The sequence below is a fragment of the Saccopteryx leptura genome, chromosome 2 (assembly GCF_036850995.1).
Source record: "Saccopteryx leptura isolate mSacLep1 chromosome 2, mSacLep1_pri_phased_curated, whole genome shotgun sequence".
NCBI classification, from domain to species: domain Eukaryota; kingdom Metazoa; phylum Chordata; class Mammalia; order Chiroptera; family Emballonuridae; genus Saccopteryx; species Saccopteryx leptura.
In genome coordinates, this window is record NC_089504.1 from 294,826,095 (window position 1) to 294,970,273 (window position 144,179).

Genomic DNA, 144,179 nt, shown 5'->3' on the forward strand with positions numbered 1-144,179 from the left:
ACTGAAGAAATGTGGCTTGTTTATATATTCTTCAGTTATGGGAAAAGTTCAAGAAGAAAGACTAAATAGGAATTATGAAGATTTCTGTCAACTCATAGGAGGCCCTCATTAAAATCATTAGAAGTTGGAAAGGTTGCTTAGTGTAAATCCACAAAAAGCTAGGCAATATTTTATAATAGATAAAGAAACTAGGCTGGTTGGGATATTATGTTGAAATGATAACTAAAAATAATAGAAACAAAATTAATTTTATTTATCATAAAGATTTTTTTTATAATCTTTGTGATAAAACTGTTTGATAGACAGTATAACTCTTTCAATATTAAGATAAGTTTAATTTCTGCAAGAATATTTTTTAGACAATCAATTTTCCCAAGGTTTATTCATGACTCTTATTTACTCAACTAATTGTGTTTTGGGGTTTACATTATTTTCACTTTGATATTTATTTGTATCATTAAAATTATTATTGTCAGATATTTACAATATCTAGTAGTCATGGAGAAACTGACCCATACATATTTAACATAAATATATAGCTGGAGTCAAACATATATAAAAACAGGTGTTTGAAAAGGAACTATTTTATAAGTGAACAACTCCTTAGTAGGTTATCTAGTGTTTTGTACACTTTCACTTTCCTACTCCACATCATCACTGTTAGTGTTGGGATAATGATACACCTAGGGCTGCCTCCTCCATCATTATATATAACATTAACTCTTGATGAATACTTAGCTACAATGCTATGTATTAAAGTAATAGACCTGATGCAGGAATTCTTCACCTGCGATCTAAAGAGACATTTGAGAGGTCCTTAAAAATCTCTCGGAGCATGCAAATTTTGTATTGTATATACAGCACTGCATTTTTGGTGGGAGAGTGTTCATAACTTTTGTGACACTGCACCACTCTTTATTCTGAGTTTAAAAATCCATTACCCATTTTACAATTCTAAGAGTAACAACAAATATTAGTTCTTTTTCCAGCTCTGTTGTGTCCAGACTCTACAATCCCATGTCAAGTTCTTATAATTAGCTAAGACTATAAGATATGGGTGTCAGGGCTGTGTAATAGTATTTTGAATGGAAAATGAGAATGGAGTAATGGCATCATCAGTGCAAGTCTTCTCAGATTGAGAAGAAACAAGAATAATGAGTACTATAAGAAAAGAAATTACTCTCTATCAAGCATATGTTTCCCAAAGACCCAAAAACATATTGTTTCTTTATGACTTGCAGTGTTAATTTTTCAACTCAGTAAAGTGGAATTTTGTCATAATGTTAAAAGTATATAATCTTGACTGAACAGGAGGTAGCACAGTGGATAGAATGTTGGCCTGGGATGCAGAGGACCCAGATTCAAAACTTCAAGGTTGTCGGCTTGAGTATGGGTTAACCAGCTTGAGTGTGGGGTTGCTGGCTAGAGCATGGGACCATATACATGATTCCATGGTCACTGGCTTGAGCCCAAAGGTCATTGGCTTGTGCTCAAGGTCACTGGCTTGAACAACGGGTCAGTGGCTCAGCTGGAGCCCCCCAGTCAAGGCACATATAAGAAAGCAATCAATGACCAACAAAAGTGCTACAACAAAGAATTGATGCTTTTCATCTCTCTCCTTTCTGTCTGTATGTTCCTATCTGTTTCTCTGCCTGTCTCTCTCTGTTTCTTTTGAGAGAAAAAAAAAAGTATATAAACCTCTTCTAAAAATTCTTGAGGAAGTATATTGTATATTGCTCTCTTTTACATAGCATATTACAGATGACTTTATCTATCTGGATTTAATGACTATTCCTGTAAATTAAGAGTTATGTTTTCCATGTCAAACAACGAAAATTAATTATCCAATGTCTGAGTCAATGCTGTAAGCTTAACCTGAGATATACCATAAGAATTTAATATTTTCCTTCTTCTATCAGCATTAGTCTCAAATTTTGTGATGCTATACTTTCCGTGTAATACCTAAAACATTCTTTGAAAAATTTACACCAAGTTAATATGCATGAAAGATTACATCTCAATCACATTAATATAGAAAAGCATTTTAAGTTTTAGACTTCTCCCTCTTAATTAAAAATTCTATTTCTAGGGAGGCAAGATGGTGACAGAGTAGGTGTATGTTCCAAATCCCACTTCCCAGAACCAAAGTGGATTACAACTTAATTTTAAGAACAATCATCTTGGAAAACCAACTTTGCATTGAACTAAGAGGATTCTATAACCAAGGACCATGGAAGAAACCACACTAAGACTGGTAGAAAGGGCAGAGACGCAGAAAGGGCTGTCCCGCTCCCAGGAGTGAGTGGCAGCCCAGAGGGACTCTCATGGTGGGGTGGGTTGCCTGGAGAGTGGTGGTCCTCAGCTCCAGCACCAGAGCCCCATCCTAGAGCCCCAGAACCTAGAAGAGGCATATGGACTGTATTTAGCTGAGAGAAAAATCCGGGATACTGTTTGTGAGAAAGAGACAGAACTTCAGACTCAGGATCTGTCTTAAAGGGACCATGCAGAAAACCTGTTCACAACCAGTTTTCCAGGGCTCTGGGAGCAGGGAGCGCTGAAAGGACTGGAGTTGCAAGAAGAGAGTGTAGTCTCAGAGACACAGGGAGAAACACTTTGATGGACAGCCATCTTAACTCCTGGGCTGAGTCACTCCCCAAATCTAAAGTGACCATTTTTCCTGGGAGCAGCAACACCAGCAAAGGGAAGAAATCACCTTGCCCCCCGGAGGCTCACCTGCTCCAGTCAGAGCAAGGAGGTGCTTAGAAACAGGGAGCCCATCAGGGACACAGGTAGTGAGTGCTGAGGTCTGAGCCACACTGCTGCCACCCCATGGTGCTAAGTACTCCCCAGAGAGCAGGCAGGCAGGGGTGGCGGGTTCACGCACACAAGCCTGCCCATGGTGGCAGCCCAAGCATGGGAGCAAAAGCCCACCCACAGGAGTGGATGCCGTGGCAACCACAGCAGCAGCCTGAGCACATGAATGCAAACCCCCCTCCCACAGCAGCAGCCATAGCAGCAGGCTGGTGTGGGCAGCACCTGAGACCAAATGCTCAAGGTGGTGGCAATGGTGGCAACAGGCAGGAAGACAGAGCACACATAGGGAACATAGTGGTCACATCAATCTGAGGGCTAACAAAGAAGAAAAAAATTAAATAAAATAGAGAAAACAAAGTCTGGATAGAATGATACCTGAGGCTAAGGAGCAAGCCACATCCAATACCGTACCAAATCTCTAAATTACCATACTGAGCCCAACAAGTAGCCAGCAATAAGAGGTGGCAGAAAGCGGATCTCAGGGGAACATGAATTTTAAACAGTTTTCCCCATGCCAAGAGTAGATAAAAGCTAACCAAGTGCAACTGATATTTTCAAAGGCTCTGGGGCCCAGCAGAGACAGCCACAAGATCTGGATTGCCTGTAGCTCCAAAACGGTCGATAAGTGCCAGTCACAGGCAGTAACTCCCATTTATCTGCACCAGGATCCAGCCAGGGGGGGTCAAGAGCAGGCACATCCAGTGGCCAGATACAGAGAGCACCAGTTCAGGACCAAACAACCCTTGTTAGAGTGCTACCTTAAGAAAGGGCTCTTCACACCTGACCCAGCTAATACATAGAAAATGCTAACACAAATAGCAAAAAGAACAGTGACAGGAGACAAGTAACCCATAGCAGATTACAAACAACAGCTGATGCCAAACCAAGAAAATCTAGAAACAACACAATTGTAAATTGGAGGCAAACAATACCAACCCTCGACTCAGCTAGCTATACAAACAATACACCCAAAGGAGGAGTCCATACACAGACAAAATGGGAAGACAGAGAAATGCAATACAAATGAATCAACAAGAGAAATCCTCAGAAAAAAAACTGAACGAGATGGAAATAACCAAATCACCAGATGCAGAGTATAAAATCATGATTGTTAGGCCTGACCAGGCGGTGGCGCAGTGGATAGAGCATCATATTGGGATGCGAGGACCCAGGTTCGAGACTCCAAGATTGCCAGCTTGAGCACGGGCTCATCTGGTTTGAGCAGAAGCTCACTAGTTTGGACTCATGGTTGCTGGTTGGCTCGAGCAAGGGGTTAGGTTACTCCGTCTGCTGAAGGCCCACAGTCAAGGCACATATGAGAAAGCAATCAATGAACAACTAAGGTGTCACAATGTGCAACAAAAAACTAATGATTGATGGTTCTCATCTCTTCATTCCTGTTTTTCTATCCCTGTTTATCCCTCTCTCTGACTCTCTCTCTGTCTCGGTAAAAAAACAAAAACAAAAACAAAAAAAAAAAAAACCCCATGATTGTTAGGATGCTCAAAGAATAACAATGGATGGGCAAAATGAGCACCTAAATAAAGTGATAACAAGCATCAATAAGGATGTTGAAATCATAAAAAGAAACAGTCAGAAATTACAAATACAATATCAGAAATGAAGACTACATTAGAAGGAATTAAAAGTAGATGGAATAAAGCAGAGAATCAAATCAGCAATTTAGAGGACAAGATAAACAAAAGCACAGAAGTGGAGCAGCAATAAGAAAAGAGGCTCAAAAAATCTGCAGAAACTCTAAGAGAGTTATGTAACAACATGAAGAGAAACAACATCCACATCATAGGGGTTCCTGAAGGAGAAGAGAAAGAACAAAGAATAGAGAAACTGTTTGAAAAAATAATAGCTGAAAACTTCCCTAAACTGATGAAGAAAAAGTCACACTAGTTCAAGAAGCACAGAAAGTCCTATTAAAGAGGAATCCAAAGAGGCCTACACAAAGACACATCATAACTAAAATGCCAAAATTAAGGGATAAAGAAAGAATACTAAAAGCTGCAAAAGAAAAGCAGTCAATTACCTACAGAGGAACCCCCATGAGGATGACATCCAACTTCTCAACAGAAACACTTGAGGCCAGAAATGAATGGCAAGAAATATTTAAAGTAATGCAAAACAAGAGCCTACAACCAAGATTTCTTTATCCAGCAAGGCTATCATTTAAAATTGAAGATGAAATAAAAAGCTTCCCAGACAAAAATAAAAAACTCAGGGAATTCATTGCAACCAAACCAATGTTGCAAGAAATGTTAAGGGGCCTGCTGTAAACAGAACAAAGGGAAAATAAAATCTAGAAAAAGAAGAAGGTAGATTTAAAGAATAAAATGGCAATAAACAACTACATATCAATAATAACCTTAAATATAAATGGATTAAATGTTCCAATCAAAAGACATAGTGTAGCTGCTTGGATAAGAAAACAGGACCCATATATATACTTTCTACAAGATACCCACCTCAAAACAAAAGAGACACACAGACTGAAAGTGAATGAATGAAAAAAAATATTTCATGCAAATGGAAATGAAAAAAAAGCTGAGGTAGCAATATTTATATTGACAAAGTTGACTTTGAAACAAAGGCTATTGTAAGGGATAAAGAAGGTCACTACAAAATGATAAAGGGAGCAATCCAACAGGAAGATATAACCATTATAAATATCTATGTGCCTAATACAGGAGCACCTAATTTTATAAAGCTGATTTTGATGGAATAAAGGATGAGATCAACAGCAATATTATAATAGTAGGGGATTTTAATACCCCACTAACATCAATGGATAGATTCTCAAGAAAGAAAATTAACAAAGAAAGAAAATTAACAAAGAAACAGCAGCCTTAAAGGACACACTGGATCAATTGGATTTAATAGATATCTTTGTAATGTTTCACCCTAAAGCAACAGAATATACAGTCTTTTCAAGTGCTCGTGGTACTTTCTCTAGGATAGACCACATACTAGGACACAAAACGAGTCTCAATAAATTTAAAAAGATTGAAATTATATCAAGCATCTTCTCTGATCACAATGGCATGAAACTAGAAATTAACTACAATAGAAAAACTGAAAAACATTCAAACACTCAGAGACTAAAGAGAATGTTATTAAATAATGAATGGGTTAACAATGAGATCAAAGAAGAAATAAAAAAATCCTTGAAGCAAATGAAAATGAACATACAACAAGTCAAAATTTTTGGGACACAGCAAAAACTGTTCTAAGGGGGAAGTTCATAGCATTACAGGCATACCTTACGAAGCAAAAAAAAAAAAGCCCAAATAAACAACCTAACCCTACATCTAAAATAACTAGAAAGAGAACAACAAACAAAGCCCAGAGGAAGTAGGAGGAAGAAAATAATAAAGATCAGAGTGAAAATAACTGACATAGAGGCTAAAAGGACAATACAGAGGATCAATGAAACCAAGAGCTGGTTCTTTGAAAAGATAAACAAGATTGATGAACCTTTAACCAGACTCACCAAGAAAACGAAAGAGAGAAGACTCAAATAAATAAAATTAAAAACAAGAGTGGAGAAGTAACAATTGACACAGCAGAAATACAAAAAAAGAAAATTGTAAGAATATACTATGAAGAACTGTATGCCAAAAAATTAAGACAACCTAGGCAAAATGGACAAATTCCTTGAAACATACAATCTTTCAAAAATCAATCTGGAAGAATCAGAAAACCTAAATAGACCAATTACTTCAAATGAAATTTAAACAGTTATCAAAAATCTCCCAACAAACAAAAGTCCAGGGACATATGGCTTCACAGGCAAATTATACCAAATATTCAAAGAAGAACTAACTCCTATCCTTCTCAAGTTATTTCAAAAAATTGAAGAGGAGGAAAGACTTTCAAGTTCCTTTTATGAGGCGAGCATAATTCTCATTCCAAAACCAGAGAAAGACACTACAAAGAAAGAAAACAACAGGCCAATATCCCTGATGAACTTAGATGCTAAAATTCTCAACAAAACAGTAGCAAACCAAATCCAGAAATACATTAAAAAAAATCATACAACACAACATGATCAAGTGGGATTTATTCTGGGAATGCAAAGTTGGTACATTCACATTCACAAATATTTACAAAACAGTCAATGTGATTCATCACATACACAAAAGGAAGGCTAAAAATCACATGAGAATATCAATAGATGCACAAAAAGCATTTGATAAAATCCAGCACCCATTTTTGATCAAAACCCTCAGCAAAGTGAGAATATAAGGAACATACCTCAACAAGATGAAGGCCATTTATGATAACCCCAAGCCCAACATCATACTCAATGGGGAAAAAAATTAAAAGAAATCTCTTTAAGATAAGGAACAAGGCAGGGGTGCCCTCTTTCACCACTCTTATTCAACATAGTTCTGGAAGTCCTAGCCACAGCAATCAGACAAGAAGTAGAAATTAAAGGCATCCAAATTAGAAAAGAAGAAGTAAAACTATCATTATTTGCTGATGACATGACACCCTACATAGAAAACCCTAAAGTCTCAGTAAAAAACTACTGGACCTGATAAATAAATTCAGCAAGGTGTCAGGATATAAAATTAATGTCCAGAAATCAGTGGCATTTTTATACACCAACAATGTCTGAAAGAGAAATTAAAAAAACAATCCCCTTCACTATTTTGCAACAAAAAAATAAAATACCTAGGAGTAAATTTAACCAAGGAGGTAAAGACTTGTATTCAGAAAATTATAAAACATTGATAAAATAAATCAAGGAAGATAAAAAAAGTTTAAGCATATACTGTGTTCATGGATAGAAAGAATAAACATTAGTAAAATGTCTATATTATGCTAACAAATCTATAAATTCAATGCAATTCCTATTAAAACACCAATGGCATACTTCAAAGATATAGGACAAATACTACAAAAATGAATATGGAACCAAAAAAGAACATGAATAACCTCAGCAATCTTGAAAAAAAAGAATAAAGTAGGTGGTATCACACTTCCTGATATCAAGTTATACTACAAGGCCATTGTACTCAAAACAGCTTAGTACTGGCATAAGAACAGGTATCCAGATCAATGGAAGAGAACAGAGAACCCAGAAATAAACCTACTCATATATAGACAATTGATATTTGACAAAGGAGGTAAAAGTATACAATGGAATAAAGACAGTCTCTTTAACAAATGGTGTTGGGAAAATTGGACAGGTACTTGCAAGAAAATGAAACTAGACCACCAACTTACACCATACACAAAAATAAACTCAAAATTGATAAAAGACTTAAATGTAAGCTGTGAAACCATAAACATCTTGGAAGAAAACATAGACAGTAAGCTCTCCAACATCTCTCGCAGCAATATATTTGCTGACTTATCTCCACAGGCAAGTGCAATAAAGGACAGGATGAACAAATGAAACTATATCAAGCTAAAAAGCTTTTGCACAGCTAAAAACAATATGAACAAAATAAAAAGACATACCACACAATGAGAGAACATATTCAACAATAAGTCTGATAAGAGGTTAATAACCAAAATTTATAAAGGACTTCTAAAACAACACCAGGAAGGTAAACAACCCAATCAAAAAATGGGCAAAAGAACTGAATAGACCCTTCTCCAAAGGACATACAGATGGCCAATGGGCATATGAAAAAATGTTCAACATCATTAATCATTAGAAAAATGCAAATTAAAATCACAATGAGATACCACCTCACACCTGTCAGAATGGCATTCATTAACAAAACAACAACACAGAATAAGTGCTGTCAAGGGTGTGGAAAAAAGGGAACCCTCTGCACTGCTGGTGGGAATGCAGACTGGTGCAGCCACTGTGGAAAACCATATGGAGATTCCTCAAAAAATTAAAAATGGAAATGACTTTTGACCCAGCTATCCTACTTTTAGGAATATATCCTAAGAATACCAAATTACTGATACAAAAGAAGAAATGCACCCCCATGTCTATTGCAGCATTGTTTACAATAGCCAAGATCTGGAAACAGCTGAAGTGTCTGCCAGTGCACGAGTGGATTAAAAAAAGTGGTACAGCCTGACCATGCAGTGGCTCAGTGGATAGAGCGTCAGACTGGGATGCAGAAGTCCCAGGTTCGAGACCCCGAGGTCACCAGGTTGAGCGCAGGCTCATCTGGTTTTAGCAAAGCTCACCAGCTTGTACCCAAGGTGCTGACTTGAGCAAGGGGTTACTCCAGGCTTCCCCAAACTACTGCCCACGGGCCACATGTCGCCCCCTGAGGCCGTTTATCCGGTCCCCACTGCACTTCTGAAAGGGGCACCTCTTTCATTGGTGGTCAGTGAGAGGAGCACTGTATGTGGTGGCCCTCCAACGGTCTGAGGGACAGTGAACTGTCCCCCTGTGTAAAAAGGTTGAGGACCCCTGGTACTCGGTCTGCTGAAGGCCTGTGGTCAAGGTACATATGAGAAAGCAATCAATGAACAACTAAGGTGTTGCAATGAAAAACTGATGATTGTTGCTTCTCATCTATCTCCATTCCTGTCTGTCTGTCCCTATCTATCTCTCTCTCTAACTCTCTCTCTGTCTCTGAAAAAAAAAAAAAAGATAGCTCTTGGTTCCACTTAATCTCTAGTGTTTAAACTAAATAATAATAATAATAATAATAAAGTGGTACATATACACAATGGAATACTATGTGGCCATGAAATAGAAGGAAATCGTACCCTTTGCGACAACATGAATGAACCTGGAGACTATTATGCTAAGTGAAATAAGCCAGGCAGAGATAGAAAAATATCATATGACCTCACTCATTTGAGGAATCCAATGAACAATGTGAACTGAGGAACAGAATAGAAGCAGAGGCGGGATCAAAGGGACCAGAGGGAAAGTGGTCAGAGGGAAAGGGGATGAGAGGAGGGGATCAGAGAAGGGAAAAGATTAGTGAAATTATATATACATAACACAGCATTATAAAAAGCAGGACAGCAAATCCTGAAGGGAAAGGGGAAGGGTGTTGGGGGGAGGGGACAAAGGAGGTATCAAGGGGAGCAGGGGGATGGAGATATATTCAGTGGGACACTTGAATCTATGTAAGCACAATAAATTAAAATCAATAAAAAAATATATTTCTACTATGTCATTTTTTTTTAAGTGAGACAGACTCCTGCATGCGCCTAACCAGTTTCCACATGGCAACCCCTGTCTGGGGCTGATGCTTGAATCAACATAGCTGTTTTTAGCACCTGAGGCTGATGCTCAGACCTACTGACTTATCCTCAGCATCTAGGCCAACACTGGAACCAATAGAGCCATGGGCTGCGAGAGGGGAAGAGGGAGAAGGGGGTAAGGGAGAGGAAGAGAAGCAGATGATCACTTCTCCTGTGTGCCCTGACTGGGAATCAAGCCCAACATCTATATACTGGGCCTATGCTCTATCCACCCAGTCAACCGGCCAGGGCCTCCACTATGTCATTTCATCCTAGTTTTCAAGGGCTTTCACAACATGTTGCAAATATTAATTTTCAGATCTCTTCAACAGACATCTTCTAGGGTGACCAAATGAGTGTCTTATTTCTAATAATACCCCATTAAGATACATACTCCATGTATTTTTATTATTTGGTTGATACTATTGCTCTATCTTTCCACCGCTTTACTCAATTTATGCTTTTGTAAGAAACGACATTCTTCTTTTCCCATAGGTTTTGTGATTCTCCAAACTTCATTCATTTCCATTTTCTCTGACCTTCTAAACTTTACCCTATGCTCCTCCATGTAGACTTTAATTCTATGCTTTTTAAAATCTTTTTTGTTGTTTCTCATTTGGTATTGTTTATTTTCTGAGAAATAAAACCACAACATCTTGTGTATTTATTGTACGTTTTCACAGGACTTACTGCAGTTCTGAGTATCCCTCAAGGAATACTCATTGATCAGATCACCACTCGTGGAGGTCCAGCGCAGAGCAACATAATTGTAACTCAATTCCCACTCCTAGAATAAGCTCACAAGACAAAAATTTGAGCACAGTATTATAAATATAAATATTTTTAATGAGTACTAACAAATCTAGCAAAAATCAGATGATGCTTAAAGTACTTATGAGAACTTCAGCTCAGAGCTGAATGCAATGAGATTTCGTTTTACAAATTATTTTGTCACTTGGCAGTCCAATATTCAATATTTTGTCAACTTGAAGCAAACAACTAATTGATTTGTATTTCAATATTAGACATAGTGTTAAATTTTGATACTTGACAACTTGTCATAGTAACAAAACTGTTTTATAGTTCTTTTGTGAAAATTGATTACTGAACATCTCTTGTTGATAAATTAACAAAAGAATTTGGAATGTGATTCCTGATGCAAAATAGAAAATCACAAGAGTGAAGGGGAAATAAAACATATTACATGCATTATATGCAAGTGTGTGGGGTAGGTCTGCATGAAGGGTTAGAATTCTATTCCATATTCTTGAGAAAGGTATTTAATGTGTTTCTTTTTCTGAACAGGGCATAACTCCATAAATATGCAAAGATAGTTTTAGAATGTGTGTAATTAAATAGACTATAGAAATTAGGATGTAATTTTAGAAACCAGATTTTATAAATTTTCTGTATTGTATTGTGGAAAATTCTGTTTATTGTAGATTCACTTTCAATTACAAGTGACAGATCATCTATTTTTTAGTTTTCTTTCTCCCCTATGTGGATTAACTTTAAACAACACGGTCACCAGTCAGTGGAGAAGGGCAATGAACTACCAAATCTATTGATCATGGTTCTAGAAAACTATTTCTAGAGTTGAAGAAGAAGAAAATGGAAACGAGTAACTAAGAAAACGTTTGCATATTTCAGAGGTTTACTCTTTGCAGTCTGTTAGTTCCAATAATACAAGTAGAGAGCTATATTTATTTGTACCTCTTTCCAGGAAACAAAATTTAGGGACATTTGGACTCTGAAGTCAAAGAAGTAAAATCTCTTAGCCTTCGATAATTCTTCAACACCATATTTCTTCTTTATGTGAATTCATTCTTGCTGTTTGTTGTTTCTAATCCATCAGTTTTTCATGAACAACATATTCCTTTCAGTAGAATGAAGCCAAAGCAACACATGAAACACAGATCCTAAGTTCATAGCACCAGCATAGAATGGTTTTCTGGTTGATGAACTGAGTGTGCTTACTCTTTATAAGTCATCACCGTCATCTGAGCTAAAACTGCTTCTCCTACTGCCCTCTTTGGAAACTGCAGGGGAAGTGGCAGAGAGCAGAGGATCTGTTCCAAAAGGAGAGACTGTGTCATCCAGTAGCATGCCATCCAATCTTTGTTCCTCTTTTAAAGCAGCACTAAACGATAAATCTGTGAAGTGTGACAAAGGATCAGAGAAGGCCATGGCTTGATCACAGAGCTCAGGGCTTGTTTCCTGAGACTGCGTCAGTTGTTGGCAATAGTTTAATGAACTCTGCTCAAGATGGGTCTGTTGTTTGCTGACATGAGCACCTAAGTCAACTGTTCCACCTGAAGCCAGGGCAGGCAGCCCATGAGCACGGGCCTGTACTTCTAGTTCCTGCAATTATAAACAAGAATAATTAAATTATGACTTTGAAAGTGGTCTTAACCCTGGAAAATAAATCTCAAACAGAACCAAAATATTAACACATATTCAAAATGAAGACTAATAAAAATTAAAACATTCTTGCAAACATTAGAATATGATATATTTTTATTGCCTAAAAACTAACCCTTAGAAAAATGTTCATATTTTAAGAAACAAATTCTTCTCCCATTGTTCTTTAAAAGAATACACTCTGGTCCCATGGTGACTCAGACTACAATACAGCCATTTGGAGATCCTTGAAAATCTTTCATTTGTTCTTCCAGATATATTTCTCACTATATTCCCATTGTATGGAAATAAAGTAAATGCTTTGCCTAGCTAAACACAGAATAAGACATGAAAGCTTTGGAAACCCATATTTTGATATGTTGTGTCACATAAACAGATGAAGAGTAACAATATAAACCTGCATATGCCTTGAGGCAGTGCAATTCATAGCAATGTTACTAAAGAAATAAAAAAGGGGAGGGGAGAATGTAGTGTCCAGTATTATCCAGAGAAACAAATGTTCTACCTTATTTTTATTTTTTGGCTGAAATAATTTTGTGTGTGTTTGTATAGTTGATGTTATTTTTTTGCATTTTGTAATTAGTTGTCATTTATGACATATTTTTAAAGTCATCTCAATCAGAGACTTTTTTATCAACACTTAATTGAAACAACCTAATTCATGAACTTGTAAAAGACAGTAAAATTATCCTTCACAAGGAAAGATAATTAATTGTTAATAAGAAAAATAAATGAGACCAATGAATAAAACTGATGACAGGTAAGTCATATTTAAGCTATGTGGTTCATGGCAACATTCTTATAAAAACCTGAATCCGGAGTAGAAGCCGCCTGTTTGCCTGCTCTAATTTCTTCTGTCTGTGTTCTAACTCGCAAGCTCTCTGTTGTTCTTTCTGTAGCCACTTGATGTACTCCACTGATGCTTTGAGAATGGTTCCTTTGTTCCAGCGCATATCACTGTAGAAGGGAGAGATAACCTTTTCACAATTGTGCATGTCAGCAGAATTCATAAGAACTTACAAAATCTTTTACATTAATATGAAATAATGATTTACATGACTATTATTCACTCTTAGATATTATTGCTTCTGAATAGAAATTTTAATAGAATAGTTAAGGAGCCCTTATATAGTAAAATTAATCCCAGAATGAAAATAAGTGTCAAAAGAAAGTAATAAAGTGACTTTTTGTGGGAGAGCTAAATGCAATATCATGATTCTACCATTACAGTTTTTATATTTTTAGTGAAAATTGCTTTTATTATTAACTCCCAGATTAAAATCTATGTGCAGTATTTCTGCATTAATGAACTAGGAAATGTACATTACTGAGGACTTAAGCCTAAATTTTTAAAGATCATTTCAAATGTACCAATCTTTTAACCTACTTTCTAATAAGGTTGCTTTTATGTTTCTAAGAAAAAAAATAATGTCCTTCCTGAATGGTGATCTTGAGTGATTGGGAAACAAATCAAAATTTGGCAGCATCATTTTATGCAATAAAGCAAAAATTTCTAGAGTTATTAAGCAAATTTTTCTGCACGAAAAATAGTAATATTTTTTTTAAATCTGGTTACCTATTTTCAAATAACTTTGATATATGTAAATATAATTACACATTACCAGATGACCTTTAAGGCTAACATAGAAAAAAAATTATTAAAGCTTATTTTTAGATAGGAGAGTGATAAATCTAAATACAAAACAGGCTACTGATTTAATATCTGAAAAGATAAATCAGTAAATTTAATACTATATGAGAGCTGAGGATGTTTCAGAAGAATGAGGCCAAACTAATTGCTAAAAATTAACCTGCGCTGTTGGCAAACCTTGATGAATTTTCAATTTAGTTATGAGAAGTTTTAAATACATCATAAAATAAGTATGTAGGGAATTAAAAAAAAAACACATTACACTGTATATAGTTTAGTTTACATGATCTTAGTGAAATATCTTGAACCTAATATACATTTATTCAGTGATCAGGAGAGGAAAAATATACTTTAAGAAACGATCTGGCTTGCATATACCTCACTGAAAGTTCATATTAGGTGACAATTTCATTAACTTTAAGATATTATAGAGAGCTGCATTTTTTCTACCACCAGGTGAAAATATGTATTAGCGAAAGCTAAGCCTTCTTCTACTAAAATGCACCAAACTGTTCAGTTCTGTCTCAAGTTTGAAAATGCTTTGTCAGTTCTCCAGGGCTATAATAGCTGTTGGTGTCGCTTCTCTCACAGTGACTTATATGGTCAAGGACGAGCTAGGGGAAAAGAAGTCTACTTTTGTCATTAAACCAAGAAGGTATTTGTATCTGAAAAGTGTAGCGAACTCCTGAATTAAAACTCTATGCTGTAGGGAGCCTTATGGCCCTAAATTTCATTTCTTCTCATGGGAAGAAACATTTGAACAAGGATTAAGCTGAAAAGATAACCCTAGCTAACTTTGAAGTTTAAAGCATTGTTTAGTTGGATCCAAAAACAAATCTATCAAATGGTAGTAGCGAACATGCAAAAAGTGCTTCAATTTCTACTTGATGTAAATTGCGTTGAATTTTAAAAAGCTCGCTCTATTTTAAAGCCATTTTAATATATGAGGTTTTTTTCCTTAATATATTTTAAGTTTCCCAGACTTTTTAAGGAGATATGTGCTTTTTTCCTGAGAAAATTTCATATTCTATGCATTAAAATCATCATATGTGACAGTAATACCAACATATGTAAAGTCATGCCTACAGAATGAATGTTGATACTGATTTTTTATTGTCCACAAAAATATTTTTTCTTTGAATAATTTAAACAGTTTAGTGATTTCCAGAGTGGGATGGGGGTGGGGGTGGAAGAGGGTCCAGAGGGGATAAATGGTGGTGGACGAAGACTTGACTTGGGGGGAGGTGAATCTATAGTATGATGTACAGAGATGTGTTATAGAATTGGTAGCCTGAAACTTGTATAATTTTTTTAACTATTGTCACCTCAATAAAATCAATTAAAAATTTTGAGGCACTTGAATGCTTTTAGATTTAAAGCAGGTAATAGACACGCGTGCATGAAGCAGAAGTGTGGGCAGACCGAACTACTGAACGTGCAGTCTGCTGTAATTTCAGGAGTTCACTCCCACTTAAAAGCATGAAAAAGGAAAGAAATACAAATTGCTGAATGTTTTGACACATAAAAATAGCAACTTCATGAAACTGAAATGTCTTCAGGTATTAGCCTTGATTTCCTAAGCCAACCCATTGGTTTATTTTAATTATGAGCTGGAAAGGTCTTCAGAGGTGAACTACTTCACAGTTCCTTCTATTTGCTCAAGAGCACATGGTGTTTAGAAGATGAGCCCCAGTTCTCTTCGTTCAATTCAGTAATTTTTCTGCGAATCTGTGACTTCCCCACTTTTTCAAAGGCATCTGCCATAAGAAATATGTTTTCTATTGTGCCCCAGTGCATGAAATTGCAACAAATGTCTTATAAGTCATCACTATTCTTTTTAGGTGCAATATGTAATTCTATAATATTTTCAATGCTATTCTTCCTTCTTTATTTAAAAATGCTGCATCTGTCCCATTTGATTGATTTCATGATCCATTAATAGGTATATGGCACACAATTTGAAAAATCCCATTCTATAAAATTTTATGATCTGATACATTTTCATATTTTTAAAAGAGAAACTGATCTTATGCATTTTAATGGTCGCAGTCACCTACTTCACAAACTAGTCTGATTCCTTCTTCTTTTTTTTTTTTTGATTCACAAGCTTTGTAGCTCAAGCCTGGTGGCTTGGATAGAACACGAGTAGTGGCTGACTTTGGCTTGCACCTCCCAGGTACCCAGAGCCAGCATGTCCAGTGGACAGCTTCAGACCACATCAAAGGACCACACAACCACCTTCACAGTGACACACTCAAAGGGCAGACTCAATAATTATCAGAACCTTCTTGAAGTAAGTCCTGCTCTGTGGAGTGAGCCCTGCGTAGCTGATCCTCCACTGTGGTCAGTGGTTGGTGTTCACTCAACCAACTGATTAGCCTAGGGATAAACACCTGCAATTTAGGATTGCCCCTGCAATCGATTGGCCTAGGAATAAACACCTCCTATTGACATGCCAACAGAAACCATGGCTCAACTACAATAATAGGGTATACACAGTCCACATGAGAGGAGGAGGGCACACCTGGAGAGTCCAGTTTGGGTGACTGGGGAAGCTATGCCACTTAAATCTACAGGACACCAACTATATTAGGCCACTCTAGAAATACCAAGAGAAGTAATAGCTGTACCTAATACATAGAAACATATACAAGGAGGCTGCCACAATGAGGAAACAAAGAAACATAACCCAAATTAAAAAATAGAACAAAACTCCAGAAAAAGAACTAAATAGAAAGGAGACAAGCAATCTACTAGAAGCAGAGTTCAAACCACTAGTTATAAAGATGTTCAATGAACTTAGCAGAAGAGAAGTTGAACTTACAGGAAACTTTAACAGCATAAAAAATACATGGAAACCATAAAAAACAGTCAGAAATAGAGGATTCACTAACTGAAATTAAGAATAATTTATAAATTACAGGGTATCAACAGAAGAGTAAATAAAGCTGAGACTCAAAAAGCAATTTGAAATATAAGGAAGTCAAAACATCCAATCAGAAAAGCAAAAAGAAAAAGAATTTTAAACAATAAAGATAGTGCAAGGGTCCTCTGGGACAATTTAAAGTGTATCAGCATTCGTATCACAGGGATACTGAAAGGAGAAGAGAGAGAACAAGGAATTGAAAACCTATGTGAAAAAATAATAATAATAATAAACTTCTCTAACCTGGTAAAGCAAGTAGACATACAAGTCCAGGAAGCATAGAGAATTCCAAACAAGATGAACCCAAAGCAGCCCATACCAAGACACATCATAATTAAAATGGCAAAGGTGAAAGACAAAGAGAACATCTTAAAAGCAGTAAAAGAAAAGCAGTTAGTTACCTACAAGTAAGCTCCTATAAGATTGTCAGCTGATTTCTCAACAGAAACCTTGCAAGACAGAAGAGATTCACAAGAAATACTCAAAGTGATGAAAAGCAAGGACATACAACCAAGATTACTCTACCTAGCAAAGCTATCATTTACAATTAAAGGACAAATAAAGGGCTTCCCATACAAGAAAAAGATGAATATTTTCATCACTACCAAACAATTATTACATAAAATTAAGAGTCTTCTTTAAAAAGAAGAAGAAAGATAGAAAAACATGAACACTAAAATGGCAATAAATATATATCTATTAACAAATAAATCTTAAAAAAAATAAATAGAAGAGAACATCTTGATGGTTACCAGGTTTGGGGGCAGGGGTTGAAGAGACAGGTGAAAAAGGTGAAGGGATTAAGAAGTTCAAATTGGTTGTTACAGAATAGTCATGGAATGTCAAGTACAGCATAGGGAATACAAAAATAATATTCTAATAACTATGCGTAGTGTCAGACGTGTATTAGATTTACCAGGATGATCACTTAGTAACTTCTATGATGTCTAATCCTTAGGACATACACTTGAAACTGATATAATATTGTATGTCAAATGTGATAAAAAATAAATAAAAAATGATTTAAACTAAAAATGAATAAATGAAATTCTGAAAAAAGAAAACAACAAAGTAAAATTTGCCTATTCTATTTTATCCCCACACTCTTTCCCTATTAACTTATTTTCTGGAACTTTTATATTATGCATAGTAGCACCTGAAAACTCAATGGATGAATTTAAAATAATTTTATAGAGTAAATGGCTACTTCTCAAGCCCTAGATTCTGACTTGATTTCTCAGGTAGAGTAAATTTTAACAGGCTATATTCTGGTTCCACATGAGACTGACACTGGTGTACCACAAAGGCAGAGAGTGACAGATGTGGCCACAGCAAGCCAAGGGATAAGATGTTGGGAAACAGAATTGGTACTGGATATTTGGGATATCACAATGGCAGTGAAGTATCTTTTCTGCCTATGCTATGTGGAGAGATTCACATACACAGATTCAATAGCTGTCTAATTGGATGGTTTCAATTAGATCAAAAATAAATATATTATGCCTACATATAACATTGTACAATTAAAGAAACATACTTAAGAATGCTTAAAATTAAATGTTCTCAATTGTGGTTTCATTTAAATAAATTTGTTTTTCATATTCTAGATCAGAAGTAGTTTTATTGGGCAAAGTTATACGCATTCATATACATATTATCTAAGTCTGTTTTCATGCAAACAATGACCTGAATAATTGTAACAGAGATTATATGGCCCACAAAGCTTGAAATATTTACTATCTGGCCTGTTACTGGAAATATTTGCATCCTTTTTTTAGAAAATAAATTAAAACTAGAAACGGGCCTTTATAACCAAAATTTCTATTAAAATTTAGAGTAATAATAATCTCACATAAGCTTTATACTTTGTACAGTATTCCCATCCATATTATTTTTTTACAATTTTTTTTAGATTTTGTTTATTCATTTTTAGAGAGAGAGGAAAGAAAGAGAGAGAAAGAAGAAGAAGAAAAAGAAGAAGAAGAAGAAGAAGAAGAAGAAGAAGAAGAAGAAGAAGAAGAAGAAGAAGAAGAAGAAGAAGAAGAAGAGGAAGAAGAAGAAGAAGAAGAAGAAGAGGAGGAGGAGGAGGAGGAGGAGGAGGAGGAGGAGAAGAAGAAGAAGAAGAAGAAGAAGAAGAAGAAGAAGAAGAAGAAGAAGAAGAAGAAGAAGAAGAAGAGAAGAAGAAGAAGAAGAAGAAGAAGAAGAAGAAGAAGAAGAAGAAGAAGAAGAAGAAGAAGAAGAAGAAGAAGAAGAAGAAGAAGAAGAAGAAGAAGAAGAAGGAAGCAGAAAGCATTAACTCCATATGTGTCTTGACCAGGCAAGCCCAGGGTTTTGAACCAGTGACCTCAGCATTCCAGGTCAATGCTTTATCCACTGCAACACCATAGGTCAGGTTTTACTTTATTTTATATTTTATAAAGACTTAGTCATAGGCCCTAGCCGATTTGCTCATTGGTAGAGCATCGGCCTGGCGGATGGAAATCTCAGGTTTGATTCCTGGTCAGGGCACATAGGAGAAGCGTCCATCTGCTTCTTTACCCTTTCTCCTCTTCTTTCTCTCTATCTCTCTCTTCCCCTCCCACAGCCAGAGCTCCATTGGACCAAGGTGGCCCAGATGCTGAGGATGGCTCCATGGCCTCCGACTCAGGCACTAGAATGGCTCCAGTTGCAATGGAGCAACAGCCCAGGTGGGCAGAGCATCACCCCATAGTGGGCATGCTGGGTGGATCTCGGTCAGGTGCATGTGAGAGTCTGTATCCCTGACTTTCTGTTTCTCACTTCAGAAAAATACACACACAAAAAACCACAACAACCAAAAAAACTCAGTCATATAAATGGTGCCTCACAGGCATGACAACATCTGAAGATACTCTGTTAAGCTTCAAAATCCAATCTTAAGTCTCATGAGCTTTCTGCATGTAAGTGTGCCCTGGCATTGGGGGGTTAGCTCTACCTCTTATACAAAATCTCTTTTAACTGACTTTTACCTAACCAAATTTAGGATTAACTAAGGTTTTCTATCCTCTCTGTTGGTACCCAATGATTGTTGTCAGAAAAAAGTAGATAAAAGAGGTCACTAGACTACCTTCTGATACACTCAGGTACTTTTGTGATCCTGTGGTAGCACATACATAATGAGAGGCGGTTAAACTCTAGCCCATTGTATTTATTATTATGAAAATATCATGAAATATAAGTACACTAAAAAATACAATATTAATGCAAAATAAGAAAACATTTGTAAATAGTTATTGTTTTTAGGGAAATTATTTTTAAAAGCTTTGAAATAGTTAAAATTTTAGTAAATGTAGGTCATTCAAAATTTGCTGCAACAAATCAATGTATAAACATTTCAAAAATCCATCTATACTTGGGTGGTCTAAGTTTTTGTTTTATTTTAAATAAATTAAAATATATATTTTTAGTGCAGTTTTTGTAAGAAATAAAAGTTGAAACATATTCAAATAAAAAAGCCTTGAACTTACATCAAATAATTGGTAAATAAATGTATATTTATATTTCAGTGTTAAAAATTTTTATCAGGAAAATGGTTATTCTCTGTACTAATAGAAAGAGTTGTGTGCTTAGAGACTTGAGGCATAATTGGTAGGGCCTAGACTAAGACTAACATCTTCAGACTTCCCACCTGGAGCTCTTTGTGCCATTCCATTCCAGATGCCCAAGAGAATAAATGTTACACTCTATTACAAATTACTGAATTGTCTGAATGAATTCAACATTTGGTTGTAGAGAAAGAGTATTTTTTTTTTAATTTAGTGAGAGGAGGGGAGGCAAAGACAGACTCTCACATGTGCCTCGGCCAGGATCCACCTAGCAAGCCCACTAGGGGGCAATGCTCTGCCATCTGGGGCCCTTGCTCCACTGCTCAACATCCGGAACTATTTTTTAGCACCTGAGGCAGAGGCCATGGAGCCATCGTCAGCACCCTGGGCCAACTCACTCCAATTGAGCCATGGCTGCAGGATAGGAGGAGAAGAGAGAGAGAGATAAGTGAGAGATGGAGGGGTGGAAAAGCAGATGGGTGCTTCTCCTTTGTGCCCTAACTGGGAATTGAACTCAGGACATCCATAGGCTGGGCCAAGACTCTACCAACAAGCCAGCTGGCCAGGGACTAAGACTATTCCTGAATTCTACAAATATAACTTTTTCAAACACCATTGTTTCTGAATAATAAGAAATTACCAGTATTTAGAGAGTCCAGTTCTTGGTTTAAATAAAACATTTTTCAAGTCATTTTCAATACTGTAGATCATGTTTTTTGTGTTTTTTTTTTGAGAAACATTCAACATTCTAAACTGATACTTCAACTAATCAACTATTTGTTAAAATTTACTATCTTAAACAACTTGTTTAACTGACTTCTTATGTGTATGATACCAAAGCTTTGGCTAAAATTCATTATAGTAGTTAGTGATCGACATCAGTCATCATGTTTACAATCTTATTTTTTAAATTAATGTCTCCAGAATATTAGAAGCTCTGAAAATTCAACAATTAAATTTTCATGTATACATAAATCTTACATTGGAATAATTGTTATAATCCATAAATTGGGTGTAAAAGTGTCATTGATAGTGACACTACCATTAAAGTTGTCAATATTAGTGCCATACAGAAAGACCCACTATAAACTGAGAAGAATAACTTACCTATTTTCTACAGCTCAAATGAATAACTGTTAATAACAACCTTGATGCTTAATGACTACCAGTCTTGAATAGATATTTTAAAAATGAGACCAGAAATAGCCCTACCTTTACCTCATCTCCTGGTCATTAGCCCTCCTCTCTCCTTCTTTCCTCCCATCCATCGTGGGGAGTATTAAAACCATAATATTATTATAGAAATGATTGTTGAACTCACGGATCATTGGACTTTGGAATAAGAGTGCCCAGTTCCTTGATTCGGTAATTAATGTTATATCTTCTTCTTCTTTCAACTATTTAAAAAAAAGTATTTATTGTTCTTGTTAAAGCACATTTCACTTTTGAATAGCTGTAAACTTTCTTAATAATTTTTAAAAAATAACAAAAATTTCCATTTAGTCAAAAGAGTAGTTCTCAAAAATAAAATTAAAATTAAAATATATTTAATAATTTAACAAAACAATATTAAAATTATGATTCTACTATTTATAAGCTTTAAAAAATATTTCCTCCCAATAACAGGTTTGTCATTTTTTTTGAAATGCTATACTTACCCATAGTGAAATATATATACCCTTTTAATCATTATTTCTCACATATATATTTGCCAGTGCATAAGGATTATACTCTTTGAGGTCTGCACCATACTTACTTCTTCTTTTATATTTCCCTTAAGGCCTAAATCAAAGTTTGCCACATAGGTGTGTGTGCCCAACTAGACTATGACCTCCTCAATGGCAGAAACCATTCCTTCCTCATTTATGTATCCCTAGAGGGCTTGGGATATACGAGGAGCTAAATAAATGTATGTTGCCCTGGCCAGACAGCTTGATTGGTTAGAACATCTTTCTGAAGCACAGAAGTTGACAGTTCAGTTCCCAGTCAGGGCATACAGACCATCTGCTTCTCCTCCCCTCCCTTTTCTCTCCATCTTCCCTTCCCACAACCAGTGGCTAGATTGGGTCCAGCATGGCCCTGGGCACTAAGGATAGCTCCATTAGGTGCATGCAGGAGTCTGCCTCACTATTTCCTTCCTCTCACCTAATCAATCAATCAACCTATCAAGTTATGTCAATTAGACTAAAGTATATTTTTTAATTTAAAATTTTTTGATAATCTATAGAGCAGTGATTTTTGAACTTAGGTGTGCATCATGTATACCTGGAATGACTGTTAAAGTAGATTTGTACCCCACATGTAAAGATTCTGATTTTAGTATATCTAGGTTCAACTCAAGAATTTGCATTTATGACAAGCTTCCAAGTGATGTTGTGTGGGTGGAGTGCAGAGCACATTCCTAGCAGCTGTGGCTGATACAATGCTGTGAGAATACTCCAGCTCCCAGAAGCCTCCTGGGCATACCCAGGAAGGAAGCTCGCCCACTATAAGGAAGTGACTTAGCGCCAACCACGCAGCTCCCTGATCTTTTCAGCCATTGGCTATGAAGGACACGCTGTAACACCCTATAGGCTGGACCTGTGTATATAAGCTAGCTTACTTCCTGAATAAAGTGGATCTACGTCACTGAACCTGGTCCCCGGAGTCGGGTCTTTCCGTCTCCGTCGTCCTCACCCCCAGCAGGACTTGTCCACAATGCTGATGCTGTTTGTCTAGGGCCCACACTTTCAGAACTACTGATAAAGGTTCTTATTCTACATTTTCATAAATTTACTGCTTATGAACATTTAGTGCACAAAAAACATGTTCCATAAACATTCAATATACAAATAAGTAGAATTTCCTCTATTGTCTCTGAAAGCAGTCATAGAATACAGAGTAGTTTTATAGTCTAGTGTATCAAGAATCATAACATATGAGTATATATATATATATATATATTTTAAAAGATATGATTTTTAAAGCTTCCTAGGCAATTGAAGAAAGAAAAAGATCATGAAGAAAAAGAAAATCATATATCAAAAATATTGAAAAATCCTTAAATAATGCATTTGTGAGAATTAAGATCCACTACCAGAAACAAGAAAAGTCATCAAAGACTACCCATTGTCTTGGTGAAACTACTGTACAAAGCAATTTACTATGAATGAATTTGACCTTCAGGAATAATACATTGAAATTCATCTGAAATTAGAATATAACTCATTCTTGAGAAAGTTTATTTTCCCTCTTTATCAATCCTATTTTTCCTGTTAAGGGATTCAGAAAATGACACTGCATTAAAAAAAATTGAAAAGAAAATAAACAAAGGTAAAACTAACAGAAGTATATATGTATATATCACAATAAGAATTTATTAATAATTCTATGTTCACACATACTTCTATATTATAGACAGACTTTTAAATATCATATAAAATTAAGAACAGCTATGAAGGATGTTCACAATTTTATTTCAAAATAGGGGATTATTTTAGTCATATTATATTTCTTCAATATCTATTATTAAAATACACCTTAAGTAAAATATCAGAAGTTTCTATTCCACTCTTCTTAGATTGTGTTTGATACATGTTTAATGGCTAATTATAATGAGAATTTTCACACTCTGTGTTAATTATTTTTAAAGGAGTCAATTAAAAAAATTACTGATATTTCATGCCATGTGTGGTTTTACCCTTCCCAAAGTTTTTGACATAATCATTCTTGCCGTTAGACCCAGGGAACAGTGGACTCATTGCAGACTCCATACTTAAGATGAACTACTATTGCCTCTTATCACACCCATGCCCACTGAGCAAGGCAGACACAAAGCAAAGTGAACCCCTTCTAAACTATATGTTGGGTACTTTGCATGAAAAATATTCTCCCAAATACTCTGAGCCCACCTCCACAGACTGATCAGGACCTTTCCCAGGTCTACCTTCCTGATGGAGAACAAAACACCAGTGTGCTCATCCCTAGGCCCGAGATGTAGACAAGAGGCAGTTGTTTGCAGAGACATGTATGGAGCTTGCATTTACTGGATGAGGTGCACTGGCAACATAGAATGGAATATGGGCCGCAGAGATGAGTAAGTTAGGCTATCATTGTCCCATGACATTCCCACTCAGAACTCTGAGGATCTGAGAATTCTAAATTAAGGACTGGACCTGGCCTTCCAGTCCTTAAAAAAGATAAAACATACTTTTACTTAGTTTAGCATTTTCTAGCACATATTTAGACATCTGGTAAATGGGATTTCATCTATCTTCTTGCCACAAGCTTCACAAATTTTAAGTGTTGCCTTAGATTCATCACATTTAAATGTGATATTATTATTTTTTAACTTTGATATCTCCAAAAAGCAAAAAGTAAGGGAATCCAGATTAGAACACACTTCAATAATGGACACACCTGCGCCTATTTTATTTTATATAAATGACCTGTTGTTTAATCTGCAGACATAGAAGGGAAAGAAAGAAGCAAGAAGAGTAATAATATGCAGGCTACAACTAAGAGAGAATCTCATAGTTCCTCAAAGTATTACTTCCTTCTATGAATAATTAGCTTTTCCTACTCATGTTCTACTTGTCTCATAATCTGGGCTAAAGCTTATCTGCTCTACCACTAAAGGCAAATAGAATCATATCATGTCCCTTTCCACAATTCCCCTAAGGACTGTTATAACCTGTGCCAGCTCTGTCCTCAGGGTCACATAGTCAGCCAACTGTGATTACTCTGTGACGTAGGCTGGTGCATATGAGCAAAAAGATGCAGGTTTCACAGGTGCATGTAAAATCAATTTTAGCTAATCACGTTTAAGGAAATTCCTGGTTTGGTTTAGTGTTAACATTTTTACCTATTTTTATTTAATTTTATTCCTTTTAAATTTTTTGATTTGGCTCCCAGAACAAAAAGGCTTCACACTCAATTAGCCAAGCTCACTTGAGATAGTTAAGCACTTGAGGCACGACCAAACACTATCAAACTCAACATTGCTGGTAACAGCTTCCTTTGTATTTCTTCATCCCACGTGACCTGTTATCAGATTAAATTTGACCACTAAGAAGGCATCACAGACTTTTTTTTTTTTTTTTTGCAGAGATAGACTTCAGCAATCTAACATAAGCAATACCTTTCAGATAACTTATCATTGGGAGGAAAAAAGTCAGTTGACAGAAATACAAACCTGGAGTTACGTTTCTTGCTATTTAAATGGTGTACACTTTCTAAAGTCACTATTTAAACCTTTGAGCAGTGGTAGGATTCAAATAAACTAATAACCGTTTCTCTGCTATATTGACAATTTTAAGTATAAAAAACTGGTATACTGAAAGGTTGTTTATTATTTCATGCATTTAATACTTAACTAAGAACAATAAGAGGTACATGAAACTAGATTACATTATAAGAAGAGTTTTAAAATATTAATGAAATATTATTAAACAATACCTGACGAAAAAACAATAAAACTGTTCTTTAAGCTATTTCCATATTGTTTCTTGATTGGTGTCCTCACTTGCAATTTTTTTTCAACTATGGACGGAATAAAGGTGACTATTGGTGCTTAGAATATGCTGTTGCACAGATGAACATCAAAAAAAGAGTAAGGAATGTAAATGTGTAATTTCCAGATTGGGCAGTTGCACAGGCACCCACCTTACAGAGAGCCCTGATTATAAGTGCCATTTTAACAACTGGTTTGCCAAACTCAACAAGAAATTGTTGAGTTTGGCAAACTGTCGAGCCAGTGCAAATCAGCTAAATCCTACCACTGCCTTTGAGTCAATGAGCCACAGCAGAGTTCAAATGCAACTAAGTATACTCATCTCCATCACACACAGCCTTCCTGAGAGAGACTGATCAAGGAGAGAATTTGAGATGTTTCACTTCATAAAAGTGTGTGGCGTTTCTTAGAGTTCACATGGTTTAAATTCCCCTAATAGCTCAACTATTAAATGTGGTCTTCTGACCTGAAAACACTTATGCCGTGAAAATGAATGACCACACAGTTTAACCTTCATGCATTTCTTTTTGCATTACTTTTGTTTGGGAAAAAAAATGAAAATATACTCACTGAGGTTGTGGTTGTCCTTTTTTTGTCTTTCTTTTGCCAAAACTCGAGTATCAGTTTCTGATAAAAAAGAATACAATTAAAACAATTCTTAGTTCTACTTTATACCCTTTCTATCAACATAACTCAAGAATGCTCAGTGAAAATACAATGTTACTCTCTCCAAATGGTATAATATTTTCATGCAAGTATTTAGAAATTTGAAGCACAGTACTCTTTAGTAAAAGGTAATGGCAAACCCTTTAGGCTTTGAGTAATAAAACCTGGATTTGTGTTCTGGCTTTCATTTAATAGCATGTAATCTATCAGCTAAATTCTCCATGTTTCAGGCTCTTCATCTGTAAAATTGGTACAATATTATAATGATTAAGAGAGGTAGCGTGCACAGCAAATATTAAACTGCTCAATCATTATTATTATTTTCAGAACTTTAAGATTATTCACTATTATTTGAACTTAAATTTCTACAACCTACATTTTCATAAATAATTATGATTTCTACATTCTAGGAGTTGGAAATAAGAACATTTCTCAGATATTACTATCAAACAATTCCACACTTCCAGTGAATGACACTTTATACACTATGTGGTTGTAAGCATCTATGATAACCTTCAACATGGCCCACAATGATTCTCATCTGTAACATTCATACACTTGGTAATTTCCTCTCATATTGAATAGGGTTCACCTGTGAAACCAATAGAATACTGTGGAAATGACAGCTGTGGCTTCCAAGACTGGGTCATAAAAGATATTTTCAGCTATCAGTTTTGTGTGTTTTGGATCACAAGTTGTCATGTCATGCTGATACATAGGCAGTCCTTTTGGAAGTTCACACGGTAAAATACCAAGGTCACTTGCTAACAGCAGCACTAACTTGTAAGACTGGTGAGTGAACCGACTTGGAACACATCCTCCAGCCCATCAAGTGTCAAACGTTTCTATTTCCAGCAAACATCTTGACTATAGCCTTATGAGATACTCTGGTTAGAACCAATTATCTAATTATCACCCTTGGATTTTTGACCCATAGAGATTATATGAGATAGTAAGTATTTATTATTTCAAACTGTTAAACTTCAGGGTAATTTGTTATACAGCAATAGATAAATAATACAATGTTCTTTGAATTATTCTAGTTTTAAAAATAGGTAATATAGGAATATATTTATTTACATTTGTTCATTTCAAACTATATTCATTAATTTTAATCTAAATTATTTGAATGCATAAATATTTGTGAGTTATTGATTAGGCTTCTAGAATGGACATAATACATTTTCTAAAAAGGTTAACATTAACTGTGTAAAAATTATTAAAAGGACAATGTTTGGCCTCTAACATAAAATGATGTTACAGAAATTGTAACTGAATTTTGTTTTATTCTTATGGAGGAGCTAACACTGGGTTTATAAGTCAAGACATCCTTTCTTGTTTCATCTCTTTCTCTACTTAGCTCTATGACTTCACGAAAATAATTCCTCTGACCCTGGATTTTCTCACCTCTAAACTGAGGGATATTAATAGTACCCATATAATACCTTTGAGTTGTAACAATTTTGAAATATACTACTGAAAACTGAGGGGGTTTTAATCACTTGAAAAAGTGAAATGTAAGTCTATCATGAAATTTGTAAAACAAGCAAAAAGGGAATATCTAATTGCTTTATATCACATTCTACTTACAAAAAGGACTATTTTTTCCTAATCTGTTACTCTATTATTTTGCAACCATGTTAATAAATGGTATCTATTTAATATCAAAATGAACCTATGTTTCATAAAGAACTTAGTCAAGCTGTCACATATGTACAGAGAGAGAGAGAGAATTTGTACCATATATATTTTCTCAATTCCTAAAATAATGAATCAATTCAGTTGAACTATAAGCTATACTCTCTAAATGTCTCCCATATTAACTATTTTGATAATATTAACAATTTTTATTTAGCTTGGTAATATATATCATTCATTTCTTATGCAGTTGGTTGAAAAAGGGAAAAAGCAGCATTACCTGTAATTTCTCTTTTCATTGATAGACTCCTTGGGCAGGAAGCATTTGTAAGGCCCATATTAACCGATGAAATTCCCTGCTCAGCACTATACGCATCCAAAATATTGCCAGATAACTTAAAAAGAGAAAGGAAAAATAAAGATAAATTAAACCTTCTGTGGACATTGATATATTTAGTTGTATATTTTAAATTTGCCACATAATTTATAATATATATTTTAATTTTAAATATGGGTGAGTCTGCACTGATTTTTTTTTAAGTCACTATAGGATACTTGTGGAAATGTTGAAAAAATTATTTGTACTTAAGGAAAAAAACACTCATGAAGGAAAATTCTGACTAATATTTAAGAAGTTATAAAAACTGTGATCTAGCACATTATCTGCTTATAAGTGAATAAGATTAAAAATATCATTTGGAAAAAAGTCAATGTACATATTAGCAAAGCTGGAAAGTTCATTGCATATCATATATTTTGGAAGGCTTTTTAATGTATCGGTGTTACTAGCAAATCACAGTCAAAAAATGTTCATTAAGTGAGAAACTTTCTTTCCTCCCTGGAAGGCATACTTTTCCTCATTGTACACTTAACGTTCTATGTTATTACAAATATTTCAGCTGATAACAAAAAATAGTCAAACTGCTTTTGCCTCTAGTAGATATAGGGTACATCTAAATATAGCAACACTGCAATTCTTAAAGTTGGGAACAATTTTTCAGAAAGCTAAGATATTTTATAGAAAATTCAAAACTGTACCAATTATTTAAAATGTGATTATTGATTTAATCTCTCAAGAAAATTAACTTTAAATAATATTCATAATTTAAGTTAATATTAATTATTCCAGAGCAAGCTACATTTAAAATTTATGACCTTGAACTTCTGAAATATTTTCATTCTAAGTATCCTTATTTCATTTCTGGGCAATAATCCAGGAACTGATTAAGTAGTAAGTTTTTCTTTAGAGACCAGAAATACAAATAATGAAACAAACTTATAGCAGATTATTATGGAGACTAACTCCTTATTTCAATTTTTGTAAAACTAAAACTCAAACGGGAAATTTTTGATACTTATAAAATTAGATGAAGTAAATGTGAAACAAGGACACCTAAAGATCAAAATTAATTTCTGAATAATAATCCATTAAATTATAAAATTATATATATGATAAATATTGTATATTTCTCAGGGAAAAATTTTAAAAATACAGTGGAAATCAGGCTAATCTATAAATGCATGTATATGTTGATAGAGACATTATAGACTACATATGGTATTCTGATGTATATTTTCAAGCATTAGTTCTGTTTATTATTTATTCTATTAAGACTATCTTTATTTTACATAAACTCATTATTATAAAATGTATTTCCAATTCATGGCACTTGGAAAGGAACTACTTAAGTAAGGAATTTCTTCCTTCTCAATTTTCTCATCTGAAAAATACAAAGTTGATCATATAGATGATGAGTGTTATGATCAGAACAATACAATCAAGAAGAAATTTTAACCACAGATATTTCCATAGCACATGAGCCTTTTAGTCATATTTGTAAAACTAAACATTTTCCAAGACCTTCTTTGAAAACCCTAAGTTGGCTGTAAACTGAGGTGTCACCATCCTAAATTGAGTATTTCTACTATGCCTTGGAAAAATATAATAGTGGGGCCAGAAAAAAAGATAGAGTATGAGGGGAAGGAAGGAAAAAAGAACTAGGTAAAGGGCACTTGCTCTGAAAAGCTTGAATTCAGGTAGATTTCAATGTAGCTATGGCAAATTGCAGAAATATTTAAGAAGAAAAGAGCCATACTACATATACACTGCAGCAATTAAATGATAGATTTCTAATATAGTGTTTTGCTGGGTCCATATTACCTGGTCAAAAAATACTCAATATTTTGCCTGAGAAATGAGTCTGGCATTCTGATAATGAATCTAATCCTGCTTAATCATAGTTACATTACATCTTCTACTGATCTTGGTTATCGTCTAATTTAGGTAGTAAAAGCACAATTATACTGTATATACTACTCTATTTCATATAAAAAGCTAATTATTTTTTGAATATCATTAGACAATTTGTTTCAATTTCAAAGTATAATAATACACTGTAAAATCTAAAGTGCCTTTCTCCATTAAAAGATGTAAGAGTACATACACTGTTAGTGAAAATTTAGAGATTACATATACATTTGAAAGGGCTTAGAAAACAAAATTATAGCTAGTTTTCTCAAAGGGGTAATTCACTAATGTAATAAGGTGTGTTTTATTTTATAAATTAGTTAGCAAATGGATAGATATTTTATGAAGAAATATTTATTATTCTGGTTAAAAAACCAAATTGCTTTTTTTTAGAAAAGCAAAACCTTTGACATGACAGTAGAAAAACATACTATAATTAAGAACAAACTCACAACCTTTAAAGACATATAATAAAGAATTTATTATAAAATATTTTCAACAACAATGGAGAGCATGTTCTTCAAGACAATACTTCTTACTATTAAAAAAAACCAAAGTCATCATCTAAGATTTTGTTTTGAAGTAAAAAGTAATTGATAGTGGTTCCTGTTGTCTAAGATTCTCCACCATAGATATTATTCATATTTTCACTACTGTGATCATGTACATTAAAAACAATGAGGATCTGATCTTCTCACATATACCTAGGTTCAAAGTAGCCAATTTTCGTCAAAGAAAATGAGATCACAAGTCAAAACATCAAAACATTTGAGTAAAATGACTACATCAAAAGTAAAACAAAATGGAGTGAATAAACATGTTAGAAATAACATCAAAAATAAAAATAGCCTAACCAGGTGGTGGTGCAGTGGTTAGCATCTGACTGGGATGCGGAGGACCCAGGTTCAAGACCCTCAGGTCGCCAGCTTGAGCGTGGGCTCATCTGGTTTAAGCAAGGCTCACCAGCTTGAGCCCAAGGTCGCTGGTTTGAACAAGGAGTCACTCGCTCTGCTGTAGCCCCCCCCCCCATCAAGGCATATATGAGAAAGCAATCAATGAACAACTAAGGTGTTACAACAAAAAACTAATGATTAATGCTTTTCATCTGTCTTGATTCCTGTCTGTTTCTATCTATCCCTCTCTCTGACTCTCTCTCTGTCTCTGAAATAAATAAATAAATAAATAAATAAAAATAAATAAAAGATCACATGAGATCCACTACTTAAAATGGACACTGATATTCTTAAAGAAATAAAGATATTTGTTAAAATTTATAATATGAAATAAAACAATTAAACATAATTTGTTTTTAAATGATCAAGAGAAATAAAACGTATGAAAATATAATACTTAAAAAATAAATCTATAAAAATAAAAAGATAGCATAATGGATATATACTGAGAAAAGAATAAAATGTTAGTAAACTGCAAAACCAGATGCAAATCCTCTCAGAAAGATGAAGAGATGGAATAAGAACTAGAATATATACAAATAAATAAAATCAGTACACAAGATATAATTATTATAACTAAAATACAGATATTAGCAGTCTCTGAGGGAGAAAAATAAAATTGGAAGGAAAAATATTTTAAGAAATAATAGAGATATATTTCTGAGAATTAACATTAAATAAAGACCTAACATATTTTTTTCAATTTTATTTTTTATTTTATTTTGATTCAAAAATCAAAGGGCTTAAGAATGATAATAATACTAATAATAATAATAAGAAGAAGAAGAAGAAGGAGAAGGAGAAGAAGAAGAAGAAGAAGAAGAAGAAGAAGAAGAAGAAGAAGGAGAAGAGGATGAAGAAGAAGAAGAAGATAGGGAAAATCTACTCCCACCATATTATGTTAAACTTTAAGAATACACAATGATAAAAAAAAAAAATCTAAAATCCTAAATAGAAAAAGAGAAGACTATGTCCAAAGCAACAAGAATCTGATTAACATAAGATTTTTCAAAAGCAAAATAAGATTAAAGAAAATTTTAATCTGTCCTTTTTAAAAGTTGATAAACAACTTAAAGGTTTATATCTAGCTCAAATGTCATTCACATATTAAGCCATGATAAAAATATTCTTAGAATCATAAAAATACTTAAGAATGTTTATCCAAAGTATTAATGTTAAAAAATGTTGGAAGAAGTACTAAAATAGAAGATATTGAAAGGATATGTTTCAAAAATATGAAATAAAATGATCAACTATCTTGATACAATGGTCTAAAAAAAGATGAGAAGAATCAAGGTCAAAGATAACATGAAATATATAACTATATACATCAGTCTATATAATATCATTATGATTGAAGTGAAGCAGCAAGAAAAATAGCAGAAAAAATGTACTAAGAAGAAATATTAAAATATAGGAAACAAATAATAAAGATGAAACAGGTAATATTTCATCAATAATAATAATCAATGTTAACAGGTCCAATTCCTCAGCTAAAAAGTTGACAGTCTGTTTAAGAACACAGTATGAATATACATCTAGCTTGCAGCACATGCACCTACGTACAGGACAAACAGAGGCTAAAAGTTAAAGGATGGAACTAAGAATATCCAGCAAAAGATAATCACAGAAAAACTTATGTAGTTATTAATATCAGAGAAAATAGGTTTTCAAATTTTTAAAAAAATGATTCAGGGTAGAGAAATTCATTTTATAATGATAAAGAATTAAATTGTCCAAAACAGCATAGCAATTGTAGACTACATGCCTCTAATAAAGTAATCACAAAATATATGAAACAAAATGGTTTAAATTACGAGAAGAAATTAATAAACCAATAAACATAGTGGGAGATTTTAACATTTCTCCTAATTTTTGAGAAGTCAAGCAGTCTGAAACAATGTTACCTAATATTTGAACAATAACACTAAAATCTTGGCCTAATAGACAAGTTTATGGATATAAATACAAAAATTAGAGAATATGCAATTTTCTTACATATATATGGGACATATACAAATATTGGTTATGAACTTAGCAGAAAGAAACCTTCAAGACATTTTTATAATCCCTAATTTCTAAATTATTTGAAAATTTTTAAATATCTCAAGGGTAAAGAAAAATGCTGTATTAAAAAAATAAATAAATGCTTGAATTTAGAAATAATAAAAGATAGTATTTAAAACATCCATAAAGAAAATTCTGGATTTTCCAAAACATGCTTTAAAGGAGATAGATACCCTTAAATAATATGAGAAAAAAAATAAAAGTTTGAATTTGATAAATTAAATATCTTCAACAAGCTAGGTAAACAAACATAAAAGCTCAGCGAAAGTAGAACAGATAATAAAATAAGAGCATAAATCAGTGGGGAAAAGACAATCTGAGTAGATCCATAAGCCAAAGATTTTTTTTTTTAATTAACAAGCTTGGCATGCTTCTGGTAAGACTGATTTTAAAAAAGAAATAATAAATAAATAGCATTTTAAGTGAAAGAAGGACATAACTAGAATACAAGTTAAGATTTAAAAGATTTTTTTTCTCTCCTTTGATCAAGGACAAGGATGCCTGCCTTCACTTCTATTCAGCATAGAAATGGAAGTTCTAGCCAGAGAAATTAGGCAAGAAAAAGAAACAAAAGTTATCCAAATTGGAAAAGAATAAGTAAAATGATATTTGTTCACACATTATCTTATATTTAGAAAACCCTGAGATAACAGACACATGTGTGCACACTCACACACAGCCAGTGAAGCTAATAAATGCATTCAGCAAAATTGCTGGATATAAAAACAACATTCAATCGTAGGTTATATCTTTATACACTAACAATGAACAATTTAAAAAGAAAATTAAAAAACCAATTTCATTTACAATACTATAAAAAAGATGAAATATTTAGTAATACATTTCCCCAAGAAGGCAAAAGACTTGTACACTGAAAACTAAAACTTATTGCTAAAAGAAATTAAAGAAAACAAATAAATGGAAAGATACCCCATATTAATTGATAAGAAAACTTAATATCATTAAGATGACAATAGTACCTAAAGTGATATACAGATTAAATTCAGTCTCTATTAAAAATACTAACAGCGGTTATTGCAAAAATAGAGAAACCCATATTAATACTAAAATACGTATGGAATCTCAAGGGCCATTAAATAGAAAAGCAATCTAGAAAAAAACAAAGTTAAAAACTTTGGGCTTCTAAATTGTAATAGTTAAAACATAGCAACTGTAATTAAATCACTGTGGCATATAGACAGCCATATAGACCAGGGGTAGTCAACCTTTTTATACCTACCACCCACTTTCATATCTCTGTTAGTAGTAAAATTTTCTAACCGCCCACCGGTTCCACAGTAATTGTGATTTATAAAGTAGGGAAGTAACTTTTCTTTATAATTTTTTTTTTTGTATTTTTCTGAAGCTGGAAACGGGGAGGCAGTCAGCAGACTCCCGTATGCACCCTCCCCGGGTTCCACCTGGCACGCCCACCAGGGGACGATGCTCCGCCCATCATAGGCATTGCTCTGCTGCTTCCAGAGCCATTCTAGCACCTGAGGCAGAGGCCATGGAGCCATCCCCAGCGCCCGGGCCATCTTTGCTCCAATGGAGCCTTGGCTGTGGGAGGGGAAGAGAGAGACAGAGAAGAAGGAGAGAGAGAGGGGTGGAGAAACAGATGGGCACTTCTCCTGTGTGCCCTGGCTGGGAATCGAACCCAGGACTTCTGCACGCCAGGCCGACGCTCTACCACTGAGCCAACCAGCCAGGGCCTTTTTATAAAATTTATAAAGCAGAGTTACAGCAAGTTAAAGCATATAATAATAATTACTTACCAAGTACCTTATGTTCGATTTTTGCTAAGTTTGTCAGAATAAATCTTTATAAAACAACTTACTATAGTTAAATCTATCTTTTTATTTATACTTTGGTTGCTCTGCTACCGCCCACCATGAAAGCTGGAATGCCCACTAGTGGGCGGTAGGGACCAGGTTGACTACCACTCAATAGACCAATGAAGTTGAATAAAGAGCCTGGAAATCAACTCTCAATATACAAAGGTGCAAAGACCACTCAATACGTATGGAATCTCAAGGGCCATTAAATATTAGAAAAGCAATCTAGAAAAAGGGAAAAGAACAGTCTTTTAAACAATTGTTGTTGGAAAAACTAGATATTCATGTGCAAAAGAACAAAGTTAGATCCTTATCTTACACAATATACAAAAATTAACTTCAAAAATAGTTCAAAGACCTAAGATAAGAGCTAAAACAATGAAATTCCTTTAAAAAAAAAGAGGAGATAATCATAAGATTGGATTTAGTGTTTATTTTTTGGATTTGATACCAAATCACAGGCAACCAAAACATAATTAAAATGGACATCAAAATTTACAACATTCTATATCAGAAAAGCCTTTCTAGAGAGTGAAAAAGACAACCTATAGAATGAGAGCAACTGTTCACTAATCATATTTCTAGTTGATCAATATTCAAACTATTAATATATAATTTCCTACAATTCAATGAGAATAACATTTTTTTTTTTAAAAAAGGGGGCAAAGGACTCAAATAGAGATTTCTTAAAGAAAGATATGCAAAGGGCAAATATACACATGATAGGATGCTCAATGGCATTAGTCATTAGGAAATATAAATGAAACCACGATGAGACACCATTTCACATTTCTCATTAAGATGACTTATCAAAAGAAAAGAAAATAACAATTGTTGGTAATGATGTGGAGAAACTGGAACCCTGGAGCATTGCCACTGGGAGAGTAAAATGATGTAGTCATTGTGGAAAACAGTATGATTCCACATTCAACATAGTGTTTCAAAACATTCAACATAGTGTTACCATATGACTTCCAATTTCATCTCTAGGTATATACCAAACAGAATTAGAAGCAGAGACCTGAACAGATATGTACACACCGATGTTTGTACCCACATTGTTCACAGTTGCCAAAAGGAGGTGGAAACAATGTAAATATTCATTATTAGATGAACAAATAAATGTATTGTGAATACACATTTAATGAAATAGTATAAAGCCTTAAAAAGAAATAAAATCCTGATACAAGCTACAAGATAAATGAACCTTTAAAACATTATGCTAAGTGAAATAGGCCATACAGAAAAACAAACAAACAAATGTTATATGATTCCACTCAGAAAACATACCTAATTAGGAAAATTTATACAGACAGTAAGTAGAAAGAAGCTACAGGGGCTGGGAGAAATAGATAACTATTGTTCAGATAGATGCACTTTCTGTCCAGGATGATGAAAAGACTGGAAAGAGATAGTGGTGATGGTTGTACTAAATTGTGAATCTACTTAATGCCAATGATCAGCACACTTCAAAGTATGATATATATATATATATATATATATATATATATATATATATATATATATATATATACACAAATGGCAAATCTTATATACATCTTTGCAGTGCATATAAATATATAAAATGGCAAATGTTATATACATCTTTGCAGTGCTGGGATTCAAATAATTTAACAACTGGATCTTTGCCTTAATGACCATTTTAAGTATAAAAACAATATACCAAAAGGTAGTTTATTATTTTATGTGCTTAATACTTAAATAAGAACAATAAAAGAGGTATTCCAGCTTTCATGGTGGGCAGTAGTGGAGCAACCAAAGTATAAATAAAAAGATAGATTTAACTATAGTAAGTTGTTTTATAAAGATTTATTCTGACAAACTTAGCAAAAATCCAACATAAGGTATTTGATAAGTAATTATTATTATATGCTTTAACTTGCTGTAACTCTGTTTTATAAATTTTATAAAGAAAAGTTACTTCCCTACTTTATAAATCACCATTACTGTGGAACCGGTGGGCTGTTAGAAAATTTTACTAGATTATGTTATAAGAGTTTTTAAATATTAATAAAAAAATATTAAATAATTCCTGACAAATAAACAATAGAACTGTTCTTTAAGATATTTCCTTAGTGCTTCTTGATTGGCTTCCTTACATGCAATTTTTTTCACCTATGGACAGAATGAACATTACTGCGGGCACTTAGAATATGTTGTTGTGCAGGTAAAATGCTAAAGAGGAGTAAGGAATGTAAATGTGTGATTTCCTCGTTGGGCGGCTGCCCAGGCACCCACCTTAGAGAGAACCCTGATTACAGTGTCATTTTATCAGCAGGTTAGCCAATCTCAACAAAAAATTAGGTATGAGTTCCGCCAAACAGGTGCGAACCGGCTGAATCCTACCACTGCATCTTTGTCACAGTTGAAAAGGTAATAACAGATATTAACTACAATAATTTGCCAATGTTTGTGAATGCTTAAACAACATGCATAAATTTTTTGAAAAATATTTAGTGGAGTGTAGTTCGTACACTCTTTTGACTACTGAAGATATTAAATTAATTTTAAACATATTGCGTAAAAAAATTTGGGGCATATGGTTTTATGGACAAAAGTGTTACATTTTCAAGAAAAATATTATCGCAATTTTGCACATACAATAGAAACAAGAGAAAATATGCCCAATTCATTGAGACTTAAACCATTATGAAAAAGAAAAATTATAGGCCCTTTTCTATCATGCCTATAAATTTAAATAAAATTTTATTAGCAATATGAATCCAAGAAAATTTAACAAGATGACTCGCTAATATATAGTCAAGTGGGGTTTCCCATAAATACCGTTTGTGATGTTAAAAAAGAAAAAGAAATTGCTGGTGATCTCGATAGATTCAGAAAATGTATCTGATAAAATCAAACCCATTTATGTTAAAACTCTGAGTTTTTGAGAACATAATTTTCCATAATCCTAGAGAAATATAGCTTTGCCTATGTTTAAAATTAGTGTTTCCATATGAGAAAATATAATCTATGTTCAAAATTACTGTAGAAACATGTAAGTAAACTATACAAATGTTGACATATTCATTTACTCTTCTCAAGCCAAACCTAGTAACGAACAACATAAGTACGTAATCTGATCTAAATTCCAGATGTTTTCTGACTGTTTTGGCCTCTTTCTTCTCTATATACTATCTCTTATCTATCATCCAGTTATGACTTTTTTTCTTTTACATAATTTATCAGTTTAAATTTTCTTCTCTATTTTTATATCTCAAGACCTTCAGGGTTTGAAGCCTAAATTATATCCCTTTATCTAGTGTCCCTCATTTTCCTCAATTAATGCCCCACTGCCCTTCTCAGACCAAGTTTTTTTTAAAAAAATACAACTTCCTCTGATTCCTTATTATACGAGATCTAAAATATAAATTAGCTCTCCTTTATCTCTTATATTAAGCTCAATCTCATTTATCTAATTGCAAAATCATATTAAATGTACCTACATCACCTAGTCAACATTATTGACCACTATTCTCAAGTTTTGAAAGGTTTCTTTTCATCACATGTACATGCCATAAACCATGGCTTCTAACAACAGATTTCAGACTTCAGTGGGAGGAAGGGGTGGGGGGAAGAATGTTGCCATGAGAAATCTATTAGTTCATACATAGGAAAAAATTTTAAAGAATAAAATGTTCCTGACCAGGCCGTGTTGCAGTGGATAGAGTGTCTGACTGGGATGCAGAGGACCCAGGTTTGAAACCCCTAGGTCACGGGCTTAAGCTCAGGCTCATCTGGTTTGAGCAAGGCTCACCCAAGGTCGCTGGCTTGAGCAAGGGGTTACTCAGTCTGCTGTAGCCCCCCAGTCAAGGCACATATGAGAAAGCAATCAATGAACAACTAAGGTGCTACAACAAAAAATTGATGCTTCTCATCTCTTTCTCTTCCTGTCTGGCTCTATCTGTCTCTCTCTCTGTCTCTGTCACACACACAAAAAAAGAATAAAATGTAAGCATTATAATAACATAAATACTGTTATAGATACTTGAGTGCTTATTTTATGTCAGCTATTAAGCTAAGAATGTTTTCAATAACTAATAACATCTCTAGTAATCTATATACCAACTCTGTGAGGTATAATAATTCCTATCTTAAATATAAAATAATTAAAACTCTAAAATAAAAATATCTCAAGATGATACAATTGTTTTAATATGGCACCAGGGACTTAAACCTTCATGCCCAACACAAGGGCTGGATTCTTTACTACTGACCCCATGTTGTGTGCTCACCCCCCCAAGTCAAGTCTCTGTCTGTCACATTTATCCCCCCATATCCTCCTCCATCTCCCTGCCCTCAGTAAGCACCACACTGTTGTATGAGTCCGTGAGTTTCTCTCTCAGTCTCTCTTTTTCTCCTATTTTGCTCAATCTCTTTATTCTTTCATTCCAGATAAATTTTTAAATACAAATAGTAAAAAGAAAATAAAAACCTTGTACCCTCACATATGTATGTGTATGTGTGATATCTATACATCTATACTTATATATAAATATTAATGTATATAATATACATATATTTTATGTATGAGTTTTATGGGAAACTGAAATATAAATATTTAGGTTGATTGGATTCTCTAATTTGCTTTTCCGTGAAGACATTCATAGTGAACCTGAAATGGTCAAAATGAACATAAGACTATAAAATAAAATAACTGTAGACACAAAAAAATAAATAAAAGGAAAGAAAGAAAAATAAAAATAAACTTCTGGCATGAAGAGGGAACAGTGTTAAGGACCTTATACCACACAGTGTATGCGTACTTGAAAAACTGGCATTTAAAGATTATTTTCGGTCCTTTTAGGTATTTATTTATTTAAATGTATTAAACTGGATTTTTTTGTTTTAAGACACACACAATTGATCTCCCTCTACCTTTATTTGTTTATTTGCTAAAGTAGAGGTATAAAGTTTGAATGACAAATATTGAACAGAGAAGTCCCAGTGAGTTATTATTATTATTTTTGTTTTATTCTGAGTGAATAAAAATAATGTGTTGGGCAGAAGTAGGTGATCTCTTGTCCTTGGCTGGCTTATAACTCAAGTAGAAAAGATAAAATACAAAACAAAGATTGGTAACTTATAAATACTTTTATATCATATTTTATGCATATAATCTATTTAGTACTAAATTAATAAGAAACAGTTATTAATTTAATGTAAATACTACAAGAAATAATGAGTGAAACTTTCACTTTTTGATAAAATAGTCACAATAAAATATGATTTTATTTGTAACAATATTTTTTTTACTAAATAAACTATAAAAAAAGCTTATTGCATTCTAAGCACTAAAAACTATTTTGTCAGTAAAGGAGCTTATTAATACAGTGTTTTATATATTACACACTTCAAAGATCAATTTCTATATTTCTATTTCATTGAATATTAGTTTACAAAATTTAATTTCAGTATTTAAGGTGGTTTTATCTCCAAACATTGAAAGGATGTTAAAATTCACTTGCTCACCAGTTTTAACTTTGAAGTGTCTATAACCTTCACAATAGCAATGGTTTTCTCTTTCTCCTTCATCATTTTCTTTTCCTGAATCTTGCGAATTGTAACCAGGAGAGCTGAGCAGAAATGTCTACACTAAGGTGAACTTTGGTTCTTCCTTGGACTTTAAGACTAATCTGGTCTAGATTGTGATTGAGAAAAGCTTGCTTGTTGATGTTATGCAGTCCTTTCAAGTTCCAACCAAGCACCAGGGGTTGTTAATATTTACTCAGTCCTCATCTCTGGAATGATCTGAAACTATAACAGTCTATTGAGATAGCCAAATGCCACCAGCATTTACAGACACCTGATTGAAAAGTACCTATATACAATAGAAGAAAGTGAGTTACTATGAACAATCATATCACTGGAAAGAAGGGGTGAAACCAGACCAATGGGTGGAAATTATAGGAAAACATATTTAAACTCAGAGGATAAACAATCACTCAGCTAGAGTGTGGCAGGGGATTAGATCAGTCTAATATCCTTACAATACTAAGATTCTAAAGTTCTACAGAGTAGCTTCATTCTGAAGCTGCAAGCACAGAATAGTAGGTGGGATTGTTGCATTTGGAATCACATACAGAATTGGATTCAAACCTCTTCTCTGCCCTTCACTAACTGTATGAACTTGAGTGAGCTGCTCAAGTTCTCTAAGCCTCTTTCCTCATTTGTAAACTGATAATAACTAATGATAGTCTCTACCTTATAAGTTTTGGTGATCAAATGCAATTTTTAACAAAAATTTTTTTAGCACAAGTCTTGTCACATAACAAGTTTTCAAGGCATAGTAGCTATTATCATTGTTGTTATCTTTGTTGCTGCTGCTTTTATATATTATAAAATTCCCAAACAATAATGTATAATGGGAGCAATTTTTTTAATATCTTGCATGAATTTTATAGTATGTATTTAATATGCATTTGCTTAACACCTATTATGTGCTAGGCACTGTTCTGCATGTTGAAAATAAAAATAAGACAAAATAATGAATGGGTCATTGTTTTAGGTGCCAGAAACAGCAGTAAACAAGACAGACAAATCACTATTTTCAAGGAGTTTACATTCTAGGATGGGAGTACACAATACATAGATAAATAAAATAATAAGAAAGATAATTTCTGTTACTCATATTATAAATGTCTGAAAAAATTCAAATGAGGTATTGATTTAGGAAGTGATGAGATGGTCCTTTTTGCTAGGGTGATTGTGGAAGGACTCTCTGATAAGGTGGTAGGGACTAAAGATCTGAAGTATGGAAAAGCTTCCATGCAAAGATCTAGAACAAAAGTATTCCAAGCCAAAAAAGGAAGTTCGATGATCCTAAGATGATAATATGTTGTCATGTTCAAGGAGCAGGAAGAAGGCTATGAAGGCTCAAGCCTAAAGTTAAAGGGAAGTGTTGAGTGTGAGACAGTGTCTAGATTATATTTTGAGGATTTCAAGAAGTTAACAAAATATTAAGCAAAAAGCAACAGGATCTGATTTTTGCTTTGTAAACATAATTTTGATGGCTGTGTGAAGAACAGCTATAAGAGGCAAGAAGTAGCAAGGAAGTTAAGTTTAAATTTGTTTCTGAAATTCAAGTTAGGCATCATGTTTTAATAGAGGAGCTTATAAGACTGAAATTCAGAAAATTGTGGATGCTGTTTAGAAGGGCATACTGATAAATGTGGAGGAGTGTGAGGAAGAGAGAGCAGAGAAAAATGACTTTGGGAGAAGCATTCAAAATGAGCAATGCAGGAATTTTATCCATTCGCTGCATAGGTGAAGATGTTGAATATGATGAGGAATCAGTGTCACTAGGGTTGGGGTTTTTCTAAGAGAGTAAAATGAAGGAAACTGAAAGCATGATAAGAGATTTTGCATGCGAATTGGTTATAGTGCTTGACCAAAGTCTCTAGGCAGGTTAAAGAAGAAAGTTTCAATATGTTGGCAGTGGGAAGTAATAGCTATTGAAAGCCATGACAGAGTTGATTGATATGGAGTCTCCACAGCTTGAACAATTGGTGAAGTACGAATACTAGAAAAGATGAAATGTAATGGCCAAAAAGTGTAAAATAAAAATGGTATGGGATAGAGAAATAGCTTTTAATGAGATCTGGGATATCATCATGTGATCAGATGACAAAATAGGGAAGAGAAAAATACCATTCACACTAAGGTGACGGAGAAACTGAAAGGTTAGAGTATTGACCAAAGCACAACTCATTTTCTTAAATGTTTCTTGCTCTTTGACTCTTTTCAATCTGGTTTACACAGTTGTGGCAGCGAGAACTGATTGACAGGTGGCTAACTCTGCTGATCACATGGAAATTGAGAGGTAACTCCGCTTACTTACTGATCTAGTCACTAATCTACTAAATTCATTTCTGGGATATATCAGTCTGTGAAAACCTTTGGCTATTTCATTCAGCTGAGATTAATATGAAGAACCATCACATGTAATCCAAGCTACAAGTCAGCAGCTTCCAAATTTCCCACCAACAGAAGTTATAATATGATTCTTAGTTAAGCCCATGTGCAGTGTTCTGGGATACATCTTAGCTAAGTGACATTCCAGGTTTTTGGGATAGGCCACACAGCAAGGACCCATAAAGTGTTCTAGGAACACATTCAATAGATTGTCCCCACAGAGACTTTGCATATTTCTATGAGAACCAGAGAAAATATACCTTGAAAACTGCCTGTCAAAAATTAGGTGAAAAATGAATAATAATAACTATTAGTAAATATTCTTACTTTTGTAGCTTGCCATAATAGACAGCTATTGTCCAGCCTCACTAGAATTTGTTCACATTTATTTTGCTAACAACTCCTGTTTTCCTGGTTCTCACTCAGTCTAGGCCATGTGCTGTGTGAAGCTGCTCAGTACACAACTCTAGGGATGCCCAAGAGCCAGAGAAGTTGGACTAGGTGCAGATAGGGGACGAAAGTTGCTCCACTAAGAATTATCCAAGGAATTTAACTGAACTGGTAAAAGAAGTTGTCCTTCTCTTTGGTTGCATACCTAATTGAATGTATCCAGTAGGATGCATTAGGTTATCATAATCATAAAATTTTGGCACAATTAGCTAACAAAATAAATAAATATATATATATAGTGTAAAATCCATAGGTAAAAAATTTTCCAGGGTTACACAAGCAGCATTAATTCACACTTTTCTTTGCTTTTCTTCTCCATTTGTTAATGTTTGTCCTCAATTTACCTTCTGGGCAATAAATGGCTAAGTCACATTATCCTACAACATCATCAAAAGTCAAAAACCTTTTTTTTTTCCCTTGGGTCTCATTTAAGAACTGAAGAAAACTTGCCAGAAAACCTCAGAAAACTGCTCAAAATGCCGGAATTGTTGCACAAGCCTATTCTTACAGCAATCTCTGGCAAGGAAAATTGAGTCACCAGAATTGACATACATTATTAATCACAAACTCCCTTTTCTTGTGAAAGAGTGGACGTCTGAGGGTGGGAGGAACTGCTTTGCAAGGAAGAACTGTGTGCGTAGCTAGCAATAAGCTATGATAGTGTCATAGCCTCAGTGGCTTAGAATAAAGCCAGCACAGAAGAAAACAAAGGCAGAGTTATGGAGGGATGCCCACATACATCTTTTAGAAATATTTAAATGATACAACTCAACAAATTGTTTTCATGCTTAAGCCCCATAGAGCCAGGTTCCGCCATCTGCGGCTAACAGTGCGCAGGTTAATATGCTTCAACATTCCTCTGAACCTAGCTGGTTTTCATGTTTTTCCACATGAACTATAAAAATTCTTCAGTCTCATCTCTATTTTTATTTATAATCCAGTCTACCCTTATAATCTTAACCATCTTTCATAAAGCATCATCTTTTCATAAAGCACTTCCCCCAAAATATCTCAATTTAGGATAGTTTCATATTCACTTGAACTCAGGAGCTACTATCTGACTAGCATTTAAAATACACACATGTAGTCAACTAAGAGCTTATATAAAACAGTCTTGGTGCTAAATAGTTTAATTATTCTCGTAATAAGAAGAAAGAAGCAAAGGGAAGTCAGGTCACTTGCACAATGACTAGATTAGAACCGGTTTTAACACCAAGATCCACACCTTTTCCTCCCTGCCTCTCAGCTGTGCCTCACAGCACTGCCCACTGTCATGTGGCCTCTTGACAGGTCAATTGTGTTTCATGCACCTTTTCATTTTCTGTGGTGCAAATATTAAGTTTTTATATAATAAGTATTAAATAAATATTTGGTTAATTGAACTGCTTGGTTTGATATGTAGATCTAAAAATTATCAGTGGCCACTGATTGGATAACAGTAGATGCTTAATTATACAAATACAGATAGACCACTATTTTCTAACTTTAAAAAAATACATTCTGTTATCAAAAGCAAATCCCCAACAATCACTGCCACCAATTGGTACTAAGCCATTCTAAGCAGTCTCTGGAAAGCAAGGCAATTGACAAAGAGAATGCTTCAATATATAGCTTCAATGGAGTAATACCACATACGAGGAAGAGAAGATTGCAGGAAATTAATATCATGTCCTCAAACCCAGAATTGAATACTTGTTAAAAAAAATAGCATCCTCATTCTGTGAAATAAAACCAAAAACAAACTAGGTTTTAAAATTCATTTGATCTTTGTTAGATGAAACAAATATTAGTGACTTGTTCTAAATTGGAGGCTTTGCATATCAGGGAAATAAAGAAAAAAAGGTACTTCCTTCTTTAGATAGTTAATTTGGAGATTAATAAAAAAGGGGGAGCTTTTTCCAATTTTTCAAGGACTTAAATTTAGGACACATATTGTCATGTAACACAATCTATTGATTTATTGATGAATAGGATGCACACTATGTAACACAGTCAGAATTCACTTTCTTCAAATGAAATGTTCAAAATAATTCAATCATAACGTTTTGTATTTATCTCATTTTATTTAAAGTCTAAAACCATAAACAAACAAATTATAACTTTTCAAAATATGTGAAAAGAGCTTATACACTCTTTATAGATAACAATTTTTGTAATAAATGAAAAGAGCAATGAGAAGGGAACAGCAATAAAACAGTAGATAAGGAACCATCCCTTCACTGTCTGCATTCCAGGAATATGTGCTGATGTCAACATAGTTGCCTGTGGACATGCCTTGAAGACACATTGTATTTGTCTTCAGTTTATCTTTAACTTCCTCTCAGAAGTAATTTTTTTGTTGTTGTTACAATCTTTTTCTTTATTCTGAAGGGTGTAGAGCCTCTGAAATTAATAGCTGTTAATCATAGAAACTTAAGCAAAATTCAGTTACGAGATTATAAAGGTGTCTGACTATGTGCTGTGCTTCAAAAAAAATCTGAAGATTAAGTTACTCAGAAAAAACTATACAAGATTAGATATATTTATAGAGATAGATAGAATAGTACAAGCCCTATTATTTATCTTAACTAATATTATACAATACTTTTTTCTATACCAATAAATATTTTCTAATATTTATCTGTTATCTATGTCTGTTTCAAAAGTGCAAAAGAAAACACCATTAACTAAGCAATTAAAAATTTTTTATATACTCAGAACTTTTATTGATTTCAATATCATTGACCTTAGGTATAGAAACACTTACTGTTCTTTGCATTAGCCGAGGAGAGTCTGTTTCTTCCTCATTAAAACTTGATTCCGTATTGATTATATCCTCAATAACGTCCTCCATCTAACAAAATATAATACATTCAGGGTAACGTGTATAATGATAAAAGTTGTGCTTTGTTTCTGAATTTAGAGAGAAAAATTTTAGTAAAAATTAATTTTTTTTTTACTATCTAAAGTTAAATTTACATCAAAACTCAGAATATTTCAGGACCTGAAATGAAGTAATCTTTGATCTGTGTTGCTTTTTCTTGCATTTGCTTCCACCAACTGGCAGGATATGGCTGGGCAAGTCACCCTTGGCTAGTCCCTCAGAAATCAGTATCCACATAAATACAATGTTTATCACGGAGTAGCTCAAGCCACAGCCTCCTATACCCTTAATACGTGGAGAGGTGACATCCTACAAAGTTCTTTTTTTTAAAAAAAAAAAGTGTTTTGATTGCATCTTATAAGTGGATATCCAAAATCAGTGGTCAAATTTGAATACAAATTACATAGAAACATATTAAACTTTCTATAATGACCAATAAGAATAATACAATAACAACAATTACAAAACAGTTATAGACACCTTAAACAGTCACAATAACAAACATTTATATAGTTCAGGAGGTGTGCTGGGTACTGGCCTATGTGCTTTGCATACATCGACCTGTTTAATCTTCACAACAATCCTGTGACGTAGGTACTATCATTATCTCCACTGTAAAGATGAGAAACTGAGAGGAAAGAAAGTTTAGTAATTTGTTCCAGAATATGTAGCTTGTGACTGACATAGGCGGAACTGAAAGCCTGGAAATCTGGCTCTATAATCTTAATTTAAATAAGCTTTCTACTCTTTTTCTCAACTCCTTTCTAAAACAGCCTTCCTCTCCTTCTGTACATTAGCTGGAGTTTTACAAAAGGTTTATTTTTAAAACAACATGCCGGCCCTGGCCGGTTGGCTCAGCGGTAGAGCGTCGGCCTGGTGTGCGGGGGACCCAGGTTTGATTCCCGGCCAGGGCACATAGGAGAGGTGCCCATTTGCTTCTCCACCCCCCCCTCCTTCCTCTCTGTCTCTCTCTTCCCCTCCCGCAGCCGAGGCTCCATTGGAGCAAAGATGGCCCGGGCGCTGGGGATGGCTCCTTGGCCTCTCTGCCCCAGGCGCTGGAGTGGCTCTGGTTGCAGCGGAGCGACGCCCCGGAGGGGCAGAACACCGCCCCCTGGTGGGCAGAGCTTTGCCCCTGGTGGGTGTGCCGGGTGGATCTCGGTCGGGCGGATCTCGGTCGGGTGCGTGCGGGAGTCTGTCTGACGGTCTCTCCCTGTTTCCAGCTTCAGAAAAATACAACAACACCAACAACAACATGCTATCCAGCTCCCCTCCATTTCTCTTTAGCTTTACTAGTTCTCTCTCATTATGTTCTCTTTAGTGAAATTTTAAAATGTGAGGTAAACACAAAGAGAGTGAGGAAACGTTGCATTTCTATAACTGCCATACTCTGAGACTGCCATGACGTGTAAACAACCAGGAGTAGCTCTGAGAGATATATAAAAAATTTTTATGATTCTGTTAATGTTACCTTCTAAGCAAAATTTCTGAGAACTTTAGAGGATCAAAAGTTCAGAGACCTGTACTAAGACACCACCAAAGATCAAATGCCAAAAAAAAAAAAATCCAAACACTATTTACATATTCATTTAACAATTGCATATGGAGCAGAATTTATTTAAAGACCTTGTTGTAGATAGTTGAGCTATAGAAACAAACAGCACAAAATCCCTGCTTTCATGGAGCTCAAACTCTATTGAGAAAACAGGCATTAACAGCTCACTATCAAAAAGTGGTCTGAAGAAATTAAAGCAGAATTGAGAGAGCTTGATTAGAAATGTTGTTTTAGAAAATAGTCAGAGAAGGAATTACTAATATTTAAATAGAGGCTTGAATAACATGGGGAAGGGTAGTCTTTGGAAAGAAATAAAAAATTACTAGAACCCTAAGGTAGGAATAAGCTCAGAGTATTTGAGAAAGCGTGAGAGGGCTAATGGGAGTGAAATAGAGTGAGCTAGGGCAATAGAGATTTCAGACAAAGTTGAAAAGTAGGCAAGAAACTTGAATTGCAGGCCCTGGCTAGTTTGCTCAGTGGTAGAGCCTCAGTCAACAGTGTGGATATTTCAGGTTTGATTCCTGGTCAGGGCACTCAGGAGAAGTGACTATCTACTTTTCCACCCCTCCCCTCTTGCTTCTTTTTCTCTCTATCTCTCTCTTCTTCTCCCATAGCCATGGCTCTGTTGGAGCAAGTTAGCCTGGCCTCTGAGAATAGCTCCATGGCTTCACTTTAGGTGCCAAAATAGCTTGGTTGTCAAACAACGGAGCAACAGTCCCAAATGGGCAGAGCATCACCCCATAGGGGGCTTGCCGGGTGGATCTTGGTCAGGGCATATGTGGGAGTCTGTATGTCTGTTCCCTGTTTCTCACTTAAGAAAAAAAAGGACCTTGCATTGTAGAATTCTCAAGGCCAATGCTGTCTTACAAAACTTTCTGCAATAATGGAATTTTCTTTTATTTGTGATGTTAATACAGAAGCAACTAACCACATATGGCTACTGAGCCTTGAAATGTGCACTGTGTAATGGAGGGACTTAATTTTTAATTTTATTCAATTTTTAAAGATTGCATTGAATTTGAATTAATTTAAAGAGCTGCACATGGTTAGTGGGTACTGTATACAAGAGTGTAGCTCTACCATCCTCTGGAATTTAGATGTTATTCCATATGCATTAAGAGATGCTTAAAGGACCTAGGATAATCAGTATGCATGCTTGTTTCTTTTGGTTAGTCTAGTCTCCAAAAGTTTTACAGTGTATTATTGATTGTTACTAAACTCACATTTTAATTTCATGATATTTCTTTTCCTTATATTTCCTTCAGGGGAGACTATGTTTATACTTTAATTGAATTTATTGTGGTGGTAGTGGTTCACAAAATCATACAGGTTTCAAGTGTGCATCCCAATAAAACATCATCTATACACTGCACTGTGCACCTATCGTCCCAAGCAAAGTCTCTTTCCATCCTTACTTACTCCCCTGTGCCCACCTCCACTTAGTCCCCAGCCCCCTTCCCTATGCTGGATCAAAAAAGAAAAATGGCAAATAAGGAAACAGAAAGTACAGTAACTTTAAAAAAACCCATGAAAAATATAAATGTTAAATCCTAATAGTAAACTAATTACAAGAATGCAAATAAGTAACATACTGATTAAGAATATATCTCTTATTTGATTTTTAAAAAGTATTGCATAGTACATATATAATATATATCATACATATATATGACATATTTCAAATGAAACAATAAAGCAGAAAACAAAGTGAAAAGTTGCCCCACAAATATGACCACAAGGAAAGCTACAGTAGCAGTTTTAGTATTAAACCATATGAAATTCAAGGTAAAAGTTTAAAGTAAAAATAACAGCAAGTGATCATAAATGCATAGGTAACTAAAAATACCTACAGTTACAACTGTCAGAATTCTATGCAAACATAAAGCGATGGTTTTAGATGAACATTTTAGCTCACTACTCTCAAGACTGTAAATCTGAATTTGGCTTGCTCTGCACCTATCCTCTAGGCCATGCCCTGGGTCTTGTCATCCTCTAAATTACTCCATTTCCAAAATCTTAAATTCCATTTTCTCACTCATCAAATGCAATCTGCCTTTTAGACCCTCTGGCAGATAACTGAAAAGAAATATTTTTTTATGATTTGCTGTGCCTTTGTCCTATTATCTTTTTGCTCAACCACTCCAAATATCCCTGGAGTTCAATCTGTCCCCATTCTGTTAACTCTGAATTCAGAATGGAAAGTTTTCTTCCCACCACCATTCAACTGAAATTCCTTTTGTTGTTTTTTTTGTTTGTTTGTTTGTTTTTTACTTCTTTACTTCTAAATTCTTTTTATTTTTTTCTGCTTTTCCAAGTGAGAGAATGGATGACAGAAAGACAGACCCCTACTTGAGCCCTGGAATCTACCTGGCTACTTCTGTCTGGGACCGTTGCTCTGCCCGTCTGGGACCATGCTCATAACAGCTATTTTTTAGCACCTGAGGGAGAAGCTTCATGGAGCCATCCTCAGTGTCCCGGGCCAATGCACTTGAACCAATCGAGCCATAGCTGCAAGAAGGGAAGAGAGAGAGAGGTAGGAGAGGGAAGGGTGGAAAATCAGATGGTAACTTCTGTGTGCCCTGACCAAGATTTTACTAGTCTCAGCTGCTACATCTGACTAACTTTTTGGCTTCAGTGACACCTGGTTATCTGCTACTTTGTCGTTATGGCCTCTCTCCTCTGAGCAGTTTTAAAGGTCGGTAACATTCTCAGTCCTTCCCATCTTTGGATCACTACTCTCCTCACTGTTTTCATGCTCTCCAGAAACCTTCTCATTTAGGTTTTCAAGTACCACCTACATGCTGACAACTCTCAAATCTCTCTCCCAGTCTAGATTATTTCTCTTCCAGGCAAAACTGTCTACCTAGCTGTCACCAGCATCTCCACATGGTGGTCTCACAGACACTCAGCCCTAACATTTTCAAATGGAGGACCTTATCATCTCTCACTGCACTAGTCAAATAACCTCTCAACTTCAGGCTTCTTCCCCTGCATAGCTGAGAAAGTGATATTAAAGTCAAATCTCATTATGTCACTACAGCCCCCACATTTAATCCCTTAAAGGATTTGATATTGTTTAACATAGAGTACCAGCCTTTCTGTGATTTGTCTCTTTCCTACTTCTGGTCTCTTACCACAATCTGCTTCTGACCTCCTGCTCATCTCATGCTCTATCCCATCTCTAGACCTGGTTTATGCTATCTCACCTCGCTCAATACCAAGTGGCCATTTTCTTCTAAGTCTTACTGTTAATATACTTCTGATAAGAACAGCAGTTCTGTTATCTACACATACTGTTGCCCTTTCTACATAATGTTAAAATTATTTGTTTACTTTTTTCTCTTTCTCTCAACTTGGAGGTCCTAGAAGGTACCGAAGATGAGAAAAACAAGACAAGGAGTAATTGAAATGGAGCATGTGCTGTGGAAATGCTATGAATTTTATCCATATGATGATATAGGTGTTGCTATGATAACTCAAAGAATAAAAAAATCTGAAATAAATTTTCAAGAGTGGGTTGGAATTATAGAGACAAAAGGTAAAGAATGAATGACTAATGGGTAAAGAAAAGATGCAAAAAGATAAAATTTGGCCACTGTGAGAATCCTCTGGCTGAAACTGATGGGGCTAAAACACAGAGCAGCATCATATGTCTAGGTCAGGAGGTAAGGGTTAAGTATGGAAGGTTTCTGTTTCTGTGTATCATGAGTACAAATTTGAATTTTATCCTGCAAATACCCATGTGATAAAATGCTTCTTTAGATTTTTGTATTTAGTTGTCCCAGAGACATTTAATCACCAAGCTACTCCCAGTTCTAAACCCTAAATCTTAAATCTAAGGATCCTCTCACCGACTTATTTTGTGGTAGCTATGATTTCTGGTGTTTTCTTTGAATTAATGATGTGCTTCCTAATGTCACAGGAGGACAAGCTTAAGACAAAGAAACACCAAAAGACAACAACATTTACCATCTCCTGAGCAGCCGCACAGCCCTTGTGTAAAAAACTTGAAAAATGTAAGCATCAAACAAGTTTTCAAAGTATAGAAATGTTGATGCGAACGGTTAAAAATTGAGACCATGCAGCTAGTAAGTGGTAGTTATAACCTCATGCTGTATGATGCTAAAGAGCAGGGGTCCCCAAACTTTTTACACAGGGGGTCAGTTCACTGTCCCTCAGACCATTGGAGGGCCACCACATATAGTGCTCCTCTCACTGACCACCAATGAAAGAGGTGCCTTTTCTGGAAGTGTGGCAGGGGACTGGATAAATGGCCTCGGGGGGCCGCATGTGGCCCACAGGCCATAGTTTGGGAATGCCTGCAAGAGTGTATAATTTCTGCTTTGTTACACAGACTCCTAGCACGAAAGAATTCTGAAAAATTGCAAAACATAGAATACCTCTTAGCTAATAAAGATAACAAGAATGTGAATGATGGCAGTATGTGAAAATGTGTATATGACAAATGAAATTCAAAGAGACCACACACTGATTAAAACTATAACAGATCAATTTATATTATGATTAAATGGGCATCAAGGAGGAAAGAGACTTCTATATGCATATTTTGTAGTGTAATGATTTAAAAAAAGAAAAAAAAATTGTCTGTAGCTAATGCACTCATTGCCCTAGATGACTCTAGGGGCTTTCAACCTTCCATGCCATGCAATTCCTTTGACTGATGCTACCTAAAAGGCCGCAAAAATCACATTAATTTCCTTTATAATGTTTAAAGATAAGCAGTGTATCTAAAAAATAAAAACATTTACTAAGAAAAACTAAGAAGACAGATATATGTTAGTTATCCTTTCTTATTTTTTAGAACACATGTTTCATAAGCTATATAGTAAGATCATTTTCTGGGTTTTGCCTCGAATAGGATGGCATATTATATCCTATGGGATTTGTCATTTTCCTTTAGAAATTACTCTTCCACACAAGAAAATGAACTTTGGAAGAAGGTGGTTGTAAAATAAATTGTATTGGGTTAGTTTTAATATTTACTGTACAGATGATTTTCATCTTAGATATATTTTTATGATCTTCACAGAGTGAATAGAGAAATTAGTTCAACATTCAGGGAGGGGATTCTTTTATATACACACTTTTGAAAAGTTTAAGTAAATATACATGTAGAGATTTATATTCAGTTTTAGATTTCAGTGAGCCCTGTTTTATGGTCTTTTTATATTTCATTAAATAATCTATCAGGACGTTATTCTTTTCTTTTTCTTAGACTAACAGAAAATTTACACACACACAAAAAAATCTTTCTCTATCATTTGGAATTCAAATAATGGGACACTGAATATTACTCTTTTGTACCCAGAGGCTACAGACTTAATAGCTAAAAAGCAGCAACCTGAAATCAGTAATATCCATTAGGAATGTTAGATTGGGAGATGAAATCTAGGAGATCATGGATCCATTCAACAAATCAAGTGAAACAAAAAAAGGAAAAGGCATGAATAGAAAGCTCAGTTATTAATGTAGTTTTTCTACATTGAGATGTTTAAAAAAAAAGTATATTCCCACGTTCTAGTTCTTTCTCATTTCCATTGACTCTTTGACATTTTTTTTAGGGCTCACTTACAAGTAAGTCACAATAAATATAAACTCTCTGAACTTAGATACTCTCATTCATTTTATATCCTCAGTGCCTCTTAATTCCTCTTACTTAGTAAACTGTAGGAACATGTTTTGAAAATAGAAATCAATAAATATATAATTAATAGTAAAAAATCCATATAATTCCACAAAATGTTAAGTGCAAGAGATTATTAGTCTTATTTTAATGAACATTTCTGGAGCACATATTTACTACTATTTAAACAACGTCTGCTTGTTTTATCTTAATATGTATCTAGGATAATATAACTGTTGATAAATATATTTAACTAAACGTACCAACATGCATCAGTTAAAAATCCGGAGGAATAGCTCAGTTGCTAAGTTCCCCCTGAGCCTTGAGAATCTCAATTTCACACAGGCTCCTTGGCCAGAAGAAGCAGAGCTGGGAAGAGAAGCCCACACAACACCGGGCTATGAAAACCAGTAAGAATTAATAGTTCAATTATTTTTATTTTCTTTACTGATCAATTAATTGATTTTAGAAATAGAAGAAGGAATAGAAAGAGAAAGAAAGAGACTGATTTATTGTTTCACTTTTTTATGCATTCATTGGTTGATTCTTGTATGTATGTGTCCTGAATGGGAATTGAACGCATACCCTTGGCATATCAGGATTAACGCTCTAACCAACTGAGCCATCTCGCTGAGGCTGAAAATGAGTAAGTAGTCTGTCCACTACAGACAACAGTCTGCTAGAAACTCAGGTGCCCTTCTAAAGGGCCATCACACAAAATCTCATTCATGATCACCCACTCCAGGCACTGTGGAGGATTAGCAGATCAAAGTAAACTAGAGTCATACAGGGAGGGATTGGGTATTGTGGCTTTTGTGGAGAGGGATGATACAACAGCCACTAAGGTCTCTGTGTTGAGTACCTCTCCTACAGCAGCACCCAGGGATGTCACCATTACTGGGTGGAGCACACCTCTTCATATGGCATCAGCCTGGGGAAATGCACTAGCCCCACCCTTCTGATTCCTTGTGGCTGTAGTCCGCCAAGCATGCACATTCCAGAGGAGTGTGCAGGCTGCAAGCAGAGTGGGCCCAAAATAAAGATGTCCACGGAGGGCTCTTGAGCAGGTGTGGGTAAGTGCGAGGGCTGTCAGACTGAGTTGTGTGGGTCCAGATTGAGAGCCTTTTTTCCTTTGCCTGCCTAACAGGTGCCACCCTTCTTATGCAGAACCGTCCTCCACATGGCCAAATATTGTTCTATTTTAGATGGAATCTGTTAGCCTCATCCTGAGTGGAGGATTTAACAGCGAGTGCTCTGGGTGCCCGCCCTGGGCCCCGACTTCTGAAGGGTCCCACAAAACCCCAACTTTACACTTTTTTCTAATGACACCAAGTATGGGTTCATATGTGCAATTTTAACATTAATGGTACATAATATTTTTTATTTATTTAAAAATGTGGTTGACATGTATTTTTATTTTCCCTGTCTTTTTTTTTTAAGGGGCCCAATATTTTCTTCTGTGCCCGGGACCTCCACCAATCTACTTCTGCTCATCCTGATAACTCCCTGAGACCTAGCTCTACCACAAAGGCCCACAGGATTCCTGTGGGTAGAGGCTTACCATTGCTAAATGGCCTCAGACCCAGCACTAGCACTAAGTTTGCATCCGTCTCAACCTGATGAACACCACTAACCCCTACCAAGTGACACACTAAGAACCTACATCAGACAGCTCGCATACTGCCACAGCCTCTTTCAGTACTGAGCCTAACAGGTAGCTGGCTACCAGAGGTGGGTGGTGGGGTTCCTTGGGCTTTTTTTAACCTGGCCTAAGACTCAATGCTGGTGGAAGTTGGCCATGGTATGAATCCTGGACCCTCCCATGGGTGCCCAGTCCTAGCAGAAGTAGCTCAAAACTATGGATCACTCTGGAGCTCCTAACAGGTAACCTGGGACCATTTACAGGTAGCATTTGATATTGACCTCCACCAGAGTCCTTCCCAAGAGGCCCCAGAACCAACACACCCACCTGAGGCAGACGTCAAACCACATCAGAGCATGACCCAGTCAGTTCCACAAGCTAAAATCTCGGCAAGCACTCTGACCCTGCTGAGGCTAATTTCACTTTGTGGTGTCAGCCACCGCATAACAACTCATATACTATGGTTCAGGTCAATTTCCACAGTCAACCAGCCAGAGGTCAACAGGCCAACAATAATCAAGACAACTACCCAAAAAGGGCTCACTTAACCCACACAAAAGGCATTCCTGAAGCATCCAGCGAAGGTGATCAGGGAGATTGTGCTAATGAGCCCTACAGGATAACTACCACACCAGGCTACCGTACCAGGACTGGGAAACATAGTAGATCTACCAAATGTACAGAAATAAATACAGAGACACAGCCAACATGAGGGAACATAAACATGCCCCCAAATGAAACAAAAGGAGAAATCCCCAGTAAATGAAATAGAGGCAAGCAATCTACCAGATAGAAAGTTCAAAACAATGAATATAAAGTTATAAGGATGCTCAAGGTACTTAGGAAAAGAATAAATAAACTAAGTGAAAACTTAAAGAGATAGTAAACATAAGAAAGGACACAGAAACCATAAAAAAGTCAGAAATAAATAATACAATATCTGAAATAAAGAATAGACTTTAAGAAAGCTACAACAGATGAGATGAAGCACAGGAGTGAAGGATACTTGGAAGTCAAGGCAGCAGAAAACACCCAATCAGAGCAGCAAAAAAGAATTTTAAAAATGATGATAGTCTATGGGATCTCTAGGACAACAAAGTATAAGTTTCATAGGGGTATCAATACATAAAAAGAGAGCAAAGGATTGTGAACTTATTTAAATAAGTACTAACTGAAAACTTCTTTGCTGACCAGGCGGTCGCCCGGCTTGAATATGGTCGCTGGCTTGAGCCCAAAGGTTGTAGGCTTGAAGCCCAAGGTTGCTGACTTGAACCCAAGTTTGCTGGCTTGAGCAAGAGGTCAGTCGCTCAGCTGGAGATGCCCGGTCAAGGCACATATGAGAAAGCAATCAGTGAACAACTAAAGTATTGCAATTACAAGTTGATGCTTCTCCTGTCTCTCCTTTCCTGTCTATCTGTCACTGTCTGTCTCTCTCTTTCACTAATATATATATATATATATACACACACACACACACACACACACACACACACACACACATACACACACACACAAACAAAAAACTTCCTTAACATGGTGAAGAAAAAAGATACACAAGTCCAGGAAACAGAGAAAGTCCCAAACAAGATGAACCCTAAAAGGCCCACACAAAATCACATCATAATTAAAATGGCAAATTAAAATGTCAGAGAAAATCTTAAAAGCTGCAAAAGAACAATTAGGTGCCTACAAAAGAGCTCCCATAAAACTGTCAGCTGATTTCTCTCAGAAGCATTTCAGGCCAGAAGACTTTGGCACAAAATATGCAAAGTGATGAAACAAAGGACCTATAATCAAGATTAGTCTACCCAGCAAGGCTATCATTTAAAATCAAAGGAGAGTCTGAACTGTGGTGGCACAGTGGATAAAGCACAAACAGCGAATGTGGAAGTCACTGGTTCAAACCCTCGGACTTGCCAGGCCAAGGCACATACAAGAAGAAATTAGCATGAGTTAAGGCTTTCCCCTTCTCTCTCTATCTGCTCTCAAAAAATAATAAACAAAATTCTTTAAAATTAAAAGAGAAATAATGAGCTTTACAGAATAGGAAACACTAAAGAAATTCATCACTACCAAAACAGTAACACAAAAAATTTTAAAAGGTTGCCTTTAAGAAGAAAAAAGGGAAGAAAAAGGTAATTTAAAAGAATAAAATATCAACCAATGTGTATTTATCAGTGATCACTATAAATGTAATTGGAGTAAAAGCTCCAATCAAAAACATATGGTAGCTGAATGGATAAGAAAGCAAAATCTGTATATATGCTGTCTACAACAGACCCACTTCAGAACAAAAGACACACAGAGATAGAAAGTAGGATAGAAAAAGGTATTTCAGCCTGACCAGGTAGTGGCGCAGTGGATGCAGGCATCCCCAAACTACGGCCCACGGGCGCATGCAGCCCCCTGAGGCCATTTATCCACACCCCCCACCGCACTTTCGGAAGGGGCACCTCTTTCATTGGTGGTCAGTGAGAGGAGCACTGTATGTGGCGGCCCTCCAACGGTCTGAGGGACAGTGAACTGGCCCCCTGTGTAAAAAGTTTGGGGAACCCTCATAGAGAGTCAGACTGGGATGCAGAGGATCCAAGGTCAAACCCCAAGATTGCTGGCTTGAGCACAGGCTCACCAGCTTGAACATGGGGTCACTGGCTTGAGTGTGGGATCATAGACATGACCCCATGGTCGCTGGTGTGAACCCCAAGATTGCTGGCTTGAAGCCCATGGTTGCTGATTTGAACAAGGGGTTCACTCGCTCTGCTGTAGCCCTCCAGTCAAGGCACAAATGAGAAGCAATTAATCAACAACTAAGGTGCCACAAGGAAGACTTGATGCTTTTCATCTCTCTCCCTTCCTGTCTGTCCATCTCTCTGTCTCTCCTCTGTCTCTGTCTCACACACACACACACACACACACACACATACACACATAAAAGAAATTTCATGCTAATGAAAATTTTAAAAAAAGTTGAGCTAGCAATACTTATATCTGACAAAATAGACTTTAAAACAAAGGTTATAAAAAGAGACAATGAAAGACAATAAAATCTTATCATTTGTGATAAAATGAATGGATCTAAAACATGCTAACTGAAATAAGTCAGTCAGAAACATGCAAATATCATATTATTTCACTTACATGCAAAATCTAAAAAACAAAATTAATGAACAAAACAGAAACAGACTCATAGATACAGAATATAGACTGATAGTTGCCAGAGTGGAGGTGGTATGAGAGAATGGGTAAAAAAGGTAAAGGAACTGGGAAGCACAAATTGATAGTTATAAAATAGTCACAAGGATGTAAGGTAGAGCACAGGGAATATAGTAATAATAACTATGTATGGTACCAGGTAGGTACTGGAAATATCAGGGAGACCACTTCTTTTTTTTTTTTTTTTTTTTTTTTTTTACTTTACAGAGACAGAGAGAGAGAGAGAGAGAGACAGGAACAGAGAGAGATAAGATGCATCAATTGTGAGTTTTTTATTGTGACACCTTAGTTGTTCATTGCTTGCTTTCTCATATGTGCCTTGACCGTGGGCCTTCAGCCAACCAAGTAACCCCTTGCTCGAGCCAGCTACCTTGGGTCCAATCTGGTGAGCTTTGCTCAAACCAGATGAGCCCACGCTCAAGCTGGCAATCTCGGGGTCTCAAACCTGGGTCCTCCACATCCCAGTCCAATGCTCTATCCACTGCACCACCACCTGGTCAGGCAGGGAGACCACTTTTTAAAGTATAGAATAGGCCCTTGCTGGTTGGCTTAGTGGTAGAACCATGGATATCCAGGGCTCTATTCCCAGCCAGGGCACTCAGGAGAAGCTACCACCTGCTTCTCCACCCCTGTCTCCCTTCTCTCTTCCTCCCCCACAGCCATGACTTGAAAGGTTCAAGTAAGTTGGCCCCAGGCACTGAGGATGGCTCCATAGCCTCGCTTGAGGTGCTAAGGTGGCTCCATTGTCAAGCAATGGAGCAGTGGCACCAGATGGGCAGAGCGTCCCCCTGTAGGAAGCTTGCCGGGTGGATCCCAGTTGGGGCACATGTGATAGTCTGTCTGTCTGCCTCCCTGCCTCTCACTAAAGAAAAAAAATAAAAATAAGTAAATAAAGTATAGAATTATCTAACCACTATGTGGTACAACTGAAACTAAAAGGGAAAATAATGCTTATTGATGAAAATGGTCATCGTATAGGGTCTATAGGTAGGTCCCATAAGTTAGTATTTTATTTCTATTAATAAAACCCAAATAACTCCAGAGCAAACTGTGATTTTTGTCATTAAAGTGATGAGTCTAGGTTTCAGTATGGACAATGGACCCATAAGTCACTCAGTGATTGTTAAATACTGTACTTTTGAAGAACTGTGCCTGTCTCTCAGCTGAGGGAAATCGGTTTTATAAAAGAAATTATTCTAATTGTTTACTCTTTCTAGCAAAGATCTTTCCATGATGCTTCCCAAAAAAGCTAAATCTTTTTAATATATATTACTATCGGAGATTATTTAGACTTACATTGATACATAACTAATATGAAAATTAAAATGAACTGTTGTATTTATTATACAAAATTAATGTGTATAACCAATTATTACAAATTAATAAATTAAGGCACTTCTTTTGTTAAGTAAATTTGTATTTGGAATTTCAACTTCAATTTCTTGAATGCTTTTTTTCAAAAACTCATTATACATTTTCATAAGCAGCTGTTAAACCTACATGCCACTCCACATCGTCATCGTCTTCCCCCAGAGTCAGCGGCTTGGTGAGTGGGTTCCTGGTGAGGCCAGCGTCACTCTCGGGAGAAGGGTGTTCATGCTGCGGCACAGGTCCACAGCTTTGCGTTGGAGCGTGGGACCGTTTAAAAGTCTGGGTGATGATCTGGTGGTCAAGAGTCATGAAGGGTTTTACTTGCTGTCTTTGGATTTTCTGTAGCTGAGTCCTCGCAGGATTTTCCAGGTGAGTGGGGACCTACAAAACAGAAACCGAACAATTGCAATGTGTAGCATCGTCTGGTATTTCAAAGTTCCGTTTTTAGCAATTGAATTACTGAAAAAACACACTGTACAATGAAGCTTTTTTCAAATTTATGATCTAAGTTTACTAAAATATTTCAAATGTTAACCTTGTTCTCAAGAATAGCCCTGAAAATTACACGCAACTGGAATAAAATTTGTAATAAATAGGTATGTAGCAATATTTTTTGAGGGTCTACAAAAGAAAGGCTGAAATAATACAAGGAAAGCAGAGCTGATACATTATTATTAGTTTTTTAAGAGTATTTAATATTAAAATTTTATTCTATGTGCTATAATCATAACAACCGTTTAATTAAAATTTAAAAAATTATCTAAAAGTAGCATAAACTAGAAATATACACACTAAATATTAAATGTGATACTTTATGGGTGGGAAAAATCTAGGTGGTTTTAATTTTTTAATTATTTTGTTTCTAAACTCTTCCATATTCTCACCTTATAATATCACTTTGATAGAGAAAAAAAGTATTCAGAAAAATATCTGACCAGCTAAGCAACTGTCCAATATTTTGAAGCTACTTTTCAAAACATAGACTTAAAATTCTGGGCATCTTCAGTCTAGCTCTCATAGTTAAGAACATACCATTATTTGTATGAAGACAATTTTAAGAATTCCAAGTTTTCTCTTTAAAAGCCTCTGAACGTATTACCACCTGCCAGTCCCTTTTATATTAACTATGCTGTGATGTGGATACATTTTCCTCAAGTGGCCTATATATAACCTACTTAATATTTCCCTCATGTTAAACAATAGTAAAGATTGCTGCACAGTGCTTTTTTTTTTATTTCAGTTACACAAACTACTCCTTAAAGCCCTTAGCATGCCCAGATAAATAACATTTATGAAGTGTTTTGCATTTAAATTAGCTGGTTTGGGATACAATATTGTAATGGTTGCTTTAGTTTAATTCTGTTATGCTGACATTTTTAGCATTATTTTAATTGTGCTACCATAAAATAATTTTTCAGTCATATAAAAAAGATTAAGATCGGTAATAAAGATTACATATATTACTAATTATATTGCTGTGAACTTTAAAGTTGTAAAATAACATTGCATTAAAAAACCAAGGGGTAATTTCTTTAGCTTAGATATTTAGATTATCTTACAATTTTACATTAATTCTTCTGAATATGTGTACATTTACAGAATATACAGTATAAATATCATTTTCATATTCACAAATCAGAATCTTTTACAGAATGTAGTAATTGTATATATTTCTAAGGAAAGTCTGTTGAATTAGAATTTATAATACTTTTCACCCACCAACTCTAAAAGGCTTCATTGGAGTACTTATATGCCATGTTACATCAGGAATACAAGAGAAGTCATAAATGTGATCCTAGGGCCTAGAAGTATTCCATCTAAGGTAGTGTTATTATCAACCACAGCAAAAGCAACAATAATCGTAATTATATGCCTCAGGTACCAGGCACTGTGCTAAGCAACTTCCCTACATTATTTCATTTAATCCTTGTTAGAACCTTCAGAGATCGATATCACTAGTGTCTCCCTGACAGCATAGAGATGAAGCCATTGAGACTCAGAGATTAGGTGACATGCCTATTGTTACTCCTCATGTAAGGGATGAAGTCAGAATACACAGCCTCCCTTCCTAAACATTACGTATATTGGCTCAGTAATGTATACACAAATTAAAAATGTCACAAAAAAGCAGTGGGAGGAGGAAATAAATACAAATCAGGCGTTGGAAAGAGATGATCCTTCACTGGAAGCAAAAGGAAGGAAAGCTCAAAAGCAAAAGATCAAAATGAAAGAAGACAAGAAGTTGGGAGGCAGTCACAGAGTTAGTCATGGAAAGGAACTCACACGAATACCTCCCTTTCTCAAAACAAGATTACCATCTCTTCTTTAGACCACTGTGAATAGAGACAACATAAAATATAAAATAGAACCAAATTTAATTCTGCCTAAATTATTGGTTATTTATAGGGAATTCCAAGTATTTAGCAGGCAGAAGTGAGACTGGCTTGACCTCATCTATACAACACATGTCAACTAAGAGGAACCTAAGAACTGAGTGGAGCAGAGAAAGAATCAATGGCGGCCCTGGCTGGTTGGCTCAGCGGCCTGGCATGCAGGAGTCCCAGGTTCGATTCCCGGCCAGGGTACACAGGAGAGGCGCCCATCTGCTTCTCCACCCCTGCCCCTCTCCTTCTTCTCTGTCTCTCTCTTCCCCTCCCGCAGCCAAGGCTCCATTGGAGAAAAGATGGCCCGGGCACTGGGGATGGCTCTGTGGCCTCTGCTTCAGGTGCTAGAATGGCTCTGGATGCAACATAGCGATGCCCCAGATGGGCAGAGCATCGCCCCTTGGTGGGCATGCCGGGTGGATCCTGGTCAGGCGCATGCGGGAGTCTGTCTGACTACCTCCCCGTTTCCAGCTTCGGAAAAATGAGAAAAAATAAAAATAAAAAATAAAAAAGAATCAATGGCATGTGATTAGTCCACTTCCCCCAAAATTTCTCTGTCTTTCCAATCATAGACATGTCAGAACAATGAGACATCTGAGTGTAAAATGTCAGTAAAACCACAAGAGCCAATTTTAAAATAATTTTCAATTGCCTGGGATCTAAAGATAGAACCATAAAACTGTCCATTGCATTTGTTTTACTGAAGGTCCAGGATCTGTTTGGATGAAGTAAATAAAATTATAGGTTGCTATTGTTCAATTATTCACTATGTAAGACATATGTTTTGATGCCCAGCATATGTTTACGGAGTGGTACACTGAAGGTGAAGGAGATAACTGTGGTGTCCGCCTTTGAAGAGTTTGAGGTCTTTGAGTCACAGTCTAGACAAGGATAAAAAATATGTGATCTCCAAGAGAAAGTATATAAGTATTGTGCTTATCTTGCTGGCTGCTGTACTGCCTGCCATGTTTCCTAAATATAACCCAGATAATGCCACACGGTGGGCTTTTAAAAATAGGTATCTGCATGTATTCAATGAATGACTGAATGAATGAGTCATCAGAATACAGTGTATGGTTAACTATAGTGACCACGGAGAGCTTTGGGAATCCAAAGAGGACCAGATAAACTGCCATCAGAATACCAGTCTTAACCTAGAAGGCTGAAGCAGCTATAGCTTGTGACTTGGTTATTAAAGTCTCAAAGAGATTGAGACCATGCAGATGTAGGGAAATTTTGCTATTAAAAACAATAAGTAAATCATGCCTCCAATCTCTGAATTATATCTCTACATTATCACTCTGCCACTGAAACTAAATATAATGATAATCAATTTAAATCCAATATTTTGTTCATGTGTAATAATCAGTTTTATTTCATTTGAAACTATTTATTTATATTTTTCTATTATTTTCCAAAACATTGTAAGTAAATAGGAATTGTGAATGTGGCAAGAAGTATTGCACCAGAAAATGTAGGCTGAAGATTGATATTGTAATTGAGTACAAAATTTACCCATGAACATCTGGCAGCCAAGGAAAAAGAAATATGAAAAAAAAAGTTATTAGACAGAACTTGTGAAATTGCAGATATTTGATCATTTTTGATCTATAAAATGTCAGTTTCCTCTGATTCAATCTAATGTATATCTTATTAAGTAATTAAATTATACCAGTTATAAGGAGAGACAAATATTTTTAAGAAGAGTATCAGAATTTATAAACTCAAATTTTTTATGGGCGACTTGAATATTATTAGATATTGAATAAAATTCCAACAGCAGCTTTTGCGAAATATGCAATGACGTTCTTTATATGCCTATATGTTTAAATCTATGTATTTTTATCGTCTTAAATTGAATTGTCCAGGAAACATGCTCTGGCTCTATTTGCAGCTGTCGTCAGAAGCTGAGCCACAGCAGGGGAGGAAAGCAGGATTATGCAGGCAGAAGCAAGCGTGGTCCAGGTTTGCAGGGGATAATCTGGGCCATGCACTATAACACCCACTATACTTATTCTTGATCAAAGGCCCAACGAATAATATGAATCAGCTCAAGTCAAAAGCCCACGTATCTAGGTTGGTACTGACCTGACTGATCCTTCGGTAGCACTTACAGGGGGCAGAATAGTGTTTTCTAAGACAATTTATCCTGCATACATGCACCCAAAGGATCACCTGGTTAGATCATTACCTCACTGTCAATTGTCTTGAGCTAGGTTTTATATAAAATTAGGCTTTTCTTTAAAGTTCCATTATTCAAAATTACAAAAATAAAAGACTTGTCTTAGAAAGTCTTTTTTTTTTTTTAAAGAAATATGTTTCAAATGTAGTTAAATTCCCATATTCTAACAAAGAGATGCAAGTCTTTTAAAATTTAGAAATTTATGTAGTGTTGTTACCAAAGGTGAAAAGGGGAGGGGAGGTTGAAGACAGTAAAGGGGGCAAATATGTGGTAATGAAAGGGGACTAAATTCTGGGCAATAAGCACACAGTGCCACATATAGATGATGAATTATAATATTTTACATGTGAAACATATATTCTTATTAACCAGTATGATCCCAATAAATTTAATAAAAAAGATATACATGTATTGGTGAGCTATCACAATGCTTAAACCCATTAATAAAAGAACCCAAACGATGTGTTTAATGGGTAATCTGAAATCAGTATTTTTAAAAAGTGAGAATCACACAAACTCCTGCTAGTGCAATGAGCTAAAAGAAAGAAATTGGTCAAGAAGAAATAGGCCCTGGCCGGTTGGCTCAGTGGTAGAGCGTCGGCCTAGCGTGCGGAGGACCCGGGTTCGATTCTCGGCCAGGGCACACAGGAGAAGCACCCATTTGCTTCTCCACCCCTCCGCCACGCCTTCCTCTCTGTCTCTCTCTTCCCCTCCCGCAGCCAAAGCTCTGTTGGAGCAAAGATGGCCCGGGCGCTGGGGATGGCTCTGTAGCCTCTGCCTAGAGTGGCTCTGGTCGCAACATGGCGACGCCCAGGATGGGCAGAGCATCGCCCCCTGGTGGGCAGAGCATCGCCCCATGGTGGGCGTGCCGGGTGGATCCCAGTCGGGCGCATGCGGGAGTCTGTCTGACTGTCTCTCCCTGTTTCCAGCTTCAGAAAAATGCAAAAAAAAAAAAGAAGAAATAAAAAAAGCATTGTGGTTGCAGACATAATCATTGAGGATTATAATCGCAAAGGTATGTATCTGTCGTGTTTATTTTTTTCTTTTTTCTCTAGAGTAGACACAGGAATCTTGCCTTTTGAGAGACGTGATGGAGATCCAGAAGAAGGCAGCTAATGCTAAGAGAAAAGTCAGATTTCACTCTGACAACAGCAGTTGAAACAACAGAAGATGATTCAGAGTATGGTTATCTACTGACTTTCTTTTTAAATCCTAGAGTTTAGATCAGCCTTGAAAGTTTTCAACTCTATAAATTAGCAGATATTTAGTTATAAATTAGTTAATAACAAAATATTAAGTAGACCTATTTGCATTTGCACTGGAAAGCCTCTGGTAGGCAGAAGAGCGTAGGTACCAGGTGCGCCCGCCGAGCAGCGCTGACTAGAACCACTCTCCAAGTTTCCACATGGAGTCATTCTCACTTTCACACAGTGGTTTTAAGTTAGGCTCCTAGATAAGGGACTTCACTCCCCAATTTACTTTTCAGTGTTCTACACTGTAGTGTTTTTGACTTAATTCTTATATGGGTTTAGTTCCCATCCAGAGGATAGCAATAGGGAGAGTATATTGTACAAGGAAATTTTAGAAAAAAAATGGATAATTGTACTAAAAATCTTTGGTGAACTTTACTGACCCTGTGATTTCCTATGTATAAGTTGTACCTATCATATTTACTACTTATATCATCTCTCTTTAAATATTTCTATAGATTCATATTTATGCCAGCTTGTATATATTTTAGATTCTTTAAAAATCGCTTCTCGGCCTTTTGGCTAAGATCAAGTGTAAAAATGATAAAGAAAGCATAAGAGGGTGATAAAAATCCTCAGCTGATTCTTTCAACATTCACTTAGCAAACAATTGCGAAGTTGCTCTTTGTAGAAGCCAGTTCCAAGGGAAAGCCATTCCTCTCCGGAAAGCCATCTGTGACCCCAGTGTCAGCACTCACCTGCAGCCCCCTGAGTTCAGCTGAGGGCAAGGAACGGGGAAGGGATGAAACGCCCTCTGGCTACTGGCCTTTTGAAACGCACAACTAAAATGTGATGGCAAACATCATATAAGCAATTACCTCAATAACAAGACTCTTAATCACCATTAATTTGACTAGCCAAAAAGATTAATCAAGCAAACATGGGCACCTTCCTAGGAAGCATATATAAACTATCTGCCAAGACAGAAACAAATATATTCACCCAGAAATAAATTTCTTCTAAATATGTTACTGGGAAATAGTAAATAAAAACATATTTACTGTCACCAAATACGCACACGCATACACACACACATGTACACACACACATCTAAGAGCAAGACAGAGAATTCCATTCACTATGACAGTATTTAATTTTGTTAATTTTGTACTAAAGCTTGAATTTAATAAATGAAGTAAAAGCTTGGACTTCACAAGTGAGTAATAGGTAACTATTAATTATGTTCCTACTATCACAAGTATATAAAAGGAAAGCTATTTTGGGGGGCTTATGAATCTACTACCTCCTAGGTATCTACTCATAAAAATCATATGACATTTGTTAAGGTTCTGCTGTAAAGATTAATAACTCATTTCTTGAAATCTTACTTTTTCACAGCAGTCTTTGGATATGATATACCCATAAATCTCATCTTGACTAAACCTAAAATTATACAGTCGAGCCTGTCTGATTGAGATATAACTACTGAACAAAGTAGGGCCCAGTTCATCAAAAGTTTTACTTAGGTTTCTGAATAAATGTCAGCATATTTCAGCTGAGTATTATATAATCCAAAGCTATTTGATGGATAATAATATCAAATGTGATTGTAATATATTCCTTCAGTCTCAATCGTATGAATTTGGATAATTCCAATGGTGTGTGTTTGAGAAGAGACCCACACTTAAAATACTTGAGGAGGCATGAAAATGATTAATCAGAGTTCTCCTAATTCAATGGTGCTCTAGCAGGAAAAATGCTCGCACTTCCCAAGCACTTATATTTGCACTATAATGTCTAAACTTCCCTTAAAATCCTTTACATTTAATCCAGCTCCATCTACTGAATTGATTTGTTTTGTTTATGTTAGTTATCTCCATAAAATTATCATTTTATACCTTTAAAGGAATTAGATAAACCAGAAATAACCATAGTTTATTTAGTGTGATCTATTTTAGAAGAGTATGTATATATAAAATTTTTTGAGCCAGAAACACTAATGAAGAGTCACGTCAGAGACTAACCAGCTGAAAACAATACAACAGCCGTGCGTACACTAATTCAACTGGCAATATCACCAATAACCAGAATAAGTCAATACAAAACATGCAAAAAACTTGACACAATATTTTAAAATATATTTGATGCTGCACTCACAAATGTAGCATTCATTAGTTCTGTAAATATTTTGAGTGCTTACTACACCATGATGTGTCTTTGAAAAGAGACACAAAGTTTTTATATTACTGTGATAAGCTCTGGGGAAAAATTATTAATAAAATAGACATAACCCAGTCTTCAAAGAGTTCACAGTCTATTAGAAGAGATAAATAATTAAACATAATAATAACACAATGTAATAAACCCTATGATATTGTAAGTTGTCACAAAATCAAGCAGAAAAACCTAGTCAAAATGGGAACAAAACATTCGAGTGAAAGTCAGTTTCTCTAAGAAAGGTTAATTTCTGCTACGAATTTTACTAATCTATTCACTTAACAAATATGCATAGGCCTATATATGCTAGCCAGTTGGGTTAATAATTACAGTGATCAAAATTAACCAAGGTAAGGAAAGTCTCTTCTCTTGTAGATCACAGAGAGGTGAGAGAGACAGATTTTTACCCAAACAATTACACAAATACTGTGAATTTTTACAGCTATAAGTGACAGAAAAGATAGATATACAGACTCTGAGCAGGTAGAGAAAGATTAGGCAGAAGTTAGGGGTAAGTTTCCTGAGGAAGGAATGATTGAGCTGAATCTGAAGAATAATAGGAAGCAACTAGAAGAAGATAGGAAAAGCTTTCAGGGAGATGGAGTAATATGTGCAAAAACCCCGATGGAAGGAAGCAAGGTGAGAAAAATGCACTAAAGAGAAATGATGAGACTCGAGCAGAGAATTTGGCGTGCTGTGAGGTTGGGGAAGTCAGTAGGACCAGTCTACTAATCCTTCAGGTATGTAAAGGTGTCCTAATTTCTTTATCACAAGAAAGGAGACGTAGTAGTTTGGTTGGATGAATTTTCGAGGGTTAAAACAAGAGAGAAACAAGGGCTGCTTATATTAGGGTCATGTGATCAGGGTAAGGTGGTCACATGGAAACAAGTAGTTAGATTCCAGGAATGTTAGAAATTGATTCAGAAATGATACCTAAGCTTCTGGCTTAAGTGACTGAATAGATGGTGATGCCTCTCCAAGAGAAGTCTGGTTTTCTGGGGGGGGGAGGGAGTTGGAGGGGGTGGTTGACACAGAGAATCTCAAGTTTGGTTTTGAATACACAGAGTGTGTGATATTTTTAAGGTGTTCAAGGGGGTATGTGAAGTAGGCAGCTGGATATGTGAGCCTGGAAGTCAGAGGTAAGGTACAAGATGTGGATAAAACTTATATGACATCTATACGTAAGTGATAACTGATGAGATGAACATTAGAAGAGAAACAGAATTACCAGAGGAGAAGGCATAAAACTGGGCAGCGCAGCTTCCCAAGTTCTAATTACACAGAAAAATCCATTCTCATTCTAAACTCTCTTTCCCCCTAGATCCCATTGGTGTTTTTTCAAACATTTTGCAAAATGCTTATTTGAAGTCTGTGTGTATTACATCATCATATAAATCTTCCTTAATGAAATAATTATTAGTCTGTCTTATTTCCAAAATTATTTATCCATCCTTTTGACATAGATACAGCAGTGTTTTTTCTAGTTCAACTGTTTTACAACTCATCTTGTCAGTCCTCAGTCTCTCAACTGCAATTCCAAAATGCAAGAAGCTCTAAAAATCAGATTTTAAAAAAAAATGGTGCTTACCTATTTGGTAGCAAAATCAGATCTAAAATGCATTAAGGCTATCTATAGTCTTACTTTATCCCAAATACATTGCTTCAGCTATAGTCACATATTTGATTATGGGAGGTTGTTTTTGGATCTTCCGAGAGAGTGTCAAGGACTAAATTGTATATGTACCATAGTTCATTTATTTTCACACTTCTTTATTTTATTGTTGTAATAACATTTATATTATATAATCTAAGGTAATAGAAAAGAAAAACAGTTTCTTCTAATGTTGTTTTAGTTATTCCAGAGATCAGATGAAGCTTCACGTGCAATTTAACTTTTCTGTGAATGAGATATTTCTCAATTCTCAAATAATCTTAAGTGTTGTGTTAGGAGATAAAAGATCTTTAAACAACAATGAACGGCAGCCTCTCTTGTTTCTAACCCTTCTCCTATAGGTAATCATATTATTTACAAAAATACATGTATAAGAACATTCATTGATGTTTTATTTGTAATAGCAAAATCTTGAAAGCAAAATCAATTGTGGCATATTTATTCAGTTAAGTATTACATAATAATGAACATAAATAAATCTCTGTTCCACAGAATAAGAATAAATCCCCTATATATAATATTTAGTAGAAGAAGCCAAGACACACAAATATACATATATGTATACATACACTATACAACAATGTTTTATTTGAAGTTCACAACATCATGTAACTTATTGAAGATTGTTTCATATGATCTTTTTTTTGTTTGTTTGTTTTTCTGTTTTTGTTTTTTTGTATTTTTCTGAAGCTGGAAACGGGGAGGCAGTCAGACAGACTCCCGCATGTGCCCACCAGGGGGCGATGCTCTGCCCATCCGGGGCGTCGCTCTGTCGCGACCAGAGCCACTCTAGTGCCTGGGGCAGAGGCCAAGGAGCCATCCCCAGCGCCCAGGCCATCTTTTGCTCCAATGGAGCCTTGGCTGCGGTAGGGGAAGAGAGAGACAGAGAGGAAGGAGAGAGGAGGGCTGGAGAAGCAGATGGGCACTTCTCCTGTGTGCCCTGGCCGGGAATCGAACCCGGGACTTCCGCACACCAGGCCGACACTCTACCACTGAGCCAACCAGCCAGGGCCTGATCTTTTAAAATCAGAAATATTGAGAATTCAAAAATACAGCTAGCCCTAGGTTTTTTAATGAGAAATTTTGTACTTCTTTTTATTTATTGGGTGAACTGCATGTAGAAAGGACTGTGCTATATGCTTTGCATATATATTTGCATATATTATGTCATTTGACCTTAGAATAACCATAAATAAAAACTCAAATGGAGTCCTGGCTGGTTGGTTCGCTCAGCAGTAAAGCATTGTCTGGTGTGTGGAAATCTCAGATTCGATTCCCAATTAGGGCACACAGGAGAAGTGACCATCTGCTTCTCCGACACCCCTTCCTTCCTTCTCTCTCTTTCTTTCTCTTTCTCCCCTCCTCCTGCAGTCATGGCTTAAATAGTTCAAGCAAGTTGGCCCTGGGCACTGAAGATGGCTCCATGGCCTCTCTTTAGGTGCTAAAATAGCTTGGTTCCTGAGCAACAGAGCAAGAGCCACAGATGGGCAGAGCATCACCCCATAGGGAGCTTGCCTAGTGGATCCTGGTCAGGGCATATGCAGTAGTCTGTCTCTCTGCCTCCCTGCTTCTCACTTAATAAAAACATAAACAAAAAAGAAACTGAAATGGGCCTTCACAGTTAGTTTTTAAAATGTCAGTTCAGTATTTAGCTGCTTTTTATTTTCAAAAATTATTATGTATTAAAAATTCAAATTCAAATTGAACACATACTATCTCTTGATAGCATATAAAGAACTAGTGAGATGAGAATATCTCCTTTTCAGTTTAACAAACCTATTCAATGAATAAGAGATGTAGTCTTCCAATAATATTAATTTTCCAGATATAACATTGTATTTTGTAGTATTAGGCATATTTGAAATAAGTGCTATGGCTTTATTTAAATCAGGCAATATTACAGTTTATGTTTTTTGGAAGCTTCTCATAAAATTCAATTGTTTCCTATAAGTATGGAAATACACAAGGTAATTATAATACTTATGCTAGATTCAGGAAGATGTCTTAAATTTCTTTTTACAAAAAAAAATGTTTATTTGACTGAATTAATACTTAAACATTAATATTTATCAGGAAGATTTTTATAAAGCAACCATTTGCTTGAGAAATCAACAACTGTATTTTAATGATGCTTTACACTTCACAGTTACTTTCAACTTAAAACAACGCTCTCATGTAATACTTAAATGTATTATTTTTCATACTCGGTATAGTGACATTTTGGTATTATTTTTATTATGAAGTTGTGAATGTTCTTTCAAGGATGCAGAGAGCAAAGGAGAAACAAGGCTGACTGCTTTAAAAGGTTAGACTTCAAATATCATGGAAAGTCATCCATTACATTTTTTAAAAATTTACATGTTCTAAAAGAGAAACAAAGCCATAAAGAAGAACATCTGGAAAAAAACCCAAGCCTCCCTACAATACTTGCCATCTCTTGATTCATTCTTTTATAAGCACATTATATATTTTTTATTTTTAATCATATCTTAATGGTTATATTTGGGGTAATATCAATAGATTATCAATAAATGCATACATTATAAAAGAAACGGACTGGCCACTTAGTCTAGTTAGATTTATAGCAAAGAAATTTATACAGTTCTTGAAAAATAAAAAGATCATAAAAGTTTATTCCTCAGAATACTTTAAACAATTCACATAGTTTTATATTATCTTAGATTTGAAAACTTTTAAAATCTTTTATCTACTTTATAAGTTGATATATGATCATCAATTAATTAAGTCATTTTTATCATAATAATATGTCATCATTAGAACTGCAGTATTCTAGTCTAACCATTTTCTAAAGAAAATGATTGCAGTATTTTAGGTAGTTAAATATTAAAATAATCTAGTTGAAAATGAGACTTTGAAATTATTCATTTTGATTGACAAACTGAAGAAAATGGTTTTATTTCATAAGTATACTTCTGTCTCTCAATTTTTGTAGATATTACTACCATTTCTCAGGGGGAGGTAAAATTTATATTGTCTTTGTTTTACCTAACTAGTAAACATGATGCTTTTTGGCTCTCTATGTTTTAAATGTACCTGTTATTACATTATCTAGGCCTTTTTGTAGGAAAGGCCTTCAGCTATAGAATTGTAGTTTTACCTTACCCTTGTTACTGAAGTACAGTGTTCTTTTAGAATCAAATAAACGTGCTTCTGTTTTAAATTTTTTATAGTTGTATAAAGTACAGTGCCATGAAATATAAATGAGGACTGAACACAGGACTTCATGGACCAGTTGAAAGTTCAGAATGCAAAATAATAGCATCCACAGTCACAAACTGAATCAACATTCTGATGATTTGAATAACTTTTTCCTTATTTTATGAATGAAGAAACTGAAGCTCTAAAAGATTATCAGACTTGCTCACAATCATACAGGCAAACATGTGAACTTCTCATCTTTTGACTTCAAATACATTCAACTGCAAGTAACTTATTATCAACTCACAGAAAAAGAAAATTCAACTCAAGCCCCCACTATTAGAGAAAAAAAACTGTCCTGTAAGCAAATACATATATGAATCAGCCACCTCTACTCTGGTGGCTTTGGAATTGCCTCCCCACTCTTAATAGAGCTTGACATGATTCACTTATGATTTCATTTGTTTGTTTGTTTTATTTTGTGTTTTATTTCATCTGTTTGGTAGCCATCATATGCTGTAGGATGTGGGGTCTCCATATAGTAAAGGACATTGTTATAGTTGAACTCTAACATCAGAAAATACTAACTCTAGATGAGTCTTTCTTTAAGGTGCTTTGTTCCACTTTAGATTCTAGATCTATGTATTAAACGCACACTGTTCTGAAGAGTCTTATCCTCTCCCCCAGGGAAAATTTTAGTTTCTTTATACTATTTTTACTGTTACTTTTATGTTTCTCTCCTAAAAATTTCTAACTCCTTTTGCAAAAGAGAAATGGTGGATGGATAAGGAGATAAAGGCAGAAAATATCATTTTCACTTAGGCTTGCTCTATATAAATATCATGTGTATTGTATTTAGTACTTTTAAATTCCTTGCTCAAAGGAATAAATTTAAGAAATGAACAAATGCATATAAAAGGTTGGCAAGAATTGAAATAACGAAAAAGTATTTGCAAAAACTTTCTTTTTTGTCAAGTACTTTTAAGAAATAAAGAGAAAATCAACATGATGGTTAATATTATAGTTTTGGTATATGTGAAAATATTTTGCTGTGACTTCAAATATAAAGATCCATAATTCTATTTTCCATATTAATTTGAGAAGATAAACCAATTAAAATAATTTTTTTTCATTGAAAAATAAAAGGAGAAAACAAATTTATTAAAAATATATATTGCTTTAGACTTTTAAACATTTATAAACTATTTACAATTATTCTGTGGTAGGTAAAATAATTCTTCCTCATCAAAGATAGGTCTACATATAATCCTAGAACCTGTGGATATATAAGCTTACATTATAAAAGGGACTTTGGGTGTAAATTAAGGAGTTTTAGATGGAGAGACTATTCTAGATTATCTGGATAGGCCACATGTAATTTCAAGGGAGGGTGCTTATAAGAGGGAGAGAGGAGGGTCAGGATTCATCAGAAGGAGATGTGACTATAGAAGCAGATGTCACAGTGATAAACATTGAGTCAAAGGATGCAGCAGCCGCTAGCAGCTGGAGAAGGCAAGGAAACAGACTCTTCCCTGCAGTCCCCAGACAGAAACTGAGCCCTGGTGAACCTTGGATTATAGCTCAATGAAAATTATTTTAGACCTCAGTCCTCTAAAACTTAAGATAATAAATGTATGTTAAGTCTCCGATCTTGTGGAATTCTATTACAGCAGCAATAGGGAACTAATATGTACTCCTTTTTAATTTAGTTCCAAGTTTTATATTCTCATTCTTGTAACATTGAGAATTTTGCTGATGGTTTTTAAGAAACACCCTTCATGGAAATGCTGGTAGTATGGGATTCTGCTATCATAGCTGAAGTCACCTGAGGAAATTTCTAACAAAGGTTAATTCCCTAAATCTAATGCTTTTAATTAACCTCCCAGTGTTACTAATTGCTCCAGTAATAGAAGCTATGAAGGCAAAGTGTCTTTTCTTCCTTCCTTCCTTCCTTCCTTCCTTCCTTCCTTCCTTCCTTCCTTCCTTCCTTCCTTCCTTCCCCCCTCCCTCCCTCCCTCTTTCTTTCTTTCTTTCTTTCTTTCTTTCTTTCTTTCTTTCTTTCTTTCTTTCTTTCTTTCTTTCTTTCTTTCTTTCTTTCTTTCTTTCTTTCTCTCTCTCTCTCTCTCTTTCTTTCTTTCCTTTCCTTTCCTTTCCTCTTTCTTTTCTTTCTTTCTTTTCTCTTTCTTTCTCTCTTTTCTTTCTTTATTTTTCTTTCTTTTTTTTTCTTTCTTTCTTTCTTTCTTTCTTTCTTTCTAAGTATGATTTCAAGAAAGTATATGTAGGGACAGGTGAAAATAGAAAAGCAGACAGAAGCCAGCTCACAAACAGGAATGAATTTCACTCTAAGTTTATATCCCTGATGGGCCACACAAAGCTTTTAGCAGGATAATAATGTGATCAACTAGCATTTTAGATATATCTTTCTGGTAAAAATATGGAGACCAAATTATGGAAAAAGCAGACTGGACACAAGAAGAACACTTAGAAATTTTCAGTAATATTTAAGGAGAGAAGAAATGAGGGCCCAAGTTAAGGCAATGGTATTTAATACTAAAAAACTATAGTGCTCACAAAAATAGAGGATATTTCATAATGAATATGAAGCAATAAAAACAGCATTTGATTTTTTTTATTAAACAAGAACATCAGAGAAGCAAACATGTCAAAGAAAGTTGTTTGATTATGCAAATGAGATGCAAAACTAACTTTTATTTTATTGGTGAAAATGCACTATATAAAAAGCTGAAAGAACTGAAGTATCTGCACATCCATTGATCCCCTAATTTTTGTGAGTAATATAGGTCAAATATAACCCCTAATACAGAGGAATTAAATAAAAAATATGTATAGAATTTTTTTTTTCAGCAGAGAGGGGGTGGAGAGGGGACAGACCAGACAGACAAGAAGGGAGAGAGATAAGAAGCATCAACTCATAGTTGTGGCATCTTAGTTGTTCATTGATTGCTTTCTCAGATGTGTCTTGATCGAGTGGCTCCAGCAAAACCAGTGACCCCTTGCTCAAACCAGTGACCCTAGGTTCAAGCCAGCAATCTTTGGGCTCAAATCAGCGACCATGAGGTCTTATCTACGGTTCCACACTCAAGCAAGCAACCCTGTACTCAAGCTGGTGAGCCTGTGCTCAAGCCAGCGACCTTGGAGTTTTGAACCTGGATCTTCAGCCTCTCAGGTTAATGCTCTCTCCACTGCACCAGCACTTGGTCAGGCTGTGTAATAATTCTGATTGGTTTCTACATGTAGTGAAGGAGAAGAAGATTCATATATGATTCTCTAGTCTGAAAATGGAAATGGTGGAAACGATGGCAGTTAACAAAATAAGGAGTGGAGGAGGCAAAGTTTTATAGAAAAGAGAATAATCTCTATGAAATCTGAATACCTCCCAAGAGGGAAACCTGATAAACAGATGTGTGGACTCAGAAATACAGATTTGGTTGCTAGCTGAGAAGTCATTGAATCAGGGTTTTAAATAAGGTTACACAGGATAAAGAATCAACATTAAAAATACAAAATGCCAAGTAAAGACCTTTGAAGACCATCAGCATGCAATACACAAGAAAGACTAAAGGAACCCCAAAGAAATATTTAAAAATTAGTACAGAATGACATGACAAAGACAAAATAGGATAAAGTTTCAAGAAAGAAAGTGGTTTATTTGAAACCCATGTAATCACTGATCAATTTTAAACTACATGTATTATATTTAATATTCTAAATAAATTTTTTTAAGTGGTTAACAAAATCCACTGCCGCAGGGGTGTGGAGAGAGAGCAGAAGATATAGTTGGCAAACTGGGAAGTAATTGGGTCACTGGTGTTTCTCAGGAGAGTGATCCCAGAGAGTTGGTGAAAACAGAAGTCATCCCAAAGAGACAAGAGGGACACTGTGAATTGTAAATCTACAATCTTATTCCTATCTTAATTTCAAAAACAAAAATACTGAGGAAAAAAGAAGGTAAGTAATATACCAAAGGACATAGTTAGTAATGCCAAGATTTGAACCTAAGAAGTCCAGTTCCAAAGTTTACACTCTTAATCAGCTTTAAAATTTTCAGAATGCTTGACCATAAAAAAGAGAAGTCTCGGGGAACTTCAGTTATTACAGATGGCTCTAGGGTAATACCTACATCTTTACATGTAGAGGGTAAAATTTAATTAAGGAGACATAATAGATACACTTAAGAAAGAACAACTGATTAAGTAGATGACTGAAAAGACAGGTGTTCATTGGGATCTAAAGCAAAGGACCTAGTTTTGGCAACAACATTTTATTTCTATAAAACAAGAATGTGCTTTAATAAAGATATTTTTTGTTTTCTGGAGAGAGAGTAGAAAAATTTTCTTTTTATATTAGATTTTCTCACTAAAGTTATAGGCAAATTTATCTGTTGAGAGTGGGCAGAAGTGATGAAGTATAAAGTTCAATGAGAGAAATAAAGTGTACAAAATCTACTAAATGAAATGGAAGAAGAGAGGAAGGCTCAGCTAAAACTGAAGATCTCTTAAATTGTAAAGGCTTCAATCTGCATATCATCCTGGGCTGTTTCCCCGGACAGCTGCCCGGAGACTGAGCTAAGAGACTGATTGGTCAAGGATATTAGGTATAACAGAAAAGCAATGGGGCAGGAAGTGATTCTACTCGTGAGAACTGACTGAAACGAGTGGAAGGAAACAAAGACCAAAAGGTGAAAAAACTGAATAGCAAATGAATCAGAAGACTCAGTCGGAACTGGCCCTGGCTGGTTTGCTCAGCGGTAAAGCATCGGCCTGGCGTGCGGGGGACCCGGGTTCGATGCCCGGCCAGGGCACATAGGAGAAGCGCCCATTTGCTTCTCCTTCCCCCCCCCCCCTCCATCCTCTCTGTCTCTCTCTTCCCCTCCTGCAGCCAAGGCTCCATTGGAGCAGGGATGGCCCGGGTGCTGGGGATGGCTCCTTGGCCTCTGCCCCAGGCACTAGAGTGGCTCTGGTCGCGGCAGAGCGATGCCCCGGAGGGGCAGAGCATCGCCCCCCCTGGTGGGCGTGCCGGATGGATCCCGGTCGGGCGCATGCGGGAGTCTGTATGACTGTCTCTCCCCGTTTACAGCTTCAGAAAAATACAAAAATACAAAAAAAAAAAAAAAAAGACTCAGTCGGAACTAAGAGAAAGTATAAAGAGTGAGAGAGCGAGGGAATTGGGAAGGCTGAGCGTTGTGGTCCCAGCTCAGGACATTGGATGATCCTCTAAAAGCTCCTGACCCTGGGAAGCAAAGCGCTCCAAGATCTACCCCCACTGACTTTTGTAACCTCATCCTTACTCCCTCCCATCGCTCACTAACCTTCTGCCTTAGGAAACCAATCAAAATTTTCATAAATGTCCACGCTTGTAAACACTGGTCACTTGCTTGATGGTGCCAGAAGTTCTACTATAAACGTAGAACTTTTATACTACTGGTAACAAATACTTGTCTATCAATGAGTCTTCCTCTTCTTAATGAGAATTATTTCCAAAAATTTTAGCATCAAATATGGTTTTAATTCTCTTCCTTACTCTTTATAGAATATTTACAATGACAAAATGGTGGTCGTTATTTTTTTATTTTAAATATGATGTTTTCATGACACTGAATCAAAAAACAGTGATACATGGCATACATAATTTGATTTTTAAATATTCCCACTATTTTAATAACTTTCACCACCAGTATCACAGTTTGTCTTTTCTGTCATTGAAAATGAATTTTTAAATATGCAGCCAGAAAATTTTATGGAAAGCAGAAAACTGGCATAGAATCCAAAGACAACAATAAATAAAATGAATAAGGCCTGTAGTATAATCCATTTTACAACTTACACAACATTCTCTTTCCACAGATCCTTTTTATGACCTCTTATGTATGATTATAGTCTCTTATTTCACATATTTTATTGATGAACTAACTAAAGTTATTAAAGCAGCACAAAGTTAAAAATCAATCCACCAAGACTGCTTATCTTTATTTTGATTTTCTCTTTAAAACAAAAGCTATGTTCATAATCACAGTGACAATAATGGCATACATTGTTGGCAGATATAGAGTTTGCTGTACCAAGGACACAGCAGGGAACACTTCCATCTTGCTGTGCGGAAGCCTCACAGCAAACCAGTGAGGTGACAGCCTTGTTCTCTGTGCATCACACGTAAGAAAGTGAAGATAATGCGTAGGTTAAAGAGCTCCAGAGCAAAGCAAGGGATTCAAATTCTCACTGGTCCACAGCTGAATCTTTGTTTTCTCATCAGAGTGATCATTAAAATGAAGCTGTTTGCCTTTCAAATTAACAAATATGTATTTCAAAACAATAATACCTAGTGCTAAGGAGGGAACAATACAACAAGCACCAGCATGAGTTGCTGCAAGGCAGGTAGATTTGTACATCTTTATTGCCTAAGGAAATAATCCTCAAGTGGAAAAGATCTGATGCATCAAGACAATCATTGAAGCATTATTAATAATAATTCTATAATGTTGAGAACATAGGACATTTAAATAGTATATACCCTTATAGACTCTACAGTGTTCTTCAAATTATGATATTTAATTTACTTTTACTCAGGTCAAGGGCTTTGTTGTTAAAAAATAATCATAAAATGACTAAAAAGCAAAAATTTTGAAAGCAAACCTAATATAGGCTTTGTCTTTATTAATCAAAAAGAAATTTAAATAGAATGATACATCAAGTGACTCTAACACAAAAGAAACTATGACTATTAACTATTAAAACTATTTTGAGAATAGTGTCTTCATTTTACTTATTACTGATATTCTGACCCTAACTTCTACCATTAAGCTTATTTAATAAAAATGCATGAAATAGCATTTATATCCTGAATATTCACAAAACATTTTCATAGAAAAAATTAGAGTTTTAGGAACATTGGAAAAGTAGCAAATGAATGTTTTTCCAATAATACAGGATATTTCAAATTATCAATGTAAATACACTAGGATACGCAACCAACAGGCCTAACTTAACACAATGTGCTTACAATGGACAATAATCTCATCATATTCTCCCCATAAATGTGAGGATAAATCATTCTCTCTATTTTTACAGTATGGTTTTTGTCTTGCCCAAACCTGGAAGTTCATTTCAAAGTAAATTTCTTAAAAGAACATAAGCATGGATACATAAAAGGCTTACTTCTAAAAGACAGCTCAAATAATAATGGCAACTTATTTTTTTTTTTTTTTGTCTCTTCAAACGTTTTGTTTGGTGTCTTGTTTTGCAGTTTTCTTTCTCTCAAATTTTTCTTTTCAGAAGAACTACTATTAGTGGCAAGGTCAACTTTTCCTTACCACAAATCATTAATGACTGAATTGGTAACCTGATATCTGAGAAGTCATTTGCTGTCATATTTCATCATCAACCCTTCAGAAGAGTAAGAGAATATGATGCCTTATTAGTACTTGGCCAAGTTAGGGTAGAGTTTCAATCTTATCGAACTCTATATGTGCATAGGGAAAAAATGTGATTGTTTTTCAGCCTATAAATATATCGCCAGCCTTCGCAAGTGGAAAGACATCTCACTCTAGAAAGTCAAACGTTGCAATATGTCACTTTCAAACTTCTCTCACTGGTCCCAGGAAAATAGGTACAGATTTCAAATAAAGTTATTTAAAGTAGATTCTGGTGTACAGACACCCACGTCCTCCCAAGTTAAATTTTCCAGTTAGATTGTCTCCAGTCAATCTGACCATTTAAACCTGACAGGCAAGCCAGTCAAATAAGCAGTCACAGTGGGCCAAAAATCTGTCAAAATGGTTTGCTTAACTGCTGATTACTTTTTGACTGACTTGAGTAGTCAAGTTAATCAAAACAGTCAAACCAGATTTCCTATGTATACACAGTTCTTAGCTCTTCCTGTTTTAGTAGGTGTGCCCTGTTTATATATTTTGAAAGGATTTTTATTAAGTTACATTGTTGGAGAGAAACAAGTCAAAAAAAGTTGTGAGCAACTAGTTGGATAATTAGGGCTCTCTTCAGAGTTGGTCCTCAGCTTCAGCACTGAACTCACTGAGGGTTCAGGCAGGAAGGCAGGGGGGAAGGGCAGACAAACAGGAAAGCACCAGGGAAGGACCAGAATTCCCTGCTCCCAACGTTTCTTCCTCAGAGGGTCAGAGGACTGAGACATGTGTCCTGACAAGGGAATGGGGTAGTTGTACTCTTTGAGATTAAATAAAAACACTTAGAAAGTACTCAATGTACGGTTTGGTGACATAGAGGTCACTGTTGATAACAGTGTTTTCCTCCTGCTGGACCCTCCCCCTTGCCTCTCTTAGGTCGCTCTCAGGCAGGCCCTAATTGATTTAAAAATGAAGGTGAAGATGACTAAATTTCTCTGCTTTCAAAAATGACAACCTTCTATTGCAGTTTGATGTGTCAAAAGCATGGGTAAAGCGGCAGCTAAGATGTCAGAATTAGCCCACCTGGCTTCAAACCTGGGTTTAGCACCGACAAGCTGAGTGCCTATGGGCTAAGTATTACCCTCTCATGATGCAAATATCCTCTGTGTCGTGAGTGCAATAATGCTGCTCAGTTCCTAGGACTGTCTGATTACTAAATGGTTTAATGTGAGCATGGTATTTTTAACAGGGTCAGGTCAGGGGGACATGCTGTAGAGAGGCATCTGACCACAGGAAGAAGGAACAGTTCAAGTTCAGCATAACTGTGAGAGCATCTTATTCAGATATTTTTATAAACTACTAAATGTATTTTATACCAGCATCTTAAGTTGTTTGCTCTTATTCCAATTAATAGTGTTACCATATAATATCTTCATAATTTATAACAATATTAAAAGGCATGTTCCTAAAGTTTCCATGTCCCCATTTCTGCAGGCATTGTCTAGGTATTTTTACCTTCACTTTCACATTTAATAATCATAAAACCCAATGAGGTATATAAGGTTTACATGAAGAAACTGAGAAGCCTGGGATCAAAGACAGGACCTGATTTGAAACCTAACCATCGTGCTTTAAAACCTAATTTTAATCTAATTTACCATGTTTCTAAGAGCCTATAATGTAATAAATATCTAATTAATAACAACTTATATCTCTGGTTATTCTAGCAAAGAAGAGTAGTTGATATTGCAGATTTAGGACTTCCTAAAGAGAACATGTCTATCGGGCCTCAGAAGGTGCTATAAGTATATCAGAGAAGACAAAGTGACTGATCCTACCATATCTAGGACCCATGTTCTTTCCACTTTCGATACTACTGCTTTGTGCTACAAAAGAATAAAGCAAAATGTCTGAAATAGAAAACTCACAATTTCCAAAGGACATGGGTAGAGTTGGACAGGATTTCAAAGACTGGTTAATTCAGCAAATACAAAGTAGAATGTTATGTTAATTAAAGAAATTTGGAGCATTAATTCAGATCCTACAAACTAAACAATTGTTGTGACATCAAAACCTTTCATGCTGTTTCTTGGTTGATTTTTTTTTGTCATAGATAGAGGTTGTAATCTCAGACAATAATGTACAAAAAGCATAGAAACTCTGAAGGAGCATGAATGAATGGTACCTCTGGGAAGAGCCCAGGCTTCGAGCTAAAACTCAGCATAGGGGGGTATAATCCAACATACAGGATTAACATCTCAGGAGATTTGCCCTAGGTCAGTTCATCTCTCTGTGATGCTTTATCCTCTAGATGGAAATAAAAACAGTGAACTCTCTTAAATGTGCCCTACGGTCTGATTAAAGATTGAAAAGGTCTCTAAAAATCTACAGCACTCCCAGTGAAAAATGCTAACTATCATTATCATTATTACACCAAATGCCATAATTTGGTCTCCTCAGATTCCCTTTTTATGTAGATTCCATCAAACTCTGACTTTTGACTTTTTGCCTCTCTGACCAAATCTCCAATGACAAAGCAAAGGGAAATGTTGAGGCAATTAGTGGGAAATGGAAGCAATTAATTCCCTTTTTTAGTGAGACCTGGCCTCTGTGAACTGGTTTAACCAAAAATAATCAATGACCTTTCTCTGACCAAACTGAAGCAAATCTACTTGATATTTGTCACTGGTTATCCATCTGCTGCTTCAACATTAATGAGTCTCTTCACTTTGCCCTTTTTTTTTATGAAAAGGAGCCATCTATTCTTGTCCTTTGTTACCTCTGCAACTGCGATTTTTGCAAATGTAACACAGTCAAAGACCTCATTATCCATATGTAAGCCTAGGAACCACTTTTAGCATCGCAGTGCTTTCTGATTTTCCCCAAACCTTCTTTCTGGAACTGTTTTCCCTTTTCTGCTTTAAAGACAAGATTATGTTCAAAAATGAATGAAATAGAACAACAAAGAAAAAGTTTGAATTGAAAAGTGGTCAGAAAAAAAAAAAGGTTGTGTAATTTACCTCTGTCTCAGCACCAAACAGAACTAGATACAAGTCCCTGCTCTATTACTCACTCACTGGTTACCTGGGAAAATTCGCTATTCCTCAAAAACCTCATTTTACTGAACAGTAAATATAACAGCTTTTGCCTCAAGGGTATTGTCAGGCTCAAAAGAGGTGACACATGTAAAGCCTTTCAGTACCTGATGAGAGCCCAATCAATTTTAGCTATTACCAACTGGCGAAGAAAAAAGATTTTATGTACTATAATAGAGCTGATAGTGATACTCATTAAAACTCTTCTAAGATACTGTATGTGCTACTCCAGCTGAGTGGTTAACACTTACTGACTCCCATTTATCCTCCAGTGGAGGATTTGATATTTTAGCGTATGCATTTATTTTTCTTTTCTACCAGTATATTCTGAAATACCTTTGCTTGCTATTTTGTTTTTGTTTGTTTTATCTTAGGAAAAATACATCTTAAGCAACTGATGAAGTTTTATCATACATTTCACTGAAATGTTCACAGTAGGACGGAATATAAGTGAATTTAGATACAACATAGTACAACCAGTGTTTCCTTTGGAAACAAATAGAAATGCCAATTAACTGGCAATAAACTTTTAGGAAATATGGAAAAGTAGGAAAGACCTATGAAGAAAGACAAATTAAAGGTTACTTCTCAAATTATGCAAAAATTGCTTCATTCTGTACTTGATTTTGCTCTGAGAGCTCTGTGCTAAGACAAAATCCTCTGGGGCTGTTTTCAGAAGAGAATATTAAGGGAAGAAAGGCCAGATACATGAACTAATAGCTCATGGTTATCTTCCATGCCCCGAAAATCTATTTGAAATATGGGATCATGGATTCCAAAGGAAGGAGAGAGGGTCCTACCTTCAGTCTCTGAGCTGGATTTCCAATGTTAGAGCTCCCGTATTCATTATAAGTTTGGCATCCCAAGAATAAATTCAGAACTATTCTTCAGGCACAGGAGACCTAAATTTTGACACTACCAGAATCTTTCTTCACACTCCATCCAGATCCCAGTCTTTCAGTCACCACACTGAATACTAAATATTAATTTAGCTTAAAATAGTCAGCAAACACACACACATGCACACACACACACACACACACACACACACATTGGAGAGACAAAGAGAGAGAGAGAAGAACTTACTCAAAGTCACATGGTAAGTTAGTAGAAGCTAAAAATGCTGAATTGACTTCCTATTTCACAGTGTGTTGTATCAGCACTAAACCAAGCAACCAAAAAGAAATCACTGAATCACTTGTAAATATGTGCGTGGCCCACTGCTTTGGTACCTAGGCTTTGTTCAGTTTAAGAGCTTATTTCTACAATGAAAAATGACATAGTCCACCACCTTCAATTTGCTTATGAAGGAGGTTCTATCATATTTTTAGAAAAATATATACTTGTCTTCTGTTCGTGCTCAATGTACAACCACTTTGCAAGTATAACCCAGAGACACATGCTTATTCTTGCTCTCTTAAAGCAGATACACTCTATAAACAAATGCTAAAACTAATGATTTCAGTACATGTTACAAATGGCTAGAGACAGCCTGCTAAACACGAGCAGATCAAGTGACTCCCCTGTGAAGATCCCAAGTTCTAATCAAAGACACTTGAATGTGTCATACTTTCCATAACCCTGCAAATGCTAATTTTTGATTTGATGCCTTTCTCCTGCCTTTTGCTTGTCTGGAGAATAGCTAATTATTTTTCAACATCTACTTCAACCATCATACTCTTGGACACTCTGCAAAACCCCAGACTCATAAGAAGTTCATATATACAGTGTGTCCGTAAAGTAATGGTGCACTTTTGACTGGTCACAGGAAAGCAACAAAAGATAATAGAAATGTGAAATCTGCACCAAATAAAAGGAAAACTCTCCCAGTTTCATACTTATTCAGTGCAGTTTGATGTGGGCTCACGCACAGATTTTTTAGGGTTCCTTAGGTAGCTATCCCATATAGCCTCTACAGACTCGTCACTGACTGATGGCCTACCAGAACAGGGTTTCTCCACCAAACTGCCAGTTTCCTTCAACTGCTTATCCCACCGAGTAATGTTATTCCTATGTGGTGGCACTTTGTTATAAATGCACCGATATTCACGTTGCATTTTGGTCATGGATTCGAATTTAGTGAGCCACAGAACACACTGAACTTTCCTCTGTATCATCCACATCTCGACTGGCATGGCTGTGGGCTGCTCCGCTGTATACACGGTGTTACATCATCATCTGCGCATGCGCACATGCTGCCACTCATCCTACAGAAACTGGGAGGGTTTTCTTTTTATCTGGTGCAGATTTCACATTTCTATCATCTTTTGTTGCTTTCCTGTGACCAGTCAAAAGTGCACCATGACTTTACGGACACACTGTACTTTTTTATAACACTTTCCAATGTGATTGTTGAAATGCAGTTGCTCATTGGCAGGTAACCTATCTGACACATCTTATCCTCGCAACCTAGTACAGCACCTGGTACACTCTTCTACTTGTATACCTTCAGCTTACCCAAACTGATGTAGATATTAACTAAGGAACTGATCAAGACAAAATCACACCTATGTTCTCCAGAAGGCAATATCATCAGTCCTCTCTCTGGGCAGACAACCCTGCCTGGTTTCTATGCTTAGGAGTCAATATGCTCAGAGATTCCAAACACTATACCCTCTAGATCCACAATAAGCATTCAAAAGGCTGGTTAAAAAATGGGTTTATTATTTTTTTTTTGCAGTAAAAACGATGTTTTAATATTTGAATGCAGAAAGAAAGTAAAGAAGGTTGATATGCTTATGGGAAAAACATTTAATGGTAGGTTTAATTCTGATGGAATGAAAAAATCCTCCATCCTGTGAGAAGTGTCTTCCACGTGTGAAGGACAATAAAAAGCTACAGAAGAGGAAAAACGATTGACCAAGTGGAGAGAAACATTTGATGGTATAACTAAAGGATTAGATGCCTCTTAGACTAAGATTAATTAAGAAAACTAAAAGTTTACCAGAAGTTCAAGTCTGATGGTACCAAAAAAAAAAGAAAGAAAAGAAAGAAAGAAAGAAAGAAAGAAAGAAAGAAAGAAAGAAAGAAAGAAAGAAAGAAAGAAAGAAAGAAAGAAAGAAAGAAAGAAAAGAAAATGAAAGAAAAAGAAATGCTGATTAGGAAACAGTGGCAGACTGCAAACTGTTCAGTAGGTTCAAATCCATTTGAATTTGCACAGGATCAAAGGGAGCAGAGCATATAAACTCTTAGCTGCTGAAGAATTCCCTACAGACATCAGCTGAGATCGTTACCTGCCAGGTTTTCAATGTAGTAGGTACTGTTCTAAATTTGGGGGGAGTGGGGAAAGATGGAGAGTGAGTTTGGGCAGAGGGAGAAAAAAATATAGCAAAATATAACAGAAAGTTCTGGCTCCGATTTTTATCTGGGTGGAAATATAGTGAAGAAAGCTGAATATCTTTCAGAACTTATTTTGTTATGAGCTCCTGTATTGGAAACACGTTCACACAAGAAGGAATAAAGGAGAACAGAAGGAGGGTGACAGGTTTCTTAGCCAGTGAGGAAAGTGGACCAGACTCTGGTCCAGCACGCAGGCCACCAGGTTGGGGGGGCAGTTCAGTGAGGGCGAGAGATGATTCAGAAACATTCTTCCACATAACTCAGGAATGCATACAAGGTGGCATGGGAATCCTTATTAACACTTAACCTCTACTTCCTAGACTCATCCGCTTCAATTGCCTTCTTAAATTCTATGCTTCAATTCTCCAAAACTGAAGAAATAAGAGAAAAACAGCAACCTAGTGGGTCTTTAAGATGTTCAGACTAAACCTCTCCCAGTATCCTGGGAGCAAGTACAATCTCGGGAGTAGGGCTTCCCCTCCTTGACCAATCTGTTCTTAAAGCTGGGCACCTGAGGAAATTCCACAACTTGTCTTACTGTTTTCACACGTGTGTGTGTGTGTGTGTGTGTGTGTGTGTGTGTGTGTGTGTGTGTGTCAGAGACAAAGATAGAAAAAGGGACAGACAAATAGGAAGGGAGAGAGATGAGAAGCATCAATTCTTTGTAGTAGCACTTTAGTTGTTCATTGATTGCTTTCTCCTATGTGCCTTGACCGAGTGCTATAGCAGAATGAGTGACCCTTGCTTGAGCCAACGACCTTGGGCTCAAGCTGGTGAACCTTGTTCAAACCAGATGAGCCCGTGCTCAAGCTGGTAACCTCAGGATCTTGAACCTGGGTCCTCTGTGTCCTAGTTTGATGCTCTATCCACTGCGCCACTACCTGGTCAGACTCACTTTTTAATAATACCGATTTCTCCAATTTTTCTACTGAACATGAACTACCTGTCTTACATTTCCACACCATTCTATTTTTGTTGATAAGTGGCCATGGCTTTCTAAGCTCCAATAAATACAGTTTAATAGAATCATAAAATTATCAACAGTCACTAAGGCCTTATAGACAAAGGAATATCTGCCAAATTTTGACATATCTCCAAACAATTGCACCTCAGCCCACAGAGTCCTTAACAGGGTGGGAATTCACAACTCTATAAAATAAAAAACACTTCAGGGCATTGGTTTCTTGTCATTCATTTTTCCGTAAGATTACTGTTAAACTCTCCCCACAGAGGTTATGTTTTTGAGGACACTTGTAATTTCTACAGCTTTCCTTATCCACCTTCCGCTGCATGCCTCACAGAGTCCTCTCTCTTATTAAACATAATCAGTAATACCTGTTCCGGAACTGTATTTTGCATTATATGTTTGTTTTGTTTTGCCAAATAGTATAAAAGTTGCAGTCTACTGTTTGTAAACATTACCTCTCTGCAAATGCTATCACTCCATTGCTTAATCTAATTATTATTACTGTTCTTGCTATAAGAATTAGTTAAATTTACCTCCATGAAAAATCTGGCATGTCTAGCTGATTTCATATAATTCTATTTGTAAGTTGACTTATAAAGAATTGAATAATTGCATTTCCACATGTATTATATATTTATTTATTGATATCCATCATTATTTCCTTTGAATCATATTTCATTCATTCATTTGAAATTATTGTTTAAGAATTTTTTTCAGCCTGACCACGTGGTGGCACAGTGGATAGAGCATCAAACTGGGATGTGGAGGATCCAGGTTTGAGACCCTGAGGTCGCCTGGCTTGAGCACAGGCTCATATGGTTTGAGCAAGGCTTACCAGCTTGAGCCCAAGGTTGCTGTCTCTGGCAAGTGGTCATTCAGTCTGCTGTAGCCGCCTGGTCAAGGCACATAGGAGAAAGCAATCGATGAACAACTAAAGTGCCACAATGAAGAATTGATACTTCTCATCTCTCTCCCTTCCTCTCTGTCTGTCCCTCTCTCTGATTCTCTCTGTCTCTGTCACCAAAAAAAAAACTTTTTTCAGTTTTTTATTTTCTCCTTTCTCCCTTCTAGCTATTCAAACCACTTTTTAAAAAATTAATATCTACTTACACTGTGTTAATTACTACAATTTCTAAAAATATCACTTATACTAGATGTGCATCACATGTAAAGTCCTCAAAGTTATTTTGGCTATCGAGATCTCAAACCCTGGTGCCACACTTATTAAAATTAAGCTGACTTTGACTTTTAAGAAATATTTTTCAGTTTGTTTCTTTTTTGACATCAGTTCCAAGTTTCAGTTCAACAAAATTCACTTATACATTGAACTATTCTACTACTTTGGAAGGAAACTAAAAATTTTAAAAATAAGAATAATTAAAGCCAAATAAATAACATGAAAATTATATATATTCCATTTGTTTTATAACCAAAAATTTTTTTTAATTTATTCTTAAAAAAAATACCAAAATTTTGGCTTGTTTAAGATAGCTTCCACCAAGAAAGTAAAAGATTTAATATTAATTCAATATCCAAAAGCTACTCAAAGGAATAAAGCCATGCCCAGATTCATCTAAAATAGAAGGGAAGCAGAACTGTTTGAAAAATCTTGATAATAAACTCCACATTCTGTTTCACTTTGCTTTGTTGACACAGGCTCTGAACAGGGAAGAATTGTAAAGGTTATTTCAGTCTCTTAAATGCTAAATGAAGTTTCCAGTAAATAAGTTACTAATAAGTTCCCTGAAATGAATTAAAGATGACCTCAGGTTTATTTTTCTCAAACTGTCTACTTCTGATGAAACATTGTAATATTGAAACTATGAAATTATAATTCATCTAAACAAATATATAGAAAAATATGTGCAGTTAAGTATGTATATATATGTGTGTGTGTGTGTATATATATATATATATATATATATATATATATATTCCAATATACACTCTTCAAGTCCCTAATTTAACTTTAACTATTATAATGGAAAACTATTGCTATAAAAAATTATTGTTTTGGGATACTCGATATCTCCTACACAAACTCTCTGGATTCAAATCTTCATTTAAAAATCCAAAAGAATGTTTAACTCTGGAAAAACAACAAATGCTAAAGTACTATCTGGTGTTCTTTCTGCTATGAATGGTAATTTTTTTTATATTTAAAAGCTTATGAAATATATATTGCTAAAATGTAAACAGAAATTAACACTTACTCAAAATAACGTATAAAATAAAATGTTAAATTATGTTCTTATTTAGTAAATATTTGAAAATATTGAACTGGAAGAAGAAATTGCTTTGGTTATCATGAACTAAAACAGTGATTTCTCCATTTTGATTAAAATAAGACATTAAGTTTTAGATATATTTTACCCAAATTACAACAAATCACAGTTGACTAATATCCTGACATCTAGAGACCATGCAAAACAAAACCATACTTATAAGCAAGCCACACATATCAAAGTAAAATCAGTATTGATTAGACTGTCTTCAGAGTTTGTTTAAAGCACAGAAGATAAACCTGCAGGTTTAGTTACCTACCAGCAAAGATTGGATTCTATCAGTGTTAGCACCCTCTTCCTATAACATAAGCACCATGCCAAAGAGACAAGCAAAGTAAAAGATCTAATCATGAATAATTTGGGCTGGTGGGAATCCACTTAGTAGAGGAAAGAGAAAAGAGAAGTGGCTCACTAGGGCATTTCCTGAAACTAGGTTGGAATTTCAGTTAAGGAAGAAGAAATGACACAGCAGTTTCAAGTCAGGGAACTTCCTCTCTTTATCTGAAATATGCTACCAGTCTGACAAAGAGCACTCCAACAAAGCTATTCCACCACAGCACTGTGGCCACCGCAAAGCCTCTTGTGTATCCAATTATTGGCCCACAAATAACATTGCTTCCCAGAAAAATGCACATGCATTATAATGATTATCAAAATGGACTTAAGATCCCACGTTTATTGCAGCATGTTAAAATCTCACATTTAACATTTCTTCAACAAACTGACCCGCACCAATTTTCAGTTTTTAAGAACTGCAGTTTTGTTTAGAGTATTACTAGATTTTGAGTTTTTACGTAAGGCCATCAAATTTCTCTTATTTCATATAATCACATTTTCCCTACATATAATTTTGCTCCCGTGTGACTCCAAGATAATATTTATCTTGTTCAAGAACATGTTATCTTCTCATGTAGATGGAAGGTATACAAGTCAGCTTATAAGATTTCTAACTTTTATTATTTTTCATAACCCAGTATTTTGGGGGTACATGAACACTATTTACTCACTGCCTTTACAAATGAAACTTCTAAAGAAGTCTGATTTTATTTACTAGTTTTCTGCATGGACTGAAACAATCTAAAGATAAGACTTTGTGCCCAAACTATCACTTGTGCTGAGAAAATTTGCCTTCTTTCTGTAACAATTATATCATTTGCTTATTTTACCTATCTTTAAAAACAATATATTTGAAGTAAAATATTCATGTTAATTACTGAATTTTTATGCAAAGGTTATATTCAAATTTCTCTTGCCTTTGTGTTTAAAAAAATCACTCATGCTACCCAGTTACATGAGCAGAGTGGATGTTGTCACGCCGAGAACCTCCCTCTGGCAAAGCTTCCGTTGCAGCTGGAAGACAAGCTCTCATTCACTGAAATGGTGAGGGGACATGGAAGCACAGACACCACCCATAGCATCTGCTCCTCCGGGTACTTAGGACTGATCCTGTGTCACACAGTAGACAGTGTACATTAAATAGTAAGGCTCAAAGTTCTTTATATTAGCCTCTTCATAAAAACGAATACAATATTTACTTATTCATTCACTCACTTATTCATAAACTTCTATGGAATACCTACCATGTATCAGGCACTAGGAGACAAAGATAAACAGTTATCGTCATTATACTGAAGGAGATAAAAATCTAATAGAATTTAGAATAACGGCCTATGGCTTGAATCAAAGACAGAAAAACAGTAATCTACTAGGTGATGTATGAAATAGCAAACAAAAATGATGAACAGAATGAAAGGATTATATTTTTACATCTGATTTTGGGAAAAACAGTATAATGAAATGAGAAATACTATGAAAGCAGGAATTGTTTGGTTTCTAAAGTCAAAATATCTGGGGGCACTAAAGTAATCATAATATATCATGTCTAAGTTAAATAATGTTGAATTTAAAAATATTAACAGTTCATACAGGAAAAAAATTGCTGCTTGCCAAGTGGCAGCTAAACACTTTTGGAAATTGACTTAAAAAGTAATTCTATAAGGAAGTAAAAAATAAAAAAGATGAGAAGATAGAATATCAGCCCTTCAAAAAAGAAAAAGCAATACATTTGTTATTCAGATTGCTTTCATAGAAGTCTTAAAGATAAAAGGTTATTGTTAAAAATCCTTTAATGGCCATTGATTTTATATATACACACCTGGGATGTTGAGAATCCTTATGCTCATCAGTATTCCTTTAATCTTACCAACAAGAGGCCAAGTTAAAGACAATCACTAATTTAGGAAAACTTCCAATCTGTAAAACACAGAAGAAACCTAGCTTCTCTTTCAAAAAGAATCAAGTAAATCAAAGGAAAAGATGTATCTCTTCTAAGAAGTTTGGAAAGGAAGTCTGAGATCAATATTACCATAGAAAACAAGCAAAATCAGATGTGAGGATATAATTTATATTTCAACCATGAATATGAATTGTACTTTTAGAGAGATTATATTATAATACAGTCACCTGGAAAATAATTGATATTGATTATTCAAAAGTCTGATTTCATGATCAGTTTTGGGAAGTGCAGAAGTTAAAAAATGAATGGTCCCTGTTTTTACCTAACTCCAGACTCTCCTTGAACAATACTTAAACATAAACACTAAATGTCAAAAATGAGCTTAAATTCCAGTATCTTTTAAGAACTCTATACATCTAACATACAGGAGTTTATCCCACTAAAACACTAATGTTGAACTTATCTAGATGTCTATTTCACATTAGCAAGTATAGTATTGGCAAACCTTAAAAATATATTTTAAAACTGTACTTAAATTTTATTCTAGCAAAAGTATTATGTCCTTAACAAGAAGCACACCAGGCACAAGGGTTGTGGAAAGAATGTACACTGCTCACAAATATCAGGGGATATATAGCTTCATATTCATTTTTTTAAATATCCTCTAATTTTTGTGAGTAGTATGAAATGTGCACATCACTACATAATTGCAATAGTGGTGCTTTTTTACTTCTAAAATTCTCTTTATCTACTGCAGTAATCAACTCAATAAGCCAGTCATGCCAGCAGTGCTTGGACTCACCATTGCTCGGTGAGAAATGGGTGAATTCAGTCAAGAGAATCAAATGACTTTTTCAAATTTGTCCCCACTCAATTTTGAAGAACAAAGTTTCTAGGAACCTTAAAGACATTAATATAATTTGATTATTCTATGATGCCAAGGGTTTTAAGATTTACCTAGAGTTTATGTTTAATCTTGGCATACACTGGAGTATTAAATAAACAAAGAGCCAGCCTTTCTGAGATTTACAAAGTAGGCAAATATGTCTTTAGCATGCAATCTCTATGTCCTTTTCTCTTTTGCCAGACAGGTGCCATGATGCTGTATCATCTTCCCACTTTGCTACTATCTAAAGCTATTTTTAGAAAACTCTATAATTAATTCATTACACACTTTATTCACTCAGGTATAAATGACTGATGAGACATAAAATATTCTCCCTCCCAAAAGCATTTGCATTTGGAAGGTAATGAATCTTTAAGGTAAAGAAGGGAAGATATATCTAAAATTGGAAAGGGATTATTACATATAAAATTTGAGAAATCAAAAATATTCCATGGAGACTGCCATCTAATCTGAGCACTGCTATACTCAGACTAGACGATGTATTATCCATAACATACATGAAAGTATAAAGCTTCTTCCTTTGCAATGTTAGGATGTTCCAAATGAGATGGCATCTCCCATGATTGACACTGCAGCTCCCTAGAGATTAGAAAAATGACAAGACTTCTACAATCTGCCAAAATTGTATAGTTGCTCTCTGACAGATAGGGGAGGATAGACTATGCTGTCATAACAAACAACTCCTAAAAAACACAAAGTATTAAAAACAAAATGTTATTTTATGCTTACATGTCCAGTATGGATTAGTGAGAGAGCTCTGTTCCACATAGTTACTCAAGGACCCAGGTCTGGAGGCCCCATTTACATACCACTGGGGCAGGGAAACAGGAAAATAATTGTGTGCGATTTCTTAATGCTTCTGCAGGAAGTGATACTCATAGGTTCTGTTCATCATCCATTGGCCAAAGCTGTCAATGGCCATACCTATTTCAAAGTAAATTAACCTTCAATTCTACCCTGTGTTGAGAAGAGAGTACTAGGATATTTGTGATTAAGACCAATGACTTTAATACTTTCCTAATAGCTCTCAATAATCAACATTTCCAAGGACATCACTTTTTAGTAAAGATTAGTTCTTCTATAATTTCACCTAAAAAACAAATTTAGTCCATCCAATAATAAGCTATGAGCTTTATTTAACCATCTTACTGTAAATAAGGAGGGGGAGTAGACACGGGAATAAGAAAAAGATGGATAGACAGTTGAAGATGATAATTTTGACAATCATGATTTGGGGAGACATGAACTAAGCTAGACGAAAAGCTCTGTGTAAGAGTCTATGTGCTGATCAGTATTATGATTTTTGTTCTAAACTAAAAACGCCTTCCACTATTTATCTGCAAGGGGAGCATCTTTCAGAAGGGCATACACATCTGAGACATTTCACAAATTCAAATTTTTCTACTAATCTAACATAAAGTTTCCCTGATAAAACTATAAGAATTATAGCAATACAATTTTTTTCTCAAAAGAAGATATCTGGAAAGAGTAATAAGATCAGAGATTCAGAACAAAGAAATATGTAGACATATTTTCCATTTTAAGGTTTTTTTTTCTCTTTTAGAGGTTTAAAAATACCTACACATACAAAAGAATCATAAATGCACACTTCTTATTTTAACTCATAATTTTTATTATTTTTAACTCTGATAAAACGACATTCTTAAAAAGTAAAATAAAAACTAGGTGAAGAAAAAATGGGGTAAGATTCTCTTATTTCTCATGTAAGAGGATGTCAGGTGCAATAATAACAAAATCTAGATGTGATCACAAATAAAAGAGTAGAAAAAGCAAGGTATAAATGTTCTTTTACAGATAACTCACACTCCTATTGACAAGGAAGGTACTGTTGTCTTTAGATGCTTCATGGTATGGGAATTAAACAAAAAAGGCTCAAAGGAATTCACTATAGGTGTCAAGAAATCTCAACAAAATTAATGCATTGGTAATTATAGCTTTTTTTTTTTTTAGTAAGTAGTATCTTAGAAAGTAGCCAGGATGATTCATTCTGCTTTCTTAATTTTAAATGCACACATGTAGAAGGAGAAAAGACTAATATTTTCTATTAACAAAATTGTTTATCTCATTGGGCTTGAAGAGAAGAAGCAAAATAAATATCCATGCCAGTATTTGAAATATCCTTTCCCTCAAAGTTTTATACAACAGAAATACCTGATATTTCAATATTATTTTTATTTTACAATTGAATTTTAAGTACTACATTTTCATTTATTTTTTTTCTCCCCAGATTAAGAGCCTACTGAAATGCCTAAATTGCACAGTGTTGTGATAGTCAGCTTTGAGTACCTGAACCACTGACCTTGAACCTGGCAAGTGTAAGCATGCAGTCCAAATGTCTAGACATCCATAAAGCCTAGCCACTAACATCACGGCCAATAAAAACTTTCCTGCACTTTTCCAACCTCCTTCCCAATCCCACCTGTGCCACTGAGACTAATCTGATATGATTTAACCCATACTCCATGAGTGTCCTCTGCATTTGTGCATAGGCCAAATATTAAATAATTAACATTCGATTATTCACTTTTATTTTGACAGAGTTCAAATAGCAATGTAAATTAGATACACTGTCGTGGTTTAGGAAATTTAAAACGAGGTACATTCCTCATAGATAGAGGTTTCCCTCAAGGAAATGTTAATACTGAATTTTCCTGGACACTTAGTTCATGTTGCTTGAATCTCTATCTCCTGTCATGACACTGAAATGAGAGGGACCTGTTAAATCTGTTCACTAACATATTTCCCAGAATGTAAATAGCTTGGTGGATCTAGATTAGCATAACGTACTAACTTCACTGGGTGTGGTTTGCCTTATCTTTCAATATAACATTTGGTAGTATTACAAGTTCCATATCAGAGTAATTTATTTAATTGTGCTATCAACTAATGAAGAAGGAGGAGAAAGACATAAAAAGAAAGAATTAAATGTTAGAGAAGGCCAACTCTGATAAAATACAAGCACGACTCTATTCACATGTCAGCTCTAGATACAAGAAATTTAGGGCATTTTCATTATGTGCCAGGAGCGTGCTTTTTCCTTGTATACATTAAGGAATTCAGTGCTTTTTTTTTTAAGTTAGCACACTTCCAAAAATATAAAGTTAGCATACTAGAAAGTTCAACCTCTTAAAAACTTCTGTTAAATCAGAAAAAAAGAGAGAGATCTGGTAAATGGCAGTGATCAAATTGGTGGTATATCTGAAAATCTAACAAGTAATGATGTGCTCCAAGGTGACTGTTTTCTCCTGTGAGTAGATCTTGCTAATCATACAGAAAACTCTCATTTCAACACAAAGCAGGAAGCACTGAACTTTAAAAAACTGATATAGTTCACTGGTTTTATGCCCTCTACTATGCTCTCCCTCTTTTGAATGATAGCTCTGAAATAAACACGAACACATGTGTACACACAAACACAGACACACACACAGGTGTGCACTTACACATGCATGCACACCTGTGCACATGTACATATACACAAAAGACACGTGCACATGTGTGCACAGATGCACAGACATGTGTACACAGGAAGGCACATATATGTGCACGTGCACATACATATATTGCACACACACACAGATAGTATGGCAGTGGTGATTCTGACTCCTCCAGGCAGAGCCTTCTTCCTTATCAGCCAGTTCCTGAAACAAGGGGTAAGAGATGCCTCTCTCATACAATATGCACACCTACAACTGTTCACCTGCTGGCAAGCTGGTATAAAGCTATAAATAAGGTATTAGAGAAATAGAACAGGTGTGACAAGGAAGAGATAGTAGGAAAAGTAGTGCAGAGTAACCTTAATTTTAAAGAAAAGAAAATACAGGGTAAAGTGTCAGACACAATAGTTAGATTTCAGAGGTTTATGTTATCAATTCACAGAATATAGGGAGCACTGCATTGCATATGAAGAGGAAATAAATAAAGAGGTTACACAGACTCAGATAAATATCCACAGTGTAGACAACTCTGTCCAGACATTGATTAAAAGAGTAGTAATACGGGATAGGCACTATTCCATATCACAAGTATGGAGTTGTTTGGCTAGTATTATTTAATTCTGAACTATAAGGGTGTTACTTTATTTTTTCAGCTTTATTGAGAAATAATTGACAAATATAATTGTATATATTTAAAGTGCACAACATAATGATTCAATAGACATATACATTGTGAAATGATTATCATAATAAAGATAATTAACACATCACCTCACATAGTTAATTATTTTATGGTGAAGACACTTAAGATCTATTCTGAGCAAATTTCAAGTACATAATATCACATTATTAACTATACTCTAGTTGAAAGTACAACTTAAGTTTATTATTAATTTACTAATAGTTTACTCTACAGGAATTTTAAACCTAAGTACAAACATAATAAGTAATTTACATGGCTTTTTAAAAAATATAATTGACACAAAATGATTTGAAGTTAAGACACACGCACACACACACATTTATATTTATATTTATATTTATATCTATGCTTTAATTCAACAGAATGAAAGACTCATTCTGAAGTCAGGCAGGGACGATAGAGAAATGAACAAGAATAAATCATTATCTAGGTCAGTATGACTCTTCTCCCTCCAAATTCCATTAATAGATCTCATTAATTCAATGGGGAAATAGCTTCATAAACCTCAAAATTATAAACTTAAATAACATAATTGGACTTCTTTTAAAGCTAATGATTCATATTTTTCAGAAATCTAAAATAAATTTTCCATACACTAGAGAAAGGACTGTAGCATGTGAAAGAACTAATCACATATATAAGAACTTTTGTTACTAAAACTTGAATCTTTTTATTCGTTAACTCAAACTGCCTTGACTTCTCATGTTTATGCAAAACAGATTTTTTTTGGAGAAAAAAAGAAAGGTGCTGTAACATCAGAGGAAATCATCAAAGAACTAGTGGCAACATCTTAAGGCTTTTATCAAAGTAGTGAGGGAATGCATTAAAGCAACAATATCTGAAGCTTCCATGTGATGGGACTACTAAATTTAATAGAGTATCTTATGAACATATGTGGATATAATGATTTTTATAAGAGTACCTCATTCTAAAGGACTTTTTCTGAGTATGAGAACATTATTCTCTCAAGACAATTCAGAAAAAACAATTTTTCCAATATTTCATTAATAATAGATGTCTCAGATGTCTGTCTACAGAGAACTAAAATTTTTGAAAAACTATATGCAGTATAAGTGAAGGTTATACAAAGGGGAATAAATTTATGAATGAAAATAAAAGTCATTTTAAAAATCCCTCATCAAATTCTTAAGAGAAAATGGTGGGCTGAAACATAAACAGTTAAAACTGAGTCATAGCACATGGGGTTTAAGTAAAAACAGGGAGCTCCTATTTAACAAATCCTACTAAGCAAGCTATGATCAAATTTGATATATCTTTATCAAAATGTGTTAAAAATGAAGCATTTATTATTTTCAAAAAGAAGTATTAAAATATAGTCTTACTTGAAAATAGTAATTAAAAGGAAAGGAAACCCACATGAAAATGCATGTCTTACTATTTAATGGAGTGTGACCGTTTCAGACGCTGCTAACGAGCAGTGTCAGGGGAGGTCACCAAGGCGTTCTCTTACACACTGACAAAATCCAAAGTCAGCGTGTCAGAGATTATTTAATAAGCCAATCACTATTGAGGCCTTTGAGTCACGAAGTAGAACATGTGCATGGGTATAGTAACCCTATGAAGGAAGGCTTCCGGCTGCTGTACGGGGCCTTCCGGTATACGTGAGCTCCAAAGCCACTAGTACCTCATTTCAGGGACTCTCAGTGGACACGTAATCCTTAGTAACTTTCTCAAAAGCATAAAGGTAATCTACAATCTCTAAAATTATGTCATTTAAGTTTATGGCAGAATTAGAATTTCTTGTCCAATGTGAATGAGGTAAAGTTTTAATCAGGTGTTGTGAATTTGGGCCTGTGAATATTAAACAAAGAAGTGACTTGCCCCAAAGAAGTCAGAAGTGGAATTAATTAAATAGTCTAATGTTCTGCTCTCCAGATTCTCCGTCACACCTGGAGCAAGTCCTATGGGGCTACCACACAGGCTATTCATGTGATACATCCTTCTAATTGATAGTTTAAGATATATATAAAATTATATATATAAACTATTTAATGAGAATAGGCTTTGATCGTAATAAGTACTAACAGTATACCTCTTTATGTTAAAATGAATAGTGATTAGATGCTCTAAATATATAATTTAAAATATTCAGAATATGCTTTCCTTTCACAGTCACCAAGAATAAATGTGACTAACTTACACTTAGTCGTATTTTGTAATAAAATCTTACTATACTGTAAGTTTATTGTCTTCTGACTACAATATCATCATAATATCTCTCAATTTCTTAAGTGGTTATGTGTTCTTTTCAGTATTATTTGAGCAACAACTACTTGGGAAGCATATTAAGGGTTAAAAATTAGATGGCAGAGTGAGTCACCAGTCCCTGAACACAGCTGGATGCTGACTGGTCCCCAGTAAACAGCTGGGTGCTGAGCATGATTCTCTCCTGGAGCAGCCTCACTACTCCAGGCAGCTGACAGCTGCTTGGGCTCAGGCTCCGAGGCATATTCTGTAGTCCCACTTGGAACCTGCCTACATAAGATGTAAAATACTCAACTGGGACCGGACAGCAACTGTGAAGAGGTTTCTCTTTTCAAATTTATTTCCACTGAGCAGCACTGTTTACTTCAATGGAAGAGAGACCAAACTAAATCTTACTAATTATGTAAGGAATTGCGTGTGGGAGACCCGAGCAAACTAACACCCTGTATCCACCACATCACAGTGTTGCTGCAGTATCGCCTGAAGACTGTCACCCTGTGATGCTGCAAAGTTCGTTGGGTCCTTAATTCAACACACATATCAAAAAGAAGAGAAGCTGTTGGGCTTATAGTAATTTATGTAAACTATCTCTTATTTTATATCATTAATTCAGAGAAAGCAGTTTTTTTTCAGCTTAATCACCATTGTAGCCCACTACAAACTTAGTGCATAACATATAATTAGGGCTTAATAGCTCTCAGTTGAATGAAATTGATGGACATTTGATATTGATTCTATTCCCAACACATTTAAAATGCAGTTAAAATCACCCATTTTTGTCCCAGAAAAATGTATATACAAAAACTGTGTAAAGGATCTAGGGCAAAATCATGCTGTGATTTATGGATAAATGGATGAATGGATAGATAGATATAAATATAACTACATATGTTTTAGTGTTTTTTAAAGGTTAAACTTTATGTTATTATTTATTAATTTTAGAGAGAGAAAGGAAGGGAAAGAGAGGAGTATTAATTTGTTGTTCCACTTATTTATGCATTTATTGCTCGATTCTTATATGTGCCCTGACCAGGGATTAAATTCACAACCTTGGAATTTCAGACGACACTCTAACCAACTGAGCTATCCAGCCACAGCTATGATTTATATTTTTGAGGTTATGAAAAACTATTCCCATATGCATACTCTTTAATACCTGCCAGAGAGAAAAACAGCAATATAATCTTTTGAACTTATTCCTTAGAAGCTTCTTATGGAGAAGACCACTTATTACAATAAGAACAAAAGTGGTGAGCACTGTCAGCTGTAGCTGAGTGACTGCACAAACACTGCGTAAATATGAAGAAACTGAACAATCCTATGGAAAGGTACTGTTATACTCTCCATATTTAAGATTACAGAACTGAGGCAGAGTTCTAGTCAGTCACCAAATTCATACTGGAGGCAAAATTGAAGCTCAAGAAGTCTTGCTCAAGTTAAATTCTTAAGATTATACAATAACACTTCTAGTGCTGAGATTTTAGAGGGGGGAACTTCTCAAACTAAGCCTGTATAAACAAGTCCAAAGGAATTGCTCTAGTATAGAATATGGACAAATAGCATATTTTTTATTAACCTACATCTGATGACATGTAAGCCCATGGTGTTTTATATTCAGGTTCGTATGTGCATAAAGTTACCTACATTAATAGAGTCTAGAGGAGGAAAAACACAAAATGGAGCAGTATTAATACTAGCAAAGATAGCTTCAAACATTTATTGAATATTTACTACACACCAGACACTGTGGTCATCATTTTTATAGCATTATTGATTTAATTTTCCCCCAATTTTTTGATAGGTGCTATTATTTGTTACCTTCTACTTTTTCCAGATTATAAAACTAAGGATCAGATAAATTAACTTTTTTAAACATCAGGTGCTCTTCAGAGCCTCATGCAAAGGATGTGCACTACAAGAGATGGGAGAAGCCAAGTGGTTTGTGCTGAGGACCTGTGAGGATGCAGCGTCACGAATGGGGTAATTGCTCACGGCCGGTGGCACCAAAAGGCCATTCACTGTCAAAAGAGGGAAGCCAGAGAGTGTGGACAGACTCAGAAAGCCTGGCAAACAAGCCTGTAAGAGCTTTTGTAAGTCTCTTCTGATGGCTCAGACTTCCTTTGTGATGTAGAATGCAGGAGTCAGGGGCAGCACTGGAGGTTAGTGAGAAAGGAAAACTGTGAAACAGGAGGAATGGATCTCGCACATGGCATTGCATTTCTGGACAACAATCAGGGCCAATTTAAAGTTTACAGTAATTGATTTAGAGTGAAACCTGACAGCCTATTTGTTTTTATTTTTTCTTTCTACTTTCCATGTGCATATGAAGAGTACAGTGGGATTTAAGTAGGATTGAGATTTCGCCAGACAAGAAAGGTGAAGAAAGAGAGGAAGTGGAGAAAGGATTTGAGAGTGTGAACCAGGGCATTCTGATATTGCCGATGGTGATAATGTTAATGATGGAGACAATGATAACAAAAGCTAACCTTATAGTGCATACTGTGTACCTATAGGAACTAAGGTTCTAAGCACATTATATAAATTATTTTCTTCACTCATGTGGCATGTGTATTATTATTGGAATTCTATCAATGAAGTAACTGAGGCAGAAAGATTAACTAAATTATTGAAGGTTGTAGCTTGTAAACAGTGAAGGCAGGCTTTAAGCCCTGAAATTTTATGTAATCTGGCTCCATATTACAGTAATGCTGTACTTCCATAATGAATGTGGGATCTATTGATTCAGGAGAGAATTGAGACCATGAGGATGAAGGTAATGAAATGGTGAGAAGTTCAATGAACTGTGGGCCTCAGTGGAGTAAAAAAGAACAAATGCTGGAGTTGTGGGTCTTCAATGATACAAAATTTAAAAAATAGGAACTATTAGTTAGAGAGTGGAATTCTTAAAATTTAAGATTGTAAATGCTTTGCCTATATTTGCAATGATGAGGTTTAGAATATAATTCTGTGAAAGGATGTTTAACATAATAGATTCCAATCTCCTTGGAAGAAAAAAGATCAAGTAATTAAGGCCCAGACTGGTTTGCTCAGTGGTTGAGTGTCGGCTAGGCTTGTGGAAGTCCTGGGTTCAATTCCCAGCCAGGGCACACGGGAGAAGCGCCCATCTGCTTCTCCACCCTTCCCCTTCTACTTTCTCATTCTCTCTCTCTCTCTTCCCCTCCCACAGCCAAGGCTCCTTTGGAGCACATTGGCCTGGCTACTGAGGATGGCTCCATGGCCTCCACCTCAGGCACTAGAATGGCTCCAGTTGCAATGATTCAATGCCCCAGATGGGCAGAGCATTGCCCCCTAGTGGACTTGCCAGATTGATCCCGGTCAAGCACATGCGGGAGTCTGTCTCTCTGCCTCCTCCCTTTTCACTTCAGAAAAATACAAAAATGAAATAAAATAAAAAGATCAAGTAATAAAAATACCAAATATTGGAGATATCATCTGTAGAGGTATTGAAACCACCAAGAAAGAACCAGTTTTAGGGAGAATGACATGGATTCAGAAGCTAAATGTTTGGGAAGTAAAGGAGATTGGCTCTCAGATGGTGAATGATGAGTAGAGCTGCCCAATTTAACAAATAAAAATATAGGATCCCCAGGAACAGTATAATTGCAGATAAAAGCTGAATTTTTCATATGCCCCACATATCATATGAGATATATATATATATATATATAGTTAATCTGGAGCTTAAATGTAACTAGGCATCTTATATTTTACTGGACAAACTTACTAATGGATCCAGCATCTAAATTCAGATTTGCCCTACTCACAGATTGAGTTCCTAAACTTGATATACTTTATCATTATATTAGTTTAAGCAAAAAAATTAATGAATAAATCTTACCAAGTAAAGATTATACTGCTAGTTTACTAAATTAGAGTAAATGTAGTCCAACATATTAAAATATTATATGTATATGAGTATAAAAATGCATATAGTACTTTATGAAAGCAAAAGTATTTCAAAAGCATAAACTGCAATCTAAAATTTTTATCATAATAAGATAATAAGATATCATTGGGCCAGCTCCTCGATTATCTCTGTTCTTAATTCAATTTTGTGAATAAGTCCAATTATGATGACAAGAAAATAGCTATGCATTATCACAAATCATCTTTCATCTTTGACATAAATCGGAAAAGGTTCCTCTCAGTAATTCTATAGTTATATTTAAAACAAATTTAGCATTTTGTTTGAAGTTATTCTTTTAAAAGCAACAGGCCCCACAGTTTGGAATCAATGATATAGTAGAGTCCATTATTTAAATATGACTCATTTTTTTTCTTTTTCTCAATGCTGTTTTGTTATTTTATCTTTAATTTAAATCTTTATTCAATTATATAGACAAATTTCAAAGAAGATACATGTATATAAATAATAGAAGTTTAAAAATTCTAAATAAATTATTTTTATTTATTTATTTTTATAATTTTTATTTATTTATTTCAGTGATAGGAGAAGGGAGAGAAAGAGGGAGAGACAGGAACATCTATCTGCTCCTGTCCGTGCCCTGACCAGGGATCGAACCAGCAATCTTTGTGCTTTGGGACAATGCTCTAACCAACTGAGCTATTGGGCCAGGCCACAAATATTTTTTAAAATTTGTTATATGGTGGATTTATAGTCTATTAGGATTTTTTAATGTTTTCATACTATGAGCTTTTCCTGAAGAACAAATAAGTAATGCAGAAAATATACATGGATTGTATATTACAAAAATATTTGTAATAAATATTTTATATAAAAGTAAAATTTTAAACTTCCTAATGATTTCACAATTCTGTGATGAAGAAAGTATCAGTATAATAATCTCCTTTTTGCAAATAAGAATTAAGAATGAACAGAAAGCATAAAATGTGGCAAGCTAATCAATGGCAACTTTAATTTAAAGACCCGATAGTCTTATTGTTGTTTCTGTAATCTTTTTGCTGTAGTAACCTGCATCCTTAGATGCTCTTATCAAGTGTATTCTGTAATATATTATTTATTTATATATGTTATAATTAAGGTTATTGAAGTTTATTTTATATTATTGCTAGTATATAACTGAAGTTTCATTAAAATAGTAATAATAATATTGTCAAGAAAGCATTGCGATAGTTGACCAAGATAGAGTAAAAAAGGACCAGATTTATTCTCCTAACAGAAACAGACAAAATATTTGAAACACCTGCCTGACCTGTGGTGGCACAGTGGATAAAGCGTCGACCTGGAAATGCTGAGGTCGCCGGTTCGAAACCCTGGGCTTGCCTGGTCAAGGCACATATGGGAGTTGATGCTTCCAGCTCCTCCCCACCTTCTCTCTCTGTCTCTCTCTCTTCTCTCTCTCTCCCTCTCTGTCTCTCTCTCTCCCTTTCTCTCTCCTCTCTAAAATGAATAAATAAAATTAAAAAAAATATATTTGAAACACCAGTTTTTCAAGAGACTGGACATTAGTCAATAGAAGAGAGTGATTCCAGAGAGACAAAAATATTTTTAAAAACTTGAGTGCAATTAATTCCCTAGCTTACTGCCAAGAGTTTCTAAGCTGTGATGCAAAGAACGTAACCCCAGGCAGAAGCAGGCAGACTCTGTGAGTGGAGGAAGCTGATCTGAGAGGAAAGGGAGAACAAGGTGGCTAGAGTTCTCTAACACTATACTGTGGAGGAAAGAACTGCAGAGAGAGAACTTCTGATATTATTAGGTGTCCCTCTCAAGGTGTTCAGCTAAGTCTTGATCACTTTATTCATCTGAGAGAAACACCCCCAACCAGAAAAAGAAAAAACAAAACAAAAACCTGAAATGATAAGAGTAATAGCCACCCTGGAAGGCACATGGTTCATAACCATTAGGTAGAGAACGCAGAAGTATCTTGCCTTAATTGTGAGGATACTTAACCTTAGATCTAGCACTGCTCTGGTCCCATGTATAAGAAATCTTAAAAAACATGAAAAAACTTCAAATTCTTTCCAAGTAATTGTGTCCCAGATGAAAGTACAAAAAATTTATAAGAATACAAAAATATCCAGCATCTAATATGGTAAAATTTACAATCTCTGGCACCCAATAAAATGTTAGCAGGCATACAAAGAAACAGAAAAACACAATCCATAATCAATCAAAACTGACAGAGATGTTAGAATTTTTAAAAATGGTACTAACTAAAATTAACTCAAAATGGATCAAAGATCTAAACATAAGACCTGAAACAATAAAGTACATAGAAGAAGACATAGGTACCAAACTCATGGACCTGGGCTTTAAAGAGCATTTTATGAATTTGACTCCACAGGCAAGAGAAGTGAAAGCAAAAATTAATGAATGGGACTACATCAGACTAAGAAGTTTTTGTTCAGCAAGAGAAATTGATAACAAGATAAACAGACAGCCAACTAATTGGGAAATGATATTTTTAAGCACCTGCTCAGATAAGGGCCTAATATCCAAAATATACAAAGAACTCATAAAACTCAACGACAAACAAACAAACAATCCAATAAAAAAATGGGAAGAGGATATGAACAGACATTTCTCCCAGGAAGAAATACAGATGGCCAACAGATATATGAAAAGATGCTCATCTTCTTTAGTTATTAGAGAAATGCAAATCAAAACTGCAATGAGATACCACCTCACACCTGTTAGATTAGCTATTATTAACAAGACAGGTAATAGCAAATGTTGGAGAGGTTGTGGAGAAAAAGGAACCCTCATCCACTGTTGGTGGGAATGTAAAGTAGTACAACCATTATGGAAGAAAGTATGGTGGTTCCTCAAAAAACTGAAAATAGAACTACCTTATGACCCAGCAATCCCTCTACTGGGTATATACCCCAAAAACTCAGAAACATTGACTTGTAAAGACACATGCAGCCCCATGTTCATTGCAGCATTGTTCACAGTGGCCAGGACATGGAAAGAACCAAAAAGCCCATCAATAGATGACTGGATAAAGAAGATGTGGCACATATACACCATGGAATACTACTCAGCCATAAGAAATGATGACATCGGATCATTTATAACAAAATGGTGGGACCTTGACAACATTATACGGAGTGAAATAAGTAAATCAGAAAAAACCAGGAACTGCATTTTTCCATACATAGATGGGACATAAAAGTGAAACCAAGAGACATTGATAAGAGTGTGGTGGTTACGGGGGGAGGGAGGAGAGGGAGAGGGAAGGGGGAGGGGGAGGGGCACAGAGAGAACTAGATAGAGGGTGACAGGTCAATCTGACTTTGGGTGATGGGTATGCAACATAATTGAACTTTAAGATAACCTGGACATGTTGTCTTTGAATATATGTATCTTGATTTACATATATTAATGTCACCCCATTAAAAATAAATAAAAGAAAAAAAATAAATAAATAAATAAAATAAAAATAAAAAAATAAAAATGGTACTAAAACATTATGATAGCTGTGTTGCATATGTTTGAAACATTATGTTTCAAAAATAAGATAAGATATAAAGGACTCAAATTGAATTTATAAAGATGAAAACTACAATTTATGAGATGTAACATGTGCTGGATGAAAATAACAGCAGAGTAAATACTGCAGATTGAAAATAAAGATTAAAAAATTAAAGTCATAACAAAATAAATATTTCAAAATGAACCACAGAGTAAAACAAGAATAACAAAAATAAAGATGTCAATTAGTTGTGGGACAACTTCCAGTTGCTTAAAATATGTGTAATTGTAGTCTCCAGAGTTAAGAAAGAGAGGGGGACAGAAAAAAGATATTGGGAGAAATTAATAACTAGAAATATTTCATATATGATGAAAACTCTGAACCCATAGATCCAAGAAGCTCATTTAACACCAAACCTTAAATCTTATGGCATACCATTATTGAATTTTTCAAAGCCAGTGATAAAGAGAAAAATCTTAAAAGTAGCCAGAGAAGAAAACATGTTATGTACAGAGTAACAAAGATATGGATGACAGCAGATTACTCTCAATGAAGACACTGAAATAACATCAATAAGGTACTGAAACATGAAAATGGCAAATCTCAATTTCTAAACTCAACAAAAGTATGTTTTGAAAATGAAGGTGAAATACTTTTTCAGACACACAGAATCTGAAAGAATTCATCACCAAAAGACCATATTATAAGAAATGTTAAAAAAAAAATGAGTTCTGGCCCTGGCCAGTTGGCTGAGTGGTAGAGTGTTGGCCTGGCGTGCAGAAGTCCCGGGTTCGATTTCCGGCCAGGGCACACAGGAGAGGCGCCCATCTGCTTCTCCACCCCTCCCCCTCTACTTCCTCTCTGTCTCTCTTCCCCTCCCGCAGCCAAGGCTCCATTGAAGCAAGGTTGGCCCGGGCGCTGGGGATGGCTCTGTGGCCTCTGCCTCAGGTGCTAGAATGGCTCTGGCTGCAGCGGAGTGAAGCCCCAGATGGGTGGAGCATCGCCCCCTGGTGGGCGTGCCGGGTGGATCCCAGTTGGGCACATGCGGGAGTCTGTCTGACTGCCTCCCTGTTTCCAACTTCAGAAAAATACAAAAAATAAAAAAATAAAAATAAAAAATGAGTTCTAAAAATAGTGATTTATGAATAAATATATATGGTTTTTCTTATTATGTAAATCTGTCTAGAAGATAATTGACTAAACAAAATAATAATATTGCAATATGAGACTTATAATTACGTAAAAGTAAAATTATTGAAAAATAGCACAAAACGAGGAGAAGAGCAATGGAAGTCTACTATTATAGGATTCTAATAGTACATTAAAAAGTATATTTCCCTGTGTGTGAGACGCACCTTTTTATAAAAAACTTGAGGTCTAAAAACTGGGTGCATCTTATATAGTGGTTGTAGAAGTGTGGCATTTCAAATGCCATAGATGGAACTGAGGATAATGCAATATATGAAGACATTGATTAATCGTCAGACACAGAGGAGGACAAGCTAATGAATGGGAGTTTTGACAGTGAAGAGGAGTTGTATGAATTTTATGATATGTAAAACTTGAGTTCAATAACTTTATGTAATACATTTTTTTCCAAAATTCGGGACCCAAAATTAAGGTGTGTCTTATACATGGGGAAATATGGTATAATATCAATTGAAGGTGAATTGTGACAAATCAAAGATATAAGCTCTAAACCCTAAAGTAATGATTAAACTAAAAAAAATAAAGTTACAGTGAATAAGCCAACAAAAGAGATAGAATGGACTCATGAACAAGGTTTGTTTAATTTGACTAATCCAAAAGAAGGCAGAAAAAAAAAGAAAAAGGGGAACAAAGAATAGATGAAAAATTGAAAATGAACATAAAGATGATAAATTTGAACTACATAGATTAATAATATTATTAAATGCAAATGGCCTTTTAACTCCAATTAAAAGGCAAAGATTATAGGCTATATTAAAAAAAAAAAGCATGAACCAACTATATGTTTTCTAAAAGAAATGCAATTTAAATAATGACTAATAAATAGATTAAAATGGATGGAAAAAGCTATATCATACTAACAACAGTCAAAAGACAATTGGAGTGGCTCTATTAATATTAGTTAAAGTAAGTTTCTGAGCAAAGAATATTATTAGCAGGGATTAACAGGGATAAATAGGTAATTATATAAGAATGAAAGTGTCAGTCATTTTCAGAACATAATAAATTATACACCAAATGCCAGAGGTTCAAAATATATAATAGAATTATAATCAGAAAAAAAAATAAGTACAGTTTATTCAGAGATTTTAATAACCTCTCTTAATAATTGATAGAAGACATAAAATAAATAAGAATATAGAAATTTTGAGCATTATGAACCAACTTACCCTAATTAATATTTATAAAATACCCTACCCAACAACAAATACAAACTGTTTACATGTGTACAAGGAAAATTTACCAAGATATACCATATTATTGGCAATAAAGCAAATATCAATATCTTTTTCATTTTAGTAAAAGAGACATACAGAGATAGACACACAGTAAGGGAGAGAGATGAGAAGCATTAACTCATAGTTGCAACAATTTAGTTGTTCACTAATTGCCTTCCCACACGTGCCTTGACCAGGGGACTTCAGCTGAGTCAGTGACCCCTTGCTCAAGCCAAAGACCTTGGGTTTCAAGCCAGCTACCTTTGGGCTCAAGCCAGGGACCATGAGGTCTTGTGTCTATGATCCCACGCTCAAGCCAGTGACTTTGGGGATTCGAACCTGGGTCCTCAGAGTCCCAGGTTGATGCTCTATCTATCACCTGTGTCACCACCTGGTCAGGCCAAATATCAATAAATATTTTTTTAAGTTGGCCAAAAAAACTTTGTATCTTTTTTTAGTCCCAAATGACAGGTTTTCTTTTTTTCTCTCTCTTTGTTCAATCCCTTCACCTCACTCTCCCAGCAGCACCACCCCCTATCACCCTGCTCTCTAATTATGAGTCTGTCTCTATTTTGCTTGTTAGGTAATTTTGTTCATTAGATTCCAGTATGACTGCAATTATATGGTACTTGTCTTTCTCTCACTGGCTTATTTCACTTAGCATAATATACTCTTAGTCCATCCACCCATCCATCCATCTATCCATGCTGTCACAAAGGATAAGAGTTTCTTCTTTTTTATGGTTGAGTAGTATTCTATTGTGTAAATATACCACAGCTTTTTTATTCAGTCATATACTGATGAATACTTGGGTTGCTTCCAATTTTGGCCATTGTAAGTAACACTGCAATGAACATAGGAGTGCCTATATTTACAAACAATCCAATTTAAAAATGGATGAAGGACCTGAATAAATACTTCTCCAAAGATGACATACAGATGGCCAATAGACAAATGAAAGGATGCTCAAAGTCACTATCATCAGAGAAATGCAAATTAAAATTAATAATATTATAAAAAATGTGTGTTCTGCATGGTAAAATTAAATTGAAATTCAAAACAGCCTGACCAGGCAGTGACGCAGTGGATAGAGCATTGGACTGGGATGTGGAGGAACCAGGTTCGAGACCCTGAGGTTGCCAGCTTGAGCGTGGGCTCATCTGGTTTGAGCAAAGCTCACCAGCTTGGACCCAAGGTCGCTGGTTTGAGTAAGGGGTTACTCGGTCTGCTGAAGGCCCACAGTCAAGGCACATATGAGAAAGCAATCAATGAACAACTAAGGTGTCACAAGGAAAAACTGATGATTGGATGCTTCTCATCTTTCTCTGTTCCTGTCTGTCTGTCCCTATCTATCCCTCTCTCTGTATCTGTAAATAAAAGAAAAAAATATTAAAAAAAAAGAAATTCAAAACAAAGAGATCTTTGGAAAATGACCAAACATTTGGAACAAAATAATACACTTCTTCTTAATAACCCATAGTCCAAAAAGTAATCAAACCACAAATTAGAAATTATTTTGAACTGAATGAAAATTAAAATTAAAATAAAACAGAACTAAATATGTGAAATAATGGAAAAGAAGTACTTAGGAAGAAATTTTAATACTAAGTGCCTCTGACAAAAAAGGAGGTTCTCACATCAGAGACTCAGCTTCTACTTTAAGAAATAGAAAAATAAGCCAGATTAAGTCCAATCTAAATAAAAGATATAATAAGAATGAAAGTGAAAATTAATAAAATAGAAAATTTAAAAAAAAACAATGAAATCTAATGCTGGTTATTTGATAACATCAATAAAATTAACAAAATTCTAGCTGGACTGTCAGAAAAAAATAGAAAATACATATCACTTAGTTAAGAATTAAAGAGGTGGTATCGCTACATAAACTACAGATGTTAAAAAGATAATCTTTTCATATTATAAAAACTTTAATCCAAAAACATCAAAACATTTGAAAAATAGACAAACTCTTTAAAGAGACAAACAAGATTTCAAGAATAAATAGATAATCCAAATAAATTAGAAAGGAATAAGTTAAACTGTCTTTGATTCTACAAAAAGAGTTATTAGAATTATTAAGTAATATTTTTCAAGGTAGCAGGGTTCAACATTAATATAAAAAATCAATATAAATATCAATGACAGTTTTATACATTAGCAATAAACAATTAGAAATTAAAATTAAAGAATATTAGTTAAATCTCAAAAAATTAATATTTAGAAATAAATATGGCAAACTATGTGAATTATCAGTACACTTAACTCTAAAAAACATTGCTAAGAAAAATTAAAGATTTAAACAATTAGTAACTACACTGTGATAATGGCGATAAAAACAATATGTAAGATCTCAAAAAGTTTCGAAGTTAATTCATAGTTTCAACACAATCTCAAAATCCAATCAGTGTGTTGTACAAAATGCCAAGTTGATTATAAAATTCATATGAAAAGGGTGTAAAATTACCAAAATAACTGAACACGACCAATTTGGAAGAATATCACTGCCTTACTTCAATACCTGCAAAGTTACAGTAATTAGAGCAGTGCAGAACTGGTGTATAAAGATATATGTTAGAGCAATGATACAGGAGAGGGAGTCCAGATCGATGCTGTACATAGACAACTGATTTCAACAAAGATGTAAAGACAAGTTAGTAAAGAATACGTAGTCCTTCCAAGAAATTGCCTTGAAAATAGTGTATATGAAAAAAAAAAAAATTCCATAACTTTCACCATACACAGATATTAGTTCAAAATGGATTAATGACTTAAATAGAAAACCTAAAACAACATTTCACAACAAAAGTACTGGAGAAAATATATGTGAATTTAGGTTAAAACAAAGATTTCTTTGATGTGTCGCCAAAAGCATGATCCAGAAAAAAAGATTTTGATAAACTGAATGTCAGCAAACTGTAAAATACCTGCTCTTAAGAAAAGAAAAAAGCTATTAAGAGAATGAAAAGATAGGACTAAGAGACAATGTCAAAATAGTTGCAAATCTAATAAAGGCATTGATCTGGAATACATAAAGAACTCCTAAAATTTAGGAGTTCAAATAGCCTAATATGACAGGGGAAAAAAAACTATGTGAACAATTAAGGAAGCATTAAGTGAATGAAAAGATGTTCAATATCAACAGCCATTAAGGGAAATGTAATTTAAAACCACAATGAGATACGACTATGCACCTATCCATATAATAAGATGGCTAAAATATAGAAGACTGACCCTATTCATGAAAGAGCTGGACCTCTCATATGCTGCTCATAGAATGTAAAATGGTGCAACCACTATAGAAAAAGTTTGGCAGAGTCATAAAAACATGAATATTCATCAACTATATGATCCAGCCATTCACATCTAGGTATTAATTCTGGAGTAATGAAAGCAAATGTTCATGCAAAAACTTGCACACAAATATTCATAATAGCTTTATTTGAAAAACCAAAAACTAGAAATAACACTAGTGTCCATCAATAGACTTATCCATACAATAAAACACTCCTCAACAATAAAACAAGTATGTACTGTTGATATACTCTATGACATGGATGAATCACAAAATAATTATACTGAATGAAGAAGTCATTCTGCAACAGAAAAACAAGTCCATACCTTTTGATTCTATTTATAGAAAATTCTAGAAAATACAGTCTAATGCATAGTGATTGAAGGCAACTGAGAGATAATCTGTAAATGACAGTAGAGAAAAGTGAAAAGGATTATGAAGAAATTATTATGAAGCAGCAAGAGAAAACTTTTGGAAAACGATGATATATTTATTAGTTTGATTGTAGTTTTAGTGTCACAGGGATATATATCACAAGTTGCCAAAATGCATCATATATATATATGATGCATCATATATATATATATATTCAGTATATTTTATGTCAATTAAACCTCAATTAAGCTGTTATGAAGGAAAACAATGTAAACTCACAGGAATAGGAAAAACAAGACAAGTGAAAAACACATTTTGGATACTGAAAATAGGCTAAATAAGTGGCAACTTATAAAAGATTTGAGAAAACTGAATTCTAAGCAACCATAAAGAAAAAGAAAATCAAACAGTGTTGGCCCCAGTTACCTCTGAAAATAGTAGATTGAAACAAGAAATGTTAATATAGAAAAGTTAGTCAAAAGTTATTGAGAAAGTTGTTAGATCCTAATATCTTCTGCTACCTCAACAGAAGAGACTGGCTATTAATTCTCTGTAGAGAACAAAACAATGTCATATGTACTGGGCTCAGATACTGAAAACAAGAGGATGAAGTGAACATACATCCACCATTTCTTTTCTCTGGAGTACCCAGAACACTCAGAGCCAGGCCCCTCCCCTCCTGGTAGGAGATTTACTGTAACTGGTTTTCCTGGGAAATCAGACAAGGACAAGAAGAAAAACCTAAAAGTACAAATATGTAATGGTTCAACAAGCCCTAGCCACACTCCTGGGTTTCCACTCACCTTTTGAGCTGCTCATTCTTAAATATAAGCACAAAACCTAGAATTAAATGTGAGCATAGAACCTTTGAAAATCCCCTAGAAAAGAACAAAATAAATTTACACACAAAAAATAACTTGGAGGCAACAGAAATTAAAGCTTTCAAAATGGCTATTAAGAAATTCAGAAGGATAAGAAAATATATTACAAGCACAAAACTAGAAAGGAATTTCTATTGCAAGAATATTGCATAGAACAGAAAAAAATTAAAACTTAAAATTATAATATTACATATAAATAATTATTTGTAATTACATATGCATGTATGTATAAAGTTCTTAGTAATTAAAAATATAAAAGAAAAAAAATTTAATCAAAGGGTTAGAAGATATAGTTGAGACATTATCTTAGAAAGAACAAAAGGGTAAGGAGTTAGAAAATAGGGAGGAAAGATTTTTTAAGTTAGAGAATCGGTTCAAGAAGTCATTATTCAAATAAAGAGTTTCAAAAAAAGTATATTAAAAAACAAACTGACTGAGACAAAAGGAAACAACAACAAAATTTATGAAAATTTCCAAGAATTTAAAAACATGATTTTAAAGAATAAAATAACCCACTGATGACAATGTGCTCCCCAAATGAGAACAATGTGACTAAACTAAGATATTACAAGCTTCCCGAGAGGAAAGGGAAAGAAAAATGCCATTTACAAGAGATCAAGTATGAGAAGGGCCTCTTTCTTCTCAGTAACAAACACCAAAACCAGTGCTGGTTCAAAACAATTCTGAAAGGAAATTATTTCCAAGCAAGAAGATATTTGTAGACATGCCAAAATTCAACTAGTTGTTTCATATACAAGATAAATGATTAAGCCTAAAAGGACAATGTGGTGTAGATAGGAGATCCAACATGGAGGAGAGGAAGGAAGTGCCCAGGGTGATGGTGAAGGGAATCACTCATACACCAGGTATCAAGTACAGCCAGTCCATACTGGAGCATATAATACTTCTCCAAAAAAAGATGAAATTGATAATATACTGATTTACATCTTGAAAGAAGATGCAGACAATGTTGGGGAGTCCTTGGCACCAAATTTGTTACAAATATATAAAAAGTAATATAATTGGAGAATGAGGATAATTAATGACTCCAGGAAAAACAAAATATTGAATAATAAAGGAAATTGATCATGGTTTACCATATAACTCAGTTCTGAATTTTGCTTACATGGTCAAAATAATGTGAACACATAATATGATTTAACCAAAATCACAACATAATTATGTATTATATAGGGAAATAGAGACATGGGAAGAGTTTTTAAGTGGTATGAGGTAGGAAAAAGAAAAAGTTAATAATTCCTGATCCATTGGACTGGGAAATCAATTGGTAATGCATAAAAATGACAAACCAAAATGTATAATTTTAGCCACATTATTTACAGACTTGAATAATACAGAACAAATCAACAAAATTGTGAATGGAGTTGCTTCTGGGGCAGGAAAAATGGAGGAGGAAGGTACGTGTGAACTTACCTTCCATAAAACCCTTGAGAGCTAGCTGATATTTCCATAGAGACATCAGATTGTCCTCTACAACAGAACTGAGACTTAACACATTACACTTAAGTTACAGTGTCATCTTAGAGAGAGACGAGGGCTTCATAAACAGATTTTTAAAAAATTGAATTTAACCTGATTGAGGTTATTGCCTTACCTCAAGAAAGAATACATCAAACACAAGGAACCTTGGTCAGCAAAGGAATCAAAGTAAAATTAGAATCTTCCTTGGTAAATGCTGACAATATCCATTCAAGGCAGTTCAAGGAGTCAGTTGCCCTATTTACATAAGACAGACTTACGTTGCCAGCTGCTCTTCTGTCCCTCTTAAGAGAATGAATTAGCCTATCCTTCATTACCTATAACCTTTAAACATTTGAGTCACTTTAACCAACTCTCTTTTCTTCTGATTTTATCACAGACTGTAAAGATCATCTGTACCTGTCAGAAGACACAAATAGGCAGTACCCCTTGGTAGTTGTATTTCTCATCAGAAATTAATATACTGCTCACAAAATTAGGGGATATTTCAAAATGAATATGAAGCGATAACAAGAAGCATTTGGCTTTTTATTAAACAAGAACATCAGGAAAGCAAATGGAAAGTCAAAGAAAGTTGTTTAATTATGCAAATGAGATGCAAAACCAACTTTTATTTCACTGGTGAAAAAGGCTGAAAGTATCTGCATATTCCCTGATCCCCTATCATTTTTGTGAGTAGTATTCCTCTTTATAATTTGCATCTTCCTCTTTAAGAGACTAATCAACATCTAATGTGCTGAAAAAGTTTTTTTTCCCAGTCTGTAATTCTAGGTTAGTGGAGATAAAATAAGAGATCATGTTTTAAAAACTGTCAGAGAGTGTGTGTATGAGATAAATTTAAAGAGCAGCGTACCTTCTGATTTTAAAATATTAAATTACCTTTGAGAATAAAAATTTTCTTTCTCTGAGTGTTAAATGCTTGAGAACTTTGAATTTAACTGGGAAAATGTTAAACTAGGTTAGATATAGCAATTTAGCCAAATGATAATTGTTTTGTGTGTTTAAAAATACACTTACAATTTTTTTAACATTATCTATCTGGACCTAAATACATAACATAGATTAAACTTCCTGTGTAAATTGCCTCTTCAGGAGGCTGAATGGTGCTCTAGTAGTTTGAGAAGATAAAGCAATTTACAATTTGCCAAATTATTCCCCAAGCACAGTTACACAGTAGGAGTATATGACCTATTAAAGTCAAAGTACAGTTTACGTAAAGATCCTAATTTCTTTTGGCCAAATGGTGATTTCAATTGAAATATTAGGTATTCAATCATTCTCTCACCTAAGAATTATTTGTGTTTAAAGAAAAAATTAAAATGATATTGTGAGCTTTGAGAACACCTTTATGTTAAATATAAAGTACATTTTAAGTCATCATTCAAAATCTTATTTGCTAACATTTCTTAGATTCCAGTTATTGCATATTGAGTCTCATAAAGGCAAGCATTAAAAGGATCCTTGAGACTACCATGCCAGCCCAGAAGGAAAAGGCTATAAAACAGGCAGGGCCTGAAAAAAGCTCTCTGTCTCTCATAGCTTATATTAACCAGGTTCCCTGATTTTCTATAAGCTTCATTTTAGTCATTTCAGATGATTGAGTAAGACCTAATTTTTATAGATATTTCCAACTGTAAGGCAAGATCAATCAACGATATTCTAGTGTTAACTTGAGGATGTCTGCAATGCCTCTGATTTCAGTGAAAATACAGAGGCTGAAGTGAAATGTTGACCATTCTTTGCTCTGACTTATAGGACAGAAGGTGAAACAAGGAATAAGAACAAAAGACATATGGAAAAACCAGTTGTGGATAGACCAAGAATTTTGGATGCCCATTACACTAAGCGTTCAGCTTAACTGATTTTCATTTTGCATTGCTTAGATCAGGTACACAGGGAGATTGTCTATGTCATACTGGTTAATTAATGGCACATTTTCCTGTCTCAGTTGTTTTGAATGTTGACATCTTCTCTACCCTTTTTTATCATTTACTTGTTAATTTAACAAATATATTTGAAGGTTAATTATGTGCTCATTGTAGCTATTACTCTCAAACTCACTATTACATAACCATGTCTTTGGTTAAAGTTTTTCTTCCACTCTCTCTATATTCCTCCTCCACTTACTGATGTTTGGTCATTACCTGTAGCAGTCAGTGCTGTCAAGCTGTTCTTTGGTAAATAATTCCCCTGAAGGAGTAGGGGACAAGGGTAGCTCTAGTCTCTTTTCTCTTTTCTAACCTTTAGTGCAGTATGTCACCTAAGACAGTCTTTTACTGAAAACATTAAACTACAATTTTTTTTTACCATTTTCTTCTCTCACAAGTCGTACTCTATCTCTCCAAATTATTTAAGATGCTTAATAAAGAATAATTCCATATCAATATCCACCATTTGAGAATTATTTTCTTGTTTGCTTTGAAAATGTATACTTACAATCTCAAATTAATGTATACTTGATAGAATTTCAGGGAGTGTTGTGAAGTCAAATGAAGATTTCAATCAAGACACAAACAATTTCTTTTTTTGTATTTTTGAGGTTAGTGGGGAAATATGGAAGTCCATATTAACCCAGCCCTTATCTCGCTGAACAAAAAAAACAAAACTATTTCAACATTGCTAAACCTGAAAAAAGTTTAAATATCACATTAAGTGCAACCTAAAAACAAGCTTTTGAAGAATCTGATTCTAAAAACCTAAAAGGGTAGGAAAGTGAAGTTTGGATGTGTGCTGAGGGTGTATAAGTAAATGGAAGAGTAAAAAACTGGAAAATACACATCTATGTTTAAGAAATAATAAATCTGACTGAGTCCCTGACACTAAAAAATTCTCATATTTCACACAATATATATAATATATTGTAGCTATAATTCTTTAAATATTTTGGCTGGAGATTTTTGAAATTATTTAACAATTTGGGAGAAAAGGTGACTTGTGTATAAACAGATCATCTAAAAACTTTTAGGTTTATTTTGACACTGCCAAAAAAGAATTCTTTCCTTTCACAAGTCTTAATAATAAACAGTAAATCTAAAAGTAAAAGGCAAAAAATACATCCCAAAGTCATAAAGCAACTGGAGAAAATATGTCTAGTTCTTTTATATATAAGCAGGCTATTTAACAAAGATCCACTGTCTCATTTTTACAACAACATTTATATTTTCCATGGGTGTTTATAAGAATATAATATTTGAATTTGAATACAGAAAAATAATAAAAATAAATATAAACTAAACACTAAGCTATAATAGAAATAAGAAAACAACTTTTAGAAAATAGAAAAAAAACATATAAATGTAATTTGTTAAGATTTGTTAATTTAGGGTTTATAAACATTACATTTCTCCATTCTTGATTCTTGGCTAACATGCTAAGCTCTTATTTGTAAAAAGAGTTATTATTTTTTAACTTCAATAAAATAGAAGCAAAAAGTACTCTAGATGAAAGGATCAGCAAAGCTAAAGTTGGTTCTTAGAGAAAAAAGTCTAATAAAACAGATTAATCTCTGGTAAAAATTGATCAAAAAATAAAGAAGATATAAGCAATATAATAAATTTAAAAAGAGACATAACTTCACATAAAGAAGAAACTAAGATGATAAGAGAATATTATCAATACCTATATGGCTATGATTTGGAAAACAAGATTAACAAATTCTAAAAATATCTAAACAGAATTGACTCAATAAGAAATGAAGAGTTTGAGTAATCTTTCGCACTTATTTGATGCATTCTTCCTCTTTATGATGACGATGAAAATGCGGAAGAGGAAAAGATCAAAGTCTTTTATTCTCTCACACGCTGCTAGAGTCTTATCTCTAGCTTGTTAGAACATTATTAATCAGCAGTTTAATAGTTGGCTATCAGGTTATCATGATCCCTAACTATAATATTAGATTGACATGATTAATACATGTAGGTTTTTAGTGAGTATTGCTTCCTCTTCCAAAGAGTCTAATTAATGGTTAATTTTATACCACTAATGTATTAATCAGTAGTTAAAAAATCTTTTCACTTTTTCCCTTTTCATTGCCCCTGCCTTAGTTGATAAGTTCATGATTGCTTGTTTGAAGAATTATAAAATTTCCCCAAATGATCTTTTGCTAACCACAATTAATCTTTCTAATAATCAATTTAAATTTTTTTAGAAATTTACTTTAGATTACTTGTCTAGAATATACTGCCATTTTTTTAATTTCTAAAAAAAACATTCAACCTTGTTAATACTTCATAAAACCTATATACAATTTAATATGCTTTCTTGTATTAAAATGTCAAATATATTCATTTATTATCTTTTTTCTCACCAGATAAAGAAGTCAAAGTAATATATAAAGCAAACAAATGGACCACTCTTATTTATACAAAAATGCTCTAACATGTACTTATTTTAAAAAAAATAAGATTGTGTATCAATCTAATATTTATGAAAAAATATTCAACTAATAAATTCAGATCACTTAATACAAAATGATAGTGTTAGGCATTTTAGTGTTTTGGTGCTTAAGAATGGTGTTATACCTTCAGAAATTAATATTACTAGGTTATGAGATATAGTATTTGAAGAAAATGTCAATATAAATACATTGGAAATAAAAAGAAACACATTTGATGTATAAATCTTTTTTGACAGTTGGTTACATCATCTTTTACTATATAACACAATGAATACCAGTGCCTATTAGATCTAAATTTAAGTTTCAATGACATAATTTAGTTGTAAAGTAATAAAATTCTCCTATGACCAAATTATGAAATACTTGAGATATCTTTATCATGTAGTTAAAATCAAATTTCACAATCTATCCATGTTACTTTATTCAAAAGAAGCATAAAAAATATTTTTTCAAAAATATATATGAACAAAACAATCCTTTAAGAAGACCAAGAAAGAACAACAACAAAAAAGCACAAACCCTAAAGTAACACAGAGACACATACATACTTTTTTGAGTTATGCACAATAAAATTAATTTAAAATATTTCTTTAAGCTATAAACACACAGTCTATAGTCTCAATGTAGAATGATTAATGAAAAAACAAGCAAAGATTCAAATGATAAAATATATGCACACACATTTGGAGCTATTTTATCAGGTTATTGTATAAGAAAGTAAATTTTTAAAAATATTTTTCATTTTTAAAAATTAATAATCTAAAAAGATTAGTTTTGGGATAACCAAAAAAATTGAGCAGAAAGTAAAGAGATTTCCCATATACCCCATGTACAACCTGTCTCCTTATCAATAGTTTTCATCAAGGCGATACATTTGTTACAACTGATGAACCTATGTTGACACATGGTAATCCCCCAAAGCCCATAGTATAAGTATACATTAGGGTTCATTCTTGGTGGTGTACATGCTATGGGTCTTGACAAAGGTATGATGACATGTATTCACTGTTATAGTACCATACAGAATAGTTTCACTGCACAAAAATTCTCTCTGCTCCACTTATTTATCCCTCCCTTCCCCAACCTCTGGTAACTACTGATCTTACTGTCTTCATAGTTTTGCTTTTTCCAAATGTCATATAGTTGGAATCATGTAGTTTGTAAATTTTCCAGATTGACTCCTTTAATTTAGTAATATGCATTTAAGTTTCCTTCATGGCTTCTCATGGCTTGACAGCTCGTTTATTTTTTTATTTTTTTATTTTTTTAAATTTATTTTGGTATTTTTCTGAAGTAAGAAGTGAGGAGGCAGAGAGACAGACTCCCGCATGCGCTCGACCGGGATCCACCCGGCATGCCCACCAGGGGGTGATGCTCTGCCCATCTGGGGTGTTGCTCCGTTGTAACCAGAGCCATTCTAGCACCTGAGGCAGAGGCCACAGAGCCATCCTCAGTGCCCGGGCCAACTTTGCTCCAACGGAGCCTTGGCTGCGGGAGGGAGAGAGAGAGAGAGAGAGAGAGAGAGAGAGGAGAGGGGGAAGGGTGGAGAAGCAGATGAGCACTTCTCCTGTGTGCCCTAACTGGGAATCGAACCTGGGACTTCCATACGCCAGGCCAATGCTCTACCACTGTCATTTATTTTTAGTGCTGGTTAATATGCTATAGGCTGAATGCCCCTCAGTATATTTATTGATTCACCTACTGAAGTCTTGGGTGCTTCTAAGTTTTGGTTATTATGAATAAAGCTGCTATAAACTTCTATGTGCCGGTTCTGTGTGGACACAACTTTTTGACTCTTTTAGATTAATACCAAAGATAATAAGAGTGTGTTTAGTTTTGTAAGAAGTTCCAAACTGTCTTCCAAAGTGGCTGTGCCAGTTGGCATTCTTATGAACAATGAATGAGAGTTCATGCTGCTGCCTCACATCCTAGTCAGCATTTGGTGTCAATATTTTGGATATTATCCATTCCAATGCATGTATACAGTAACTCATTGTTGTTTTAACTGATTCATTTTCATTGGTTACCAAGAGTTTCTTTTAAAAAATTTACTGGCGTTTGCTAAGATCTCATCCTCCTGGAACACTATGGCCTTTGAGACTTCCTCTTAGAGTTCTAAAACACTCTTGGGCCTCAGATTAGATGTAACAACAAATAAGACCCTGAGCATTATTAGTGGACAATGTCATCTGAGAGCCAGTCTGTCTTTCTGCAGCTTCAGTCCACTTGCTTCTCTCCCTTCCTGCCACTTGTCTCTCTGTATGGACCTGTACTATCCTCCATCCTGCTAGTTTCTCAATCAAAAAATTCCCTTTGGCATGACTTGCTATTCCCACTCTATCTTAGTCTACTAGAGTGAATAAAGATTTAATTATCATATTTAGCTTAATAAATCTCAGAATTACATCTCCAGTTCTAACCTTTCACCTAAATTCTAGACATACATTTCTAGATATATAGAAAATACCCCAACTTGACTATCTTGCAATCTTTCCTATTGCTGTCTCACTAATTCTGTGTGTGTGTGTCTACTTCCCTCAGTGTCTCTCATGTTGTCTCTCTCTGGGGTCCATAGGTGCTAGTCCTGCATGATTACTCTCTTTGCCTCACATCCTACCTTGAATCCATCTGCTGGTCTCCCAACAAAGTATCCAATGGACAAGGTAGATGGCAACTCCTCTGCTGTTTAGCACCTTAATCCAGGTCAATCTCTCTTACCTGAAATCCTCTAATGGCTTCCTAACTGGTTTCTCACATCTACTTTTGTTCTTTTATGATAAAATATTTTGCTGATTAACAAATTAACATTTTTACTATATTTAGGTGATGCTAAAATAAGACACCTTAATGAAAAGAAAAATACTACCAATACAAATAAAGCTTCAAATATTACTTTTAAAGTTTAGAGAGACTCTGAAATTTAAGCTTATCCCAATTGCTATGACATAATGATATTCTATACAGTATATCAAATGAAATTAATACAAGATGAGATGACTCTTTCATCACAGCAGGCAAACTAAAATTAAAAAAAAAGAAGAACTTGAATATAAATCAAAGCAACTCAGGCAGGTAGCAATACAAAATACTTATCTTGAACAGAAGTATTACTATATAATCAAAGGTAGTCTTAATAAATGACTTATTACTTTAAGAATAACTATTAAATTTGAAAAATATCTTTTTTCCTTTCTTAAAAAGTGTTCTTGACTAGATATAAAGAGATTTTTTAGTTGCCACATAATACACAAATTTTATTTTAAGTAATTCTCTTATGAATGCTAATGACTTCATCTTTCTGCTTATGATGTCTTACTGTCTATAATAATACACTTGGATTTTCTGAGACTTACCACATATCAAAGCAGAAACCCATTTTCAGTTATATATGTCACTATTTTAAGTAAAATATATAGTATTAATTAAAGTAGAAAATGTGTATTTCATATAATAGGAGTAGATGCCTGACTTGTGGTAGTACAGTAGATAAGGCATCGAGCTGGCACACTGAGGTCCCAGTTCAAAACCCAGGTCAAGACACATACAAAAAACAACTATGAGTTGATACTTTCTGCTCCTTTCTTCAGCCTCCACCTTTCTCTCTCACTTTCTTTTCTAAAATCAACAAATAAATCCATTTTTAAAAAAGAAAATATACCAGATGCTAAGAAGTAAATTTATTCATTTTTCCCCAAAGATTAACCTCTATTCTAACGTTTTTGAAAATACATAAAAAATACAGGTACAACTATATCTGTGTGTGTTAATGAAATTAGTTGTTTTTATTTTATAGACAAAAAAATTTATTTAAAATCTTATTTAAAAAGCTATATTCAGCATGGGATATTGAATTATAGGTTATATAAATTATACTTTTATAGTTGGGCCCACACAATTTTTTTAAAAAGATATCAATTTAAAATAAAAGTTTATTACAAAATGGTTAAGTAGCCTTAGAATATTGTATTTATGAATGGCTAAATATTTAAAATTTTAATTCCATGTCATCAAATCCCCATGATCACCTTAATGAATGTAGAGAATGCATTTGAATAAATTCAAAACATTTTCATGATAAAAACACCCAACAGACTAGGAATAGAAGAATACTTGAAACAGAATAAATGAAACACAACTGAAATCTAGAAATAAACTCCAACATTTATAGTCAAATGATTTTCAACAAGATTGCTCAGACAGTAAAATGGAAAGTATAATTTTTTTAACAAATGTTGCTGAGACTACTGAATATCCACACGCAAAATAATGAAGCTGAACCCCTTCCTCACATCAAACATAAAAATGACTTAAAATGGATCCTAGACCCAAACAAAAAGTAAAAACTATAAAATTCTTAGACAAAAACATAGAAAGAAACCTTTGTGGCCTTGGGTAAGCAATGCCTTTAGATATGACATTCAAAGAAATGTATATATAAATTTTCAAAATTATAAATATTTATTCTTCAAAACATGCCATCAAGAAAGTAAAAAGATAGCCCACATAATGAAAGAAAATATCTGCAAGTCATATACTTGCAAGGGAGCTTTTATCCAAAATATATAAACAATTCTTAGAACTTAATAATAAAAATAATAGAAAAACTCTATTTAAAATATGAGCAAAAAAATTGAATACACGTTTCTTTAAAGAAGATATACAATTACCCATTAGCATACAAAAATATTTCAAATATCATTATTTATTAGGGAAATGAAAATCCAAAACACAATGACTTTACACACATTAAGATGGCTATAAAACAAAGACACACAATGACAGCTGTTGGTAAGGGCATAAAGAAATTGAAATCTTCCTACATTTTTGGTAGAAATGTAAAATTATGCAGCCACTTTTGAAAACAATGTGGTAGTTCCTTAAAATATTAAATAGAGTGTGACTATATGACACTGTAATTATATATATATTTATAAATTATATATGTAATATATATATATCCAAGAGAAATGAAAGCATACATCCGCAAAAAACTTATGCATTTATTCACAATAGCCAAAAAATAGAAGAAACTTAAATGCCTACCAACCAATTAATTGATAAATAAAATATATGTTTATACAATAAAACATTATTTGCCAATAAAAAAGATGATGTTCTGATATATGCTGCAACATGGATGAACCTTGAAAACATTCTGCTAAGTCAAAGAAGTCAGTCAAAGTAGACTACTTATTCCATTTATATGAAGTGGCCAACAAAGAAAAGTAGAAAACATAGTTGTGGTTACCCAGAATTGTGAAAATGGAGATAACAGGCAGTGACTACTAATAGATATGGTGTTTATTTGGGGGAGAAAGAGTGATTAAAATGTTCTAAAGTTAAAATGTGATTTCTTTGCACAACTCTGTAAATATGCCAAAAAACATTAAATTATACATTTTAAGTGAGTGAACTGAATGGTATGTGAATTATAACTCAATGATGCCATTTTTAAAAATGTGTATCTTATTATCTTCCCACAAAGAAATATTAGATTCTTGATGTCCCATACACCAACTACATTAACTTCTTTACTCCACAATATCAAATCCCATGGAATCCATCTCAGCTCTCTACTTTATATTTTTTAACTGAATTTATTGAGGTAACACTAGATAACATAAATTACACAGGTTTCAGGTGTCCAACTCTACAACACTCTCTGTACACCATACTATGTGTTGCCCCCAGAATTCAAGTCTTCAACCACCACCATTTATCCCCTCTATCCCCTCCACTACCTCCTTCCCACCACTGGGCAATCACCACACTATTGTTGTGTCCATGAGTTTTTTTCTTTTTGTCCTTTTTGGCTCAATCCTTCCATGTCCTTCACATCAGCTGACATTAGCTGTCTTCTTTAAGTCAGCTCTATTCTTTTTCATGTCTACTGCCCCTGACTAGTTGAGCAGGCTATAGTTTATTATCCAAAAAATAACAATAGCTTCTGGGAAGTTCTTTCTGCAAGCCACCAGTCTCTACTCTCTTCAGATCAGCTACTCACTGCCTACAACCTTGTCTTCCTAATGCAATGTCCTCAAAGATGTTCCATAGTTCACCAATAACTCCTAGAATTAAGTTCAATATCTTCAACATAGATATAACGTAGTTTTCCACCTGACACACCCAGTAAATTAGCTTAATATCCCTGTAACTTTTCAGTGAGTACTCAGTAGTCTTTTTTTTTTTTTGTATTTTTCTGAAGCTGGAAACGGGGAGAGACAGTCAGACAGACTCCCGCATGCGCCCGACCGGGATCCACCCGGCATGCCCACCAGGGGCGACGCTCTACCTACCAGGGGGCGATGCTCTGCCCCTCTGGGGCTCGCTCTGCCGCGACCAGAGCCACTCTAGCGCCTGGGGCAGAGGCCAAGGAGCCATCCCCAGCGCCCGAGCCATCTTTGCTCCAATGGAGCCTTGGCTGCGGGAGGGGAAGAGAGAGACAGAGAGGAAGGAGGAGGGGGTGGAGAAGCAAATGGGTGCTTCTCCTATGTGCCCTGGCCGGGAATCGAACCCGGATTCCCCGCACACTAGGCTGACGCTCTACTGCTGAGCCAACCGTGGTAGTCTTTTAAGTAACTTAGCTTGGTGTGTTTTTTTTAACACAGTATACTGTTTCTGCTTCCGTAACAATCTAATACATCTCATCCACCTCTCACCTTTCTTGCCTGATTGTTTATCTCTCAGGACCTTAGCTTACATGCCATGTTTTCTCTGAAGTCTTCTAGGAGATCCCTTAGGTATGTCTAGTGTCTCCTTTCTTCTGCTTGGGAAGAATTTTATTCACAAATTCATTACAATAATGGACATTATTGTATTGTTATTATTTGTTTACACACAAATAGACTGAAAGCTTAGTAATGATATTTTTATTTATCAATAATTTTCAATCTGTCTATTATAATATTATATTAAGAGGTGCTTAGTTAATACTTATTAAAGCATGGAATGTATAAGAGCAATAAATGCACATTCATACACATTTACTTCAGGATGAGTGAAGGAGTTAAGACTTTAACACTCAAGAAAAAATTTTCCAAAACTTCACTCTTAAATTTTCTTCTCCTAGATTTAACATTGCATATTAGAACTATGAAGACCGTTTGCTAGATTAACTTCATAAACTAAAGTCAAAAGATGCTCTGCAAGAATTCATAAAACTCTAAAATGATGTGATAAGTACAATATATTTTAACTCACCATAGAAAATCATTTATTAACCAAAATAAAAAACATGCTTTCTGTTACAGATAAAAAAATAAGCTACTTCTTTATTTAAAATTTAAGGCACCATATAATCTAAAAAATATATATATGTGCTAAGTTAAACACTGTCTACCAGGAAATGTAAAAGTTAAATTTGTAGATTCATGGATTTATTATAGTGAATCATAATGATTTTCCAACATATGAATTAGTAATGACATCATAGAAATTTTTGTTGGCAAATTATATTCTCAGTAGATACAGTCTGGATAATTAGTATGAAATTACATATAGATAGATAGATAGATAGATAGATAGATAGATAGATAGATAGATAGATATAGATATATATGTTTCAAGTTGGTCTCATCTTTATCAATCATTTTCAATATATTTTAATAGACATTTAATTAATGGGAATCACTAAACTGTCTAATTCAACCAATTTCATACTTGGTATTTGACTCCAATTTGTCTCTAAAGTTTGAAAGAAATTTGATTGAAACAATAAAACAAATATATAGTTTCTTTAAAATATACAGTATGCTTTTAAAAAATGAAATATAATAAATAGCTAAAAATATAGAAGCTTTTAATAAAATGCTGATTTAAATATGTAGCTGGTTTTAGTTAGGTAAATAATAACATTAAATACTATGAAAGTATATGAAATTTTAAATGCTAAAAATCAGATGCTTTAATTAGTTTTAGACTGCATTATGATATCTGATTTTTAAAATTGAAATTAGTTATACTAGTATGATAATGTAAAGTAAAAACTACATTGCTAACTTCAAAAGACTTTAGAGTAATTAGTAAAAAATATGTTTTCAAGTATCTATGTGCAAAAATAAAATTTACCATCTTACATAATGACCACAAAAAATTAAATAGCAAAACATAAATATTGAAAATGTTCATATATTTTGTGCATAACAACATAAGTTCTCATTAAAATATATCCGTGCATAAAGCAAACTTAGCTTACTAAATTAAAAGAATTTATAAAAATTGTCATAGATTTCTCAGGAAACTTCCCAATTTTTCTTCCAGTATGAACTAAAGTAAATAATTACGGAAACAAAACCTTCTGCAAACAATGTAATTAAAAAATATAAGAAATAATCTAGAGTCCTAGGGTTGGAGTGACCAAACCATTAGTTCCTTTATATGTCATATGCTTATAATTCAATTTCATTTAGAATAACATAGAAAGTATAAACCTTTCACCACAACCTCCAACATCATTCAAATTTGAAATATACATACCTGCCCACACCAACTATATTCCAGCATTGTACAGCTAGAGAATATGAAGCTTTCAAGAATCTGAATGTGTGTAAAACCTGTTGATTCGTTCAGAAGAAATCTATTTTTCCTCCTCAAAGAGTGGTTACCAACTACAACTCCTTACTTAGCCCTCAACACTGCCCCAATCCAAGCTTTGTTGTCATGTTGTACTCTTACAGCTAAAAACCTGTTGATAATGAACCTGAATCCATTATTTTGAATCAATGAATTGAAGAAAATAGGGTAAAGAATGAAAGCCACAGGGCCAATTACGAGCATTCTCTGATGTATTACTTGCTAGCACCCACCATATCACTTTGTGTCTTTGTCTTGATCCCCTCTGTTACTCATTAATTATTCTGGAAGGGTTAAAGTTCAGAGAGCTAATTGCACAAACCATCTTTCTTGGTAGGGATTCTCCATACTCTGACACTTTCTCCAACTGTGCCCAGCCACCTTGCATTATGCCAATTAACCTAATTCTTGGAATTCTTGCTTGGCTTTACAGCATCTTTCTAAGCTTTGCTTAAAATATTTTCAAAAAGTTTCCTACAGAATAAACCAATGCAAGTTTAAGATTTGATTAAAACTTATATCATGATTTATTCTTTCTTAAACTTCTAATGATACTATTAAATGTTTTCTAAAATAATTATGTTATAAATACAACTTGAGTTATAATAAATAAAAAATATCTTATCTAGCCAATTGCTGAACATTTAGCAATAATAAATTATTCATTCTACTAATGCATTGAGTCACAACCCATTCTTTTATTTTTAATTTATTGATTTTTTTATATAGAGGAGAGAAAGAAAGAGGGGGAGAAGTGGGGAGCATCAACTTGTAGTAGTTGCTTTCTGTATGTGCCTTGACCGGGCAAGCCCAGGGTTTCAAACTGGCAACCTAAGCATTCCAGGTTGATGCTTTATCCACTGCACCACCACAGGTCAGGCGAGTCACATCCCATTCTAATAAAGATTACTTTTTGAACATATGTCAGCCAATATCTGAACTGAGAAGATTTAGTTTTTATATAAGTTGGTAAGTTTTCATATATGTTATATATATAGTAATATATAAACTAACCTCAATATTATAAGATTATTTAAAGAAATCAATTGGTGAGTTTACAGAATTTCTGAAAATTTTCAATATTTGACCGCTATTATAATTTTGAAATGTAATTCCCAAAATAAATAATCATGCTTTGTAGAGCTTCCTGGGTTATATAAGGCATATTATGCCTTATACTGCTCTATATATTTTTAAATCTTTAAGAATTTGTTGCCTTTAATATATTAGTTTCAATAAGTATATGGCAATTGTTTGAAGGCATTTATTTTAGAGTGATGCAAAAATTAAGTACTTGTTTCAATTTGTTATTACAATTATATTTTTATTGATTACTAATTATTAAGCTACTACATATCAAGTATTTGTTAACTGCTATGGATAAAGGGTGAATTAGAGTCCCTGCCCTCACAGAACTTTAGGCTAATGGAGTTGTCAAAAGATCAACAAATTAAATGCTAACTAAAGGAGGAGGCCCATTAAGAAACAGAATCATGAACTTGAAGAATGCAAAGAGCAGGGCAGGGGAAACAGCATATGCCAAGCCCCTCATTAGAAGTAAGCAAGCTGATTATTATGGCCTTGTACTACAGTTTGATATCAGGTACCGTGATTCCTCCAATTCTGTTCTTTGTTCTCAAGATTGCTGTATCTTTTGGGGGTCTTTTATGGTTCCATATAAATTTTTGGATTATGTGTTCTAGTTCTATGAAATATACCATAATCAAAACAGCATGGTAGCAGCATAAAAACAGGCATATAGGTCAATAGAACAGAATAGAGAGCCCAGAAGTAAACTCACAACTATATGGTTAATTAATATTTAACGGAGGAAGCAAAAATATAAAGTGGGGTAAAGACAGTCTATTCAATAAATGGTGTCGGGAAAATCAGACAGATATGTGCAAACAAATAAAACCAGACTACCTTTATACATCAATAATTCAATATAGATCAAAGGCTTAAATTAAAACTTGATACCATAACAATCTTAGAAGAAAACACAGGCAGCAAAATCTTGAACATTTCTCATAGGAATATGCTTTCTGATATATCTCCTTAGGCAAGAGAAACAAAGGATAATATAATATAAACAAACAGGACTACATCAAACTAATAGTTTCTGCACAACAAAATAAAAAGACAACCTACAGAATAGGAGGAATATTTGCTATGATATACCAGAGAAGAGGTTAATATCCAAAATTTATAAAAGCTTAACACCAAAAAACTCAAATAATTCAATTAAAAAATGAGCAGAGGACCTGAATAGACACTTCTTCAAAGAGGACACACAGAAGGTCAATAGACATATGAAGAAATGATCAACATCATTAATCATCAGAGAAATAAAAATTAAAACCACCTCACGCTTGTCAGAAAGGCTATCATTAACAAGTCAATAAATAAGTTTTGGCAAGGATGAGGAGGAATGGGAACCCTTATGCCCCGTTGGTGGGAATGCCAACTGGTGCAGCTACTGAGGAAAACGGTATGGAAGTTCTTCAAAAAAATTAAAAATGGAACTGCCTTTTGTTCCAGTGATCCCATTTCTGGGATATATCCAAAGAAACTCGAAAGACTGATTTGAAAGGATATATGCATCCCTATATTTATTGCAGCATTATTTACAATAATGCTAAGCAATTAAAAACCCAAGTGCTCATCAATATAGGATTGACTAAAGAAGTAGTGGTACAGATATATTACACAATGCAATATTACTTGGCCGTAAAAATGAATGAAATTTTACCCTTTGCGATAGCATGGATGGACCTAGAGGGTATGATGCTAAGTCAAATAATTTAGGTAAAGAAAGATAAATGCCATATAATTTCAATTTTATGTGAAATCTAAAAAAATATATAAATAAACAAATAAAACAAAGACAGACCCATATTCACAGTGAACAGGCTAGAGAGGAGGGGGTTTGGGGGCTGGGGTGAAGAAGGTGAAGAGATTAAGAAGTATAAATTGGTAGTTACAAAATAGTCATAGGGATATAAAGTAAAACACTGGAAATATTATATAATATAATATTGTAGTAACTATGTATGGTGTCAGGTGGGTACTGAAATATCAAGAGGAACATATTGTAAAGTATATGATTGTCTAACCACTATACTGTGCAGCTGAAATTAATACAAAATAATATTGAATGTAAAATATGATTTTTAAAATTTAATTAAAAAATAATAAAGGGGAAAAAAAGAAGCAAGCAAGCTAAGTTTGAGAAACTAAATTAAGGCTACTTCTCAGTCTAGTGTGAGAAAGAATAATGGCTGGTGACTAGATTAGGAGGATAGATAAAACCAGATCTTGCAGGGTGTGTAGACTATGATACATAGTTATAGTTACAGTGCAATACATGTGATATGATTGATTTTTTTACTGCTAAGAAGAATATGTCAAACAGTTTTTAAATTAAGAAGTGAAGCTGGGGTCAATTTTTAAATAGACATTCCATAAATCTTCTGATTAGTTCTATGGTAGAGAGCATTCTTTACACATACCCATAAAACTTTAATTAAAAGTCTAATTTATGGAACTAGTTTAACCACATGGATTCCATTCGTTAATATCCATTAAGCATATGATAGAATCCCATACTCCACAAGAAGTGTGTCAAAAGAACAGGCCAATAACTTCTTGGCTTAAGTAAAAATATGTTTAAAAGCCCAAAGTAATTAATTATTAAGTAAAAATGTTGAAGTTTGTTTACAGATTTCTTTAAATGCCGTAAGAATAAAATAAGTCTATATAGAAGCTAAAATAAAATTATTAGCTCTAGTGAAGTTAGACCAATCATTCATTCAAAGTACATGAATGTCAACTTTAGCTGGAACTATATTAAATGCATTTGGTTAGTTCACAGTGTTATCAATGACAGAACTTTTCATATTGACCTTTTGATAAAGCTAACACAGAAATAACCAACTATGATGCCAAAGTTATTAAATATATCCTTTTAACTTCTTCCTCATAAGATGTTCTAACTTAATATTAGGATGCCAAAAATAGTTTCATGAATTAATTGACTCTTACATAACATCTGCAAAAGTACATCTTTCAGAGTCCATGGCTTGTCTATTTTTCATTTTTAGAATGCCAATTACTCTTTTCTAAATTTAACTTCTTTCACACATGATTTATTAATATATTAAGCTATTCTTTTTAATATAAATTAAAGGTAAATAATAATTTTTAAAAGTACTTTTATTCTAATGATTTTTCTCTCTCAACTCAAAGTTCTACACTTAAAGCAAAGAGGGATGCTTTAGATTGATGTTAACCCCCACCACCCTGAATTCAAAGGAGACTGCTTCATTCATCTCCTCTGGCCTAGTTTGTCAAGCTATGTATTTCTCTCTCTCTATTTCTGACTTGTCATGTAATGGGCCCTTTCCTAAAATAATGATACCATATTTAGGACCAGGAACTCTGAGAAGGCCAACTCCAAATGACCAATTGTTATTGTCCTCACTTTTTAAGATCTTGAATGTTTCTTCACCATTAACCTTACCACTGTTTCTCAGGTTTTAATGCTACAAGACACTGCATTTCCCCCAGTGAATTGCTAGCAAATGCAAAGTGACAATATCAATACTTTGAGAAGGTTGGATCTTACCTCTAGAGGTCAGATTCTAGAAGAAAGTAATTCAGTTAAACTTCCTTCACCTGTTTGTAAGCTACTGGTAAACTGCTTGCACTGAAATAGAATGGAAATTATATAATTATGTAATTTCTGTTCCCATATTTTCCATATTTCTGCACATTTCACATGACTAATCTTCCAACGTATTTTATTTATATTTCCTTCTGGATCTATAAGTGAGATAATTCTAAATGTGCTAAATATTGTTTTAAAAGAATGAAGTGACGTCCTTAGAGCAGCAACAATAATATTTGAGCTATTTTTCACTGATAAATTCATTAATGCTCTGGCTTCATCTGCCACTATTTTGACCATTACTGGGAATTTTATGGCAAAGCTGGTACATGATTCACAATCAGTTGAAGATCATGGAAAAAAAGATATCTCTGCCAGTGTTAAGAATTTCCAACTAAACCTAGATGCCACCAACTCCATTCTTCATCCAGAATTCTATCCCAATAAAACTGTGCTTAAGATACACCTATTCAGTATAATCTATATTAAAAATGGAATTAAATATTTTACTAAATCATTTTATATATTCAATGAAATTATTTCTCTTTTAAGGAATTATTTCAGGTGACAGTTAAAAAATAAAATTGCTGCAATACTGTTTGGGTTCTCTAAAATATGTATCCTACAGCCCTGGCCAGTTGGCTCAGTGGTAGAGAATCAGCCTGCATGTGTGCATGTCCCAGGTTTGATTCCTGGTCAGGGCACACAACAAAGGCATCCATCTGCTTCTCCACCCTCCCACATCTCATTTATCTCTCTCTCTCTCTCTTTCTCTCCTCTTCCTACAGTCATGGTTTGATTGGAGCAAGTTGACCCTAGGTGCTAAGGATGGCTCCATGGCCTCCACCTCAGGTGCTAAGAAGAACCTGGTTGCTGAGCAATGGAGCAATGCCCCTGATGGTCAGTGCATCGCCCTTTAGTGGGATTGCAGAGTGGATCCAGGTAAGGGTGCATGCAGGAGTCTGTCTCTATGCCTTCCCTCCTCTAACTGAATATATATATAGTGGTACCTTGAGATACAAATTTAATTCATTCTGTAACCGAGCTCATAAGTTATTCAACTTGTATATCAAACTGCTGATACCAGACCTGTGCACCAACATGCCAACTAGCGGCAGCTTCCTGAATCACCACTTGTATCTCGAAATTTCACTCGGATTTCATACAAAAATACAGACCAAATCGCAGCTCGTATCTTTAAAAAAGTTTGTATGTTGGTCTGTTAGTATCTCAAGGTACAACTGTGTGTGTGTGTGTGTGTGTGTGTGTGTGTATCTTACAAAATAGAATGTCTAAGATCCTAAGGTATATAAATTAGTATATTATTGCCCATGTTATATCTGTCCTACCCTTCATAACTAAACTGAAAATATCTACAAGACCATAATTTTATATTCCTTCACTACTCCTGCAAAGTGCATGAGGTTTTGGTCTATGAGCTATAAAACTGGTCATAAATAGAACTTTGAAGATTATCAGATATATCTACTTCTCTATAAATTTTGTACTTTCACTGTTCATCTTAACATCATACTTTCCTTTTTTAAATTTTTTATTAATTTTAATTTATTGTGTTAACATGGATTCAGTGTCCCACTCAATATAACTCCCTCACCCCCACACCCTTATCTCCTATGACCTTCCTTTTGCCCCCCTCCCCCTAACTCCCTCCCCTATTCCCTCTGGGATTTGCTGTCCTGGTATCTGTATCTATGTGTTATGCATATATAATTTCACTAATCCCTTCACCTTCTATCCATCCCCTCATCCCCTTTCCCTCTGACAGCTGTCCCTCTGCTCCCTGTGACCCCACCTCTGCCCCTATTTCATTCCTCAGTTCACGTTGTTCATTAGATTCCACATATAAGTGAGATCATATATTTGTCTTTCTCAGCCTGGCTAATTTCACTTAACAATAATTTCCAGGTCCATATTTTTCAATCTAGTAATGGTTTCAGGGGTAGGTGAGGCAAACGGTATCTATGAAAATAAAAGTTCCTTTTCAATGGGAGAAGGAAAAAATAACCTTCCAGTGTTCATGAAAAGGAACATCTTCCAACCTGCAATTAAATGCCTTCAGCAATAGGGATCTCAAATTCATTCTACTGCTGGATCAATCTAATAGCTTCAGTGTTTATTACTTTTTTAATCTCAAACTCTAAATCACTGCATTCTAACATATTGCATGTTAATTTCTATTAGTCATTCTTCAAAAAATACTTGCTATCACAATTCTCTTAAATGCAGTCTTTGAGATAAATATGTGCTTATCCCTTTATATCCCTTTTTAGGACTTTGTCATCAAGCTTTTAGGAATATCTGTCACTTCAGTTTTTGCATCTGTTGTTCCCTCTACTTGAAACGCTATTTTTTGGCCCCTTACTGCTCCTGGATAACTGATTGTCATTCAGCAGATCTAACCCTAAAGATAACTTTCTTTGGAAATCTTTCTCTAATGTTCTCAAACAATAGGTTGAACAACCACTCACTCCCACCTTACATTTAGTATTGCCATGGAACTGTGTGGTGACCCATTATGGAATTTTTTATAGTGTATTTCAATTCTCTCTTTTTATTGTCTTTCGAATTAGACTACCAACTCTCTGATTGCAGGAACTACCTTAATCAGTAATATATTTCCAAAACTTAAGCATGTGATAGAAGTCACCTAAATATTTGTGCAATAATTGGAAAACCAAAGAATCAGGATGATGAGCTATGTTCCTCAGTTATATATAAAATGGAAATGAGAACAGTATAAACTTTTGTGGTTATCGAAACATCAATTGAGTCAATACACATACAAATCTAAGAAAAGTCCCTACTATATAGGAAAGTTTCAACAAATCCTAATTATGATTACTTGTGATCAACTAAAACATCTTTTGTTTATATATATAAGGTAATGTTAAACTATGTCCACACAATTTTGTAATTATAGTGTTAATTTCAAAAATATAAATGAAGAGCTTAACATTTATATTTGTTACTTTTTATCTTAGTCAATTGTTCCAGATAACTAAAATACATATATATTTAATATTTTCACTTAAGGTATGAATAAGTAACTCATACATAGTATATATTATATTATATTATGTATGTAATATATAAGTATATGTATATGTGTGTGAAGTCTCACCACTGAGGTGAAAGTAGAAACTACTTAAAATTTTTCTGTTTACTTTTTTTGTCAAAGTTAAAATATACTTATATACATACACAGAAACAGATAGAAAGATTGAGGTAGAAAGGAATAGATAAGATGGGGCAGGTGGGGGGAAATTTATTAGCTGATTATAATAAATTTGGATACAGACAACTTTAGGTCTAAGTTTCAATTCCTTACACCTAATGATTGTACAAACTTGGAAAACTTGCTTACTCTCTTCTACTATTAATCTTTCTGTATATATATGTTCAGCCAAGTATAAATTCATCACAGTACATTATTACCAAGTCAATATTTTACAATGACTTTGGTATATATTTGCTTAAAATTCAGTGACAAAACAATCTCTATCTTTTGAACCTATAATTACTCATAATATTTATCACAGAGAAGCATGGAGCATACTTGATGAATAGTGAGTATCAAATCAGAGCCTGAAAATTTGGAACATAAAAAGTAGTAAAGAAGTAATATTAGAAAGGTGGAAATGGGCCAAATTATTTAAGACCTTGAAAAAAAAAGATGAACAATGTACACATAATTAGAAGACTAGTTAACAAAGGCTTTTCAGTGCAAGAATGACACAACTGGAGCTCTACTTCAGGGATGTAATGTGTCAAAATGTGTAAGATGATGGTCTCAAGGAGACCATTTAATAGTTTTCTGTGGTAGCCTGAGCAAGAGATTGGCCAAAAGTGGTTATTAAATAACTACCAGGTGCAAATCACAACCATTAACATTGTTGGGGATACAATGATGAAATATATATTAGGCTTATAAGTAATAAGACATAATAAAGTGAATTGAGGAATGTATTTTAAAAATGACATAAGGTAATAAGGCCACTCTTAAAATAAAATTTTTAATGACAATTAAGATAAGAAATATTAATTCCTACCAAAGGTGAAAGAAACTCAGGAAAATTTCTCTGAAGAACCATTGAAGTTGGGCCTTGAGGACAGGTATATGTGAGTCACAAGCTATGGGAAAGATTGCTGATTTCAAAATTAAGAGTATTAGTTTTTCCCTATGTCCTCTTAGCAGTATCTCTGGCACTTTTTGTTGTTGTTCAAAGTCTCAGGCTGTCAAGGTTTGGATCACATAAGTTCAAACCTCTGAGAAGAGATTGCCTAACCCAGGGGTCGGGAAACTTTTTGGCTGAGAGAGCCATGAAAACCACATATTTTAAAATGTATTCCATCAGAGCCATACAACGACCAATGTATGTTATGCATTATCCAATAAAAATTTGGTGTTGTCCCGGAGGACAGCTATGATTGGCTCCAGCCACCCGCAACTATGAACATGAGCGGTAGGAAATGAATGAATTGTAATACATGAGAATGTTTTATATTTTTAACGTTATTATTTTTTTAATTAAAGTTTTTTCTGTGAGCCAGATGCAGCCATCAAAAGAGCCACATCTGGCTCGCAAGTCATAGGTTCCCGACCCCTGGCCTAACCCTAGGACTATTCAGCTTATCTCAGATTTGTCAAAACATCACACAGACTGGCAGCCAATATCAAGGATGCTGGTCTCTAAAATTAACTCTTATCACTGAATTGAATAAACAAACTAGAGATCTGAACTGGGGACTTAAAAGAGAATACATAGAAAATATTCTTCCAATTCCTTTTGCATAAAAATATCCTCCAGCAAAATTCATTATATAGATGAGAATTGTGCAAAGAACATTGAATATAATGGGAGAGAGCCTTAGCATCAAGTGGTTTTCTTTTTAAAATCTTAAAGGTTCAAGTACACTGAGCTTTTACTTTTACAAAACATATTAAATGATGTAAGATTCTAAATAAAAGCGAATGTTGTGCAAATAGTAAAATAAATTTTGTTCCTGCCATTCACATAAAAGTTCAGGAATGTAATTCCCCCATCTGCTTTTTCCCCAGTTAGGTCATCACTAACAGATGAGTCTTTATATAGGCAATTTATTAACATCTCCAAAATGAAATTTTAAAATAAAAATAAGCAAGAACTCTAATCACTTAACTCAATTTATAATGTCATATAAGATAGAAAATATGTCTTGGTCCAAACTGTTCTTTCTGTAAACATGTGTCTGTTTAGTTGTTCAGAAAAACATTGTACATTTGCAAAAGCCATTAAAAATTTTTCTAACTATATTTAAAAATGCAAAATAATTAGACACCTATATTAATCTTCTTTCATTAAGCTGAACCGGCACAATTGAATTTCTAAAACAAAATAGCTTTAAGGCAAGAACCTTGATGCCACCTTTGGCCAAGAGTAAATTTTTACACTGACATTGTTTGCTCTGGAAAGTGCTGTTTTAATGGAAACATTGTTAGACCTTTGTCTCCAATAAAGTTACTAGATGCCCCATAAAGACATAATTTAAACTTACAAACACTGGACCTATTTTACCTACTAATTGTCCTTTCAAGATAAGAGCTCATCCCAAGGTCTCCAGTGACTTGCCCTGTGAACTCGGAAAGTGCTCTTTCACATTGACCTAAGATTCCAGTGGAAAGAATAAATGACAAGAGTTATACTTTACTGTTTGGTTCTTACTTTTTTTGTTTTACTAGTTGCAACTTGAATTTCACCTAACTGACAAAGCTTACAGACTTTATCCAATTTGCTTTAATAGGATTAAGACACTGCCTTGGAACTGCACATGTAAATAGACAAAAATCTTGGCAAATACATCTTTCATGCGCTAATTAATTCTAAACTAAATATTTTATCTGAGGCAAAATAACCATAATCAGATACTGTAGCACTTTACTTTTCAACTAAAATATGTTTACCCATTGGGGTAAAGTTTTAAAATCCAAAGTTTAAAAAGATGTTGATAGGTATGTGTGTGTGTGTGTGTGTGTGTGTGTGTGTGTGTGTGTGTGTGTGTGTGTAAATTAAACTTTTACTCAGTATACACTCTGTCTTGGTAATATATTTCTGACTTAAAATTAAGGCCATGGCTCAAGCTGATACTATACTAATACATGTAATTAACTTGACTTGGGTAAAATCTATCAAGTAAACAAAGCAGATTTCCATGATGATCGCTACTGCTCCATATGTTTTTTAATGTAGGAATTAAAAGTCACCCCAAGAGTCACTGAGTAATTGCCAGCTTGGATCTCCAATCTTGTTGTCCAAAAAGTATACTTCAGAAGTGACTGTGATCATTACTAGAAAACCAACCACCTTTGGTAGACATTACAACAAAAAGCAACTTAAGTGCACAAACAGCCCCAACAAATGCCCTTATAGCAATTTAAACCTGTCCAAAGAAAGACTAACCATTCTTAACAAAGGCAAAAAAATTTGCATTGATTTAATTGGCTCATTTATTCAACCAATTAACATTTACTGAGTACCTATTGAGCTAACACATCAGCAGACTGAACACTTTGAAGTTTCAAAAGAAAGCTATAGACTTGGCCTTGTCCTCAAGGGAAAATTTCCTGGTAAGAGGCAAGACGTGACATTCATGAAATCATGGCAAAATGATACATTACCTTTGCAGTGTGGTCCAGAGAATATATATGCTTAAAAAATGAAAAGTAAATAAAAAAATAGAAAGTAAGAGAAAAATTTACAGGCACAATTCTTAAAATAGGCCTACATTTTTGTTTTTTAAAGCATATATGTGAAGAAAACGATTATAAAGGCACAACAAAAAGAGCAAGGAAGCTCTAAGAAAAACAATAAAGAATGTAGAAACTAAGCCTTTGAGTTTTGAAGATTAAATTTAGCCAACCTACAATTTAATATGTGACTTACCCTTTTAGATGGTTTTATAGTGAGTTTGCTTTTGTTTTTAGGGTTTTTTTTTCTAACTTTATTATTTTGTCATTGTGCTTTTAACAAACGAATATCTCTTTGTAACTTCATAACTTTTCCTCACATCTATTTGTTCCTAAAATAGTCTTCCACTTTTTATAGACAAATTTCTACCTTTCTTAAAATGATAATGACTTTATTGATTGCTGAAGCTGATAGTGAAACAAGATGTAAGTAGATGTTAGGAAAATATATTCATAGGTGGCCACCCTATGGAGGATGCAAGCAATAAAAGTTTATGTAGACATAACCTCACCCAGAAAAAATTAGTACCAGAAATTTAGTTGTTTGCTAGCCTTATCTTGTTAAGACATCAAATTTTTAAAGATGGTAACTTTAAAGATTACAAAGCTATTGTACATAGGGTTTGTTGTTTTGTTTCATTATCTATTTTCCCCCAGGCTGTACAAAGTGATAGTGTTTATTATGAAAGTGAGGTGAGTTTGCAAAAACATCTATCACAACAGAAATATAAAAGTATAAAAAAAACGCATACAGAAACTACTGAGACAGGTAGCCCAAGAAAACTACAGGAGATCAAGAAAATAATATATGAGGTACTTTTAAATACATTAAGGAGGTATAAGAGGACATAAATAATTTTGATTCCTGAGTATGAGATCATAAACACTACAGGGAATTTGCCCCCCCAGCATCTGGTAACCTGAACAATTTTATGAAAATCAGAATTGGTTTGAAGTCAGATGGGTAAGACCAACTGCTGTTAATGTGATTACATTTTTCTCATTTTGCTTGGGTCATGAATAGATACCAGACTTGAACTTCCCATAAGCACTACTGTGTATGACAAATATATTTAAAAATTGAAATTAGATTATATTTTTTATTGGGATGTAGTAGCTATATAAATTAGCAAACTTGTCGATGGTTTTCTTCTACTGTAATTTTTAATTCAGTGGTCAATTTACTCTTCATTATTATAATAGCGCCAGTATTAAAGAATGAGCTCACCATACCTAACCTTTATGCTGTAAATTGAAGTTAAATTGCTAACTCTCATTAGATGCTAATTAAACTGACTATCATTGATTTTATGTAGCACATTATGCTTTAAATATATATGCCTGGGATACCCAGCAGATGAATTGCTACTTTTAGATACTGATAATGAGGATGTTGGTTATATTTTCAACTTTAATTAACAGGTGTAATACCCACTTGCAAAGATATCATTAAAATGGTATCTAAGATTTACAGAATTCATAATACAGAGTTGGTTATTTAATATCCCTTTTAGAGTTTGACCTTTTCAAAATGCGGTCTAATATTTGGCCATAAAACTACTGAATTTTCAAACTTTGTTGCCTTAGCTCACCTTAAAACTCATTTCCTCAAAGAAGTGTTTTAGTTTTATTAAAAATGAAAAACATTTCACTAATGCCACTATACCAACTGCAAAAACAGAAGTGTGTGACTTCTGGTATGTAGTCCAGAATGTAAGGAGTTTAGAAGTAGCCACTCCATCCTAAAAATAAATGGAAAGTGAACAAACTGAAAAATCAACAATTCTTCTCAGATCCATCAAAAAAGTGAGATAACAGGACAAACAGCTGCTCCCAAACTGGAGAGACAGACAGGCAGATACAGAGAATGACAACTTACCCAGACCTAAACTTCAAATGATGAATTTCTGGAGGCACAGTGAGGACATGACTGAGAGTTAAAAGCTCTTGAGGTCCCCAAATATGTGAGGCCCTTCCACTTTTATGAGATTAAGCTGCAGGAACTCCACCAGGTTCTCATACTGAATAATCAGAGAAAAATAATTCCCTCCTGCATCTGAGAGAGGGAAAGGAAGAGTAACCAATTTGAAATACACCAGCGTGTTCTAATATTCTTAACAAACCTTCTCTCAGAAGAAACTATTTTAGCAGATCCTAACCTACCTGGGAAAAGGAAATACCTAACTTCAACCTCATCTAGCATACTTGTCCCACCTAAGGTGTGTGCAGGTGGGGATTGAGAAGCTGTGAGTTTCACAGTCCAGAGGCACAGGCTCACCAAAAGTCTGGGACCTAATCACAGGACTATAAAATGTTTCCCTTACCCCCACAACTTACTGCTTTATTAATAAAGACTTACAGCAGATTCTTTCACCTAAGATATTATGTCCATTTTTCAACAAAAAAATACAAGCATACTAACTAAAAGGAAAAAAAAAAAAAAGAACACAGTTGAAGAGATTTTACAAGCATCAGAACCAACACCAGATAGAGTAAATGTGTGAAAATTAGGAGTTCTCGAATTAAAAACAAAACAAACAAAAAGCTATCATTAACATGCTAAGGGATTTAGTAGAAAAGTAAACAACATGCAAAATAGGTATGTGTATAAACTAAGACATAGAAATCCTAAAAAGGAATATAAAAAAAAATGATAGAGATCAAAAACACTGTAATAGAAATAAAAAATGCTTTGATAGGTTCATTAATAGACTGGATATACCTGAAGAAGGAATCTCTGAGTTTAAGTATATGATAATAGAAATTTCCAAAGCTGAAAGGAGAGAGAACAAAGAATGAAAAAAGCAGAACGGACAATTAAAAAAAATGACAATTATAAAAGATGTAATATACATTTAATGGGAAAAACAGAAGATGAAGGGAGAAAATGAACAGAAGAAATATTTGAAGCAATAATGACTGAGAATTTCTTCAAATTAATGTCAGTCACCAAACCAGAGAACCAGGAAGCTTAAAGCACTTCAAGGAAGGTAACTAAAAGATTACACTTAAGCATATCATATTCCAACTCTAGAAAACCAAGATAAAGAAAACTTCCTGTGACCGTGGCAAGTTAGCTCAGTAGGTTAAGAGCGTCATCCCTAAAAAACAAGGTTGTGGGTTTGATCCCTACTCTTTGGGAAGCAACCAAAGAATGCATGACTAAGTGGAACAACAGATGCTTCCCTTCCTCCTCCCCTCTCTTTCCCTTCTTTTTTGTCTCTCTAAAAATCAATAAAAATAAAACCCTGGCTGGATCACTCGGTTGATTGAAGTGTTGCCCCGGAGCCAAAGGTGGCTGGTTCAATTCCCCAGGCAAGACACATACAAGAGCAGCTCAATGTTCCTGTCTCTCTCTCTCTCTCTCTATACCTCTCTCTCAAAAGAAAAAAAAGGGGGGGGGGGGACGGGGCGATGTACTTTTTGAAAAAAGCCAGAGGAAAAAGGTACTTTATGTATAAACAAGCAAAAATAATATGACTTCTCAGCAAACATACAAGCAAAAAGAGAGTAAAGTGAAATATTTAAAGAGTTCAGGGAGAAAAGCACCAACCTAAAATTGTGTATCTGCAAAATTATTATTTAAAATTGAAAAAGAAATAAAATTTTCTCAGAAAAGCAATAGGGAATTTATTGCCAGTAGATATATCAGGCAAGAACTATTAAAAGAAGTTCTTTAGAGAGAAGAAAAAAGATATAGATCAGAAACTTAGATCTACCTAAACAAAGGAAAAGTATGAGAGAAGGAATAAAAGAAGGTAAATTAAGATTTTGTCTTATTCTTCATTGATCTAACATAAAACAGATTATTCACAGTGACGTATTTGATTATGTATGCTTACATATAAGTGAAATAAAGGATAGCAATAGTACAGAAAACAAGATAAAGAAAATTAAAATTACTTTGTTATTATAAATTATGTATACTACCATGAAAGGATATAGGGTTATTTTAAAATGGTCTTGGATTGGTTGTAAATGTGTACTGCAATCTTTAAGACAAACACTCTTAAAGTGTAATGCATTTTCTAATAAAGGAGAGAAAATGGGATCACATAAAATGCTCAGTGAAAACCACAAAAAGCAGAAAAAAGAAAAAGACAATAAAGGGAAAAAACAAAGACAACAAAAATAAAATAGTAATTAATACAGTAAATATTAATTCAACCTATCAGTATCACTTTGAACATAAATGATCTATATGTGCCAATTAAAATACAGACTGTGGCCCTGGTTGGTTGGCTCAGTAGTAAAGCATTGGCCTGGTGTGTGAATGTTTCATGTTCAATTCCCAGTCAGGGCACACAGGAGAAGCAACCATCTGCTTCTCCAACTCTCCTCCTTCCCCTTCTCTCTTTCTCCTCCCCTCCCACAACCATG

At 34.6% G+C, this 144,179-nt stretch overlaps 1 protein-coding gene across 3 annotated transcripts; it reads right to left on the reverse strand.

Annotated features, from left to right (window-relative positions):
* Positions 1-10,929: 10,929 nt before the first annotated feature.
* TFEC (transcription factor EC) lies at positions 10,930-90,331 on the reverse strand. Of its 3 annotated transcripts, none has more exons than XM_066366143.1 (8): positions 90,256-90,331; positions 60,261-60,512; positions 46,593-46,679; positions 28,639-28,753; positions 26,625-26,681; positions 21,885-21,960; positions 13,233-13,380; positions 10,930-12,363 (listed from the first exon to the last, which is right to left on the reverse strand). In XM_066366143.1, the coding sequence occupies exons 2-8, from the start codon at positions 60,438-60,440 to the stop codon at positions 11,983-11,985; spliced, it is 1,044 nt and encodes a 347-aa protein (XP_066222240.1). In that variant the 5' UTR covers positions 60,441-60,512; positions 90,256-90,331; the 3' UTR covers positions 10,930-11,982. The 3 variants fall into 3 exon arrangements, with proteins under 3 accessions (XP_066222240.1, XP_066222239.1, XP_066222241.1); XM_066366142.1 differs by lacking the exon at positions 90,256-90,331 and adding an exon at positions 84,206-84,438; XM_066366144.1 differs by lacking the exons at positions 46,593-46,679; positions 60,261-60,512; positions 90,256-90,331 and adding an exon at positions 40,955-41,034.
* Between the last annotated feature and the right edge of the window lie 53,848 nt (positions 90,332-144,179).

Excerpts from the sequence above, each read along its gene's own strand:
- TFEC (XM_066366143.1), bottom strand. The coding sequence starts at position 60,440 with ATGACTCTTGACCACCAGATCATCACCCAGACTTTTAAACGGTCCCAC. Across the intron at positions 26,682-28,638 it reads AATGAAAAGAGAAATTACAG|AAACTGATACTCGAGTTTTG; the intron begins GTAATGCTGCTT and ends CTTTTTTATCAG. Across the intron at positions 12,364-13,232 it reads GGCTTCTACTCCGGATTCAG|GAACTAGAAGTACAGGCCCG; the intron begins GTTTTTATAAGA and ends TTATAATTGCAG.